Here is a 144,179-nt window from a genome sequence, read left to right as displayed (position 1 = left end):
GCTGGTCTTGTTTCCTCAGATTGAAAACCTTTGTGTTCTCATATCCAAATGGCTCTCAGCTGAACTGTGCTGCTCAAAACCTAAAAGCTTAACTAGCCAAATGCTTCTAATTTCTGGTCCTCACACCTTACATACCTTTCTACTTTCTACCACCACTCCCTGGGATTAAAGGCTCAATTTCTAGGATTAAAGGCGTGTGTCACCATGCCTGGCCATTTCCAATGTGGCCTTGAACTCACAGAGATCCAGAGGCATTTCTACCTCTGGAGTGCTAGGATTAAAGGTGTGAGTGCCACCATTTTCTAGCCTTTGTATCTAGTGGCTGTTCTGTCTCTGACCCCAGATAAGTTTATTAGGGTGCACAATATTTTGGGGAACACAATACCACCACACTTGTGTTCTTTACATATTTTGGAGATCAGCCCTCTGTCAGATGTGGGGTTGATGAAGATATTTTCCCATTCTTTAGGCTGCTGTTTTGTCCTTTTGATGGTGTCCTTTGCCTTACAGAAGCTTTCCAGTTTCATGAGGTCCCATTAATTTATTGTCAATCTCAGCATCTGTTCTACTGGTGTTCTATTCAGAATATTGTCTCCTGTGCCAATGCATTCAAGGCTATTCCTCACTTTCTCTTCTATCAGGTTCAGTGTAACCAGATTTATTTTGAAGTTTTGATCCACTTGGACTCGAATTTTATACAGGGGGACAGACATGGATCTATTTGCATTCTTCTATATGCCAACATCCAGTTATGTCAGCACCATTTGTTGAAGATGCTTTCTTTTTTTCCATTGTGTAATGTTGGCTTCTTTGTTGAAAATCAGGTGTCCATAAGTATGTGGATTTATGCTGGGTCTTCAGTTTGATTCCATTGATCTCCCTGTCTGTTTGTCTGTTTTTATCCCAATGGCCATGCTGTTTTTATTACTATAGGTCTGTAGTACAGCTTGAAATCAAGGATGGTGACACCTCTGGAAGTTTCTTTATTGTGCAGGATTGTTTATCTATTCTTTCAAGATCTGTAAAGAATTGTATTGGAATTTTGATGGGGATTACATTAAGTCTGTAGATTGCATTTGGTAAAGTGGACATTTTTACTATGTTAATCCTACTGATCCATGAGTATGAAAGATCTTTTCATCTTCTGATATCTTTTCCAATTTCTTTCTTCAAAGTCTTGAGGTTCTTGCCATACAAGTCTTTCACTTGCTTGGTTAGAGTTACCCCAAGATATTTATATTATTTGTGGCTATTGTGAAGGGTGTTATTTCACTGATTCTTTCTCAACCCATTTGTCATTTGTATATAAGAGGATTACTGATTTTCTTTGAGTTAATCTTGTATCCACGCACGTTACTGAAGGTGTTTATCTGCTGTAGAAGTTCCCTGGCAGAATTTTTTGGGTCATTTATGTATACTATCATATAATCTGCAAACACTGATACTTTGACTTCTTCCTTTCCAATTTCTATCCCCTTGATCTCCTTGTTGTTTTATTATTCTAGATAGAACTTCCAGTACTATGTTGAATAGATATGGAGAGAGTGGACAGCCATGTCATGTTCCTCATTTTAATGGAACTGTAATGGGATTAATTCACAGAGTCTATTTAATAATCAAAGGAATTTATTTGGGGGTTAACTCACAAGACAGAATAAAGGGATTTGTTACAGGATCCAGGAAGGGTGAGCCAAGGTCCAATGTGGTTCTCTGGCAAGCTCTGCCCTCGTCTGTACCAGCATCTAAAACCACAAGGTAGTGAAGAGAGAGAGCTTACATGTATCCCAGGTCTTAAGAGTCCCCCAGCAGCCATGCCCCAGGGGCATGTACCTCAAGGTCACAGGCAGGTGTAACAGCTACCTGCTACCTCACTAGTGAGGGGGGATGCTTCAGGGTATGGCTTGAACAGCCACCCACTACAGAATTGCTTTGCATTTCTCTCCATTTAATTTGATCTTGGCTGTCAGTTTTCTGTATATTGCTTTTATTACATTAAGTATGTCCCTTGTATCACTGATCTCTCTAAGACTTTTATTAGGAAGGGGTACTGGATTTTGTCAAAGGCTTTTTCTGCATCTAATGACATGATCATACATTTTTTCTTTCAGTTTTATTTATATGGTGGATTACACTGACCGATTTTCATAGGTTGAAACATTCCTGAAACTCTGGGATGAAGCCTACTTGGTCATGGTGATGATCTTTTTGATGTGTTCTTGGATTTGGTTTGCTGGTATTTTATGGAGTATTTTTGCATCAATGTCCATGAATGAAATTGGTCTGTAATTTTCTTGCTTTGTTGAGTCTTTGTGTGGTTTGGCTATTAGGATGACTATGGCTTCATAAAATGAATTTGGCAATGTTCCTTCTGCTTCTATTTTGTGGAAAAATTTGAGGAGTATTCATATTATGTCCTCTTTGAAAGTCTGATAGAATTCTTCACTAAAGTCATCTGGCCCTGGGCTTTTGTTGGTTGAGAGGCTTTTAATGACTAATTATATTTCCTTAGGGGTTATAGGTCAATTTAAATTGTTTATCTGATCTTGATTTAATCTGAGTAAGTGGTAACCATCAAGAATTTGTCCATTTCTTTTAAATTTTCCAATTTTATAGTATACAGGTTTTTGAAGTATGACCTAATGATTCTCTGGATTTCCTCAGAATCTGTTGTTATGTCTCTGTTTTCATTTCTGATTTTGTTGATTTGGATATTCTCTCTCTGCCTTTTAGTTAGTTTGGATCAGGGTTTGTCTATCTTGTTGATTTTTTCAAAGAACTAACTCTTTGTTTCATTGATTCTTTGTATTGTTCTCTGTTTCTATTTTATTATTTCAGCATTCAGTTTAATTATTTCCTAAGGTCTACTCACTCCTCTTGAGTATGTTTGTTTCTTTTTGTTCTAGAGCTTTCAGGTGTGCTGTTAAGTTGTTAGTATGAGATTTCTCTAAATTCTTTAAGCAGGCAGTTAGTGCTATGAAATTTCCACTTAACACTGCTTTCATTGAATTACATAAATTTGGGTATGGTGTGCATTCATTTTCATTGGAATCTAGTCTTTAATTTCTTTCCATCTTTTCTTCCTTGGCCCAGTGGTGATTCAGTTGAGAGTTGTTCAGTTTCCATGTGTTTGTAGACTTCCTGTATTGTTGTTGAATTCTACCTTTAATCCATGATGATCTGATAAAATACAGGGTGTTATTCCAATTTTTTTGTGTGTCTGTTGAGACTTGCTTTGTAACCAAGTATATGGTTAATTTTGGAGGTTCCATGAGGTGCTAAGAAGTGTATTCTTTTGTGTTTGGGTGAAATGTTCTGTAGATAACTGTAAGGTATTTGAGTCACAATCTCTGTTAGGTCGATTATTTCTCTGTGTAGATTCTGTCTGGCAGACCTGTCTTTTGGTGAGAGTGGGGTGTTGAATCTTCCCACTATTAATGTATGGTGTTAAATGTGTGATTTAAGCTTTAGTAACATTTCTTTTATAAATGTAGGTGCCCTTGTATTTGAAACATAGATGACCAGAACTGAGCTATCATCTTGGTGGATTTTTCCTGTGATGAATATATAATGTCCTTTTCCATCTCTTTTGATTAATTTTGGTTTGAAGTTTATTTTGTTAGATATTAGTATAGCTATACCAACTTGCTTCTTAGGTCCATTTGATTGGAAAGTCTTTTTCTAACCCTTGACTCTGACATAATGTTTATCTATGATGTTGAGATGTGGTTCTTGTATACAGTAGAAGGATGAATCCTGTTTTCATATCCTTTCTATTAGCCTGTGTCTTTTTATTGGGGAATTGAGTTCATTGATATTGAGAGATATTAATGACCACTGATTGTTAATCCCTGTTATTTGTTGTTGTTGTTGAAGGTGGTGGTAGTATGTGTGTGTATTTGTGTTTGTGTGTGTGTATGTGTCCCTTTTTGGGGTTTTGCTGGTGTGAGATTATCTATTGCCTGTGCTTTTGTGGGTGTAGCTAACTTCCCAGGGTTGAAGTTTTCCTTCTAGTACCTTCTGTAGGGCTGGACTTGTGGATGGATAACATTTAAATTTGATTTTGTCATGAAATAATTTGTTTTCTCCATCTACAGTGATTGAAATTTTTCTGGGTATAATAGTCTGGGCTGACAGCTTTGGTCACTTAGAGTCTGCAAGACATCTGTCCAGGTCCTTCTGACCCCTAGAGTCTCCATTGAGAAGTCAGGTGTAATTCTGATAGGTCTACCTTTATAAGTTACTTGTTTTTTTCCTTTGCAGCTGTTAGTATTCTTTTTTTAATTCTGTATGTTTAGTGTTTTGATTATTATGTGGCATGGAGACTTTTTTTCTAGTCTAGTGTATTTGCTGTTCTGTATGCTTCTTGCACCTTTATAAACATGTCCTTCTTTAGGTTGGGAAAATCTTTTCTATGATTTTGATGAATATATTGTCTAGGTCTTTGAGCAGGAATTCTTTTCCTTTTTCTATTCCTGTTATTCTTAGGTTTGGTCTTTCCATAGTGTCCCAGATTTCCTGAATGTTTTGTGTTAGGAATTTTTTAGATTTAACATTTTCTTTGACTGATGAATCTATTTTCTCTATTGTATCTGCAATACTTGAGATTTTTCTCTTCCATCTCTTCTATTCTTTTGGTGATACTTGCATCTATAGTTCCATATAATCTTCACAAAGTTATTTTTAAGGTTGTTTTCTTGTGCTTCAGCTGCATTGGAATGTTCAGACCTTGCTATAGAAGGATCATTGGGTTCCAGTGCTGCAAAATTGTCCTTTCTGTTATTTATTGTGTTCTTACACTGGCATTTAGACATCTGGATTTGGGATGCACATAGGTCTAGGTGCTGATTTCTTCATTTGTCTTTGTTGGTTTGGTGTTTTGTTCCTTTGTTTTTGGTTTCCTCTATGATCTTCTGGCTTACGTGGCCAAAGGTTCTGGTGACTGGAAAGTCTTCAGGTCCAGTACGGTGCTTTGGCTGGGGCTTTGGGGGCCTTTGATCCCCAGATCCAGCCTGGCCTCTGGTAAAGCTTCTGGGGCTATGAGCGAGGGGGAGAGCCAAGGGATGTATGCTTGGGATCAGGTTCTGGGGAGTGGGTCAGCTCAGCTGGGAGGTTGGTCACTCACATGTTCTTCAGACTGGTATGGACTGTACCTGGGCCTATGGAGTCTGCTGGAGTTGTGAGGAAAGGCCGACTACAGGGAGATTGATGAGGTAGGAGGGGGTAGGTGGTGGAGTGGGTCTTGGGGGAACAGAATCCAGGGGTTAGTGGCAGCAGGACTATCTTTATAACAAGCCATAACTCTTAGCCATAAACAAAGCTTCTCCCCTAACTTTTCTTCAGGCATTCACTCAGTGCCTGGGCTAACATCTCTCCAAGATGTTTACAAGAGGAGAAAAAATTCTCCAAGTGGAAGGAGACTGAAATCTGCTGTTCACAGCCAGGAGTATCTCAACCAAAGAAAGGACATAAATTATGTAAGCAACCACTTTAAAAGAGGTATTGATGTTTACCTAAAGCTAGAGATGTCAGTCATTCCATCCAATGCCTGTTGAGCTTCTTCCAATTCATTCACTCTGCTCATCTCTCTCAGTGGAACACTGTTCAGGGAAGGTCAAGTTGATATTTCATTTTTCTTTTCCTTTCTCCTGTAGTTCATCAAAGGGAACTATCTATCTATCCACTGCACCAGGCTTTTTACCCAATGTAGACTTTGTAACTAGAAAAAATTGACTGAGACAAATGTAGGAGCAGGTGTGTCATGCTTTACTGTAACATAGTCTGGCCTCAACACAAACTGGAGGACAGAGAGATGGCCTCAAAATGGCCATTCTCCAGTTAAATATTTTCTATAAGAGAAATGATAGGAAATCCTTTATGGCCAGGTTTTCATGGACCTCCACCAAGACACTTCTCTTTGCAAGAATTGAAGTAACAAAAGAAGAAGTTAAGAGACATCTTGGGTTTTCCATACTCTGGACGTCTCTTGACTCTGAGAGGATCAACATCCCTCTCTTTACTTGGCACCTCCTAATGCTTCTACAGAATCTCAAGAACAAGAGCTTCAGCCCTCTTTTGAGCCTCCAGGATGCTCTCAGTGAAACCTCATACCTCAGGGTAAAGCAAATGTTCCTTCCTCTAAGACAGCCAGCCAGATGGAGGATGTTAGAGTACAGGTACTCACATACGTGGATGATATTTAATAATATGTATTTAATAGTTTTGTGTCAACTTCACACAAGCGAAAGGCATCTAAGAGGTGGGAACCTCAATTAGAAAATGCTTCCATAAGACCAAGCCTTAGGCAAGCCTATAGAGCATATTCTTAATTAGTGATCAATAGGGGAGGGCCCAGCCCATTGTGGGTGGTGCCATCCCTGGGCTGGTGGTCCTGGGTTCTGTAAGAAAGCAGGCTGAGCAAGCCATGAAGAACAAGCCGATAAGTAGCACTCCTCCATGGCCTCTGGATCAGCTCCTGCCTCCAGGTTCCTGCTCTGATTGAGTTCCTGTCCTGACTTCCTTCAGTGATGGATTAGGATGTGGATGCATGAGTCAAATAAACCCTTTCCTCCTCACATTGTTTTGGTTATGGTTTTTTGTCACAGTAATAGTAACCCTAAGACAGTGCAAATGAAAATGGGGTAACTATCCAGAGTCTCCAGACCAATTTTATAGTAGATTCTGACTTTGCCTTAGCCTTTGGCTTTTCCTAGAGGGATGCTCAGTTGATTGCTGCTAGCTCCTGTGTTTCTATAAAGAATAAAACATAATGAAAGCTGGGATTGAGGCAGATGGGGCATTTGTTAGAAGCACAGATAACATCCATCTAGGATATGAAACAATCCCCTTTCACTGCTCAATGGGGATCATAATAGTGAAGGGGGAATGAACAAGATCTATTGGAAGGATGCAAAGAGAAGAATTGTGCCAGTCAACTATAACAGAAGCAGAGGACTCACCCAAGGAAAGAGAGAAAACTCTCCAATGTTTTACAGCAGGTTTGATGAATCTTTCTGTAAATACATCAATACTGGCCCCATATCTTCTGAGGGAAGACATCCCTGAACAGACAGCATTTCATTACCCAGTTGGTTTTCAATACAAGGAGAATTCTCCAAAAAGCTATAAATAGAACCCCAAACCAATCTAAACGAATGGGTAGTTATGGCCTTTGCTATCTTTAACAATAAAGTTCCAGAAAGAAGAAAACACAGGAAAGAGGCAAGCCAAAGTGATGATGGCCATGATTAGGAGTGTCCGTAATAAAAGCCAGACAATCAGGAGAAAGTCAAAGGAGGAACTTTTCTTTAAATGGAAGAAATTGAAGCACTAGGCAAAGGACTAAGTTCCTAATGGATCTCCTGTTGTCTTTGTAAATGAACCAACTCTGCACCCTGGCACTAGAAGATTGAATGCCTTTGCTCTCACAGAAGGATTTAGATAACCAAAGCCCTGGTGGCACAAAGGGAAACAGATTGTGACTGAGGAGGGCTAGAGAGACTCTCATTGCCACTGTCCAGAGATATACTCTTCTCTGGGGAACCTGCATAGCTCTTGACCTAATGGGCTAGCAAAGTCAACTTCCTTGAACAGAGATACTTTACTCTGTTCCACCTGTGTCTGTGAGACAACCCTTCTCTCAATTTGAGATTATTAGCAGAATGGATCGGACCCTATACTGTTATCCTGGCCACCCCTACAGGTATATAAAATTACTAAGATGCAGGGCGGGAGTGGTGCCTTTAATCCCAGCACTTAGGAGGCAGAGACAGGCAGATCTCTGTGAGTTTGGGGCCAGCTTGGTCTATAGAGAAAGTTCCAGGGCAGGCTCCAAAGCTATACAGAGAAACCCTGTGTTGAAAAACTAAAAAATATTTACTAAGATAAGGAGCTGGAGGAATGGTTCAGAGGTTAAGAGTATTGGCTGCTCTTGTACAGGACCCAGTTTTTATTCTTAGTATCCATATAGGTTACAACTTTCTGTTACTCCAGGTTCATGGGATCTGATGCCCTCTTATGGCCTTTATGAGTACCAGGCATGAATTAGGTACACATACATACATACAGACAGACAAAACACTCATTCACATAATAATAATACAAAATAAATCATTTTAAAAATACAGAGGTCATTAGTTGATTTCACCTCTGTAATATCAAACCAGTCATCCAAGGAGCTCACATTCCAAAAGAATCCAGGCAAATGCCTCAGTAAAAATATTCCTGTGAATCACTGGAGGACCTGAGACATCTCTATAATCAAATGGATAAGTAGATATCCATGCTATTCCCTGGTTATTATACCCCCATCTTTCTTTAACCATTCTATTCCCTTTCATGTTATAGTTGTTGAAATAAATGGTCTGAATTTCTTTTAAATTTTATCAAATCCTTCTACTTATGTGCTTCTACATGGAGGTGGTACTCTGTGTGATTAGCATTGGGCCACCTACTTACAAGGAAGCACATGGCCCAATTCTTCTGTGCTTCCAGCCCCTAAAAAGATGTAAAATATGTACTTAGATAGATGCCCCATTCTTGAACTAAACCCTCCTCCAATTTTCCTTCTCAATGTGCCATTATTCCCACACTTAAATTGGAACTCACCCACAAAATTCCCTTTCTACTTATAAAACAAATGGGGTTCAGATCTCTGAATGGGAAATCTTAATAGTGTTTCTTTGGCAGGAAACCTTAAGTTGATTAATCATTCAACTAGAACTGATCTTAAGGACATTTACAAACAGACTTTGAAAACTACTTACTTTCCTTTGCTGCTTATCCTTGCGACCTCTTCTGACTTTCCCAACAGTTGGTGTGACACTCTTTCTGGGGCAAGCCCAACCCTGAACCATCCTAAGTTACATCTTATGACAAACATCTACTTAGGATAGTTGTTTCCCCCTCACTATTACTGTAGCTCTCCCTAGCTCCTGTGGGATCATAAAGAGATACTCTCTGTACTTACAAAGAGTGGACGATCAGGCTTAGTGAAAGAACCAAAAATAATCTCCTTGTTTTGAGCTAGCTTAGCAGCACAAAGGTCAACTATATTCTGCCAGATTTGGAGCTATGATCCTGTCATTTTGCCTTGGGTACCAAAAGTACATTTTAATATTTATCAAGACAGTTGAACTTACACTGAATCTCAGACAACTGCACTTTACATTTCCCACTCACAAACCAAGCTCTCTAATTTACTACAAGACCTCTCCTGGACTTGTCAACAAAAGACTTACTTAATATTGCTTTCTTCTTGGAGATATACCTGCTCTCTAGGTTATACAGCACCAGGCCTTACTATTGCTTTGCAAAATATTCCTTTAACTTTTCCAAGACAAAAAAGGATTCGCCATCACTTCATTACACTGGGTTTCTTGGGGCAGTTGGCTTGGCAGTAGGAGCATGCAACAGTCACTGTCAGTAGAGACTCTCAGGGAAACTTGCTCAGATCCAGTTGGACCCCTTGTGGGAATGGCTCTCCCACATAGCAAAGTCTTAGATCTACCTATGAAAGGACATCAAAAAACATAGAGAAATGATGTTATATGAATAAATCTGAAAAGGTCTAACAAAGTGGAAAAATATCCTCCAGAGAAGAAATCCACGTGAGACCCAGGTAACAGCCTTTAGTCCTAGGCCAGAAAGATTAGAAGTTCTCAGCAGTCTTTCTCTTGGGAGTATCTACTCTTCCTGATTCTCTTGTATGCTCTTGGTCCTTCCCTCAACAAACTTATACGGAGTCTATCTCTTCTATAACCCAAGTCTAAGTAGAGATGATTCTCCACCAACAAATATCACTAGGAACAACAAAACAAGCAAAAGGGGCCAATGGTTTGGCCCTGGATCAACAGGATGAGTAATTTCCCAGATGCCCTGCAGCAGGGCCTTGGGAAACATTACAACTTTAGGGAAATGATAGGACAGATCATCTCTGCACTACTCTGCTCTATACCCCTAACCAGTATGAAGCAGCAGCAGATATCTTTCAACACCCTTAACAAATCATGGAGTAAACATCTCTCAGGATGAGGTTGAGGCAGCAGTTTGCAAGGATAGCTTTAGCATCTCACGTAGCATCTGCCTTCTGCCACATATAAACTCATTCCAATGAAGCAACATCAGCTCCGTCCCAACCAACTGCCCCTTTGTGGTTAGTTTGCAGTTAAACTCACCTTGGAACAAGAACCAATGAGTCAATTCAGTCTGAACCAATGTTAGGTACATGTGCAATAAGAAAAACCGTGTCTCCAGAATAAACTTTTAGGGAAAATTTCCTATTTACTATTCTATGTCTATGCATGAATGGACATGTGTATGTCAAATTCATCATGGGGCAGGACAAGTAGAGTAAACACAGACTTATTTACATAACCTAAACTTATCAAGCAAAACAAGAAAAAACTCATACTCTACTCCTAGCAACCAACTCCTCACCCACAACATCCATAAAAAGAAGTCCTGAGAAATACCCTGAGCTCTTGAGCAATCTCACTCATATCCACCAGTCCCTTGTAGTGTACCTACCCTGTACTTCTGCTTTTAAAGAAATCTCTGGGGCTAGAAAGGTAGATCGGTGGGTAGGATCACTTGCTACTCAATCAGGAAGAGACAGGGTTGGGATCTGAGCACCTACAACAGTCTGCTAACAAACACCTGTAATTCCAACTCAAAAAGGCCTGATGCCCTTTCTGGCCTCCATGAGCAACTCTACCAGAGACATGCAAGCATTAAAATTAATTAACCAGAGACATTAAAATTAATAAAATTTTAAAAAATGAAAGAAGAAAGATCCTACTATTTTGCTACTTTGTGTGCTTCTTTATTCTTTGAATAAGCCAGGATTCTGGATACAGTCAGCCCAGTAAGGACTCCTAGTAGCAGCATCATGAGAGGGAGAGCTGTGCTGGAAGGGTGTGAAAGCAAGTGATTGCATCTCAAACAAGGAGAGAGGGAGATCTGGTAAAATCAGATTCAGGATTTTATAACTGTCTTCTTCACAGCTTGGTGGTACATGCCTATAATCCTAGACCTTGGAAGACTGATATGAAAGAATTGAGACTAGCCTGGGATATATAGTTAGTTCCAGACTAGCCTGGGCTACCATGTGTGACTTTGTCTCAAAAAACAAAATAAAATTAACACAACAAAACAAAAAAGAACAGTGCTTAGCTGGTAAAGGTACTTGTCCTCAAGCCTGTAGATTCCTGAAGCCCACATGGTAGAAGGAGATAAATTGACTCTTGAAAGTTGACCTTCACACATTAACTATGGAATTTACACACACACACACACACACACACACACACACACACACACACACACACACACGACGAGAGAGAGAGAGAGAGAGAGAGAGAGAGAGAGAGAGAGAGAGAGAAGCACATGCAATACTACAATGGAAAAAGCCCATGCTAGGCCTCTTACAAGAACTAGTTAGTCAGAGAATAACTATTAGGTACTATTTTGGATTTATTTATTTATTTTTGTTTGTTTTTTAAAAGGGGTCTCTGTAGTGGGTAGCTGTTTGAGCCATGCCCTGAAGCACTGCCCCTAGTGAGGCAAGTGTAGCTGTTACACCTGCCTATGACCTTGAGGTACCGGCCTCTGGGACATGGCCATCAGGGATCCTTAAGACCTGGGATGCACATATGCCCTCTCCTCTTGGCTACCTCATGGTTTTGGATGTTGAGATCTTGGACCAAGCTGTTCAGCATGGGACATAGCTCAGCTTTCCTGGAACCTATGATAAATCACCTGTGGTTGTGAGTTTACTCCCAAATAAACTCCTTTGACCATTAAATAGACTCTGTGAATTAATCCCATTATGTGGCACCCAACATGGGGCATGACCCTGAGATAAAGAGTCTCATGTGCTACTGACTGAGATATATAGTGCAATATACAATATGACAACAATCCTAAATATGTATCAATATATAAAATAACCTAAACAGAGGTAGAACATACATACAGTATGACAAATAAAATTTTACATTTGCATCAATATACAAAATATTTAGAATAGAAGTCAAAATATATGTATATTATAACAAATATAGTTCTATATTTGTATCAATATACAAATTATCTTAAATAGGAATACAGAAATAGTTTACATTTGTATCAATATACAAGAATCCATAACAGTTCAAATTATTGAAGGCTGATATTTTACTAAATTAGTTTACTGGTATATACAATACCTATCTATTCCCCTTTTTCTTTTCTTAAGGGGAATAATGAGTCTAATATTTTCTCCCACCCCCAACCTTATAACCATTATCCATAATCTCACCATGAAGCTCACGCTGGCCTTGAACTTGCAATAATCCTCCTGCTTCATCTTTCAGAGTTCAGGGATTACTGGCATCTAATAACTTATCAAGATTTAGACTACATTACTTAAGGCTTTTTCCAATGCTTTCACTCTACAGATCACACAAAAATTAACAGTGAACCCCAAGGGCCCCTCAAATCACATCCCATCAAAGCAGTGACTTGTAGTGCTGTTGTCCACATAGGTAAATCTAATGGTCAGTAACCCTTGCTCCCTCCCATCCTGAGCACATAACTATACTGTGGAAATTATGTTCTTCAGCTCAGAATGCCAAGTGCTGTGAATGAAGTAATAATGCCTTCACTCCTCCCAAGTGAAAGAGAATCTGAGTGTCTACCACAGTCCCAAAATCTTCTTCTAGTTTCTGTCTCTTGTGGTAGTTTGAATGTAATTGGCCCTTATAAGCGCAAAGGAAGTGGCACTATTAGGAGGTGTGACTTTGTTACAGTAGGTGGGGCCTTGTTGGGGGGGGAAGTGTGTCATTGTGGGGGTGGGCTTTGTGGTCTCCCTTGTTCAAGCTTTGCTCAGTGTGACATCCAGTTCATTTCCTGTTGCCTGAGGATCAAGATGTAGGACTCTGAGCTCCTTCTCCAGGACCACCTCTGCCTGCATGCTGCAATGTCCTGACATAATGATAATGAACTAAACTTCAGAACTGTAAGCCATCCAAATTAAATACTTTCCTATATAATAGTTACTGTGGTCATGGTGTCTCTTCACACCAGTAGAAATCCTAATGAAGCCATCCCTGAATCCTGATTTCTATCTTCTTCATCTAGCTTCATCATCTTTCCTCTGTCCAAAGAGGACCTAGTCCTAGGACATCAAATAATACTGAATTCTGTGAGCATCAAGATGTGCAGTGGGGAGCATAGTTTGCACAGGAACTCCCCAGCCCAGTTAACACCACTTTTCTACCAAAAACAACCCAGCCTGAGCATAGAGATGGTGAAGGGACCAGAATGAGAAGACTATCTTTTCCCACTTTCTCATTACCCTTCTCACTTTTCAAGGTCTGGGGACACACAGAGTCTATCCAACAGCATGTATGCTTCACATTACACAAATTGAAAAGTGTGGAAATAGATGGAAACAGGGAAGGGAGATGGAGAGAAGGGGAGAGGCGGAACTGAGGGGTAGGAAGGGGTGTTGGTAGGAAACATCTGTCAAAATAAACAAGAGTTCTGCTGAATTTCATTAGTTCTGTGGTTTGGATTAACCATTCTACCAAAAATGAGGTAACTAGACAACTAGATTCTAACCATTGTTTTAGTTTGGGTTCTGGTGCCACAATAAACACCATGACCAGACACAACTTGCAACTTGAGATAGAAACAGTTTATTTGGCTTACAGATAAGTCCATCATCAATGGAAGCCAAGTCAGGAACTCAAGGTAAGAGCTTGAAACAGAAACCATAGAAGAATGCTGTTTATTGGCTTGCTTCCAGGCTACCTTTCTTCCACAGCCCAGTCCCACAAGCCTATAGATGGTACCACGAGAATAGGCTGGGGTCTCCCACATCAATTAAAAATCAATTAAAATGCTACACAGGCATGCCAAAAGACCAAACTGAATGAGGCAGTTCCTCAATTGAGGTTCTTCCCAGGTGTGTCAAGTTGACAATCAAGAGAAGTCATCACCCCTCTGGCTCGGGATCAAGGACACATGAGAAAACCCACAGAAACAACTAACCTGGCTCATAGGAACTCACAGTCTGAACCAACAACCAGGGAGCCTGCATAGGACTGACCTAAGCCCTCTACATACATGTGACAGTTGTGTAGCTTGGTCTACTTGTGGGACTCCTAACAATGGGAGCAGGGGCTGTCCCTAATGCTTTGGCTGGCTCTTGGGAACCTATTCCTCATACTGAATTGCCTTGCCCAGCCTGAATACAAGGGGAGGTGCTTAGTCCTACTGCAACTTGATATGCCATGCTTGATTGATATCCATGGGAGACCTGCCCTTTCCTGAACAGAAACAGAGGTGGATTGGATTTGGGGTGGGGGGAGGGGGAGAGGGGAGGTGAGAGGAGTGAATGGGAGGAGAGGAGGAATGGAAAACTGAGGTCAAGATGTAAAAGAAAGAAAGAAGAGAGAGAGAGAGAGAGAGAGAGAGAGAGAGAGAGAGAGAGAGAGAGAGAGAGAGAGAACATATTAAAAAAAAGAGTAGCCATCACAGCCGTCTTACCCACTGTCAGGAAAGAATTATCCCTCGGTCAGAACCAGGTGATTATCACTGCTTATGACATGCCTGAGCATTAGAATTAGGTCTTCCTAAGATGAAGACACAGGTCTTTTTTTACTTACTGTGTTCCACCAGCTCACCTAGAAGACTTCTCTAGTCAGTCCACTAATGAGAGGCACAGGAGTAAAATTCAACAAGACTATTAATTTGTTTTCTAATCAATGTGTTTCAGGGTCTAATTTATATCAAGTAAAATTTATCCTTGATGCAGATCAATTTCTTTTGACAAACTACATATAACTCTGCTTAAACATCAAATTAATTTTCCACAGAAAGTTTTCTTAAATGTCTTTCTTAGGACATCAACACCCACCCTAAAAAATATGGGATCTGATTCCTTGAGGACAGGTTAGAATTTCAGAAAAATAGAACAACTGGGTGGATTCTTGGCATTTCTTTTCATCTTCTACTCAATGACCATGAGATGTATCTGTGATTTGCACTTATTAGATATTAATTACTTCTATTGCTGAGTATCTGATTATTTGACATTAGTAGCCATTTCTGTTTCCTGGACACTGGGGTCATTTTAATTAAAGTGTTTGTGATTTACCGAATAGTAATTTACTTTTCAGGTTGCTGTTGAGGGTGTTTAACATGATGTAAAATTGTTTTCATGGTTGTAATTAAAGCTGCTGTAACTCTGTTTGCAAAGTACATTATCTTTGTTTTATAGTCATGATCCTGAAAAGGAATGCCTTGTCTGATGCCATTGAGAAGAGTTCTAGAATCATCAAGAAGCAAAAGTTTATATGATTCAGCATCTCTGAACACGTACATCAAATGCTTCAGTTTGCAGAGGGATGGAGCCAAGGATTTCCTATGAATTAATCATTATATGTAATTGATATATTTAGTATGTTTATGCCCTAGCAATTGAAATGATTGGCAGCTGTTCTAGTTTGTTTTTATGTTGCTGAGATATGAGATAAGCACCAAAAGCAACTTGAGGAGGAGGATTTATTTAATCTTACAAGTTGTAGTCCATCATTCATCCACAGAAGTCAAGGCAGGAGCTTGAAACAGTAAACATGATGGAACATTGCTTACTGGCTTGCTCCCAGGCTCATGTTCAGCTACCTATGTAGCCCAGGACCACTTGCTTGGGGATGGTGCCACCCATAGTGGCCTGGGCCCTCCTCCATCAGTCAACAATCAAAAAATGTCCCACAGACATGCCTATAGGTTTCTCAGATCAATCAGGTAGAGATAATTCTTCATTTTTGATTCTCTTCCAAGGTGACTTTGACTTGTGTCAAATTGGCAGCTGAAGCTCATTAGGAAAGCAGCATTGCATATAAATAAAAACAATACAAAATCACTAATCACACTGCAGTTGGCAAGTAGAATCGAAAATAGGTACAGAGGAATAGGTATTGACTGCTGAGCACATTGTCCCTGTAACCTAATGTCAGGTAGGTCTCTAAAAATCCCAAATTAGAGTGCCAAGTACAACCTGGTTCCATAAGGGTTGTACTATGGGGCCTTCATAACCAAGTGGCATAGAGAAGATTTGGGCAACATGGGACACCTGTTCTTCTCTGTGACTAATCAAGTAAAGGACATAAAGAACTTGGCTAAAACAGACCCAACAGAAGCAACTTCAAAGGAATACCACAAAGGAGCTCAAATGTTAATTTAAGAGTTTCTGAGGAAAATTTTAGGTATGAACTGTGATATTAGATTCAAATCAGCAATCTATAACTCACTGCGCTACAAAGAGAGAAAGGGGAGTGAACTGTTATTGATCATTCCTGGAATGCAGGAAAGTAAAAACCCTGTGGAAGTAAGTGTCTTCATTTTTTTTAGATTGATTTTATATCCAGAAAACTGCACAGAAAGGGTAGGTGTATACCCCTCAAAAGTTCTTCTTATCGTCTGCCATTAGTGTGGCACTTTGCCGGAAGATTGAGCCAAGGCTGGCATATCGCTATTAACCAAAGTCTCCACTTTCTATTAGCTGTCACTCTTAGCATTAGATGGTCTTCAGGTTGTGACAAACCATATAATGGCAAGCATCTGTGATGTTGTCACAGTGATTTCACTGCTCTGGGAATCTGCAGGACTCTAAATGCTCATCCTTCCTCCTTTTCCTCCAGGTCTTTCCAGCAATGCACTTTTTGTTTTGATTATTAGTTTCTTCAGAGTTTATAGTATATATTTTTAATCCAGTACAGTGAATCTGCAGTTAATGTTAGTAGTTCAGTAACAATATAGAACCTTGTGAGAATATGCTGCTATTTATGTCTCTCAGCTTTTAATGAGTGTTTTTTTTATAATTTCCTCCAATCTCTAGTCCCTTGTGTTGACCCAGCTTGCCATGTACTATTATCTTCTTTCTAAGAGAAAAACTTAAATTATTCCTTTATTTCTTTTAATTTTTGAGATTATAATTACATTTCCCCTTCTGTTTCCTCCCCCAACAACTTCCTATATACCTCTCCTTTCATTTAAAATTTTTTGTGTGTTGAAGTTCTACCAGTAATTCTTTGAATATTTAAAATGTCTGAAAATTCAATTCCATTGGTCCACATGTCGGTTTTTATGCCAGTACCAAGCTGTTTTTTATTGCTGTAGCTCTATAGTAGAGCTTGAAGTCAGAGATCGTGATGCCTCCAGAGGTTGTTTTATTGTACAGGATTCTTTTGGCTATCCTGGGTTTTTTGTTTTTCCATATGAAGTTGAGTATTATTCTTTCCAGGTCTGTGAAGAATTGTGTTGGTATTTTGATGGGGATTGCATTGAATCTGTGGATTGCTTTCGGTAAAATTGCCGTTTTTACTATGTTAGTCCTGCCTATCCATGAGCATGGGAGATCTTTCCATTTTCTGACATCTTCTTCAATTTCTTTTTTCAGGGACTTAAAGTTCTTGTCATATAGGTCCTTCACTTGCTTGGTTAATGTTACCCCAAGGTATTTTATGTCATTTGTGGCTATTTTAAAAGGTGATGTATTTCTGATTTCCTTCTCAGCCTGTTTGTCAATTGTCCTGTGTGGAGCTCCGGGAGTCCAATTAGCGAGAAAGAGGAGGGTTTATATGAGTGAGAACTGTTGAGACCAAGGTTGGATAAAGCACAGGGACAAATAGCCAAACAAACGGAAACACATGAACTATGAACCAATGGCTGAGGGGCCTCCAACTGGATCAGGCCCTCTGAATAGGTGAGACAGTTGATTGGCTTGATCTGTTTGGGAGGCATTCAGGCAGTGGGACCGGGTCCTGTGCTCATTACATGAGTTGGCTGTTTGAAACCTGGGACTTATGCAAGGATGCTTGGCTCAGCCTGGGAGGAGGGGACTGGACCTGCCTGGACTGAGTCTACCAGGTTGATCTCAGTCCTCAGGGGAGGCTTTGCCCTGGCGGAGGTGGGAATGGGGGGTGGACTGGGGGGAAGGTGAGGGGGGCGGGAGGGGGGAGAACAAGGGAATCCGTGGCTGATATGTAGAACTGAATTGTATTGTAAAATAAAAGAAAAAAAATAAAATGTCTGAAAACAGCTTTTCTTTTCTTTTGTGATACTGAGCTCTCTAATGGCAAACAGTTTTTGCTTTTAGTACTTTAACGTTACATTCTGCTGTCTTCTAGCTCCCATGGTTGCTGACAGCAAACCTGATTCAATCGCTGTTGTTACATAACTTTTTACCTCTTTTGTCCACTTTTCCAGCTTCTTTTTCTTAGCCCTGATTTATGTCTTCTCTGGGTGTAGTTCTGTCCATGTCTGTTTGTCTGATCCTTTGTGTCTATGTGTGTGTGCATGTGTACTGCATGTGTGTGTGTGTCTGTGCAGTTCATTGAAACTTTTAGATTTGTTTTTAGTTTTCGAACCTTGGAGAATATTAAACATTTAAAGAAACTCTTCCCCTTAAATATTTACTGGATCCAATGTCTCCTCTACTGGACTCCAGTCATTTCTGGATTGAGCTATTTGATGTTTTCTTCACATTCACGTGCATTTCATTTTGTTTAGTTCTAATTGCTTTGTCCTAAGGTCACTACGCTTCTGAAGTATATAATTCATTCTTACCCACATCTAGGAGACTTCCTGCTTTATACCAGATTTTCCATTCCTACTCTCAAGAAGTTCAACTGAGGTGTATGTAATCCTCCCAATCATATAAGTATAATAAATTGTAGAAGTTGTGTTTTAATTTCATCAGCAGCAGGGTCATAAAGAGACCGAGAATTATAATTACTTTACCATCTTCCATAGAAGAGTGTGGTGTTCTTCTGGTTCAGAAATCTAAATCTACTAGAACATTAGACTTTTTCATTTACTTACTATTTAGAAGTATATTAAAACTTTTAAAAAATTACATTGTGTGTATGTGTGTCTCTGTGTGTGTGTGTCTGTCTGTCTGTGTTGGCCCATGCAAAGGGTAACTTTATCAACTGAACTATCTCATGGGCCCTAAAAAAAGTATCTTAAGGGAAAAAATCAAATGGCATTATGTTTTGCTAACACAATTTCTATTTGTTTTTTTTCTAAGGTTCGCAGATGTAGCTATATCTATGGGTATTTTATAATTCTAAAATGAATGCAAATTGGAAAGCCTTTTTCTTGGGAACATAAAAAAATTGAGGCTAGTTTCAAGCATAACATTTGTGACATCTCTGATTTTTTGTGACCTATTCAATAACATTATTAGCTTTGAAACTGCTCTGTTTCTTTTAGAGTCTCTGACTCCCATCATTAGGTGTCTCTTATTAAGCAAGGTTTTTTTTTTTTTTCTATTTTCATCAGACCAGAAAGAATGAGCTGACCTTTAAGGAGAGAAGAGGCTCTGTTCTTATCTTGAGGCCTTCATGTTTATCTTACTTCAAAGAGACAGCTCTTCATGGAAGGGGCTTTCAGGCGAACCACAGACCAGACATAGCTGCAGACAGAAGCAGGTTTTGTTGGGAAGATCTGTGGTTTATGCTTTATAACATAGGATGCCATCATGTATAAGAAGGACATACTGTATTCATAAAGCTATAAGCATGCCATCTTTGGCTGCATGTTAAACTGCACTCAGAGGACACACACACACACACACACACACACACACACACACACACACACACATTTATTGAACTCTTACTGTGTGCCAGAAACTGTTGTGATTTTTATGTTAATTCAGTTGTGCCTCCTGAAAAGCCTACAGTAAAATAATTTAATGAGTCTCATGTTAAGCAGACAAAGAATTTAAATACGGTTTCCAAGGTAACAAATGGCAGAGTCAAAATCTGAACACTTATAATTATATTGTAGGTCTTGAACTCGTGCACTAGTCTGGCTTTTGTTTTATTAATTAATGATTTTGTTCAAAATAACTACTCAGTCACAAACTGTTATGGATCAGCAGCAGGGAGAGCTGAGTGTGAATATGAGCATATGGATATCTGGAGGTCTAAGCTGAGCATGTAAATGTATATGTATAGATCTAAGTGTATGCATCTTTATATGTGGTGTTTGAGCATGCAAGAGGTATATATATATAGTTTGTTTTGAAGTAATATGCCTTAATACATGCATACATACATACATAACTATATCATTCAATAAGGAAAACTCTCACAAAGCATGTTTCCATAAGGAAAATGCATAAGCTTGTTGGAGAAAAATTATGTGGCTAATTCAGAGAAACATTCTCAATTACAAGTAACCTAAGTATTGCAGTTGAAGTTATAATGACTTTTTCTCTATTTCCTGTGGATGCAAAGGCATTGAAAAGCAGACAAACCTGATGTGACAGAGTCAGAGACAGAAGGAACCGCTTCTCTTCTGTAGGCTGTGTGGGAGCAAGAGAGGAAGAGGATGAGACCTAGGAGGGATCAGGACTCAGAGAAGGACATGTCTGCCTGGAGACTAGGAAGGTAGGAACCTTGGCTACCAGCTTCTGATTGGTTTACACAGATATCTGGCTTCCATTTACCAAAGGCAACTGAGTGGTTGTGACAAGACGTTCAAGTATCACCAGCTGCTTCTCAGAACTGAATGTCAGTCACTCCTCTCAGCGATACCGTGGATGTTGTGCAGGAATAAAGGAAGACTACTCCCCTACTTCAACAGTAGAAGCTGTCTGCTGTCTTCTGCTTTCAGCTGGGGTGGAGTCTCATCAACAGGGCTTAGTATCTGGAGGCCTCTCCCTTCATTAGCTACATCTTTTAGGATCCCTGTATCTCTTAGGCAGTTAGAAGAAGTGAATGTCCTGGAGACATCTTCATTTAGTAACTGGACTTCCATGTATGCAGCATGTGAACACTGGAGCTAGGACTACTTGGGGGAAATTAACATGCTAATTGTATTATAAGATGTTGCAGATGATGTGTACAATTGTGAGTGCCCAGTATGGTTTAACATGTTCTAGGGCGGGGCGGGGGGAAGAGGTGTTAGAGGGGAGAGCTGAGATGTTTTAATTTAGAGGTGCAAATGACATGGAAAGTGCTTCCTTTAGGAGTCTCTCCAGGCTCATTGGGGGTGACCTCTCCCCTTATTTCGAAGAGGAAGAACTTTTCTCAAGCCCCACCCATACCATAAGAAACTATCCTGTGGTGCTCAGGACCAGGCTGGGGAGTGGGGAATGAGTTCCTTGTTATAAAAAAAATAACTGGGATTTTATTAGTCACCTGGAGATACATCTAAGTAGAGCTATTTTGGGAAAAGAAATGTCATATTGGATGAAGTGGAGGGGTGGGGTTACAAAAATGACCCTCTGGGTCTGTCATCATCCATCTTTACACTATGATCCTCATCTTCAATTTATTAGGACCATGGATTCTTTCTTCATTGCTATGCCAAGGTATAACTCCTAGGAAACATGAGAGTCAGCCCCAAGGTCAAACACATAGGTTAGTAAGAGAGAGAGGGCAGACTACGAGTGAGGAAAATAACTCCTCTGCCTCTCCGTTGATCTGGCTCCCTTGGAACAAGACTTGAGTAGTAGACAAACTTTGAGCACACGTGGGTCAGTTAGGGACATGTCAGCAAGAAGGAAGAGCAATAACAACAATGGGCTTGTCTTTCTCTGTAGTAAGTCTGGAAGTAGGTCACTCTGTGTCAATGATTTAGGAACAGATGGCTTACACCTCTCCCTTCTTGATATCCTCACATGGTTTCCATCCCATAGGGCACTAAGATCACAAAGCAGGAAAGGAAATGCTTTAAGTTCAATTTGTCACTGTTTAGCAAAAGTTATTGCTTCAGATGTTCAAATTATTTCCTTTACCTTTCTGGAGAGATAGATACTTCAAAAGCTATTCTTAAGTGCAAAAACGCTGGCCAAGGCAATGTCTGGCTTAGCTTTTCCAGTTGAATTGGTAATAGGTTCTCAGCTGAGACTACCTGCTTTGAAAATCAGCTGCATAATTAGCCATTCTCATCTGGTGCATGTTGGGGAGACTGCTTATATATCTCAAGAGAACGCTCTGGTAGGGGATTTTGGAAGGACTAATATCAATCCTTACATTAAGCCTAAATGAACTAGACACTTCATGAAACAGTATTTTGCACACTATATTAACAAAAATAAACCTGAGTACATACTGATTAAAAGAGATAAATTTTAAGAACAAAGAAAGGGAAAATGATTACCAAATAAACACTAATTGTAAGAGTTATAGAGTTATATTAATATCTGAGAATTTTTTCAAGTTTTTAAGAATATCTGAGTTTTTTTTTTAAGTGGGGCATCCTGCAGAAGTAGATGCTTCATTCTCTGTGATAGTCATTGTTAATATATATATACATACACATATATATACATATATGTATGTATATATATATATATATATCTTATATAAGTCTGAACAGAATTATCAAGGCATATGCAATAATCAAGACATACAAAGCTCATCAAGTTGAGGCAGAACTGACTGAGCCCCTCCTCCTGTATCAAGGCTGGGCGAGGTAATAGAGCATGGGGAATAGGTTCCCAAAAGCCAGTTAAGCACCGGGGACAGGTCCTGATCTCACTGCCAGGATCCCTACAAACAGATCAAGCTACACAACTGCCACACACATGCAGAGGGCCTAGGTCAGTCCCACACAGGCTCCCTAATCATAACCTTGACCCCCCTGACTCCTACAATCCCTCTTCCCTTTCTTCAACTGGAGGTGCCATGCTTTATTCAAGCCCATGGGAGGCCTGCCCCTTTCTGAATGGAGACAGAGGAAGAGTGGATGGGGAGAGGGGCAAATCGGGAGGGGGACAGGAAGAGAGGAGCGAGGGGAAATTGTGGTCTGTATGTAAAATAAATGCTAATTTAATTAAAAAAATGTACAAAGCATAGAATGTGATAGCAATACAACACAAGTATTGTTAAGGGCACATGGTTGAGATGCTGTGGTAACAGAAAGCATATGTTGAGCCATAAAATAAGGCAAGAAATTTGAAGGAATTAACATTGCAAAGGCTATTCATAAGTTATATAAGTAAAGTTAGAAAGCAGAAAGAACATAAGTGGGGTAATCCCTAAGATGGCAAAAATTAAGCCTGACATTCAGAGTGTTAAAGAGAAGAAAGAGTTAAAACAAACACACATTTGAACAGGACTGTAATTGAAGCTCATGTATCCTAATTTGTGGATACTACTAAAGTAATCATTAAAGTAAGAAACCCAGACTTGCATATTGTCGGCACTTGGGAGGCAGAGACAGCTGAATACAGGTCACTTAGATAGACCCTGCCTCAGAAAAAATGTTTATATTATCAGTGGAAGGATTTTAAATCAATAGCGTGAACTTTTACCTAATTAGGCTTTCAAAGAGAACATGAAATAATAAGTAGATGAAAGAAAATCATAAGGCAAGAACCAAAACTTCAAACAGAAAATAAAATCAGTAGAGAGAGAGAGAGAGAGAGAGAGAGAGAGAGAGAGAGAGAGAGAGAGAGGGAGCATTTGCATCTGGGATTAGCTGGAGTGAGAGGTGGGCATGTCTGGGAGGCTCTGATGAAAGGGGAGGAGAAATGGGTGGATCCTTGTCTGACTTAGGCAAAAGGCTTTGTGATGATTTCTTTCAAACCGCCCTTCACTGACAGGGCAATTTCTCAGCATGAGAGTGGAAGAACTCACAGAACATGCAAATGAGGCAGAGGTGTCACTGACATGGAAAGAATAGCAATATTATCCTAATGGCTGTGAAATACAATATAATCATAGGAGGAAATTTACCCTGAAATTGTGCTCATCTGCTTTATGGAGAAATCTCCTTGGCATAGGGCTCCCAAGCTGTTTTCTTTGTGAGAAGCAGGGCAGGACAAAGCTACCCTCCATGTCCCCTTGGGCTCAAGGCAGCACCCTCCACCCTGGGTTACAAAATCTGCTCTGGGGGTTGTCATCTGTTGGGAAGTCTGCCCTGGGCTTGGCAAACTTGCCAGTCAGAAAAGGAATTTTGAGGCCTGCTGTCTCACTCTGGTCCAGGGACATAGGCTATATGGAGTTTTCCTACTGAGTTGAAGCCATGGGGATTTGAAAAAGCTGAGGGACCACTCAAAGCAACGTGAACCCCAACTTTCCATAGCTGCAGCCGCCATGGGTGAACCTCGTGGCATGAATACTCAAAAGGAAAAGCTAAAATTATGAATTCAGTTTTCTTCAAATTCAGGAAGTATTTCCAGTTTTATCTTGAACTACCCAGGAACTCAGCTGTGACAGAGTGTTTGTCCCTGAATAAGGCAAGGGACTTACACGATGGTCTCTTGTCTGTGCCCAGGTTTCCCGTCATCCTATTCTCTACCCAAGGCTTCAGATCACACATATAATGCTGTCTCTTCTAGTTTTCTCTCCTTAGCAGGACTGTGGTACGTCCCATATGGCATGGGTGGGAATTTGATTTATCCCCTGTGTTTGAACCAACCATCTTTTAAGCAGGAATTAGCTACTTCCTTTTTCATGCTCCCAGACACTCACATAAATGACTGGCGAAGTGCATCTTGGGTTTTTTTTTTTTTGTGGCCTTGGTCATGATTACTGACTCTCCTTAATTTACACTGAGCTATAGGTGAGCTAAAGGTGTCATAGTGCAAGGTCCAGGGCATGGCAATGATGGTCTCATTTGCAGAGATGAGCATCACATGCAAACTTATAAGTGCATGCTCACACATACCTGTGCGTGGGCATCTATCTATCTATCTATCTATCTATCTATCTATCTATCTATCTTTATCTATATCTAGCTATCTATATGCTAAGCAAATGTACACATGTGCGCACACACACACATACACACACACACAGGAAGTCCTTTTATCTTTCTGTTCAGACTTTTGTTGAATGATGTGCAGCCCAGCCATTTGTAGCTTAAAGGAGGGTCATTTTTGTTTCTTTGTCATGGCATCTATTTGAAGCATAAGTTTGTTCCCAAATGGAGTTTTCTGAAAACAAGTGATACAGAAGCACCCTGGGGAGTAGGAGTGACATAGACTCTTGACAGGGTAAAAATGAAAAGGGTGTTCTAACAGCATTTCATAACTAAATTCCATGCTCCATCTTCACTCCTTGACAGTGTAACAGACACTCTTCAGCAAGTGGAAATCTACAAAGGTGAAGGACGCTTGCTTCCTTCCTTCCAGCAGCAACATGACTTCAGGGATAACCCTGCGGCAAAGTGCCCTCTGCCTCCATTTCTGACCTGCTATGTGCCTCTTCTGTGATGCTTCAGGGCTCCGAGGTGCTGCCTACTGAGAGGCACTCCTTTTTCCATCAATGGACCTTTTTGGATGAGACAGTGAGTGCCTGACCCTGAAGTAGAGAGAGGTGAAGACAGAGATCAGCCAAGAGTTACAGCGGGAGCAGAGACAGTAGCACGAGGCTGAAGACTCTGACCTGGAGCAGTTCATGATCAGAGTAGAGCTGTCCTCAGGCCCCCGGCTCTCCCCATAGTCTCCTGTGAATCACATGCTACATGTGGAGAGAGAAACAGTACAGAAATGCACTGGGATTCAGGCCAAAGTCCTGCACCTTGTCCATATGGGCTTGTTTGATCTCAGTGTGGGCTCTGTACATGTAATGAATAGCAAATCATAGCCCAAGATGCATGACAATTCCAGGCTCTGGCTAGGGAAGACACTAGGTTACTCCAAGATTAAAGGGGAATTGTTTATTTGTTTCAGAAAAGTGACATCTTGGTGCCACCACCTGCCTCCATACCACTCTTGTGTGAAGGTGTAAAAGATTGGCTGATGAGAGAATAGTGAGGTCAGGAGGCATAGCCTGATTTACAGTTTGTGCTCCATAATTATTTGTACAATATATGACAGAACGTTTCAGTGAAGCTAGCATTTACTATTTGCTGGTCCAATGTGACATTTCTGAGAGGTCATTTTAGGAATCTAGTGATGCTTTGAATTCACACCAGAGCACATCACTTAGCTACATGTTCTTGTAGGAGAGGAAGGAGCATGCGCTCACCTCACTCACCTAGGTTACTCCTCAGAACAATCCTCTAAAGCAGGGAACACACGGCCCTCACTAAATGTCGCAAGAAATTAAGTTTCAGAGATGTGACTGTAACATGAACTTGGGAAGTGAATTGGAGTTAAGACCTGGGCTTTCAGCTGAGGCTTGACTCCAAACCTGCTATTTTCTCCTGTAATATACATTGTTTCGACTCAATGTTCTCATTTAAAACAAAGGGAAGTGAATGTGGGCATTATGTGATCACCGTGAGGTTTAATTAAGACAGTATCAGAAGAGAACCAAATACAATTTCTCGACGATAGATAATGAGTGCAATTCTTGGTCTGTCTTCCACTGTAGGCAAACCCACAAGGCAGTGTTGTAAGAGTATTACAAACCAGGTTAAACATCTATTGTTGAGTTTTATAATTTGAGTACCTGATTTATGTACTTATAGCCTGTCTTTTTATATCAGCCTGTGTAAATTTCAACAAGTTAAATTAAAATGAACGATGCACAGTGGAAATGACAGTAACAACGATAAGGCAAGACCAAGAGAGCTCAGTTGTTACACAGAATACAAATCCTTATCCTCTACCATTACCAAGTTTTGGACTCCTGTGTGTTTACTCTATGTGAACCCATATTTGGTTCTAAGCTTTCTAGAAAGTAAAGAAAGAAGGAAACCTGAATACTTTTTATCATGTCCGTGATATCTCTTTTCCCACCAAAGAAGCGGGTCTCTGAAGATGATGAAGATAGTTCTCCAAGGACAAAGTGCTTCCTTCTCCATTATTACCATGAAAGTGAGTCTGTTTCAAGGCATGATACACATATATTCACATATTGGTGCTTGCATTCCAGCTTGGTACCAGACTATAATTATTTATGGTGCATCTCTCCTAGTTGGTCCCCCATTGGTGTAATGTATCCGTCAATGGATGGAGGAAAAGTTCAATCCCAGTTTTGAGTTTAGAAGTATATGGCTTATTTCTGCTCTGTTTTCATGAGGACTTCCTTGCTTGTGCTATGCTCTGAATGACAACATCAAGGTAGGATGCAGAGATCACATGGACATACCAGAAGCCAGAGGATAAGGAGGAGATAGGCTTACTTGTTTAACTTATTCCTGTTTGTGTTAAGTACAGTGCCCCAAGTCCTACCCCACCCTCTTCTGAGGAACACCTCTAGTCACTGACATACCCCCACACAGGCTCCACTCTTGAAGGGCTCTATAACATCATAGCACTGCAGTACCAAGAGTCACAGCTCCAATGCTTGCACCCTTGGGGTCAAACTGTCTAAGCCATAGACGTCCCTTCGATGTCAGTCTTATGCTGACTTATATGGTCAACACGTCTCTTGTGCTTCCCATCTCTCCATCTAAAGCCACCTTCCAGTCTAGCCCAGATGCCCACTCCTCTCATTTTTTTCCCCTTTTACTCTGAACCATACTGGAACATAGGTGTCTCTTAGACAAAAAGGTGAATTTAGCTTAGAGATCATAGACTCAAGTCTCCAAGCAGTTTAAAAAATGTAATTAAAACCATTTTTAGATGTAAATATACAGCCATAGTTTACATCAAAGGTGCCTGTCATTACACAAGCCTGTCCCATAACCTGTTTGTAGGCCTTTGGCAAATATTATTCTTTCAAGAAGACAGGCATTTGCAGAGGCTGCGAGATGGAGTCTATGTGGTGGTGGAACATACCCTAGGTGTGAAATCAGGGATCAGGTAACACTGTCCTCCAAGCTCTCCACTTCTGATATTATGCAACCAATAAAGGGACCTCTACAGACAACTTGAGGCATGGAAGCAACCAGTAACTACCTTTTCCCTTTAAGGATTTGAGGTGGTAAGTTGGACACAGGCTCATGGCCACTGAGTCCCTTTCCTCTCTAGCCTTTTCTCTATTTTGGAAACACCTACTTTCCAAAGCTTTGAGTGTTTGAGTGTGTCCTTGGTCTCTTTCCATACCTGACTGACACAGACGCTGATTTCCATCACAAATAAAGGCACAGAAGCCATGTGACGTGGTGATTAAAATTTGTAGAACTTGAAGACTTTATGGAATTGTCGAGTCCTCCAAGGTATATCACAAGTGACAATTCAAAATATCATATATAATTTGGAGAAAGTATGAATAATGAATGACCCCAGTGAATAAGCTACGATTAAGTGCAGTTAGAAATACATTTTATACATATTTCCCTCATTTTTTCTTAACATTTGAAGTGATTTTTATAAATTCATATGCCTATAATGTATCATTGTGCCCATGGCACAGAAAAAGGTAATTCATGTAGTACATATTTTCTCACAACTATATAAAGGAGGTAAGTGGGCCAATGTATTAGTGTGATAAAATGACAATAATTAAAAGGACCCATCAAAATTAGTAGCATGTGAGAAGACAGTGTTTATAAAATTGTCTACAGGATGAAGGAAGAGTATATATTACAAGTTAAGAGTAATCTAAAATCGAGTATCTAAAATTTTTTTTTTTTTTTTTTTGGTTTTTCGAGACAGAGTTTCTCTGTGTAGCTTTGCGCCTTTCCTGGAACTCACTTGGTAGTCCAGGCTGGCCTCGAACTCACAGAGATCCGCCTGGCTCTGCCTCCCGAGTGCTGGGATTAAAGGCGTGCGCCACCACCGCCCGGATGAGTATCTAAAATTTTACTAGGCAACAAGAGAGAAAAATAATCAAACACAATCAGAAGAAAAGAAATAATAAAAATTTCAGGAAAGTCAAGAAATGTGAAAAATGGGGAAACAGCACAGTGATGAATGAATGAAAAGACCAAACCTTTGACAAGAATTGATAAGGTATCAGCCGAACAAACAGAAAAACTGAGAATGTGCAGACTAATGTCAGGAATATAAAGAGGGACACTGCCACAGGTACAAAGGACACTACAATGTAATTGATAAATTCTGTGAATAACTCTTTGCCCACAAATTTGATAATCTGTATAACTCAACACACTCATCAAAAGACACATCTGTGAAGACTCACTGAAGGAAAAACAGACATGTTTGTTAAATGAAAAGGAAAATCTTCCACAGCAGTGTGCACCAGGTTCATCAGGTCACTGGCAAGTTCTACCAAACACTTAAGGAAAAGTCACGCCAATTCTTTACAACATTTCGATGGTAAAGACAGAGATATACTATAACACATTTCTTTAAGGCAAACATTACTCAAATAATCAAATCAAAGATGTCTCAAGAAGGGCTAGAGAGATGGCTTAGTGGTTAAGAGCCAGTGTTGATGTTGCAGAGGACCTGAACTCAATTCTCAATTCTCATGACAGTTCACAACTGCCTATAACTCCAGCTCCAGGACTAGCTGGCATACTCACACGTTCATTTCCCCTCTCTCTCACACTCATATAATTAAAAGTAAAAGTAAATCTTAAAAAATAAATTTAAAAGACATTAGAAGAAAGCTACAGGGGTTGGAAAGATGGCTCAGTGATGAAGAGCACTGACTGCTCTTCCAGAGGACCTGGATTTTATTCCTAACACACACATGACAACTCACAGCCATTTGCAACTCCAGTTACGGAGGATCTGACACCTTCTTTTGGCCTCTGAGCACATTGCACACTTGTGCTTCACAGACATACATGCAAGAAAAGTACCCATACACATAAATTTTTTTTAATTTTTTTTTTTTTTTGGTGTTTTGAGACAGGGTTTCTCTGTGTAGCTTTGCGCCTTTCCTGGGACTCACTTGGTAGCCCAGGCTGGCCTCGCACTCACGGAGATCCGCCTGGTTCTGCCTCCCGAGTGCTGGGATTAAAGGTGTGCGCCACCACCGCCCGGCCCATACACATAAAATTTAAACAAAAAAAATTTAAAAATAGAAAAAACCCTACAGACTAGCATTCCTCATGAACCTCTGTGTAAAATTCCTCAATAATATATTATAAGTAATTATTCAGTCCAACTTCATCTAAAATTTTTTATACAGTGTGACTAAGTGAATTTTTATTCCAGGTATAGGAAACTGATTAAACACCCAAAATCAACAATAAATCCATCACATCAACAAGCTATAGAATAAAAGTTCACATAATCATATCAATAGACACACATAGAACACCTGGCAGAATTCAGCATCTCTACTGATCAAAACTCTAAGGACTGGAGGAAACCTTCCTCCAATTGATAAAGGAAAAAAATTCTACAAAAATTCCTTAACTGACTCCACAGTTGGCAAGATTGTCACTACTACTTTACAGTCTTACACTGGAAGCCCTCGTGTATTGAGTACGTTTTCAGTGCTGTGTAAGAACTGCAGATAAAAATCAACCCAAAGGAGGAAAAGCTAATGTTGCCACACAGTGTTGAGAATGACCCATCACAACAGGAAAGACATGGTAGCCAGTGTGGATTGGTCCAATGCAGTGGGAGCTTCTAGCAGTGGCTTCTTATTTGGCACTCAGCAGGAAGCAGAGACAGCTAAAGGTTAGAAGTGAGGCTAGGCTAAAAACCCCTAGGCCCATCCCCAAGTCATCGATCCAATTATTCCAGTTAAAGCTCAGCTCCTAAGGGCTCCACAACCTCCTCAAGTGGTACTACCAGCAGTGTAGGAAGAGTTCAAGCACATTAGCCTATAGGGGATACATGACACTGGAACCATAATATTCCACTCCTGATCCTGATAGATTCATGGCCGTCTCATAATACAAATGCAGCCAGTGTAATTTCAAAAGTTCCAAAAGTCTTAATAGTCCCAACAGTGTTCTTGTTCAGAAGTTCCAAGTCCAAAGTCTTCTCTGAGACTCAAGGCAAACTGTTAGCTGGGAACCCCTATGAAATAACAATAAAAATAACAACAACAACAGCAACAATAAAGTTACATAAAAGAGCACAGAAGGAACACTTCTATTTCAGAAAGGACCAGCTTATGACTGAAACCCAGAAGAGATACCAAGTCCTGTAGCAGCTTTACCTGGCATGAAGGGCCAGTGATGGCAACAGGTAGGCTCCAGTAGACTATTAGCCCCAATCCCGTTTTGTGAAGCCCACTTTGACTAGTTCTACTCAAAACCTGCAGATTCCCTCTGCAGATGTTTGACATTCATGGCATCTCCATCATTCGGGAATCTCCACTGGAACATAAGCGTCACTCTCACTGCCTGACCAACATCTTCTCGGGCCTTCTGAAAGGCCTTTCTTACCTCATAGTGCCTGCCCCATAGGCTTTTTTCTTTAATCCAGCATAAGCTGCCATGACTCCTCCAATCATGCTTTCTCTATGCCCTCTGTAATGCAAAACTAGCAGCAGGCAGATGATGCTATGTTCTATTGTCAACTGAGGATGTAGCCTGGCGTCCTTTTACCATAGCTGGAGTGGACTCTGAGGGCATGTAGACAGTGAGGATGTGGCCCCCGAAGTTTCACAGGGGATCGCTGTTGGGTTAACTAATTGGGTTAACTAATTCATACAGGAAATTCTAAGGCAACATGAAATTCAGGCTGTGGCATGGCTATCTACATCTGCCTTTGCTCAGACTTAGAGTGAGAATTCTAAACAAAAAGCAGGGCAGAAAGATGTGATGATGCTCCCACATTTTAGCCAAGATATAGTGTGTATTTAAAGTCGCACACCAAACAAGGACAAATAAGCAAATGGCTGCAGTCATTAAGGTGATTAGTGTCATGAAGAAGAACCTGTTCCACGCCCTGGAATGAGAGTAGTGGGAAGGTGCCTTGAAGACGAGAGCCTACCTGTGAAAGGTTCCATGGTGTGAAAATCTACTGAAGAAGAGTTCCTGAGAAGACAGAACCCCCAAGCGCTTGCTGCTGAATATAAACCAGCAAAAGAAGTGTTTTCCCAGTGTTTGTGGGACTATGACTGATCTACTCACAAATAAATTCCAGGCAACTCTCTTTTCCCCATATAGCAATGCCTACCTCAATCCTGTCACAATGCTTTCCCACTTGTACTACTTTATAATTAAACATTTCAATGATAAACAGAATGAAAATCTAGTCACAAGCCAAGGTGGTATATACTTACACTCCCAGGTACTCAGGAAGCCAAGGCAGAAGGCCACAAGTTAAAGACAAGTCTGGCCTACATAACAAGACTGTCTCAAAACAAAAGCAAAAACAAAACAACAACAAACAATAACAATTACCCAGGCCTAGAAACATGGAGCAGCTCATAGGTGAATTCTTGCCGCTCCAGGTCTAGGTTACTGCATGGGAACCATATTAGCCTTAATGCAGCCCTGCAGGTCTGTGTGGATGTCTGCGGCTCCTGTTGCCACCAGGGGCCCTGTGGATGCCTGGGGTCTGGGACACTACCTGTGACCATGTTGATATCCAGGGAATGTGCCACCACAGGGGTCATACTGATCCAGGATTCCTGTTTGCCACCCAGGACCATGGTGATGTTCAGGCCAGTCTGCTGCCAGGGACCAAGTCCGGGTCTATAGCCCTGCTGCAGCTAGGCTCTGGGTTGGTGTCCATGGCTTCCATTGTCACCGAGGGCCGTGCAGAAGCCCACAGCCTGAGCTGACATCTGAGACATGTTGGTCTTAGAGGGTCAAGCTGCTGCCAGGGCCATACAGACTTGGGTGACTGTTGCTGCCACCCAGGGCCACGGTGTCATCTGATCCTGAACTATGGTAGTGAGCCATGTCTGAATCTGTGGCCCTACTGCATTCAGGGTCTGTGTCAATGTCTGTGGCTCCTGTCACCATCCATAGAAGGCTGAGCTGCTGCCTGGAATCTGAGCCCATATCTGGGGCCATTTGGGGTTTTGCGGGCCTCTGCAGGAGCCATGAAGATCTGACTAGCCTGTGTTACCACTCAGGGCCATGGTGTCACAGGGCCTGGGCTGCTGCCGGGGACCATGTCTGGATCTGTAGACCTGGCGCAGTCACAGTCTGTGTTGTTGTCTGTGGCTCCTGTTACCACCCAAATCAGTAAGTACAGGGCTACACAGAGTTGGCCCCACCCCTCACTGGCTGCATCACTAGGGAGAACTGACCGCACCCTTTACCAGTTGCAGCACACAGGAGAGTGGGCCCTGCACCTCTCCAGGGCAGCAAAGTAGAGCTATCATCAACAATAATAGCAGGGGTTTGGGTGAGCTGGCCCTGAATACATGAGAGTGGCAGAGCTAGCCCCATGGCCTGTCACATGGCGGCATGTGCATGGGAGAACCCTCCCCCTCCCGCCACTCCCCTAGCCCCTTGCCAACTATTGCGGGTGTGAAAAGCTGATCTGGTCCTGGGGTCGTGAGAGTGAGAGAGCCGATCCTGCCCCTCAACAGCAGCAGCACTTGTAAGAGCTGGTCCTACATCTTGCCTGGAAAGCACAGTAAAGTTTACTCTGTTGTCAGGGGTGCAGGTGATCCTCCTCCACAAAAGTGCATGGGAGATCTGTCCCCACCCCTCATCTGCTGGTGGAGTGGGAGAGAGAGTGATGACCTCCCCCTGCCCCTGCTCCTCGATGCCTGTGGCAGGTGGGTGAGCATGCCCTGAGGTCATGACAATGGGAGAATTGGCGCTGCCTCCCACCAGAGGCCCTGCACCTTACCTGGGTAGCACAATAGAGCTGACCCTGTTGGCAGGGTGCAGGTGAGCTGGTCTGGGGGGCCATGAGAGCGGGAGGGCTGATCCAGACCCCTATCTGCCATGTTGTGACATGCGTGAGGTAAAAATGCTCTCCCTTCCCTTGCCCCTTACCACCTGTGGCAGGTGAGAGAGCTGGCCTTGGGCTCATGAGAGTGGGAGAGCTGGTGCTTCCCCTCATCAGATGCAGCACATGGGAGAGCATCATGGCATCTCTTCTGAGCAGTACACTAGAGCTGACCCTGTTGGCCGGGGGTACTGGTGAGCCAGGCCTGTGGGGGCGGGGGGGGGGGGCAGGAGAGCTGGCCCCACTCCCTCCCTCCTACTCCATGGAGTGGCAAGGATAAGGGAAATATGCCTTTCCCACCCCCATCCCTTACCAGCTTCCAGGAAAACCAGCCTCGGGGGCATGAGAACAAAAGAGCTGGCCCTGACCCTCACCAAGTGCAGCAATCCAGGAGTTTGGGCAAAACAGTATTGCTGGCCCTGGTAGTGTGAGTGTGGGTGAGCCAGACTTGAGGGTGCGAAAGCAGGAGAACTGTCCCTGTTCATTGCTATCTGCTCTAATGGGTGAGCTAGCCAGGGATGTGCTGGAGAGCTCTCATGGGTGGTGACAATAAGGTATAGCTGGAAGGTTGACCAACTAACTCAGCTACCACTCAGGCCCAGAACCAGGACTATGAGGCAGCCCACCCCAACCCCCACCTCATCTATGAACTGCTGGAGCATATGAAGGGGCCAGACCTGCAGGTCCAAAGCTACAGGATCTCCATGGCACACGGCAACAATAGAATATCCAAGAGGAGTCCCAGTGAAGACTCAGTATTGATAATGTATCCTCAAACCAGACAAATGACTCACTGCAATGAACACTTACAAATAAAGATGTATGGACTAAAGGGTATACTGTGTGACTCACTGGGTCACACTACAGTTTCCACACCAAAATTGTTAAATTTGTTTTGCTTGTTTTTGTTGTTGTTTTGCTGTGTTTTTCTGTTTGTTTGGTCTTTTAAATTTTGTTTTGGGGAAGAGCTTACAAGGGCAGAGGGCATGGGAAAATGAGTGGAATCGAATTCATGATGTAAACCACAAAGAATCAACAAAATATTTTAAAAAAATACCCCCAAAAAAGGCTGAGGAAAAAAAGAGTGAAAAAATATATATCTGATAAAGAACTGGGTTGCTATTAAAAATATGCAAAGGCCTCTTAAAGCTATAAAACAACAAATAATCAACCCAATTAAAAAGTCAACTAGAGACATTAACAAATGTCTTACCAGAGAGGATGTTTGGCTGATGTCCTGCACTGTGAATTATCAAGGAAGTGGGAAATTAAAGCCCTTATTAGGTTATGCCATGCACCTTTTAGATGGTCACAGTCCAGAACACTGACAACATCAAATGACACCCAGAATGCAAAGAAAGAACACTCATTCATTGCTGATGGGAATGCAAAATGTTATGATTACTTTAGAAGGCAGTTTGGTGATTAATTATAAAATGAGCACGATCTTACCCCCCATACCCAGTCCAACAATCAAGTTTCTTAGTATCTTACCAAAGGAGATGAACATTTATGTCCATATAAAATCCTGCATAAAGATGTTTATAATGACTTTATTTATAAATGCCCAAACTTGGAAGCAGCAAAGATATCCTTGGCTGGTGAACAGAGAAGTTACACTGTGGTACATACAGGTAATGGACTATTTCTCACTGCAAAATGGAGTGAGTTAGTAAGCCATGCACTGGCATGAGGAACCCGTGCTACATCACCAAGTGAAAGAAGGGATAGTATTCTACGATATGGCATTCTGGGGAAAATAAAACTATGGGGGCAGAAAAAGATTCTGAGTAGTTGCCATGGGTTACAGGGTGGGAATGACTAGGGAGAGCACAGGAGTGCCCATGTCATCACACATCTGTTCAAATCTATATAATGGACAACACTGAGAGTGAATCCCAATGTAAACCATGGACTCTGGATGATAACGATATGCTAATGTAGGTTAATCAGTTGTGACAAATGTACCACTCTGGTGGAATGTGTGATAATAAGGTAGGCTCTGCCTGTGCCAAGGCAGAGATAAAGCAAAATTCTCTCCTTTCTGCTCAATTTGGCTCTGAATTTTAAACTGTTCTGAAAAATAGTGTTTGTTAATAAGAACCATGATAAATAGATCCATTAAGGTTGTGAGATGCAGATAAACATAAAATTATATTTCTACATAATTATAAAGGAAATCTAAAAGTGAAGAAGATGATTTAATTTATATCATCGAAAGAATAAAATAATGTAACTGAATTACAAGTAAATTCAATGAGAGCAGAAAAATTGCACTCTGAAAATGACAGACCAGTGTTGAAAGAGATTATATATATGTATAATATATATATATATATATATATATATATATATATATATATATATATATATATATATATAATTACAGTTGGAAGGTGAGAATATATATTCTTATACACACACACATATATATGTGCAATGAAAGTAAGAAGGTTGTGAGCTTGAGAGAGCACAAGGAAGGAGATATATGGGAAGGGTTAGAGGGAGAAAAGGCAAAAAGGAAAATGATGTACTTATGTTTTAATTAAAACTTTTCAATAGGCCTAAACAATAAAGAAAGGCCATATGATTACCAATGCTTATCCAGCCAGAGGTAGGACAGGAGTCTAGCCTGGGCTCGGCAGCCATGCTCAAAGGTTAAAGGAAGCCTACTCCACAAAGGCACGGAGGAGAATTCACCAGTGAGAAGAGAAATAGAACTTCCATAAGTCACCAGAAACAGCCACATCAGTTTTCCTAAGCATTTTTTTGTTTTGTTTCTTTTTTTTTCATTTGCAGAAACTTTTTTCCTTTGCCTGGAGGTATCAAACATTGTGATAGATGAGAGTCAACTTTGAAACCTTGCTTTGCTTTAAGGACCTCTTAAACAATTTCATTAATACGTAATTCACAAACTAAGAGTTTAGACTCTTGCTATGGTTAATCTTGAGTCTCAATTCCTAAGATTTAGATTCCCCCTGCAAAGACAGACTCCTTCAGATGTGTCTCTGAGAGTGTTTCCAGAAAAGCTTAAGCACATATGAAAGGCCCTGTATGTGAACAAAACCATTGCACGGTATGGGCTCTAAGACTGAATAACAAAGAAAGAAGAAAAGGTGAGCAGAGCGTCAGCATCCATGTACTGTGTAGATGTAATGTGACCAGCTGCCTAATGCTCCTGTCAGCACAATTTCCCTGCCAAATGCAGTGGACCCCTTACCCTGTTAGTTAAGATAAATTCTTACATCTTAGGTTGCATATTATTAAGCTTTGGGACACATCAACATGCTGAGTAATGATCTAACTCCATCTGTATCATCCTTCACTCTCACCTGTAACATCTTCTCCAGATTTCAAACTCGGAGCACCTCACTCATCTTTTTGGCATCTTTGTGTCTTATTTTTCTTTTTATTTAGTGCATAAGAGTCTGTCCACTCCTCAGATGACCCTGAGTATCTCCAAGGATGTCAGAGAACTTGTCCAGTATCACCATTCTCGTTGTGTCTTCAGTATGAATGGAGCCTCTTAACAAAGTGGCCTGAGAGGTTTTATGTGTCAAGTCAGAGTGGTGCTGTACAGCTTTTAAGGGAATGGAGGGATCCTTGTAGGCAGCAGGTACAGGGATGGAGAAGCATACAAAGAGAGGAATTGGAGGGCATACAGCAACAGTGTTCTAAGGTAGCTCATTGGGCAAGAAGAGGGGCTGAGACCATCACATGGAACATAAATACATTTTTAAAATTCATTTATACATGGATTGACACATTTGTCTTGGCTATTTGACTAATGCTGCACAGAATATGGGAAAGAGCTGTATCTTCTATATATTCATTTCAAGTCTTTAGGATACTTCACTACGTGTAAGATTTTTGGATCATACAATAATTCTATGCTCAAAATTTGAGGCACTACCATACTGCTTTCCCCAATGGATATGCTGGTTTACATGCTCACCGCCTACACAACGATTCCCTTTTCTCTACATCTCTGCCAACTCTTATTATCTCTTAGTTTAACATACCAACAGATGTAGGGTAATATCTGATTAGGGAAATGTATACAATGGGATATTTTGTTTTAGAAAGGAGACTGTGGCATGTGCAAAGCAAATATCACCCTGGAAGATATGTTACCAAGGAAAATAATCCAGATACATAAGGACAAATGTGATATGGTTTGGAGAAGCAATGATCAGCATGGTGGCCACCAGAGGCTGGACATTAGGGCAAATGGGATGATAGCAGCCAGAGGATGAAAGCTTGCAGTTAGTGATGAGCAGGTTCTGGCAAACTGAAGCTGAGCAGGATTGGTGAAATGTTTGTTCATTAATTCAATTGAAATATTCATTACTTACTATGTATGTATGTCAAATTATTGCCACATTCTACTCCTTGAATATATTCTATGTAATTTGACATTAAATATTTTAAAAATTCTTCAAAAGTTGGAACCTGAGCAAGTCTTCCAGATGGTACTCTCTCTGGAGGCTGTGTATTGTTTACTGTACATCATCTCTACCTTGAAGAGCATGCTTTCCAATCACTTGTTCGAAAGAGCTTTCATTAATATTCTATATTATTGGGAAAGCAGACCCCCCCTCAAACCCAAAGACTGTTACAAGGAGTCGCATTCTACTCGAGTTCAAGCTCAGATAACAGGTGGAAGGGAAGTGCAAGAAGGCTATAATCTTCCATTAGCCTGAGAACTCACAAAACAGGAAGTCAGTTTCACAGAAAGTGAAGTAGGTGGGCAGAGAGAACAGTGTGGGAGCAATCTCAAAAGAAAAGCATCCTCTTGACAAGCTGGCAGCAAGCAGGCAATGACCTTTCCTAGGACAGAGAAAAGCATGCCTGGAAGATCCTTCTCCCTCAGCCTTAGGAAGCTTTGGAAAACTCAGCCAGAGGATCTGCATCTCTTCCATCCTGCGGCTGATGCCCTATAACACAGCTGGAGAATCCGAGCTTGCCCCCTAAGTGGGAGCCAGACTCTGGTTAGAAACCACCTAAGATCATCATTTGGCTTTAAGAAACAAAAGTGAAGAGATTACAACACCAACACGTCGGCGTTACATGTGATGGCTTTGACTGTCCCCCTCCCCCTTCAGATTCCAGAGTCTCAACAGAGCAGGCACGTACGTACACCTGTTGATCCTCAGAGAAACACACAGTGTGTGCTGCCCTGTCCCAGGCTTCACTCCAAGCACCCAGAGGTAGACAGTACTCTTGATGCTGCTTGGCATGTTGGAGGAAGGGAGGGTGGCAGCATCGTGGAAATGATCTCATTGAACTCTGGATTATCAATTTTTTCAAGGAGGTTCACCAGAAGCCTAGACATGGAATAAAGGTCAAGGATTTTTAGAGGCACCCCAATAATTCTCCCCTCTCTTCCTATCATCTACCACTCCTCTATTCTCCTCCTAACGTGCCCAGAGCATGTGCTCACCCTGCCCCACCTTCTCTTCTTGCACAGACTGTGGGAGAAAATCAGAGTGGTGCCCAGCCCAGAGTGTTATGAAATGGGAACAGTAGTAGGCTTAAGAATTCTCCACTGAATATGCCAGAAAATACAAGGGGAGGCAAGTCACAAGGAGGGAGCTCCTCACTAGAGGAACACCTGCAAATGCCCCCAAGGCTGGTGCTCTAGGTTTCTTTCCCACTGTGATAAACATTGACCAAAAGCAATTTAGGGAAACAGGTTTACTTCAGCTTACAAGTTAAATCCTATCACTGAGAAAAGTTAGGACAGGATCTCAAGCAGCAAGTTGAACAGAAATCATAAGGGAATGCTGCTTTCTGGCTAGCTGGCAGGTTAGTGTTTAGTTAGGTTTCTTTTTAAATTTTTAATTAAAATAGAATTCCATGACTTTACCCCTTCCCTCTTCCTCCCTCTAATTCCTGTCATGTCACATTTTTCAAACCTCTCCCATATCTCCTATTATTCCCTCTCTGATTGATATTATTTTTCTTTGATTATAATTGTTAAATATGCATATATGTATAAATATATACATACAACCTGCTGAGTCAGTTTAGTATGGTTCCTGTGTATATGAATTCAGGGCTGACTACTTTGCATTAGATAACCAATTAGGGGACGCAGAAGGTCAGGTATTTGATGTAAATGTCTTTAATCCATAGTTGATTTTGCTGCATTCAAACCACTGGACTCATAAATGGTGACATTTATTGGGAATAGGACTGTTGCCAGTTGAAGGTGGACAAACATTTGGCATAGCCTCTCCCGTTCATTCTACAGAACCATCCAGTTACAGGGCATTACACTATGGCTGGTTCTACAGAGAAGTGAGGACCAGACAGATACCAAAGAGCTCTTAAGGTAAGTAACCACATGCTCAGGACCATGATGGGGCAGGACCCTGTGCACATAACATGAGACAGTAGACCCCAATGCATACACCCCATGCGAGGAAGAAGGAGGATTCCATGCTCCTACAAAAGCCAATCAGTACTTTGTCAGCCAAACAGTGAGATAGTCAAAGGGCATGACCTCAAGATTACTACCTGAATGCTTGATGTCTACGTTATCTCCTTCCATTGCTTTCTATTTAGCAATGTTTTTTGATGCAAGGTCTTTTCTACATATGTTTGGCCTGCTCTTTACTTACCGTGTAGCCCAAACTGGGTTCAAACTCATGGCAATCCTCCTGATTGCCAGGATTATAGGTGTGAACTACTATGCCTGGATCTCTACTTAGCAAAAAAAAAATTTGAAACAACATTTCACTATGTATCCCTGGTTGGCCTAGAATTCGCTGTGTAGCCTAGGCTGGCCTTGAACTCATAGAGATCTACCTCCCTCTGCCACAGTAGTGCTGGGATTAAAGGTGCAAGACACCACATCTGGTTTACTCAACAAATTTATATAACCTCCTTGAGTTATTGGATTTTCAGTAATGTCTGGCCCTTGTGTGAACACAGCACAGAATTTTCAGTAAAAATTGGAGCCCCAAACTTTGACCAGGTGACTCAGAAATGTTCGCATTAGTGCTGTCATTCAGGGCCTTTGTTTTTCTCTCTGACTCTCTTTGTGGCTGTCTTTTCTCTTCTGTTTAAATTTTCTGTTCTTTATCATCTGCACTTGTTCATTAACGTGTGTGTGTGTGTGTGTGTGTGTGTGCGCGCGCGCGCGCGCGCGCGCGCGCACATGGTTGTGCATGTATGCTAGGCGGGGATTGAACCTAAGACCTTGCATATTTGTACTGTACCATTGCCACAGCCAGCCCCTATAGCTTTCATCCATTACCATTTCTGGCTGTTGTTCCTGTGAACACTGCTGCCTTCAGGAAGATCTGGATGAAGTCTTTCTGATGCTGCATCTTTCAGAGTCCTGGAGCAGTGAGAGCTTAGTTATAGGGCACACAGTGCTTTCCTGTTTCAGAGAGGAAGTTGCAGTCACCCAGGAAACCATTGATCAGGATCTTTCTTCACCCAGACAGGCTTTCTGGGGACTGTGGAAAGAATGATGAATAGCCTTCTTGGTTGCTAAGCCATTGGAGAATCTGCCAAGGAACCCACTGTTCCCATAGAAACCATCACTTTAGAAAAGCTTGGCATCAGTTGCCACCCTGCTGCTGAGGAGAGACATTTAGCAAGAGTGGGGGATTGGTGATGAGGTGAGGCTCTCCTGCCCCTACTGTGCTGGGATCAGGCCTTTCACGGGGAGGTTGCCTGTGAAGCAGACAGCCCTACTCCATCCCAACAGGAAGTCCCTATCCCCAGCTGGTCCTTTTAGCATTTTCCATCACATGTTGTTTCATCTTAGAAACTGGATTTAATGAATAAGTTACTTCCAGCACTCTTGCAGAGGCATCTACACTTCTCCTAAGCAGAATGAGAAGAACTAGGTAAGGAGCCAAGTCTCCCTGCTCTGCTGCTTGTTTTCGTCCTTTGTTTCTGGAGTGCTGAGCCCAGACATGGACAGCTCATGATAATGATACTTTCTCTACTCCATAAAAACAGCTCCTGTCTGCTTCTACAGATGCTCTCTCAGAACGTGGTAAGCTGTCTTAGTACTCTTACTCTTTCCTATGGCCTCATTCTGTTCCTATGGAACGTAACTTTTTTCCTACTTAACCTACATTTTTGTTGTTATGGCTTAAACCTGTTTTCCATAGTTATGTCTTTAGTATGATTAGAAAGCCAACAACAAATGAACAAACCCACAAGTACTTAACCATGCCATTCCCCGCTGAACCCTTATTAGCATCTTCTCCAACATCATTATTGGCCTTCCTCGTACTCAGAATTGCTGGACTCATCATTATCACTGCTTTCAGTCACCCACAAGTTCATGGAGGTATGAGAAAAAAGTTCTTACAATTTTTATCTTGAGTCTGGAAGTAGGGTGTGGTACAGAATATTCTCAAACAAAGTTAGTCTTTACAGCATCTTCATAACTTTAATTTATGTTTTCAATTACCCTTACCCCAAATGATTGAAGAAACCAAGTTTATTGTTTATTTTCTGTAGCTAGAGTTTTCCTGCCTGGCCCACAGTCAGGACAAATCTCTCTCACCCGCCAGTCCCACAGCCGCTCAGACCCAACCAAGTAAACACACAGAGACTTATATTGCTTACAAACTGTATGGCTGTGGCAGGCTTCTTGCTAACTGTTCTTATATCTTAAATTAACCCATTTCTATTAATCTATAAGTTGCCACATGGCTCGTGGCTTACCGGTATCTTAACATCTTCTCATGGTGGCAGCTGGCAGCATCTCTCTGACTCAGCCTTCCACTTCCCAGAATTCTCTTCTCTGCTTGTCCCACCTATACTTCCCGCCTGGCGACTGGCCAATCAGCATTTTATTTATACAGAGCGATATCCACAGCAATTTTCATTGTTAAAAAGTTCCATGTTCAGAGAAGTTAATTGGTCCACAGTCACACAGCTGGTGACCAACAGATATGGGGGGGGGGGGCTTTGACCCCAAATGCGTAGGTCTGAGTCAGTTATTGCAAAGCCATGCTCTGAGAATTCATGGCTTTAAAGTTGTTACTGACTGCTACCATGCACTCTAGTAGTTTCCAGCTACGTGCATTCTGTTCATAAGGGACATGAGGATGGCACTTCCCTTCCCTTCATGTGGGCCCCCAGGATGTCTCCAGAGGTAGAAAGGATTGCAGTGAAGACTGAGACAAGCCCTTTGTGTCACTTCCCTACCAGACTTCACGGCAGCTCAGCCTCAGTAGCCTGGCATAGAAAGTCCTTGTCCCTCTGTGTGGATGCAGTGAGTCCAGCTGCGGCTCAGACCACACCACCTGCATCTGCCCTTCCCCTCTCACAGATGCTGACAGGTACCTATTGAGACACTTTGAAACTCTAGCTAATACACTTAGGAATGTCAGTGTCTCTCACCTGGGGAAGGGAGTTTACGTTAATGTGCTGTTGGTAGACACACACTCCATTCCCCACCCCCTTCTCAAACTAATGCCTGGAAATCAGAGAGCCTGGCAATCAGAACCTGGCTGCAGGCTTGTTCTCTGAAACCATCCCATTCTCAGGAAGACATAAGGAAAGATCTGCCATATGGGTCCTGATTTCTCTCTTCAGAATCCGTGCCATGCTATCTGCCTCTGGCACTACGGCCTGAACTGGTGCATGGACCTGGATTTTCTCTCTTCAAAGCCTATGACATACTGTTGTCTATTGTCTGTTCATGGCATTACTCTCATATAAACTCCATATCCCTACCAATCCATCTCAGTAACCCTCTCGAACCCAGATCCCAGCCTTTCACCCTCAGAGGTTTGAGCGCCCAGTCTCTGCACACTTAGGAACCCACTTTCTTCTTTCACCATTTGCTGTTACAATCAACCAATACCCAGAGGCCCCCACGTAGATCACCTGCCTGATGTACATGTTTCCTGTTCTCCTCCCTGCACAGGGACAGCAAGCTCCCCATCTCAACAAGAATATCAAGTAACCTGCACAACAGTAGTTTCTTTACTGGCTGCCCATCTCCTTAAAACCAGAAGTCCTAAGTGCTAAGTGACCATTTCAGTGTATATCTCAGTATGTTCTGCCTACTCCTTTGGGAAAGGGCCTATTTCGGGACACTGTGATTTCTGACACAGGACGCAGAGATTCCCTAGTGGGTTACTGGAAGTGTAAAGACATCTGCTCTTCAACCCATCCTGTCATTTCTAATTTATTCTGCCTATTGAGGTGACAGTGACAGATAAATGATGTGTGCATGGCACATTGGGAGGATGCACCTTTCTCTTGTAAATATTGGCTCTGCAATTCATTTATTAAGTGATACCAACGTTTTGCCCGGGCACTTCTAGGTGATGAATTCCCTGGCCATGTGTCTACTCTACCGTCTTATTGACAAGTATTATTCAACGTACATATGACCCTTTGCCACTGAGTCAAACACGGCATAAGTGCTGAGATGATGCTGCTCTGTCCATTCCTGTAGGCATGAAAGGGACACTTGTCTCTGGAATATGTCTTTATTCTACCTATAGGATTTATTGATTAGCCTAGAATTCTAGAGTTCAGGGATAATCAATCAAACTCAGAGTTGGTCTAGGTTGCTAACTAGCCTCCATCTCTGTCACCATAATGACTCTTCTCCATATAGCCAGTCTCAGAGCAGACCTCAGTGGACCTCTTCCAGTGTCAACCAGACGGTTGGTGGTTGGTTGCCTCTTCTGAGCTGGGAACCTTGCATAGGCATTAACATGTGATAACAAGGCTTCCCACTTGTTACTGGCCCCCATATGCCTTCTCACATGCTTTTCCCCAAGACCCACTAGTCCTCTGCCATCTATTTTGGTTTCTCCTTGGTGCCCTGACCAGCTGGACAATCCATTCGTACTGTCCATAAATTCCTATATGTTCTATCGCAAGGGTCCCTTCTCTTCCTACATGGGCTAGATTGACAGTTGCGCTGCCTGGAGTTCTACTCACTAGGAGAGGAGACCCCCTTCAACCGAGGTAGTCCTATGAGCTAGACTAAGCTATCAGCCAGCAGCTTCCTAGGATCTGAGGCTGAGCCCTCTGCTCCTGACATGGAAATTAAAAGACTTAGGGCATGGCTCAATGCCAGCATATTACATAGATTCACCAAACACGTGTCAAATTTGAATGTGGGTGAATAAATGCTAACTTCTCAGAAAGGTCAGTCCTGAGTACTGCCTCTACCTCTCTCTCTCTCTCTCTCTCTCTCTCTCTCTCTCTCTCTCTCTCTCTCTCTCTCTCTCTCACACACACACACACACACACACACTCCATAAGATCTACTCTCAGAGTGTACAATCTTATTGTGTATATACTTTCATATAAGTCCATCAGTTTTTTATTATAACATGTGATTTTATGCATTCCATATGCTCACCTAATTCTGGACAGCTAGCTCTTTGGGAGCAGAAAGTATGTATCCCACACCCTAATACAGCATCTGATAGTAGATGTTCAATAGATAGAGATGAAAGAATAGGAAAAGAAAGACATAGAAGAAAAATACATGAGTGTATGTACTTTACTATACTTTAGATAATAGCACACTTTTTTCTTGAAAGTTAGGACTTGGTGTCATGAATACACACACACACACACACACACACACACACACACACACACACCCTTTGTGAGCTGACTGTTCTCAAAGCCCCATACTGGTGATCTAACCCAAGGAAACACAAGAAAGGTGCTGTAGGAGACCCCATCCCTGCTACTGTGAAAATATGACCCCAATGTTTCCTTATTCCAGAACATACTGCACCCTGAGCTTCCTTCCCATCAGGACCATCTGCCTCCATTTCCAGCTGCCAGACAGGACAAAGGACAGTCACTCCCTCCTTCCCCCCAAGTCTGGCTTTATCTAAAATTCTCATCCCTCAAGTGCTGATTTTGGATGCATTGTCACAAATACATGTTTGCAAGGAATGGGCACAACAAAGGTCCCATCTTAAGTTTCTCAGAGCTCTTTTCTTATGACATATAAGAGAACAAGTTTGACGCAGTATCTCAAGTACAGAAAAGGAGATTGGCATTACAGATTTCTGCATCTGCAACCTCAGCATGCATATGCACCAGTGTTCTCCTTCCACCCATACACACATGGGCACATACGTATGCATGCATTTTGTGCATGAAGACAAGAATGTAACCAAAACAGAGGACAGTAGTTGTGCATGTCAACTGAGCCCCAATGGTATGCTTCTAAGGCACAACACAGCCCTGTATGGATCTCCTCCGCTGAGGAACTATGAGGAACTACCATAGTGGGCAATGTGTGCTTTGAGGTTTCAGTGCACTGATTTAAATAAAGACAGCAGCTCATTTTTCTCATCTGACTTGAGGACTGGTGGTACTTCAAGAGTCTGACTTTAATGTCAAAGGTGAGCCAGCAGTCTTCCTTGGCTTTCAAAGCATGGCAGCGTCTGCTTCGCCAAGTTAAAGCACCCATGAATGCTCTGCATACAGGCTGCAGTCGAAAGAAGAGCTCCACCTGAGCCCTGGAGGAACCCAGGTCTGGACCACAGGGTTCAGGCAGCCTCATTCACTCAGATAAACACATTTCTGCAGAAGCTTTATGGAGAAATTCCCCGTTGGTAAGCAGGGCTGCTGTGTTAGAACCAGACTCACAGTGCCAATGACAGTGCACTACTGCAGATGGAATGTCTTAGGAAGCTTCACCCTCCAGCTTGGCTCTCACACCAAAAACCCCAGCCAGTTCAACCCAGGGCATCTGTGGATGGATGCAGATCTGGCCAAGCATGGACTGTTTCCGTCTCTGCTGAGCAGCAGTTTGTCACTCCCAGAGAAGGCTTTGTCGTCTGAACCAAACACTCAACAGGTGGCTCCCTTGACATTCGCCAGGGTGACACATTAGCCAGGATTTCCTCTCTGGACCAGTTATTTCCCCCAGTTTTCATTTCCTTCAGTTCCCTGTTTATTATCCTTCTTCCGTTTCTCCTTGGAATCAGCAGAAAGTTTCTGTGAGATGTGTTTTGCTCCCAAGTGCTTTTCGGTGCCCCAGCAGAAGGGTGTCCAGGGATAGCTCACGCTCCTCTTTTAGTAGAATGGTTTCAACACAGAGAAGTGGTCCCATTCTGCTCTCCAAGAATGGCATCCAGAGGCCAGACCTATGAACAGATTCTTTGTACTCTGGGTCCTCTCTGGTGCGTTAGCCCCCAGGAAGGGAGGCCAGGGCCTGCTGTGAGATCTCAGGCCCCAGCTTCAGCAGCAGCACTGACTAGACATTTTTTTTCAGTGGATGACTGAAGCTGAGATGGACAAATGCATTTGGACTCCATCATCCAACAGTGTCATGCTCTGGTGGGAAAGAGTGGGAAGACTGTGACAACCTAGAGCTCAATGAAAATGACCTTTTATGGAGACTAGGAGGACCCCTGCATTTTGCCCTTGCTGCCACAGGTCCTGTTGCTCATGTTTGTGAGCCTGTATTCAAGGCTGCTTCTTAGTATATGCCACCCTCCATTCTCTCTGGACTGCTCCAGTGCTTGAAAGTTTGAAAGGAGAGAACGAGCCACAATCAAGGAGGCTTCCCACATCACCAGGCTCTTTGGCCTGCCACCTTGGTCTCCTTTTCTCTTGTTGCTGCCTCCCAGCAAGAATGGCAAAGCTGCTCCACTGAGCTCACTAGCACCTGCTGGCTCAACTCAATCTCCTCTGGTCCTTTTCAAAACTCTCTCCCTATACAGTGGCCTCTCAACGAACCTCCTTCTTTCAGGCTGACTTCCATCTTTCAGCCCTGTCTCCCCGCTCTTGTGAGCAGCCAGGACCAGGGAGATGAGACCTCATGTGAGAATGAGTTGCCTGAAGAAGAATTCTGACTCCAAGACTCTCCTTAGTCTGTCTTTCTTGTCTATGGTTTTATCCTCCCCCCGTCCAGAAGCTGAACAGCCTGCCGTGGAACCATCTGCTGAGACAAGGGCGTTGAATCTCTGCTACAGGACCTGGAGCTGTCAGGACTCCATGAAGACTCTGCTGGTGAAGAAGTGCATTAGGCAGCTGGGAGGATCCAGATTGGACTCAGAGAAGGTCCCCATAGGTTGGATTAACCATATAGGGTGCGGCTTTGTTGTCAAACACTGCCCTCATAACCCAGTCCCACCACCCTGAGGCTTGTCATAGCTGGGGATGACTTGACAGTGGAGGACTGGAGGTGGCTTTAGCTTTCTACAGATTGAGGAATGTTTGCTAAGCTTCATGAATGATCTTTAACTAGAAAATAATACTCCTAGCTGCACAACAAAATAAAACTGATGTTTTGACAATAGCTAATTGCTTTCAAGAAATGAAATGCAAATTTATTTCATAGTTTTATCCTAAGCACTCTTAGCCTACTGAATGATATAGTAATGATCAACCTGATATTTCTATATGTGCTTTAAAGAATTTCTGAGGTGGTCTGTCTTCCGTGGCACCTAGGACAATATTTAAAGTGTACAGTTAGAAAAGAGAGGCTCTTTTTCCTCCAGAGCATAAGTTAAGTGAACTGAACAGCAGCCTTTTGAGACCTGGAGACCCATACACAGTGTAAGAAAGAGGCCAGCTACATAGGTAACCCCTAGATGATGGCCAAGTAGCCACCTGCCCTTGCCCTGAAGTAGTCTAAAAGTGTCTGAAAGGACTTAGGAGGGATTCATAAAGTCCTCAGAGGAAGCTGGAGTGGAGGTCATAGTGTCCCAGACTCCCTCCCTCCCTCCCTCCCTACCTACCTTCTTCCCTTCCTCCCTCCCTTCCTCTCTTCCCTCTTTGCTTTGGACAGATCAATTTGCACTTCCTTTGTTTTTCGTATACTTTACTTTGAAGGATTTGATCTGTTTTAGTCATGCATTAAACAGAGGTAGTGGCACAAACAAGAAGCCTTATTATTGTGTACCTTTATCACAAGCAGCTCTCTTTGCATTTGAGAGTAAATACAGGGAATTATAGGCTGCAAATATCTCCCTTGGTGATAGCATCATTGATCAGTTTGTATAGCTGTTCTTCTGTTTATTAGACAAAGTGATGCTTTCCTTATGGCTGGTGTTTTATAAGCTATGTGCCCTTCATACTGGCCACCAAGCCTTAGAGAACGCTAGCCCTCATGGCCATTTTATTGATTAAGTATTATGATATTTTCCTAGCTGGGTGATTTTTTTAAGAGTACTTGGAAATGTCTAATTTTATTTCATTAATTTTTAAATTAAATATTTAAGGGAACACCTAAGATCATTTGTGGAAAGAGAATAAGACTTCCTTTCTCTCTTCGGTGGTGAGGTCTATTTGACAACACTTCAGAAGATTTCTGGAGAGACATTAGGTCTGTACTTACTTCACATGTCTAGATATCTGTTTATCCTCTCTTGAAGCACAGGTGTTCAGAAATTGTCTACATAGCTCTATTAGGCTATGTGTCATTTACACAAGTAACCCAGATTATAGAACTAACGTTAATACAACACAAATCTGTCATCTTTATGGCTCTGTTTTTCAGAGCTGAAGATGAAGAGACTTCTGAACCAGACCTCCCTGGAGGTTCTACGGGGCGATCTGTTCCCTGTACCTTCTAGCTCCTGCAGCTGCCCTCACTCCTTAGCTGGAGGCCCCTTCCACTTCTTATAAAGCCAAAATTTCCAGGCTAAGTCTCCCTCATTCTGATTCTGATGTTCCTCCACCCCTGTCTTCGACTTCAGTCTCTTCTAATCACATTTGTGCCACTATGGTTGTCTTAATCCATTTCCTGTTCTTACATTAAACTGTGTAAGTTAGGACTGGGTTAGGGTTCAGTGGTAAACCGCTTGTCGGTACGTCTGCAACCAGGGCTTGTATTCCCAGGAGCTGTGACAACAGCCAAAAATAAAATGAGAGAACCAAAGAAGGGGGGAGTGAGAGAAGGAGGGAGAGAGGGAGGGAAGAAGGGGGCTCATTAACTCACAGATTGGGAGGTTCAAGTTCATGCTATGGTGAGGCTTCTTGGTGATGGCATCAAAATGGCAAATGTGTAAGGGAGGCACCTAGCATAGCCAGAATCCCTTATAGCCAGGCACCTCTGCAGAACCAGCCGAGTTCTACACTGATCTCCTCTGAAGATGGTACCCTCATGAGCTAATCATGGCCTTCCCAACTCACCTCTGTAGAAGAATTTCTAAACAGTCTTGTTAAATAAGAAACACAGAGCCAAAATACAGGGGCAATAGCTGAAGGGAACAGAGAAATAGTGAAGAGCCATGACTAGCCTTAGCTTACCACCACGCAGTAGCTTGCCCAGAGAGAGAGCTTCTTCCTGTCTAACCTGTGCCTTTATTGCCTTCCTGTTCTGCCTTCTCATTGGCTCTAAGCCCAGCCATATCACTTCCTCATCACTGCCTGTCTATACAGACCTCCAGGTCTCTATGGTTGGTACTGGGATTAAAGGCGTGTGTCACCATGCTTGGCTGTGTCCTTGACCACACAGACTCTGCCTGCCATGTGATCGGATTAAGGGCATGTGCTACCACCACCTGACTTCTGTTTTATAGCTCGCTATGACCTCTGATCTCCAGGCAAACTTACTTATTAACATAAAAATAAAATATCACATTTCAGAACAAATAAAGTATCACCACACACCTCTAAAAATTCTTATCATACATTAATTTTTCAAGTAATAGATTCTGTTGTTACATTTTCATACATGTTTATAATGCACCTTAGCCACATTGGACCCTTATCTTCTGTACTCTGCAAGGTCTGTTCTTCCTCTTTCCTGATAATCTCCCTTCAACTGTCAATATTTTTTTTGTGGGGGGGGATGCTGGGTCTTACTATGTAGCTCTATATGGCTTCACAATCACTATGTAAACCAAGTAGGCCTCAAACTCACAGAATGTGCCTAGCGGGTGCTGGAATTAAAGGCCTTTGTTGACACATCCAGCTTCAAATTGTTACCTTTTTTAAACCTAGCTTCTGCATGTGTGCTAAAACATGCAGTGTTCATGGTTTTGAGTCTGACTTCTTTTGTCTACTGTAATTCTACCCATTTTCTGTCAGAGGACATGATCTCCTTCTTCTCTGTGGCTGAATAATGCTCATTGTGTACAAATGACTCTTTTTAAAAGCCGTCCATCCTGTGACAGTAAACCTATCTGTTTACTGTCCAGTCGTCTCAATACTATGACACTTAGCACCAAGCTTCCAGAACATGACACTTTGGGAGGCACATTTAGACTACATTCAAACTAGAGCACAAATAATTCAAGACAAGCCCAGTGTTAAAACCAACTAATTTAGTAATGACAGTCTAGTCACAATCTTAACTTTTCTCTCCTATGTTATATAACATGTTTCTATGTCCTAGGGCAAGACATTGTCATCTTTGGACAAGCATTATCTGATTGTGTATCACAGAAATATTTGTTATATCACATCTTTCCGTTGTTTTGGATATTTGACATATATGATTTGTTTGATCCTGTTTCTTCTGTCTCCTGAATTACTTAACTGTAATTTAGAACAAAGGAAATCTACCCCATATCTAAACTTACATCTCACAGATGGAGATTCAGTGAGGCATAGTACATAAGGCACAACATCTCCGAGATAGGCTTCTTGGAATCCACATACTAATTAGGGAATGATGGCCAAATTCTTGATGTTTTGACTCCTAGCAGTTTAGAACTATTTATAAATATCTATAATTACATTTTTTCATATTTCAAAGCTTTTCCATAATGGCCATTGCTGTAATTATCTATCTATCTTTCTATCTATCTATCTATCTATCTATCTATCTATCTATCTATCTACCTATCTATCTATCATGTATCTATCTTTAGCATTTATCAACACAGTAAAGAGCAAAGAGTATATCAAATTCTGCAAAGCCTGCAGAATGCCTTTCAGGAGCTCTGACCTTGAAATAGATCAGAGATTAGTAAATTATTGCTCACAGGCCACATCCTACTTACCACCTGTGTTTGTAAATGAACTTTTATTAGAACTTAGGCTGACATTTAAAAAATTAATTTGTTGTTAGACAATTTCATACACGTATAAAGCGCATTCCGTTCATGCTCAGCATTCCAGCACCATTTATTGGAGATGCTGGTTTGTTTTTTCTCTAATGTGTATTTTTGGCATCTTTGTTGAAAATCAAGTACCTGGTGTTGAGAAATCTGTATATCAACCTACAGAAGAATGAAATGAGATTCGTATTTCTCACCTTGCACAAAAATAAGCTGGAGATGGGTCAAAAGCTTCAACATCAAATCTGATCCTCTGAGACTACTAGAGAAAATGGGAAGGCACTCACCTACTCACCTCAACAGTGAGGTTCAGATAGAGACTCCCTCAACAGGATTTTGGTAATGCAGGAAATAAGAACATACATAAATAAACAAGACATCATGAAACTAAAAAGCGTCTGTGCAGCAAAGGAAACTGCCAGTCAAGTGAAAACCCAGCCCAGAGAATGGGGAAAAGTGTTTTCTAACTACATGCCTGTGAGAAGAATAAAGAACCCCAAACTAAACTCCAAGACAACCAACCAACCAACTACAGAATGAGCTATGGAAAAAAAAAAAACAGATTTCTATAAATAAATAAATAAATAAATAAATAAATAAATAAATAAATATGAATGGATAGTGAACACTTAAAAAATGTTCAACATCCTTAATCATCATGGAAATAAAGATGAAAACTATTGTTAGGTTCTATCTTGCCCTACCAGAATAGCTATTATCAAGAATTCAAATGATAATGAATACCAGCATGATGTAGGGAGAAGAGCACCCTTACACACTGTTGGTGTGAGTGTAAACTAGTGTTAACTCTTTGGAAATATGTCTGGAAGTTTCTTGAAACCTAAAAATGAATCTATCCTATGACCCTGTTACACCATTTCTAGGCATGTACCAAAGGACCCTATCCACATTGATACCTTCCCATCCATGTTCACTGATGCTCTCTATTCACAATAACAAACAGTGCTGTAGAAGCCAGAAAACTTGGAAGGGGACATTGTGGGGGGTGCCTTAAAGTAGGGAAGCGGTAGTGTAATATAGACAAAAGGGAAGTAGAGTGGAGGACTGCTGGGGATGAAAATGTTTAAACAGGGAAAGAGATGGAGAAATTGAGATTAGGAGAGGTTTATGGAAACCTAATTTCTTATAACCCAAATTAAAATGTACAAAAGAGACCTAGGGGAATTTCTTGCATAGCTAGATAATCCGGTGGGTTATTAAACAAAATTTGTAGTCCCAGAAGACAGAATACTCCTGAAACTGGCCAGAGAGGCCCCCGAGTGACCCCAGATAATCCAGACTCTTGACAGTGCTCTTGGTTACTAGAAAACTGAGGTGGATTTTGATGAAGACACCACACACAGTTACAAGATAGAGAGAAATCAGGCTGTGACTGAGATGGGAACTTCCTCCCTCTGTCTAGCCTTCACAGTACTTATGGACACTATACAAGCTCCTGGGGAGGGGAAAGCTTCAGCAGTTTTACCCAGCTATGAACCCGATAAAGTACAAAATCCATCTGCCAGGAGTGTTGTGCTCATCTATACATACTGGCATGACTGTTGTTCAGATAATCAACCTCCTTTACTGGAAATGGTGTTTCCTTCATTGGGGGGGGGACCCATAACTAGGGAGGTCATAGGCCCAAGCTTAGTGTTGGGGAGGGTGATTTACTACTGTTGTTTGTCTGCATTTATACAGTGTCAAAATGCTCCTAAATCTCTGTGTTTATATCAATAGAAAGACGAGAGCTACTCCCAGTCTTAATCAGTGAAAACTTTCTTTGCAAGGAATGGTGGTGAATAGACTCCTGGACACCAAAGATACTGAGAATAAGTGACAGTTGAAGTCTTATCCTTAAATAAGACATTTACACCACACTTTTTTAGGGTCAGGAACATTAGGAAAGAGGGAGAGGGGAATATGTAAAAGCCAGAAGATATGGTAAAGGATTATGAAAAGCCGTTCTCAATCAGTCACAGACTGGAAGGGGTGGGGTATGGATCTTACTGCTGAACTGTTGGCTGTTGATAGATTCTGGGAGAGGAGAAGTCATTGTCTTAAGCTGTGTCCCCGCTGCTGAGCATACTCCAGCAGACAGCTCCAAACCTATGGTCATGCAGATGGCATGTTAAACTTGCTGGGTCATAAAACAAGAAGAATGAATATTAAACTGAGAAAGAGTTAAGAAAAGAATAAGGGAGGAGATCGGGATAGTGGGAGAAAGGGAGAGGGTGGGAGGGAGAGTGGTTAGTATTATGTACATGAGTGAAATTATCAAAGAATACATTTAATTAATTAAAATTTTATGTATCTATGTATGTGTAGGCTTATATCTGGGTTCACAATTCTATCCCATTGATCTGTCTATTTTATGTCAATATGATGCCGTTTTTATGACTATGGTTCTGTAGTATAACTTGCAATCAGATGTGTTGCTGTTTCAGCAGTATTCTTTTGTTCAGAGTAGCTTAGGCCATCATTTCCCTGATGTAAATTCCAAGATTTCTTTTTCTGTGTGAAGAATGGTCTTGGAAGTCTGACAGAAATCTTCCTTAATCTATAGATTGCTGTTGGTAGAATGACAAATTTTACAATGATAATTCTTCAGCTGTAAAAGCATGGGAAGTCTTTCCATTTTCTCATCTTTTGTTTCTTTCTTCGATGTTTTAAGATGCTCATTGTAGAATTCTTTAATTTTCCTGGTTAAGTTTATTATAACGTATTTTAATTTTCTGATACTATAGTGAATGTGATTATTTCCCTAATTTCTTTCTCAGTATACTTGACTACTGAGTTTTATAGGTTAATTTTGTATCCTGACATTTTGCTGGAATTATTTATCAACTCTACGAGTTTTCTAGTGAATAAATAAAGTCACTTATGTATATAATTATACCATCTGCAAATATGGATACTCTAACTTCTTTTCCTACTTGTATCCCTTTTATTTCTTTATTTTTTATTTTCCTCCAGCTAAGGCTTCAAACACTATATTAATGATAGTAGAGAGACTAGACACCTCTTATTCCTGATCTTTTCGAAAATGCTTCAACTTTTCATGATGTTGGCTATAGGGTTATCATAAACAGTTTTTTATTATGTTAAAATAAGATCCCCCTACATCTTTATTCTTTTAAGAGCTCTACTATGTGGAGATGTCAGATTCTATTGACAACTTTTTCTATAGATACTGAAATGATCATATGATTTCTGAGTTTTGGTTTTATTTGTGTGAGTAATCACATTTACTTTTTTAAAATATGTGTGTGTGTGTGTGTGTGTGTGTGTGTGTGTGTACGCCACGTGCTCAAGAGTGACTATGACGGCCAGAAGAAAACAGAGAATATTTCTTGGAGTTATGGTTGCAGGTAGTGATTAGTCAACCATTGTAGGTACCAGGAACCAAACTGAGGTTTGGTTTACATTTATTGATTTTTCTGTGTTGAACTATCCTTGCACAATTGGAACAAAGCCAACTCGATCATGGTGAATGGTCTTTTGGACATGATCTTGCATTCAATGTGCAAGCACTTTAATAAGAATATTTGTATCTATACTTATCAAGGAGATTGTACTACAAATTTTCTTTTTGGTTGGGTTTGATAGAGTTTTTATGTTAGTGTAGTAGTGGCTTTAAGTACGTACTTACTATTTCTAAATTTCAATCTTCACGTGTGTATGTGTATGTGTCTGTATGTCTGTGTCTGCGTGTGCATGCACTTGGGCACTCATGAATGTGGAGGCTAGAGAGCACACTCAGGTGCTATCCTCAGGAATGTCCTCTGCCTCCTTTGAGATAGAGCCTTCATTTGCCTGAATGGTGGGTGGTCAGCAAGCCCCAAGAACCTGCCTGTCACTGTTGCTGCACTGCCTTGATTACAAGTGTGTGTCACTATGCCCATGGTGTCGGGGATCAAATCCAGGTTCTGACGCTTGCAAGGCAATCGCTTCACAGATTCAACTATCTTCTGAGCCCCTCTAAAAATAAACCTCAAATTTTACCATAAACAAATATTTGGATGACAAATATGAGAATTAACTTGCTTTAATTATTCTGTGTTACACATGGATTCTTCAGACAATGCTTGGCTCTTAGAGGCTTCTGCCACAGGATGATTTGCAATTAGCAGAAGTCAAGCTTGCACAATGTAAACGATGCTGTGAAGGAGGCCAGGCTAGAGACAGGGACAGCTCCCTGAGAGAAGACTGTAATAGCCCAGAAGACACTCAATAAAGACCTTAAATTGGCAGAGGCAATGTAATGGAATGAAGGGGATAGGGAAATTTGACAAATCAGTGTGACCTTTCAATCAGTCCCCAAATCTAAATCCAGTCTTGAACCACCAACTTTCAATGTGCCTGATCCTTGGGCCACATACACTGAACCTGAACCTTTGGCAATGCAAATGCTCATTTTTCTCTAGAGCCAGAGAGAGCTGGGAAGACAGGCTTGGAACCAGCATCCACATATGCTCAGAGGAAGATAATGAGTTGGCTCACATTCCTCATCTCTAGGCCAAGATGAATTTTCAGAAGTGAAAACTTCTTGAATATCTATAGAACCTTCCTGCCTGAGCAACTTGTTTCTAAGAGTGTTACATCAGGAAGGAGGCAGAAACTGCACCAAACTGCAATGTAAGATCCTAACACTAGGAGTCAACAAGACAGCCACATCTTTACCATCAGTGCTCCACTTACAGCCAGTGTTGAGTCTGTCTCTCCTTGTGTGCTTTAGGGGTTTTATGACAGTATTCAGGATTACTATTCAGATATGGCAGGACTCAGTAAAGTCAGGGGGGTCAGAATGTACTTTAGGGGTGAGGTATGAGATAGGATAGCCCGTGGTAGATCCATGATTCTCATTTGTGTGTACTGGAATTGAACATGGGAGAATCTCGAGAGATGTATATTACGCTGTCTGTATGCATGGTTGTTTGAATGAGAAATGTCGTCCATAGACTCGGGTATTTGAAAACTGGTTCTCCGGTTGGCAGTGATATTTGGAGACGTTATGGAAGCTCCAGTAAGTGGAGACTTGGTAGAGAAAATATGTCACCGGGGACAGTCTTTGGGAGTTTGTAGTCTGACGCTACATCGACTGCAGATCCTGTGCTTCATGCTTGCGGTTGAAGATGTGGTCTCTCAGCTTCCTGCTCCGTATGCCTGTTGTCATGCCTCCTCTGCCATTATAGTCTCTCTTTCTCACTGGGTCCATAAGCCCATATAAACTCCCACCTAAGTTTCTTTTGGTTGTGGTGTTTTATCACAGCAATAATAAATAAATAATACAGAAGTTGGTGCCAGGAGCAGTGGGGTTGTTGCTGCGAAGAGCCTGACCATGTTCGTTGGGAGAGGAATGTGGAAGACTTCCCAACTTTGGACGAGAAAAACATTCGAATGCTGTGAGCAGGGCTTAATTGATTATTCTAGAAAGAATCTGGAAGACTGTGTAGCCTTGTTCCACATCAAAATAGTGCTGAGAGTAATATGTACTATGGAGGCCTGGCTCAAGAAGTTTCAGAGAACAAAGTCTCTGCTAAAACCGGGGCTAGAGTCTGCTGCTATGATGTTTTAGCAAAGACTCTGACAGCCACTTCCAGTGTCCTAAGGACTTGTCCTAGACTAAACCTAAAAAGCAATGGACTAATATCTTTGGTACAGAAAATTTCAAGACAGCACAACATTGGGCCTGTTGAAATGTTATTACTTATATCTCTTGTGTAGATCTATGATGAAAATGAACAATTGGAACAGAAAGGAAATTTTGAAAGTGTATGAGTTGTAGAAAGATGACAGGTGGGGAGTTCAATACTACAGCCGAGGCATGTGCTGAAAGAGAGGCTGCAATTATTAAGAATAGTGCCACTAAGGAAGGACATCCTGCCCTGCACTGAAACAATAAGTACTTTTAGGACAAGACAGCTAAATGTCCAAATGTGAAAGGAAAAGACTTAGGGAGCTTTATGCTCTTACAAAACAATACCATACAAAAGATACTGCTAATGTGAGTGGGGGCAAGGGTCCATCCCAGGCTGGCAGCTAGACTTGGAAGTGTCAGTCATGTGATACTGGCTTGTTGGTATAAAAGATGTAAGTGGGGGGCTCGGATTGTTACTCCATACTTTCAGAGAGCTACTTAGGCCAGCCAACATGTGACAGAGGAGTATCTTAAAGAAGGCTATGAGAGGTCAATGAGTAAAACTACAAAGCTGAAGCCTGGTTGCAGTTGAGACATCCAAATGTTAGAAATCCCGGGAGCTTCAGACATCCACCAGGGAGAGATGCATATACGGAAAAGAACCAGACCAAGAGAGAGATGTACTGTAGCATCAAAGCTGGAGGGGTGGATCCATCAAGTTCTTTGAAGCTAAAGTTCTGGATCCAGATATAAGACAGAGCTATGGGATTTTGTGTTGTTTTGGTTTAGTTCAGTATTTCCTTAACACCCCACCCCAAGGGGATAATTTATATTCTATGCCATTGTATGTTAGAAGTATATAATTTGCTTTTTGATTTTTAAAGGGAGTCATAGGTAAGAGATGGCCTTGAGACTCAGAAGAGATTTTGTATTTTTAAACAGTGCTAAAACTACTAAAGATTATGGAGACTTTAAAATTGGACTAAATTAATTTTGTATTATGATATGGCCATTAGTCTATGGAAACCAGGGAGTGGAACACTGTGGTTTGAATGAAAACTATCCCCCATAGGTTCAGGTGTTTTAATATTGTCCCCAGTTGGTGGCACTGTTTGAGGAGATTGTGGCAACTTTAGGAGGGGGAACCTTGCCTGGGGAAGTTTATCACTGTGTGGGTTTTGAGATTATGTAGCCTCATCCCCCATTGAGTCCAAGCTCTCTGCTTTGTGTTTGTGTTTGAAGATGTGATCTCTCAGCTTCTTTCTCTTAATTCTTGCTACCACTCTTCCTCCAGCATTATGGACTTTCCCTCTGCAACTGTAAACCATTTCACTTCTTCCATAGTTACTTTTGGTCATAGTGTTTTATCATAGCACCAAAAGGTAGCTAACACAGTGTACAATAAGGGTGAGTCTGGACTAGGGCAGAAAACTGGACACTCTTGTGTTACAGTGTCATGAAGTCAAAGAGGACTAGTTAGATATGGTGGATAAATGTTTCAAGCCCAGGCCCTCAATGTGTTTGCCTTCCACGGGTGAAGATCTCTCTTTTGGAATATTTGCCCCATGTTACAATGTGGAGAACCTACAGTGAAGGTTTGTTGATGGAGAATATTACCAATGCTTTCTGCTTTTAAAGATTTCTTTGGGATGTATTAGCGATGCAGCTTGGAAAATGTTCTGGAATCAGAAGGCTTTCTGTGTGTGTATCTGTGTGTGTGTGTGCATGTGGATACACAGGATACTAAACAAGCGTGTGAGATGTTGTCACTGTGTCTACTCACCTTTTTAGTGCTATGCACAAATAGATAGCTGGATAAGACTGACTATCACCATGGTCTCAGTTCCCAATGTTCTGCTAACATTGGGAACTAACAAAGTTCATCAATGGATAGATTTTAGGAAAATTATTATGGTTTTCAAAATGACAACCATACTTTATATAAATTATCTTCTGTTATAAATAACACTAATATTCAGATACTTGGTTACATCCTATAGCACTTAACTAAACTGCATCCTGTTCTAGTTTAATTTTCTTGAGTTTATTGCTGTGCTAAAGGTCATGACCAAAAGCAACTTGAGGATAAAGGGGATATTTCATCTTACAGCTTGTAGTCTATCAAGAAGGGATGTCAGGGCAGAAACCCAAGTCCTGATCCAGGAGGTAGGAACTGAAGGAGAATCCATGAAGGTGAATGATGTACGAGCTTGTTCAGCCTGCTTTTTTATACAACTCAAGTGGTGGCAATGGCCACAGTATGCTATACCCTCCCACAACAAGCATCAATCAAGAAAATGTGCCCACAGACACACCTATCTGATGGAGACATTTTCTCAGTGGAGGTTCTGTTTCCCAGATAACTCCAGAGAGTGTCAAGTTAACCAAACAAACCAGTCAGGGCACCTCCTGAACCCCTTGTGCCTGTTTCTTCCTCCATACATTCAGAAAGAACTCATATATGTACAGGAATGCCACTGACTTACACACACACACACACACACACACACACACACACACACACACACACAAGAACCAAAAGACATGTACATAAAGTTCAGTGGAGGAAGGAAGTTTTTCCCCAAAGCTATTATGACAAGTATCGGGGAATGACCCACTGATGAAAGCTGAGAATTCCCAGAAGGGAAAGAGAATACACAGCAAAGAGAACCTTCTGTTGTACGAGACACTTTACTGGGTGCTGTGAATTTAGCAATAGATAAAAGAAACACATTTAGTTCCGTAAGAGGACAGAGTTAAGCAAGATCAGTTTTCACACAGAGCAACTAAGGGAACAACACAGTGTCAAGTGAGACGAGCCAGGGGAGGCACGAAGGAAGGAATGCGATGGACGGGGCGAAGACCCTAGAAGGATAGAAAGGGACTCACAATACCGCGTTACTAGGGGAGAATTTCCACAGAGAGATTAGCAGGTGCCCAATGCAGGGGTAATGAATGTCTGGTTGTCTTGCTCCAGACAGAGAAAGAGAGAGAGAGAGAGAGGGAAGGAGAGAGAAAGAGAGGGAAGGAGAGAGAGAGAGGGAGGGAGGGAGAGAGAGAGAGAGAGAGAGAGAGAGAGAGAGAGAGAGAGAGAGCTCTGACTTTTAAATAGGGAAGATAAGGGGGAGAGTTTTAGGAAAGAGATGCAAAAAGCAGGCAGACCTCCTTGGTTCAAGCTCCATGGAGTATGGTAGACTTTATTCCAGATGCATAGGGAATCCAGTGCTATGTGTTCAGCCATTGGTGGTCTCATTGGGAGTAGAAGGGATGTGGTTGGTAACAATGTTCCTCACAAGAGCCATAGACTAGGAAAAGTCCCACCACCATGAAATGAGAGGCCTCCATTTGAATGGTTGATTAGGTTAGTCCAAATGATTCCCCAAACAATATAGATTATTGATGTAGCCCTTCATTACTTCTCATGGGTTGAGGATGGGCCTCTGTTGCTAAAGACATGACACACTTAAGACACTGGACTCAGATGATCCCAGTTGAATCCAATCTGAAAAATAAAAAGACTACGCAAGCTGCCAAGGAAGCGGGGCAAAACAGTCTACCTGGCTATAACACCTATGAACCATGACAATGACCATCATGGAAAAATATCTGTAAAGGATCAATAAGTTATACTCATATGTCAGTGGTAACCAACAACTGTCTAATGGACTTAAAGTTCACTTAACAGGTGGGAAATCATGCCTGGTACTAGAAACCTAGCCATCTTCCTAGGACTAGTGATGTCATAGGCCTTAGAAAAGAATCTACTACAGACACCTGCCTAGACCAGCATAAGTTCCTTATGTTATTAATCTTATCCATATATCCATAGATAAATTTAGCTATGGCCCCTACTCAAAGAAGCCCCTCTTTACAGAACATAGAGACCATATGGAAAACCACAACTGGACACAATGCAGAAATCAATGGATTATGGGAAGCCCAGCACCAACATATACATATATATGTAACAGCCCCTGCTCAGGGAACTTCATGGAAGAAAGAGCATGAAGATTGTAAGAGCCAGAATACTGGGAAGTTTGATGTGAAGTAGTCTCTCATAGAAATGACCGCATAAACCAGCCCAGAGTAATGGTGATAACAGTAGACACGAGAGCTTTGCTCTCACCCCTACACAAAGAACTATAGGCAACTAATAACTCCAAGGAGAAAGATAATGAACCTGTCTCATCAAAGATGCTCCCTCCTTTTGGTTGTCCTAAATAGAGTAATCAGTCTTGAAACAATATACACACAAACAACAAAAATGGGCTCAGCAGGTTACATTTATGTATTTCTGCACACAAATTTGCATAAAACAATAATAGTCAAAGAAAAAGAGGCCATGAACTTGAGAGTCAGGGACTAGCATGGGAGGAGTTGGAGGGTAGCTGGGAGGGGCCAGAGGGAAGAAATGGAGGTACAGGGAATGATGTAATTCCATTTCAATTAAAATATATTTAAAAAATAAAGTGGAGGGAAAAGTGTGATATTGCAGTGAGAGGTTTAATGAAAGCAGAACTCTCAGATGAGTTATCATTTTAAGCCTTTCAAGACCTGTGGCAAGGGAACTGCCTACCTCCAGGTGCTGGGCTCGACCTGATAATGCCTCAGTTTCCAGGCAGCAGGACAGTGTAGTGACAAGAGATGCGGACATCAGCTCACACTGCTTAGGTTAAAACATTAACTTCACGTTTTCTATCCTTGCAACATCAGGCAATATGATCAGTCCTAAACCCACTATGGAATAAAATGAAGATTTAAGCCTGTATCCATTCTGTAAAGATATTGGGAGGATTTAACACTGTGCAGGACACAAGTTGCTCAGTATGGTGCTGGTACCCTTTATAGTTTACAAAATGGCAGGCTGATTTCTCATGGCTTAGTGAGGAGCTCAGAAAATCCTTCCCTAATAAACAGGATTAAATTCAAAGCACAATGCACCAGCAATTACCATATGGGACCTTAGTAAAATTTAAACCTTGTGCTCTGTGAAAGACACCATTAAGAAAAAGGAAAGGCAAGGCGTAACTTGGAAAGAACATTTGTAAACAATAATTATCTAACAGAAATAGTATCAAAAATATACAAAAGCCTTTTATTTCAACACTGAGAAAATAAGCAAACCAGTTTCAAATGGCATAAAATATCCTCATAGACACTCATCAAAATACACAATGGGAAAATAAACAGAAGAATATGATCAATATTCTTGTCATCAGGGAAATACAGGTTAAAAACCAATGAGATACTACTACAAGTATGGTCAAAGGCTGAAGACTGTCAACACCAAGTTCTGGTGAGGATGTGGACCAGCGGGAAATCTCAGCTATTGCTGGTGGGAATGTGAAAGTGTACAAACACTTTGGAACACTTTGACAGCTTTTTAAAAGTTCAAGTATTATCTAATGATAAGTTCCAGTAACTAGAGTCTGGTACTTGTCCAGCTAAATTGAAAACTTGTATTTACCGAACATTCCATACTTGCATATGTACAGCAGCTTCATACATAATTGCCAAAACTTGGAACTTAGTTGTCCTTCAGCTGGTGAAAAAGAAAAACTGTGCAATAACTCCCTAATTTGTTTTCTGTTGCTGTGAAAAATACCATGACTTGAAGCAACTTGGGAAGACAAGGGTTTATTTGGTATTCATGATATAGTCTATCTAGGGAAACCAAGACATAAACTCAAAACAAACCTGTGGTGTCAACACTGTTTACTGGCCTGCTCTCTTTGGTTTGTTTGGATTTCCCTTTTATAGCCCAGGCCCACCTCCCTAGCAGTAGTGCCACCCACAGTAGCCTGGGACCTCACCTACTATCATGGCAATGCCCCACAGACATGCCCATAGGTCAATGTGATGGAGGCAATTTCTCAATTGAGGTTCCTCTTCCAAGGTGACTCTGGTTTGTGTCAAGTTGACGATAAAAACCAACTAATATAAATGCCCATTCAGTGGTAAAAAGAAATAAACAAGACACAAAAAGACACAGAGGAAACCTACTTGTGTATTTATTAGTGAAGATGTTTTCCATCGGGACCACTGGTTAGCTCCCAAATAACCATAAAGAGACTTAATATTAATTATAAATGCTCGGCTGATAGCTTAGGCTTGTTACCAACTAGCTCTTACAACTTAAATTAACCCATATTTCTTATATGTGTTCTACAATGTTGTGGTACCTTTTTCTAGCATGGCATGTTCATCTTGCTCTTTCCATGTCTCCTGGCAACTTAGCCCTCTTCTACTACCCCACACTCTTTTTTTTTTGTCTGCAAGTCCTCCCTGACCTTTTTCTGCCTAGCTATTGGCCAGTCAGTTTTTTTCTTAACTGGTGGGAGTAGTGCATAGTCACAGTGTACAAGAAGATTATTCCATAGCAGAATCTTAACCTGACAGGCTGCATACAGACTGAACAATGCCAACAATATAATATTTTGGAAAATACAAAAAAGCCAAAACCTGATCACAGTAAAAGGATTAAGGGCTGCCAGGGACTGAGAAAAGGGAACACAGAACATTTTCAGCATTGTGAACCTGTTCTGTACAATGCTGTGGTAGTGGTCACAGATCATTATGCATTTGTTAAAACCCATCAATTCAACACCAGGGGCGAGTGTTAATGCTAACTATGGCCTTTAGTTAATAGCATATCAATATAAACTCATCAACTGCAACAAATGTACCATATTAATGTAAGATGCTAGCAATAGGTGAGGGGTGGGTGGCTCAGGAGTGTGGAACATGAACTGTCTTCTGCACACATTTTCTGTAGATCTAAAGTGCCCTGATTCATAAAGCACGTTAGTGACTACTCCTACAGCTACTACATCTGCTATTATCATTTTGTAGTGAGCCCTCCCACTAATGAGCTAGAACTCTAGTCCAAAGTATATTGGTTTTGAAAAATCAAAAAAAAAAACAGGCAGAGATAAAATGATATAATTGTCAGAATCAAAAACTTGAGTGCGCTGGAAACTGGAAAAATGTGTTCAAAAATGTAGAAGTATCTATTAAAAAAACAACTAATGAGCAGACTTTGAATCTTATTAAGAGGATTAAGAATCCACATGGGCCACAGGATGATTCCACCTCCTTCACTAACCCTAGGTGCACAGAAGGTGTGCTCTCTTGTACTTACCAGACTCAGGGAACCAACCAACAGCCTTGCTAAGTTATTTACCTGGACCTGGTATAGTGAAATGCTGAATTGGAAGCCAGCCCAGGCTACAAAGAGAGGCACTGTCTTAAAATAAAAAAATAATAAGAAGAATATATTATTTCACAGCAGTGGAAAAGGAAATACTAGAGTGTAGAGTTCTAGGCAGGGAAGGGCAGGAAGGTCAACCAAAACTAAGGCTGTGTGAAAAAACAGCTGAACCTGATAATTGGTAGGCTAACCAAAAAAATAGAATACATTTGAACAAAGGAACCCTAATTGGTGGATAAACCTATCTCCAGAAACCTCTACATTATTAAACAAAAACCCCAGTGCCAGCAGTGGACCACTTCTTTAAGGTCTTTGGTGATGGAGGCCCCTGAGGCCCACAGTAGAGGCAATTGTCACTGAGGCTTGTTCCACATCAGAACAAGATAGTATGGCCTTATTACCCAAGACCCCACATGCTTTGGTCACAGGATGTAGATAAATCAATCTGTATCTGAAATGGAAGTTTCTTCCCTGCTGGCTGGCCATGAAAGAAAGCATCAGGAAGTTCCAGTGCAGGCTGCTGGGGAAGAAGTATCATCAGCAGTCATGTTCAGCTACAGACGCCATGTGTAATGTTATCAAGTACCTAGGCACAGTGTGTTCACTGGTTGCAGTAGTGGCAAGGCCTCTATGGGTTAATCAACTGCTTTCTGATTGGATTTACTGCTAATTTATAGATGGGAGGAAATTCATTTCTGGTATTGTAAATCTGCTCAAAAGTCCAGGACTGATACAGCCTAGTGGGGACATTATTGCTGTTGTTTTGCTGGACAGACAGGCTGTGCCCATCACATTGCTTTTAATAATGATGGTCACACCCACAGATTAGTGCTCTTAGCAGCACTGGTCAGAGGAGCTTCTTTTCATAGTAACAATGGTAACAGTAGAGGCACATAATTTGTCAAAGTGATGAGGATTCCTGGCTGTCATGTGCTCAGCTGTAAATGGTGCATCGTATCATTCCCTTCAAAACTCAAAGAATATCCTTAAAGAGGAGCTAAAAAGAGGCAGAGGAAGGAGTAGAACATCCTGGAATGTTGGTGTTTTCCCTCCATGGGTATAAGTGTAATGTGTGTATGTAGAATGCTGGTGTTTTTTCCTCCATGGGTATAAGTGTAATGTGTGTATGTAGTGCCTATGGAGAAGGGAATAAAGTGTGAGATTCACTGGAATCAGAGTTACAACTGATTGTGAACCACCATGTGAGTGCTGGAAACTAACCTGAGTCCTTTGTAAGAGCAGCCAGGGCTACCTTAACCACTGAGCAATCTCTTCAGTTCTCACTGCACTCTTGAACTCATAGTGGCTATGATTACCTGTTCTGGGCCTTCAGGATACTGGACCCACCAGCATGCTGTGATGGAGTGGGGAGGGACTCAGAATAACCCTCTCCACATCTAGGATTTATATGCCGTTCATGGTTGCTGGGAGAAGGAGAGACCTTTTCTTAAGATTTGTATTTATTTTTTATTTAGATGTATGTATGTGAGTGTGTGTGTGTGTGTGTGCACGCCACATGTGTACTGGTATGCATGGAGGCAAGAAGAAGTTGATGGATCCCCTGGAGCTGGAATTACAGACAGTTGTGAACTGCACAATATGGGTGCTAGGAACCAAACTTGGGTTCTCTGGAAATGCAGCGAGTGCTCTTAACCACTGAGCCATCTCTCTAGCACTGAGACACATTTTCTTCCATGCTATAGTCACTAGAATGTTACCCATGTTCCTGAGAGTAATCCCTCACCCATGCTTCTGCAAACAACTCCGATGAAACTCATCGGCTCATTGACAAAACACTTGGGCGGGGTGTGGTGACATACACCTTTAATCCCAGCATTTAGGAAGCAGAGGTAGACAGATCTCTGGGAATTCGAGGTCAGCTTTGTCTACAGAGTGAGTTCCAGGACAGCAGGACTGTTACATGGGAAACTGTTGGCATTCTAGCCTGCCCCTTGGGGACCTGCCCTGTGTCCTGATGTAAAGACCCCTTTAAGGAAAAATCTGCCCCTTTGCCCTTTCTCTCCCCTTCCTCCCCTCCTGCCATGAGATGTGCAAGCCTCCACTTTCCCTTTTTCTCTCCCTATCTCTTTCTTCCTCTCTCCCTCTTTCCCTCTCTTTATCTAGCTCTTATAATAAACTCTCCACCTGGATGCTGTGTCTGCATGGTGTGTCTTCCTCACCCGTGGGACATCTTGGCCCAAGCTGCCAAGGCCTTCATGCCATATCATTACAGAGACCCTATCTTGAAAACCCTTTAAGAAAGAAAATATCATAATGAAACTCATTACTATCTATAACTATATGTGTAATAAGACAGGAAAAGAATTTACTCAACATATATAATTCCACTTATATGGTACCTTGTACATTGCCAAATGGTAGGAACAGAAAGCCATTAGTAGTTGCTTCAGGTATCTGTAGGAGCAGGGTTTGTCTAAGGAAAGCGTGAGGGGATTTTCGAGGCTTTGGAAAGTTCCTATCTTGATTTAGGCAATGGTTCAATATGTACCCAAAGGTGCAAATTTATTTTATACAAATTAAAAAGTCAACATGAAAACATAAAATCTGAACCGTGTGAAAGCTTGTAGTATTTAATAAATAGGCAATTGGTTTATAGAGGGACATTAGGTTTTGTGTCACTAAAGTGGGGGAAACAGTCATTTTCCACTTCTCTACCCAGTCTACTTATCTAAAACTGAAGTAGTAGTAATTCCTGGCACATAGGATAAGAACGAAATGCGTGAACTGCCAGTAAATGCCTATGATAGTGTGTGAATGGCTGTCGTGGTGGTACGCCCCCTTTACTCTCAGAACTCAGAAGGTAGAGACAGGAAAATCTCTGTAAGTCTGAGGTCAGCCTGGTCTGTATAGTGACTCCCAGGCCAGCCAGAATGACACAGTGAGACTGTGTCTCAAAACAACAAAACAAAAAGATCCAAATCCTAAAAAAAAACATTTGCAAATCAAATAGTAAAAGAAGTCATACTGACTGGGAAGTAAAACTACCTTCATTCTTACCAGACATAATTGTTTAAACAAAAGAAAATGCTGAGTTAGTGAAATGCTTCATGGGATAAGGTTCCTTCAACCAAACCTAATGCACAACCTGTGTATATCATCAGGACCTGCATGGTGTAAGGGAAGGACTCTAAGTTGTCCTCTGACATCAACATGTGCACTGTGGTACACACATGTCCATCCTATCTCATGTACAATAACTAAAAATGCAAAAATAAACCAAAATGCTAAAAATGTCCAGGTCATAATATGGAATACTGTGAACAAAACTTAAAGATACAGTATATTAAGCTAAAAATTGTGTGGTTGTATACTAAATGCAAATAACTTTGTGTCTTTTAATTTTTATAATTAGCTTTTTTGAATGAATAATTTACACACAATGAAACAGATTTGAATTTACAAATCGGTGAGTTTTTGTAATGTAGGTGGTAATATAGCCATCACCACACTTATGGCATTGAATTTTCCTTTATGCCAAGAATTGCCTCTGTAGCTCTTCTTGTGATATCCCTTCTTGCAGCCTCCAGAAAACACTGACATACTTTATGTCCAATATAGTTTGCGTTTCCTAGAAATTCATTCATAAAAGAACCTTTAAAGCAAGAAGACTTTTTGTCTGCCTTCCCCCTCACACGACCTAGCCTTTAAATTTACAAAAACATGAATTTACCAAGCATTCATTAGGATAAGACAAGACATGTGTTCTGGGTGAATTCTTATCACATCACATGCTTGTCTTGTAGAAATGTAAATAAGTATAACATCTTTTAAAATCTGGCCACATTTTACAGAGTTAAATAAACACATGTCCTTAATTGCAAACTGGTATGGTTCTCCTATTTCGTTAACCAGGAAATCTAATTATACTCACAGAAGAAAATGTAAAAGAAAAAAAAAACACTTTGCAATTCACCATAAGCAGATTTGTTCATGACCTTGAGGAATTCATAATGAATAAAACTTCTCATAACCCAATTGTCTATCAATGAACAAGTAGATACAGAATGTGCCATATGCATATAATGGAACATGTCACTCAGCGATTTTGTAACTAATGACCACGTAGATCACCCTAACTCCAAACAAGGACATTGACAGTACACTGAGTGGAAGACAGCGCTCTCACCACTTCCATCTGGCTTCGGGCAGTCTTCGCATTCTCAGCCATGCTTAGTTGACAAACAGCAAGTGCAGGACCCAGAAAGGGAGGAACAGTGTCATGACATTAAACGTACAAAGACGTGATGAGTGTAATGCAAAAAGATGGAGATGTAAGAAGCAAAAGCTTGCATAGTAGATACATGTTCAGAAATAAACTATATAATACATAACTTACATACCGTCATATAACAAGTCAAAAATGAAAACTAAGCTGATTTGATAGCATCAGATATTCAAATCTTAGTCATAAGTCTGCAAAATGATTATAAATCATTGTTCAGGAAACTATATATCACCAACAAAGATTTGAAATCTAAGTCAATGTTGACATAATTTATTATAGATGGTTGTTTCTTTTTTTCTTCATTTTTTAACTCTTTGTTCTTTGCTCTTTTTGAGGGGCCTACCACTCAACTCCCAAATAAATCATAATGGACTATTATCTGTATTTACCAATGTCCCACCTTAGCTTGGCTTGTTTCTTGCCAGCTTTTCTTAACTTAAATTATCCCATCTATCTTTTGCTTCTGGGCTTTTATCTTTATCCTATATACCTTTCTTTACTTCTTACTCTGTGGCTTGCTATATAGCTGGGTGGCTGGCCCCTGAAGTCTCCCTCTCCTTCTCTTTCTCGATCTTTCTCCTCCCAGATTTCTCCTCTCATTTATTCTCTCTGCCTGCCAGCCCTGCCTACCCTTTCTCCTGTCTCGTTATTGGTCATTTAGCTCGTTATTAGACCATCAGGTGTTTTAGACAGGCGAAATAACACCGCTTCACAGAGTTAAACAAGTGCAACATAAAAGAGTGCAACACATCTTTGCATCATTAAACAAATGTTCCACAGCATAAACAAATGTAACACATCTTAAAATAATATTCCACAACAATTCATTGTCACAGTTGGGAAATTTAAGGATTGCTAAGATATCAGTAATCATCATATGACATCTCAAACTGCATTACTGATCAGATGTCAATATACAAAAAACCAAGGCACATGGCCTTGCAAATTCATCTTCAATAAAGAGGAAAACATTCTAATGCACCCATACATACAGCAAAGGACTCACAAGAATACATAAGAACTGTAACCCATTAAGAAAAAAGGGAGAGACTACAGCAGACAAGTGGTTTTCATGGAAGAGTCTATCAAAATGACTAATACGCTCATGTGCCCGAGGCTCTCAACATTCTTATTCATAGGAGAGAGATTAACTGAAAAGTACTTCAAGACCTATTACACATCTGTAAACAAGGCTGAAAATGAGTTAACAACAAAATCAGTGTCTAAGAGTTCTTACCTATGTTTTGTTATGAATCAGCACAATGGAAAAATTTCATATCCTGCATATGGGAGTGAAGTTTGTAAAACTGATTAAAAATGTTTAATAGTATCTATTAAAACTGTATATACAATGCACCATCAAGCAGTTCCATAATTACTTATATGGACAACTGGAATATTTGCAATGTGTACTGAAAGCTAGGGAAAAAACAGTCCAAAGCTGAAAACGTCTATACCTCCATCAATGGAGGAACAGACAAACTGTGGAATATTCACAGTGCTCTGCATATCAGTGAGAATCAATAAATTATAAATAGGACAACATGGGGGTAACTTCTCAAACATCATTATGAGGAGAAAAGATAATCTCACACAAAATACACACTGTATTATATAAAACTCATGACGAAAGGACAGTTGTTGAAATCAGGACAGTTGTTCAGAGTGGGCCTTTGTGGTTCCAAAGAACACAGGGATTTTTCCTGAAATTTATTTTGATACTGCTGACCACACTGGTTTTCCAAATGTGATTGGCAGCAATGGAGGAGGGCTCCCTTTGTCCATAAGAATCGAATGTGTAAATTATGATGTATATTTATGGGTCCCTGTATTTTAACCCAAGCAAATCAATCTTCATATCTAGCTATTGAAGCACTGGCAAATCTGAGCACATACTTTCCTGGCCTCTTTAAACAATGATACAGAGAAGATTGTTGGAGCTGACACAAGGGAGATTCTTCTTAGTTCTAAGCATGCTCTTAGAGCCTTTGCAGTCAGTAGAGGGGGAGCTAACATTCTGGATGTGGTTTGGAAACTATATGCTAACTAGATCACCACTGGCTTTATGTTTTATTTTAATCTGTAGAGCTGGAGGATATTCTCCTCTGAAAACCGGGTATATTGTGCCTTCACTGCAAGGACCCAATGTGCTCATGTTCCCTCACTTCATGCAGTATAGGTGGCTGATGAGTCTGTTCTGTGTGGTCTGGAGAATAACTCATGGATAGCTGTATTTTGGTTTTGAGTGGATGAATTTATGAAGTATATAACAAATAAAAGAGAAAGAATAATTAGCAAATAGCATGTAGATAGAATGGCAGATGGATAGCAAAACATCATGTCAGAGGTTTATAACATCCCGCAGAGATAATTGAGAGAGCAAACAAGGGCAACATTGTCAAGTAGGGGTCTACAAACATCTGGCGGGGGACTGGAGAGATGGCTCAGTCATTACAGGCTAGGCTCACAACCAAAAATATAAACATCTAGCAGGAACTCACTAGGGGATTTGGGGCCAATAGCTGAGGTTCCCAGTGAGCTTTGTCTCCTGAGATGAGCTTCACCTTTCTTTTTCCCACCACAGGCATTTTTAGACCATGTGATAAACAATAGTGTTGCCTGTTGGAAAAGGTTTATTTTCTAGCTGTTCTCAAGGGTGCCATGTGCTCAGTAGCCTTAGATGCTTGCTGTTTCTCCATCTCCCTGTTACACAGGGCCAGACGGTCCCAGGACAGGGGTTGGGAAGAGACTTTGAGACAAGCATACTTGAGTCTGAAATTGGGGAGTCTACCCTATTCCACAGCCAGCTTCTCAGTAGATTTAAACAGCATATGACATTCACGAGCGTATTGTTTATTGCACAGAATGTTAGAAAACATTGCTTCATTTGTATGTGGGCTCTTCCAATGCTTATGAGGTGTCGCCCATTTTTTTTTGACATCCCTGTTGAAGTTTCCTCTCCCTCCTCTTGTCGTATTCTGTCCCCCCAGACTCCCTCTGTTCCCACCCACAAGCCACTCCTCCTCTGTTTCTGCTCAGGAAAGGGCAAGCCTCCCATGGGTATCAACAAAAATCATGGCTTATCCAGTTGCAGTAAGACTAAGTACCTCCCCATGTATTAAGGCTGGGAAAGATGACCCAATATGAGGAATAGGACCCCCAAAGCCAGCAAAAGAGTCAGAGACAGCCCCCACTCCCACTGTTAAGAGTCCCACAAGAAGACCAAGTTACACAACTGTCACATATATGCAGAGGGCCTAGGTCAGTTCCATGCAGGCTCTCTGGTTGTTGGTTCAGTCTCTGTGAGCCCCTATGAGCCCAGGTTAGTTGATTCTATAGGTTTTCTTGTGGTGTCCTTGCTTTATGTAGCATGAATCTTAGAGAGTCTTATTAATAAAATCAAACCCGGGGCCAGTTGTTGGGGTGAAATGCTGGATGGTCAGAGAGACAGAACAAGCCACAGCTACCTCACCTCACCAATTCCTCAGCTGCTTTTGTTTCCTCAGACTGTTAGCCTCTGAGTCCTCATCCAGAATGAATCTCAGCTGAACTGTGTTGCTCCAAAGCCTGAAAGCTTAACCAGGCAAATGCTTAACCAGGCAAATGCTTAACCAGCCTAATGCTTCTAGTTTCTGGTCCTCAATGCCTTATAAACCTTTCTGCTTTCTACCACCACTCCCTGGGATTAAAGGCTGCTTTCTTGGATTAAAGGCGTGAGTCACCATGCCTGGCTGTTTCCAATGCGGCCTTGAACTCACAGAGATCCAGAGGGATTTCTGTCTCTGGAATGCTAGGATTAAAGGCATGTGCTACCACTGCCTAACCTCTATGTTTAATATTGTGGCTTTTCTGTTCTCTAACCCCAGATAAGTTTATTAGGATACACAATATTTTGGGGAACACAATACCACCACACTTTATCCAGAAACTAATGGAAACAGATGTAGACCCACAGTCACTCATTTTTTTTTATGCTCTATCTATAAATGACCTCCCTAGGCTTTCCCCCATAATTCCTCTTACTCTTATCTTTCGGTACTTGATTGTGGTATGCACAGCATGATTTTCTTTGCAAATGTACTAGTGGTACCTTCTGGAATTGCTTGCCTGAGAGTTCAGGTGCAGACACCTGAGCATCCAATCTGGGCACACCAGTCTCTTTTTAAGGCCCTTTCTTACAAGTTCCATCCATGGGAATAGCCTAGAATTCTGACCACAGGCCTTGTGACAGTTACGCAACCTCTTCTTTTACTTTTTTTTCTTGTTTATTAGACTTATTTCCTGTGCTATATCAGGAATGTGTCAATGAAGAAAGCAGGTGGGCCATAGAGGTCATACTTTCTCTCTCTCAGGGGTGATAGTGCAACAGGCTGCTTTTAACACATTCATTTCATAGGTCACACTCTTCTTATGAATGAAGGGCAAGTCCCAAGCCATTTACTCCATAAGGGTAAAATCACCAAGTCTTATTCTTTGTGGTTGCTGATTTTGAAAGCTGCAATCTGTGCCTGTATGTCCTTCTGGCATTGTTCCCGTACCCCACTTTTGCATGAGCCCTTCAATTTTTTTTGCCCTCAATTTTCATGTTCATTTTGATATCCATCTCCAGTTTAGTTTGGTTTTGTCCTGAAATAGATGCTTAATTGCTTCTCAAGTTCAGAGAAAACAGCCCACTTCAAACACTTCTGATCTTTGTTTTATTTTTAAGTGCTGCTATTTTTTAAATTTTTTTATTTTATAATTTAATTTAATTTTACATATCAGCCATGGATTCCCCTGTCCTCCCTCCTCCAGCCGTCCCACCCCCCTGCCCCGGTCACCCCCTATTCCCATCTCCTCCAGGGCAAGGACTCCCCTGGGAATTTAGCTCAGCCTGGTAGATTCAGTCTAGGCAGGTCCAGTCCCCTCCTCCCTTCACCTAGTCTGAGCAAAGTGTCCCAGCATAGGCCCCAGGTTCCAAACAGCCAGCTCATGCACTAAGGACAGGTCCCGGTCCCACTGCCTGCGGGCCTCCCAAACATTTCAAGCTAATCAACTGTCTCACTTATCCAGAGGGCCTGATCCAGTTGGGGGCTCCTCAGCTGTTGGTTCATAGTTCATGTGTTTCCACTAGTTTGGTTACTTGTCCCTGTGCTTTTTCCAATCATGGACTCAACAATTCTCGTTCATTGGACTCCCGGAGCTCCAACTGGGGCCTGGCTGTGGGTCTCTGCATCCGCTTCCATCAGTCATTGGATGAGAGTTCTACCATGACAGTTAGGGTGTTTAGCCATCTGATCACCAGAGTAGGTCAGTTCGGGCTTTCGACCATTGCCAGTAGTCTATTGTGGAGGTATCATTGTGGATTTCTGGGGACCTCTCTAGCACTTTGCTTCTTCCTACTCACATGGGGTCTTCATTTATCATGGTCTCCTTTTCCTTGTTCTCCCTCTCTGTTCTTGATCCAGCTGGAATGCTCAACAAAGGAAGCTCACATGGCTGAAAGACATTTAAGGATTTACTCAACATCCCTAATCATCAGGGAAATGCAAATCAAAACGACTCTGAGATACCACCTTACACCCATCAGAATGGCTAAGATCAAAAACACTGAAGAAAGCTTATGCTGGAAAGGATGTGGAGCAAGGGGAACTCTCCTCCACTGTTGGTGGGAATGCAAGCTTATACAGCCGCTTTGGAAATCATTGGTGCTTTCTTAGAAAATTGGGTATCAATCTCCCCCAAGACCTAGCTACACCACTCTTGGCCATATTCCCAAGGAAAGCTCAATCATACCATAAGGGCGCATGCTCAGCTATGTTCATAGCAGCATTATTTGTAATAGCCAGAACCTGGAAACAACCTAGATGCCCTTCAACCGAAGAATGGATAAATAAAATGTGGTACATATACACAATGGAGTACTACTCAGCAGAGAAAACAATGACATCATGAGGTTTGCAAGCAAATGGATGGATCTAGAAAAAAATCATCCTGAGTGAGGTAACCCAGACTCAGAAAGACAAATATGGTATGTAATTACTCATAAGTGGATACTAGATGTAAAACGAAGGATGACTAGACTGCTACTCACAACTCCAGGGAGGCTATCTAGAAAAGAGGACCCTAAGAAAGACACAGGGATCACCCAATGACAGAGAAATGGATAAGATCTACATGAGCAAACTGGACGTGAAGTGGGTGGTAATGAGGGGCAAGGGTTGAGGGAAAGAGAGCTTAGGGGAGCAGGAGATCCCAGCTGGATTAAGTGCTGCTATTTTTTATTATTATATTATTACTATTTATTGTGTGTATATAGTTGTGTGTGTATGTTGTGTATTTCTGTGTGTTTGTGTGTGTGTGTGTGTGTGTGTGTGTGTGTGTGTGTGTGTGTGTGAGAGAGAGAGAGAGAGAGAGAGAGAGAGAGAGAGAGAGAGAGAGAGAGAGAGAGAGGGAGAGAGAGAAAACACACATGTGTGCCATGGTATATATGTTTCATCCAGGGCACAGCTTTTGGTAGTCAGTACTCTCTTACTGTGTGATTTGGGGATTAAACTCAGATTTCAGGCTTGTATAGCATTTACCTTTACCCAGTGAACCATTTTGCCAGCCTACCATTTTGCCTCCTAACAAATTACTAGGGATTAAACCTAGAGTCCCTTGCCTCCGAGGCAGGAGTTCCACCACTGAGCAACCCCTTCAGCCCATTTCTGCCTTTTCTGCTCTTGCTTTGCCCTAATGCATGTAAATGAGACCAAGCAGACACTGAGCACAGCTCTCAACTGCCACTTTCAAATGGCTGTGACATGTTCGAGCGCAAACCTGTTGACTCTTCTGGAGTCTATTTATCACAGCTGTGTGAAAAATCCACCATCACCCCTTTTCTCACTCAGTTGATGGTTTCTCCTGAAATATCAGAACTCACACTGCCTGTCATCTAAATTCTAATAGGCAGAAACAGAAATAAGACTTTGAAATTGTGCTTTATTCAGAAAGCTAGCAGTCTGAGAAAATAGGTGGATTAACACCCTAGAGACCTGTCTTGAGCCAACAGATTATGTAGGAAACAAAGCTAGTCATTTGCAAAGGTTAGTTGCACCCTGCCCCTCTGGTCAAGTGACCAGCCTTGTCTCCCAGATTCACAGTGCTAGTCTCCCCTTTCTTCCTCCTGTATGTCTCCCTTACTAACATCTTCCTGCTTAATTAGGACTGAACATAACCCAAACCACTGAGATACACTTTCCTCAGGGGGTGTCATTTTGTCGGCATTTAGGTCAAAGGCTGACTCAACACACCAGAGCACTGTGGGCTAATTAGTGTATCTGTGCAGGTTTCTTTATACATCATCAAATACAAATGTGGTTGTATAATATAGAACATAAAGGGGCCCTATCTGTCCCTCCTGTTCTTTATTACTTTCATAGATTTTCTTGCTATCGGAAGCCAGGCCCTAGCTGTATAATTTGGTTACTTAGGGATATGTTGTCATCTGTTTTTCTTGTATGTGTCCTTTAATGTTATGGTAATTTAAAATTATATTTATTTGTTTACAATTTCATAGATGTATATATTGCATTGTTCTCACCCTCTTAGATATCCCTCCCACTCCCTCAGCCCCCTTCCTCCCTACAAGTGCCTTTTTATGACATTCATGTCTTCTCTTTACTTTTGTAACCTTCTGAGTTTAACCAGGGCTGTTTGTATGAACCTGAGTGCGGAACTCCCCATTAGAGATTTGTGGCTGCACAATAAAGACAACCACTCTACCCCCATATCATACAACATTAATCCACAGGACCCCAAGGAGAGGTAGTGCCCCATGAATTCCTCACCTTCCCATGACTGATTGCTGACAAGCCCACTCTTAGTCAGAACCGGTGAAGGTAACCCCACCTGCTGCACATCCGTGATTGTAATGGACATATCATGGTCAGATGATAGAGATTTACAGCCCTCCTCCCTATTATATGATTCTTACATCCTTTCTGACCCCTCTTCAGCCATGTTCCATGAACCATAGAGTGGGCGATATAGATGCTCTGTTTAGGGCTGAGCACTCAAATATCACTCATTCTCCACACCTTGATGGGCTTTTGACCTCTCCAGTCACAAATCTTTCACCAGGTTTACTGTATCAGGCATAAATTCCCTCTTGTGGAACAGTCCTAAAACCCAGTTAGATAGTGTATGGTAAACCGCACATTAGTCATGACAATGCTGCATTAGTGAGGACTTCTTGCACAGCAGGTTAGTGTTGTAGCACACAGAGACTACAATGGGGTAAAACTGTTGAGTTTTCTCCACCCACAGCCTTCATTAGTACTTTCTGGCACTGTGTATGCTAGTGAACAGAGCTAGAGCTTCAAGTTTAGTTCTCTCTTGATTTTTTTTTATATGTCCTGGTGTCGGGTGTCTTCAGCAATAAGGGTCATGTCATCTAGTTATGCTGGGAAACCTAGAGCAACAACAATAGCTTGAGTTACAGCTCATAGGGAGGTAGCCCATGCGAGGCACTGAGATTTTCATGGGATTTCTTGTCTTCTAAGAGCAACATTATCCACTAATGCAGGGTACCTCTGTTAAAAATCTTAAAAAAATACTTTAATTGGTTAATGTAGTAGTATGTTTCCATATGACTTCATGTACCTTTTGTTTTGGCTAACAACCCCCCCCAGTCTCCTCTACTCTACTCTTCCACATCTTTCCATGACTGAACCTAGTCACCCCAGTATTCCACCTCTCCTTTCACATGTTCTACTATCCTCATTTCAGATATTTCCTCCACTACATGACAGTTTCCTGGTGTTGATGAGCATTTCAAATTAAACACAAAAATCTAAAAATTCAAAGCTATGATCCACATATGAGAAAGAAAAAGAGACATTTGTATTTCTAGGAGTAACCTCACACATGCATGTGTGTGTGTGTGTGTGTGTGTGTGTGTGTGTGTGTGTGTGTGTGTGTGTGTGTTCCCAGTTCTATTAACTTTCCTGTAAATTTCACAAGTGAATTTTTCTTTACAGCAAATAAAATTGCATTGTGTATATACCACATTTTTCCTATTCATTCATCAGTTGATGGGCATTTAGACTGCTTCTATTTCCTAGCTAGTATGACTAGAGCTGTGATGATCATTTTATTAGTCACTTTTCTGTTGCTATGATAAAGTGCCATGACCAAAGGTAACACAAGGAAAAGAGTTTATTGTGACTTACAGTTCTAGAGAGATATGAGTCACTCAGGTGAGGAGCCATGTCAGCAAGAAGTAAGGATGGCAACAGGACGCTGCAATCATGAAGAAGAGAGAGAACTGGAAGTGGGCTGAGGTTTTCAATTCTCAAAGCCTGCCCCCAATGAGGTATTTCCTCTACCAAGGATACACATCCCCATGACCTCTCCAAACAGTGACACCAGATGAGGACCAGACATTCAAATGCCTGAACCTGTGGGAAACATTTCTTTTTCAAACTATTGCAAATAGTTTGAATCTCTGTTGGCAGGTATGGAGTCCTTTGGGTATCTTCTCAGAAGTGGTACAATGCTGCCATATGGCAGCTCTTTTTTCAGTTTTTTTATTATTATTAAGAGATTTTCTATTCATTTTATGTACCAACCATAGATTCCTCTCTCCTCCCTCCGCCTACCCCCAAACCTTCCCCACCAACCCAGCCCCCATTCCCACCTCCTCCAAGGCAAGGTCTCCCATGGGGAATCAGCAGAGTCTGGTGCATTCAGTTGAGGCAAGTCTAAGCCACTCATCCCTGCACCAAGGCTGCACAAAGTATCCCACCATAGGAACTGGGCTCCAAAAAGTCGGCTCATGCACCAGGGATGGTCCCATCCTGCTACCTGGGGCCCCCTAAACAATTCAAGCTAAACAACTGTCTCACCTATCCAGAGGGCTTAGTCCAGTACCATGGGGGCTCCTCAGCTATTGGTCCACAGTTCATGCCTTTCCACTAGTTTGGCTGGCCATCTCTGTACATTTTCCCTTCATGATCTTGATGTCCCTTGCTCATAGAATACTTCCTCTCTCTCATCGATTGGACTCCTGGAGCTCTGCCTGGCATTTGGCTGTGGATCTCTGCATCTGCTTCCATCAGTCACTGGATGAGGGCTCTATGATGACAGTTAGGGTATTCAGCCATCTGATCATCAGAGTAGGTCAGTTCAGGCACCCTCTCGACTATTGCCAGTAGTCTAAGGTGGAGTCATCCTTGTGGGTCCCTGGGAACCTCCCTAGAACTATTTCTCTCTATTCACACGATGTCTTCATTTATCACGATATCTCTTTCCTTGCTCTCTCACTCTGTCCCTATTCCAGCTTGAACCTCCCGTTCCCCTATGTTCTCATGCCCCATCCCTTGCCCTCCATTACCTCCCTCACCCCCAGTTTGCTCATGTAGATTTCATCTAATTCTCCTTCACTGGGTGATCCATGCGTCTTTCCTAGGGTCCTCCATGCTAGCTAGCCTCCCTGGAGCTGTGGGTTCCAGTCTGGTTATCCTTTGCTTTACACCTAGTATCCACTTATGAGTGAGTACATACCATGTTTGTCCTTCTGAGTCTGGGTTACCTCATTCAGGATATTTTCTAGTTCCACCCATTTGCCTGCAAATTTCATGATGTCATTGTTTTTCTCTGCTGAGTAGTACTCCATTGTGTATATGTACCACATTTTCTTAATCCATTCTTCAGTTGACAGGCATCTAGGTTGTTTCCAGGTTCTGGCTATTATGAATAATGCTGCTATGAAAATAGTTGAGCATGTGTCCTTGTGGTATGATTGAGTATTCCTTGGGTATATGCCCAAGAGTGGCATAGTTGGGTCTTGAGGAAGATTGATTCCCAATTTTCTGAGAAACTGCCATACTGATTTCCAAAGTGGCTGTACAAATTTGCACTCCCACCAACAGTGTAGGAGTGTTTCCCTTGTCCCATCTCCTCTCCAACATAAGCTGTCTTCAGTGTTTTTGATCTTAACCATTCTGACAGGTGTAAGATGGTATCTCAGAGTCATTTTGATTTGCATTTCCCTGATGATTAGGGATGTTGAGAAATTCCTTAAATGTCTTTCAGTCTTTTGAGATTCTTCTGTTGAGAATTCTCTGTTTAGCTCTGTAGCTCATTTTTTAAATTGGATTGTTAGGTATTTTGATGCTTATTTTCTTGAGTTCTTTATATATTTTGGAGATCAGCCCTCTGTCAGATGTGAGGTTGGTGAAGAACTTTTCCCATTCTATAGGCTGCTATTTTGTCTTATTGACTGTGTCCTTCTCAGTTTCAAGAGCTCCCATTTATTAATTGTTGCTCTCAGTGTCTGTGCTACTGCTGTTATATTTAGGAAGTGGTATCCTATACCAATGGGCTCAAGACTATTTACTTCTTTCTCTTCTATCAAGTTCAGTGTAACTGGATTTATGTTGAGGTCTTTGATCCACTTGGACTTGAGTTTTGTTCATGGCAACAGATATGGATCTATTTGCAGTCTTCTACATGTTGACATCCAGTTATGCCAGCACCATTTGTTGAAGATGCTTTCCTTTTTGATGGTACAGTTTTGGCTTTTTTGTCAAAAATCAAGTGTTCACAATGTGCGGATTAACGTCAGGGTCTTCAATTCGATTTCATTGGTCCATATATCTGCTTTTACACCAGTACCAAGCTGTTTTTATTACTATAGCTCTATAGAAGAGCTTGAAGTCAGGGATCGTGATGCCTCCAGAGGTTGCCTTACTGTACACGATTATTTTAGCTTTCCTGGGTTTTTTGTTTTTCCATATGAAGTTGAGTATTGTTCTTTCCAAGTCTGTGAAGAATTGTGTTGGTATTTTGAGGGGGATTGCATTGAATCTGTAGATTGCTTTTGGTAAGATTGCCGTTTTTACTCTGTTAATCCTACCTATTGATGAGCATGGGAGATCTTTCCATTTTCTTCTTCAATTTCTTTCTTCAGGGACTTAAAGTTCTTATCATACAGGTCCTTCACTTGCTTAGTTAGAATTACCCCAAGGTATTTTATATTATTTATGGCTATTGTAAAGGGTAATATTTCTTTGATTTCTTCTCAGTCCATTTATAATTTGTATATAGGCAGGCAGGCAGGCTACTGGTTTTTTTTTTTTTTTTGAGTCAGTAATGTATGCTGCCACATTACTGAAGGAATTCTATAGTAGAATTTTTGGGGTCACTTATGTATACTATCATATTGTCTGCAAATAATGAAATTTTGACTTCTTTCTTTCCAATTTCTATCCTCTGACCCCCTTTTGTTGTTTTATTACTCTAACTAGAACTTCAAGTACTATACTGAATAAATATGGGGAGTTGTTTTGTTCTTGATTTTAGTGGAATTGCTTTGAGTTTCTCTCCATTAAATTTGATGTTGGCTGTTGGCTTACTGTAAATTACCTTTATTATGTTTAAGTATGTTCCTTGTATTCCTGATCTCTCTAGGTCCTTTATCTTGAAGGGGTGTTGGATTTTGTAAAAGGCCTTTTCAGTATCTAATGAGATGATCATTTGGGGTTTTTTTCTTTCAGTTTGTTTATATGGTGTATCACATTGACAAATTTTTGTACATTGAACCATCCTTGCATTCCTGGGATGAAGCCTACTTGGTCATGGTGGATAATTTTTTTGATTTGTTCTTGGATTAGGTTTGCCAGTATTTCATTGAGTATTTTTGCATCAATGTTTATGAGGGAGACTGTTGTGTAATTCTCTTTATTTGTTGCATCTTTGTATGGTTTGAGTATCAGGGTAACTGTAGCCTCATAAAAAGAGTTTGGTAATGTTCCTTCTGTTTCTATTGTATGGAATAATTTGAAGTGTATTGAAATTAGCTCTTCTTTGAAAATCTAGTGGAATTCTGTGCTGAAACCATCTGGTCCTGGGCTATTTTTGGTTGGTAGACTTTCAATGACTGTTTCTATTTCCTTAGGGGTTATTGGTCTATTTAATTAGTTTATCTGGTTTTGATTTAATTTTGGTTTGTGGTACCTATCCAGAAAATAGTCCATTTCTTTTAGATTTTCCAGTTTTGTGGAGTACAGGTTTTTGAAGTATAACCTGATGATTCTCTGAATTTCCTCATTGTCTGTTGTTATGTCTCCCTTTTTATTTCTGATTTTGTTAATTTGGGTGCTCTCTCTCTCTCTCTGCCTTTTGGTTAATTTGGATAAGGGCTTATTTATATTGTTGATTTTTTTTCAAAGAACCAACTATTTGTTTTATTGATTCTTTGTATTGTTCTCATTGTTTCTATTTCATTGATTTCAGCCCTCAATTTGATTATTTCCTGGCATCGATTCCTCCTGAGTGAGTTTGCTTCTTTTTGTTCTAGAGCTTTCAGGTATGCAATTAAGTCACTAGTATGAGATTTCTCCACCTTCTTTGTGTGGGCATTTAGTGCTATGAATTTTTCTCTTAGTACTGCTTTCATAGTATTTCATAAGTTTGGGTATGTTATACTTTCATTTTCATTGAATTCTAGGAAATTTTTAATTTCTTTCTTATTTCTTCCTTGACCCATTGGTAATTCATTTGGGCATTATTTAGTTTCCATGAGATTGTAGGCTTTCTGTAATTTTTGTTGTTGAAATCTAACTTTAAGCCATGGTGGTCTGATAAAACACAGGAGGTTATTCCTTTTTTTTTTTTTTTTTTTTTTTTTTTTTTTTTTTTTTTTTTTTTTTTTTGTAGCTGTTGAGATTTGCTTTGTGACTGAGCAAATTTTACAGAAGGTTCCAAAGGGTGCTGAGAAGAAAGTATATTCTTTTGTGTTAGGGTGGAATGTTCTGTAGATAGCTATTAAGTCCATTTGTGTAATAACTTTTGTTAGGTCCCTTATTTCTCTGTTAAGTTTCTGTCTGGCAGATCTATCCAGTGGCAAGAGTAGGGTGTTGAAATCTCCCACTACTGGTGTGTGGGATTTGATGTGCGATTTAAGCACATTACTAAATGATTACTAAATGTTTCTTTTACAAATGTGGGTGCCCTTGTATGTGGGGCATAAATGTTCAGAATTGAGACTTCATCTTGGTGGATTTCCCCTGTGATAAATATATAATGTCCTTCCCAATCTCTTTTAGTTGATTTTAGTTTGAAGTCTATTTTATTAGATATTAGGATAGCAACTCCAGCTTGCTCGTTAGGTCCATTTGGAAAGTCTTTTTCCAACCCATGACTCTTACATAATGTCTGTCTTTGAAGTTAAGGTGTGCTTCTTGTATGCAGCAGAAGGATGGATCCTGTTTTTGTATCCATTCTGTTAGCTTGTGTCTTTTTATAGGTGAATTGAGACCATTGATATTAATAGATATTTATGATCAGTGATTGTTAATTTTTGTTATTTTTTGGTGGTAGTGTTGTGTGTTTCTCTTCTTTGGTATTTTTTGGTGTGGAATTATCTATTGCCTGTGTTTTCATGGCTGTATATAACTTCCTTAGGTTGCATTTTTTCTTCTAGTGCTTTCTGTAGGGCTGGATTTGTGGATAGGTATTGTTTAAATCTGGTTTTATCTTGGAATATTTTGTTTACTCTGTCTATGGCAATTGACAGTTTTGCTGGATATAATAGTCTGGGTTGGCATCCATGGTCTCTTAGTATCTGCATAATGTCTATCCAGGACCTTCTGGCTTTCAGAGTCTCCATAGAGAAATCAGGTGTTATTCTGATGGGTCTGCCTTTATATGTTACTTAGCCTTTTTCCTTTGCAGCTCTTAATATTGTTTCTTTATTCTGTATGTTTAGTAGTTTGATTATTATGTGGCAAGGGACTTTTTTTGGGATCCAGTCTATTTGTTGTTCTGTATGCTTTTTGTATCTTCATAGGCATTTCCTTCTTTGAGTTGGGAAAGTTTTCTTCTATGATTTTGTTGAATATATTTTCTGTCCCTTTGAGGTGGTATTTTTCTCCTTGTTCTATCACTATTATTCTTAGGTTTAGTATTTTCATGGTGTCCCAAATTTCCTGAACGTTTTGTGTTATGACTTTTTTGGCTTTAGGGTTTTCTTTGACTGATGAATCTATTTCCTCTATCGTATCTTCAATGCCAGGTATTATTTCTTCCATCTCTTGCATTCTGTTAGTTATGCTTGCATCTGTAGTTCTTGTTCATTTACTCAGATTTTCCATTCCCTGCATTCCCTCAGTTTGTGTCTTCTTTATTTCCTCTAATTCAATTTTCAAATCTTGGACTGTTTCCTTCACTTGTTTAATTGCTTTTTCTTGGCTTTCTTTAAGGGATTTATTGATTTCTTCCAATTTTTTGTTTGTTTTTTCTTTGATTTCTTTAAGGGAATTTTTCATTTCCTCTTCAAAGACCTCTATCATCTTCTTAAAGTCATTTTAAGGTTGATTTCTTCTGTTTCTTCTGTGTTGGGATGTTCAGGTCTTGCTGATGTAGAATCCCTAGCTTCTGATGGTGCCATATTGGTCTTTATGTTGTTGACTATTTTTGCACTGGTGTCTACTCATCTCTTCCTCCACTCTGTGCAATTGGTGACTGTGTCTGAGGGAGCCTTTCTTGGTCTGATTGATACTCTTGGTCTAATGGGAGCTCTTGGTCTATTCTGGGCTCTTGCTCCAATCAGTGATGATGGATTTTGTGTCTCAGGGAGCAGCTCTTAGTCCAATGAGCACTAGTGGGCTCTGTCTCAGGGAGCAGCTATTCCTAATTGATGCAGCTAATGGCTCTGATGTTCACTAGTGCAGCAGGGGATGGTAAGCTTGGTGAGGGGGTGGTGTAAGAGGCAGTTGTCTGGTCCCTGGGACTCCAATTACTGGGGGGAGGGGCACAGAATATGCCCCTGGGGCCTAGGGGCTAGGGTGCTGGTCTGCCCAGTTTGGAGATGGGGCCTTACCTGTTCCCAGTCGGTGCAAGGTGGACTTATGACTCCGGTGGTCACTGGTATTGAAGGGGCTGTTTTCTTGGTGAGGGGTCAGAGAAGAGGCAGCTGCCCAGTCCCTGGGGCTCCAATGGCTGGGGGGAGGGGCTCTTTCTTCAGTTTTTAAGATACCTCCAGATTGGTGTCTAAAGTGGCTGCACTGGAGTGAGATGTGATCTCAGTGTAGTTTTGATGTCCATTTCCTTGATGGAAAAGGATACGGGACATCTTTAAAATAATGTAAGTGCTTGCTTGTCATTTGTATTTCTTCTCCACACTAACTGTACAGAATTTAAAATAAAATGCACTTCTTGGTTTGTAATCAACCCAGGGAATGGGGGCTCAGAGTAGACGAAATCTTTTTTTTCACTGTTCATTAGAAGCTAGAGTTAAAGTCATGGCTGGAATGCAGACTTTTGGAAACCACCCCAGCTGAATCCTAAATCCAGAATTCTTAGCTTCCTGGGATGAACAAAGCTGACTGAAACATCAGATTTGCTGAAAAAAAGTATTTATGAAAAGAAGTGGAGGAGGAGGCGGAAACTGAGGGCCTAGAAAAAGAAAGGGTACGGAAAGAGAAGTACCAACAATTACGATTCAGTGAACCTTGAACATATTCATCTACATATACACATATATTTGTTACTCACATTGAACATTGTTGTAAGTACTTACCATACATCAACCCACTCAACTCCAATCTTAGGAGATACATAAAAATTATGATTTGTCAAACAGGATGAAGCTGAGATAGTCAGAAGCCATGTATCCTAATGCAAGTTTAAACAGGAACTAAATATGAGCTAAACACAGCATGCCAAATACTGAGGCCACAACGTGTGTTCATCAAGGCAAACTTAAATTGTTCTTCACCTGCCTCTTTCAGACCACCATCCAGCTATGAGTGCACTGCCTCTCCCAGAACTGTCATCTGTTATATTGCATTACCATTTCACTTGGATGAGAAGATGGGGGAAGTTAGAAAGAAAGGAAAGGGTAGGGTCCATGTGTGAAATGATTTTTTTTCCCTCCTGAGGTTTTCTGTTGGTCCAGAGAATAATATATGCTCACCACACTTTTTGGTTAGAATTAGTAAGTTTATTAAGTACAAGCAAGGGACAGTGAAAGCATAAATAGCAGGCAGCAGATACAAAGACACAGCAAGAGGTTGCAAATATTATCAAGTCAGGTGCTTGCAGTATCCAGCAGAGATGACTGGGGTAGCCTGATTGAGAAAGCAAAGATAACATAATCAAATCAGAGGCTTACACACATCCAGCATAAATTGACTGGAGTTATACCCACTGAGGCAGCCATCTGCAGTCCTTGATCAAAGGGCCTGATCAGTGTGCCCCGAAGGGTAAGGCTTCTAAGTATAAGAACCAATCAGAGCAGATAGATGGCATCATCAAACCAGGTGCTTCGAATCATCCAGCATAAACTGAGTGGGGAGGTTGAGGTAATCAGAGCTCTCTCTATGAATGAGTGTCCAGCTTCTCATCTCTATTATAGGAGTTTTTATATTATGAGATAAATAATAGTAACCCCAGATAGAAATAGTAACCATCCAGCTGTTCTAAAACCCTCAATGTTTTAAATACATTTAGCTGCTTACTGTTTTATTTCTATTCATTACACAGCTATAAAAACAAGAATATCCAGGATAGAGGGTTCTGGAGAGCACTTGACATAAAAATTCATGGGACTGAAGTAGGGGAGCCAACCCTATTTCCAGAACCATCTTCTCAGTGAGCTCAAATAGCTCGTGACATTTTACCAATATAGTGTACTTTATACCAGGGTATTCTTGCCTGTAGGCCACAGTTACAGTGGCAAGCACAGTAACCACCATTGCCCCCTTACAAAGGATGCCATCTTCAGAGACTGACTGATCTAGGCTGCAAAGACATCACAACCAAACAGTGAGTTTGAGAAGAGCTTACGAAAGAAACTCTTTGTAATATATGGATCATGTGTGTGAGTATGATGGAATACTCTGAGAAAGACAGCAGCAGGACTGTAATACCACCTTCTGTTTCTTGGCCTGAAGGGTCACAGGAAATAGCTTTCTAGAGGAGAGAGTGGACTGTAGAAGGGGATGTCTATTAGCCAGTATACCCATTAACAGATGTGAGTAAGAACAAGTGTGGTGGTCTCATTTCCCCTTTTCATTCTGACCCTCAGGCAGTGATTCCTTTCTGTGGAAGCCTATTGGAAGTCAAGGAATACAGAATTCCATTGATGTAGTTTAGCCATGTCAACCTCCAGGGTTTACAGCCAAGTGAAGAAGGGTCAGGACTGGATCTGGAGGGGCAGATAGACAGGAACCCCATACACCAGCAATAATGAAAATAGACTGGACACAAAGCTGAATCACAGGGGACCCAGTCATTTTGTTTTCTTGCCTCTGGGAACTATGCTTCCTAAAGTCACTTGATACGAAGATGACATTGGTTGTATTTTCCTGTATCATGGGATGATGTTCTTCTTCCCTCCATCTTTTTTTTCTTCTTCAGTATTCCTTATTGCAAAACATATACACTCTCTGTATTATATTGTACCCTGTTGGCTGCAGAATAAACATCATAAAGTGAAGAAAATTTGAAAGTTCAACTTCTTCCAGGATCCAGTAGGTTTAAAATTAGCTGCCACATGCATGTGGCTGTGTTTCTGCAGTCAAAGAGGGCTAAAGAAATAACAAATAGCAAGGACTCCTCAGAGATGCTGTCTAAAAGACTTCATTCTCCATCCTGTGGAGACCCAATAGTCCAAGAGAAATCCCAGAAGATAGCCGCATCATAGTGCGTAGGGAACACTTTCTGTTTGATCTGTGACTTCCAGGTGACAAAGTGATTTCACAATGGGAACATCTGGCTTGGAAGGTTGGTATTGTGATGCTCAGGAGCCACAGCTGGCTACGGCTACTGCAAGTTGTTTTTTTTTTTTCTTTTTTCCTCTAGCAGCCTGCATAGCACCGTCCAGGACTGTGAATGCAGCTAGCTTAGTTCCAGTTTGAGTTATCTGTGTGTTTTGTACTGAGGGCGTGATGTCTTCAGCAACAGGGTCTTACTACCTAATTCTGGTGTGTGACCAGAGCAATGACAATAGCCTCCATTATTTTGGGAGCTTCTGGAAGGTTCCTGGTCCCAGGAAGAGAGCCCATACCTGGCACTGAGATATTTGTTTAAAGACCTATGGATTCTGGAAAGAACATTATCCATGCATGCGAGATGCCTCCATTCTAACATAAAAAAACAATTAGGTCTTTTAGTCGCTTTATAACTTAGTATAAATATAAGGGCTTTCCTTATATTATACATCTTGGTTGCCTGACTTCCAAATACACATCTTCCCTCCCTTGATCCCCATTTAAACCTTTGCACCTAGTGTTCCTCTCACTCTGCTTTCATCTTGCATGTGTTTCTACTATCCCTCATTCCAGGCATCCGCCTCATCTCTTATGGCCCTTTACAGATACTCCAACTAAAACACAAAAATTAAAAATTCAAAGCTATGAGTCACCTATGAGGGTGAATGCATGGTGTTTGCTTTTCTGGGTCTAGATTGCTCCATTCAATATAATTTTCCATTCCATACGTTTTGTTCTTTTCAAATTGCACTTTTCTGTGCAGCAAATGACATTCCACTGTGTAAGTGTGGCACAGTTTTCATTACTCATTCATTAGCTGAGAAGTGTGTAGGTAAGTCCATTTCCTGTTTCTTGTAAATAGAGATGCCATGAACATGGATGCGAGTGTGTCTCCATCCTTTGATGGAGTTATGGAGTCCTTTGAGGGAAGTCCCATGAATGGTACTGCTGGATCATCTGGTGGCTTTATTTTTATAATTCTGAGACTCCCCCTGCAATGAGTCTCATAATGACTGTACCAGTTTACTTTCTCAGCAACAGTGAATAAGGATCCCTCTTTTCCTACAGCCTTATTACCATTATTGCCTTGTTTAAGTTTAATTTTTTTCTTGAAAACTTCATACATAAGTACTGCATTTGTGTAATTCATACTCCTCCTTTTTACCCTTCTGACCCCTTCATATTGCCACGTTACTCCCTAATCTCTCTCAAATAGCAGCCACTGATGGTCTGTAGTTCTCCACCTAGGGTTAGGGCCTGGTAAAATGCTCTGGGATATATCTTAAGAACTCAGATGGTTGTGAGCCTAGCCTTTAACGGCTGAGCTATGCAGGATTGTTTGGCTCGGCCTGGGAGGAGGGGACTAGACCTACCTGGACTGAGTCTACCAGGTTGACCTCAGTCTGTGGGGAAGGCTTTGCCCTGGAGGAGATGGGAATGGGGGGGGGGGGTTGGGGGGAAGGTGAGGGGGACGGGAGGGGGGAGAACAAGGGAATCCGTGGCTGATATGTAGAACTGAATTGTATTGCAAAATAAATTAAAAAAAAAAAAAAAAGAACTCAGATGGTTATGGCAAAGCCACTACCTGAAAGGATCAAGGAATTCCTTCAGAGGAAGCCAAATTCCAAGGAGCTTTTGTGTTATTTGGCGTGTTATATATCAGCTGTCTTCTGTTATGAAAATCATGTGTGCCTTCATAGTTTTTCCAATTGATTTTTCCCTAAGAATTGCTAACAGTGTGTACTTACTGATTGCTCTCTGGACATACACATTCAAGGTGTTTGGAGAATAGCCTCAGGAAAGGCTTCCTTCCCCCCAGCCCATCGTTTGTCCCCTTTCAGCACTTGGAATCAGATATCTCCCTTAGCCACATTCTAGAACTAACAGAAATAGAAGTCCAAATCACCACAAGCTAGTCTCCTGATTTAAGGTAAATTCCACAAGGAGACATCACCTAGGTCAAGTGGACCTTAAGTAATAGGTTCACACAGTTTAGCCCAGACCCTCCTTTCTTACAGTCTTCCTAACTTTATAGACCCCTAACTTCTTATCTAACCACTCCTAGGAATATAGATTGAGCACATACATTCCCTTTTTGATATGCTAACTGATGTTAGCTCTCAGCTGATCTCCTCCCTTAACCACTCCGTTTTCAGGTCATAGAAGAAAGCCTGACAATCACTGCCTGAGGGAACTCTTACCAGCCTTTATGACCTTGCAGGATTCAGACCTGGAGACCTGGCTGGAGGGGAGGACTGTGATTGGGTATATAACTGTAAAGCTAGAGACTGAATGGTGAATTAAAGTGAATGGACTAAAGAGCTCGGTGTACTGAGATTCTACTTTCCCGAAAACAGACCTCGCATTAGTAGTTTTCTCTCCTGAGCCCCTGGGATGTATAATATTAAGACTGGCCCTTCTAATATTATACAAGAGTAAGACTTTTCCCATCCATGTTAGCAGGTTGACTTGTGTTGCCTTTACTCAGGTCTTCTTTAGGTAACACATTATTGAGATTTCATGGGTACAGCTGTCCTTGCATGTCTAGAAGGCACTGTCTAGCAGAGAGTGGCCTAGTCCTCTTGCTCTTTCAACTTCCCACTCTCACTTCCATGATGTCTCCTAAGCATTAGGTGTAGGGGTTTCATTGTAGATGTACTAGTAGGGGTTGGGATTGGGAACCCCATGGTCACTTGTTCTCTGCATTTTGACAAGTTATGATCTCTCCATCTGCTGAAAAAAGAAGCTTCTTTGATAAACAGTGAGACCTATACTTATATGTGGACATAAGGATGAATATGTAGAATACTTGTATTGGTTTGGGAAAATGGTAATAGTTCAGTTCTCCTCCAGTGTCAATGACCTCTCTAGCCACAAGTAGTTGGCTAGGTCAACAGTACCAGGAGAAAATTTCTTCCTATTAAGTCTGCCTTAAGTCCAGTTAGACAGACATTAGGATAAATGTGACACTAACGTACCATTAGGGATAACTCACTTTTAAAGATTTATTTGTTTTTATGTTTGAGCGCTTGGCCTGTATGTATATCTGTGTACCACATACATGACTGGTACACACAAAACCAGAAGAGATTCCCCAGAACTGGAGTTAAGCATGTTTGTGAACTGGCATGTGGGAGCTGGGAACCAAACCCAGGTCCTCTATAAGAGAAGCAAATGCTGTTACCTGCAGAGACATTTGTCGAGTTACCCATTGGGAATGTCTCTCTAGGCCTGTCATTGTTGTGGTTTATAGGCTTTATAGGTGTATGGGTCTGTTTATTCCTTTTTTCTCACTGGCAGCTTGCATAGCTCATTAGATATTACGAGAGCCAGTTCTCAGGGAGAAGGCTTCCCGGTCAGTTCCTGCTTGGTTCTTCTAAGTTCTGTGCCAAAGCACATACTATCTTTAGAAATAGGGTCTTACCTTCAAATTCTGGGCGACAACCTAGAGCAAAACCAATAACCAATATTGATTTTGGAGTCTCTTGATACCCTGTTCAACAACTCAGAGTGCTGTTTCCCGTACCTATTACTGGTGTTATTGTGAGACAGGCCATGACTCTTGGGAGGCACTATCAGCATTATTGTCCCATGTGGTATAACTCCATTAAAATTATGTATATAAGCATATGAATATGATTTTTGATTGGGAGAGAAATAAAGGCAACTCCACTTTGGTGGTAACCAAGACATTTTGGGACTGTGACTCCAGGCTGGGTCTGCTTGGGCTGGTGTGCAAGCTGTGCTAGTTGAGCTGGGCCTAGAAGTATGATCATGATGTGAATGGGTCACTTACCTGGCTGGGTTGGTGCACAAGCTGCAGAATCCCAGCTAAACCTGAGAATGTGGGGACAGCATTGTGGGGTAAGGTTCTGGGGAACTCACCAGCTTGGGCTGGTGCAGACTGCAATGTACCAGCTAGGCCTGGGAGTGCAGCAATGTCATCAATAGAAGGCCTAGGTTTCTCCTTGGGATGGGCCTGTGCACAGGTTGTACAGCCTATTTTGTGGTTTTGTTTTGGATGATAGCCATTTTGTTGGAGGTAGTATGGAATCTCACAGAAGTTTTATGTGCATTCCTCTTGGGGATAAATATATGCATTCCTCTTGGGGCTAAATACATCAAACAACTTTTACCATATTTATTAGCCATTTGTATTGCTTCTTTTAAGAATTCACGGTTCAGAATCATGGCACCCCTCTCTTGTTGTTGTTCCTTTGTGTTCTACCTATTAATCAGATGTAGAGCTGGAAGACTTTTTTTCCATTCTTTGGGCTGCTTTTGCAGTTGATTGACAGTTTCCTTTGCTGTGCAAAAGTTTATTGTTTTTAAACTTGGCAAGGCAATTTCTTTTTCCACCGTGTGTGCCAAGACCCGCTGGAGTGGAAAATTCACCTTGTTTTTATTCTAGTAGATGTGGTGACTGTCTTTTCCCCCTTGACTTGGTGGGGTCTCACCTCACAGTCTTTCATGATTGACTGGTTTTTAAAGAATTGGTTTAAAGGAAATGAAATAAAGGCTGGGGTAGGGCTGGCTACTCCAGGCCATCATGTCCTGGGAATGCAGTTGGGTTGGGGTGGGGAGATTGAGCTTGTGTAAAATATGGAATTTTACCAGGTAAGGGAGAGAAAAAAGATGCACAAGTTTTAAATTTGGGGAAGGCATTTATGGAATATTGACCCTTGGCTATCTAGCTTTCTTTAAAAGACTTTTTTCTTCACAATTCCTCCTCTTTATTATACATTTTCACTTTTATTTCTTCAAACTCGGCCAGCATATGCTAACTTTCTGAAATCTCTAGGAACAGTTAATTATTGTAATGCTAAGTGACTAAGGCTTATTTGGTCCTGATGAATCTCTGAATAAGAAATTAATTATTCCATCTGACATTTAGCATGGCTTCTGGCTTCCTAAATGTGTTTCAGAGGTGGTTCCTTGCCCAGGAAATTGACCTGGCCAAACTACAATGATTACATCCCATCCAGGGCAGAAATTCTATTGTCCCAATCAGAAGAAGTTTTCTCTTATTGAGACTTTTAAATTTCATGAGGTCCCATTTGTTGGTTGTTTCCTGGGTGGCCAGAGATATATTTGCAAAATTCTTACCTATACCTCTTGACGTATAGTAGAGTATTCCCTACTTTTCCCTATACCATTTCAGGGTTTATTTTGAGACCTTTCATCCATTTTGGGTTTATTTTTGTTCAAAATGAGAGATACAGATCCATTTTTGTTCTATATGTAGTTATCCAACTTTCCTAGCACCATGCATTGAATATATTGTCTTTTCTCCAATGTGCATCTTTGGTATATCTGTCAAAAATTTGGTGGCTGAAGTTTTATCTGGATCACCTATTCTATTTCATAGATTTACATGTATGGTTTTGAATCAGTATTCTGATGCTTTATTTAGTTGGCTCTGTTGTATAGGTTGAAATCAGGTGTGACAAAATGTTCAGGGTTTTCTTTTGGTTAAGAGTTGTTTTGGTGACCTGGGTTTTTGTTTGTTTACTTACTTTTTGCTTCTTGGTGAATTTTAATATGGCTTTTTTTCTATTTCTGTGAAAAATCAGTACTGGGATTTATATTGGGATTGTACTGAATCCATAGATTGCTCTTGGGAAGACTGCAATTTTCACAATATTGATTCTTCCAATCCATGAAGATGTACAGCTCCCCTCTCCCCATATTCTAGTGTCTTCTTCAATTTCTTTCTTCACTATTTATATAGTTCAATTATGAATTGGGTTGTTTCCATAATTTCTTTCTCAGTATGTAGAATTTTCAAGTTGTATCACAGTTGACTTGATAATGAGAAATTCTAGAAGCTTTTGTAAAAATTTTAAAACTAATAGATTATTAGCAAAGGATATGGGTTACAAAGAGAAGCATCCTTGATGAGCCAGAGAATCAGGGAGTTTGCTATGAGACTTTTGTCTCCTACAAACATCAGAACCTGTAAAGTCTCACCTACATCACTGCCCAAATATGAGCTGAACAAGTCTGATAACAAGGAACATGCCAAGCTCGGCAAGGAAAACCCCAAGAGGCTTCCACCATACTCAAGGAACTACAGGAAACTGAGTAAAGGCAAAGTGGTCTTCCTCAAGGAAGAGCACACCAATTGGTTGTCTAGTGACAAATGGTCAGCCCTGAAAACATGCAAATAGGTAACATTATATGGACTCAACAGTTTCTATTTAAGAATATATATATATTCTTGTAATAACAATTGATGAGAAAGAGGCAATGACTTTGAAGGAGAGTGGGGAGGGGTATATGGGAGGGTTTGGAGGGAATAAAGGGAAGGGAGAAATGTAATTAAATTAGAATCTCAAAAACAGACAACAAAGAAAAGAGGTATAAGTAAATCACATCAGAAATCAATGAAATAGAAGTGAGAAAATTAAGTTAATCAATTAAACAAGGAATTTGTTCTTTTAAAGGATATTTAAGGTTGACAAACTCTAAGACAGATTAATCAAAGAAAAAGAGAACAAATTAAGAGTGGAAGTGGAAAGGGAGACATTATAACAGATAACAGTGAAATAAAACAATCCACAAGGACATACCTTAATATCTACACTCTAACAAATCTGAAATTCCAAAAGAAATGGATACCTTTCTCAACAAATATGACCTGCCAAGTTAAGCTAAAATGAAATAATCAGTATAAACAGACCTTACAAACAACAAGATTAAAGCAATAATAAAAACATCTTCCAATTGACAGAACCAGGGTCCAGGTGTTTACTGCAGAATTCGACGATGGTTTTAAAGAAAGCTAAAACCAATGCTTCTCAAATCATTCTGTTAAAAAAAAAAGACAGTTCTGAATCTAAGCATGAAAACCTTAACTATCTTTCCTTTCATGTTCTTCTTTTACACATTTAACTCTTTTCCATGGGTACATTATAATTTTTTTCTTTTTCATACAATATATTCTGACTATGTTCTCCTCTCCCCTTCCTTTCCTGCCATTTCCTCCCCACCTTCCCTTCCATCCAGACCCACAACCCTCTGTCTTTCCTTAAAAAACAAACAGACGTCTAACGAATAATAACAAAATAAAATATGATTTTAAAAAACAGAATAGGAGAAAGCACACAACCAAAAGAAAAATAGCCAAATAAAAGGCACAAGAAACACATATAGACACAGAAACACAGGTTCATATGTACAGTAACCCTATAAAAACACAAAATCAGAGCCATAATATATACACAGAGAACCTGTAGGAGGAAAAAGCCCCAACTCAATATTATGAGACAAAGAATCTCCAAAGATGCCTTTGAGTTCATTTTTCATTGGCCATCTACTGTTGAGCATTAAGAGAGGTTTGTTTCCCCACTGAGACTCCCTCAGAGAAAATTAATTTTTCATTTGCATGTGGTTATTATTTGAGGATTGCTTCTAGATTAGGGGTGGAGGCATGTGTCCACTTCTCCTTTCAGCTCTAGGATCCCATCTGATAGAGATCCAAGCATGCCCTGTGCATGCTGCTTCAGTATCTGTGAATTCATGTGTGTGTCAGTTATTCTGTGTTTAAAAGGCCTGGTTTTCTTGATGTCCTCCATCTTCTCTAACTCTTACAATCTTCCAACCTCCTCTTCCTTGGGGTTCCCTGAACTCTCAGGGGAGTGATTCCATAGATACATCCCATTTAGGGTTAAGTCACTCTCTGCATATTGTCTGGCCTTGGGTTTCTGTATTTGCTCCCATCTGTTGCAGGAGAAAGCTTCTCTGATGATGGATGAGCAAGGCACTGATCTATGAGTATAGGAGTTGTTAGGAGTTTTTGTATTGCTGTGTTCTTTCAGCAGAACAGTAGTATTTCATTTTCCTCTAGGTTCCTGGCATATGTAGTCCTGGGTTCTTGGCCACCCCAGCAGCAGCAAGTATGGGTTCCATCTCATGGAATGGACCTTAAATCAAATCAGATAATTGGTTGGTTACTTCCACATGCTTGGTGCCACCATTGCACCAGCATATCTTATAGGCAGGACACCATTGTAGACAGAAGGGACTGTAGCTGGGTTAGCATTTACCTTTCTCTGTGGTAGTGTGTATAGTACCTTCCAGTACCATGAACACTAGCCTGTAGCAGTGAAGGCTCTAGGCAGGCACCAGCTCGACTTTTCTATGTTCAATGAGTTGTGTGGGTGTTGTCTTCATCAATAGGGTTTTACCATCAGTTTACGGAGAGCAACAAATAGCCCTGGCAATAGTCTGGGTGGGTTTTGGGTTCCCTTTGACCAAAAACTTGTTATAAACAGTAGACATTTATTGCTCATAGTTCTGGAGGCTGAAAATTCTGAAGTCAAGGTGCCATCCTCTTCGGTGACTAGTGAAGGCCTGTTTCTCATAGCTAGCATCTTACATGTGTCATACATAATGGAATCAGGGAAAGGGCTGTTGCTCTTCCCCTTTATTCATATAAATTGTGTGTGTGTGTGTGTGTGTGTGTGTGTGTGTGTGTGTGTGTGTGTGTGTGTGCTTGTGTATAGAGATCAGATGACAGCCTAGAGGAAAGTCATCCACCTTATTTTGAAACAGTGTCTCTCATTGGACTGAATCTCTCCTGATTACTAGGTTGGCTATCTAGCAATTCCTAAAGATTCATCTATCTCTGCCCCCTACCCTCAGCACTATGTTACAAGTATGTGCTGCTATCATACATGGCTTTGACTCTGGGTTCTGAAGCTCAAACACAGGTCCCTTTGCAAGACAAGTCCTTTACTAAGTGTATTAACACTTCTAGCCCTTAGGACTTTTTACAAGGGCTCTAATCACGTTAGTGAGGGTTCTGTCCTCAAGGTGTAACACCTCCCAAGAGATGCCCCCATCAATGCCATCCTCATTGAGAAATAAGTGTCAAAATATAAATTGTGGGATGCATATATATTCAGAACACAGGATTCAATTTCTAGTCCACCCAAATCAGTATCTTTTTTATATACCAAATACATCAATTTCATCCCAGTAGCTCCAAATGTTCAATTGCTCAGAAAAAAATTTTAAAGATCTAAAACTAGAGTCTTTACTACGTATAGAAACCAGATATGGAAGACACTCATCGTATGAGGCAATATTTTCTCTAGCTGTGACCACATATGGTCAAACAAATTACATACTTCCAAACCATAATGGTAGGGAAAGCATATGCTAGATGTCCTCATTTCACAAAAGAGATATAGAAAAGAATAAAGGTCTAAATGGTTCAGAGTAAACCCAAAACTTAACAAGGCAAGCAATAATACATTTGTTTATGCCTGTATTTATATATTTGTTTGCTTTGTAGTGCTAGGGATGGAACCCTGGGCCCCATACATGCTAGGGCTGTATCCCTTCCACAGCTTTGAATCTTTGAGACTTTTTGTCTCACTATTAGAGTATTTTTTCTCCAAGGCCCTTGGACAGCATGCTCTTATAATTTCGGTGGATACAATTCATCCAATAGTTCTTATGCATTACAGTCATATGCTCACAGATTATACACATGCCTGGAATTGCACACTGGTGGCTATACCAGTCTGGTGTCTCAGAGATAGGCCTGCCACCACCTCTGTGGGGCATGTACATCTTGCCATACTGAGGGTTCTACATGGTACCATTACTTGTATATTAGTTCTCTGCATGAGCTCCATAGCTCCCCAGTATATCCCATGAATTCTGAGGGATGATACCTATGCCCCCACAGCTTAGACATGCTTGTATAACAAAGGAGAAGCACCAAGCAGATTTTACCTAAGGAAATAATTTGAACCCTCCCAGACTGGCCTAAGACATCCTTTGGATCATAGCAAGGATGGCCAGGAATAGTTGCATTAGAATTAGTGAGTGCCCATTCTAAACTGACAGCATTCTGCATGTGACAGCTTGAAAACTCTGAAACACCACCTAGTTGGCATTTCTCTACCTTGATAAGCACACCTGGCTTCAGTGTATCCATGATGATCCTTGTTAAAAGATAAGTGGCCGTCTTTAGTGCTCTTTTCCAGACATGCCTACTCATTATTTACTATAGAGTAGCAAACAATTGTCCAGGTTTGCAAATCCTACTTCCCTTATCATTTTTATTGTCTTTGATTTGCTTCTTGCATTTTGCTATGAGCATTTAAGAAACATCATGATGCATCTTCAGCAATTTGCTCAATATTTATTCCACCAAATATATCATTGATCAGAGGCTCTACATTTCACAAAGTACTATTACAACGCATGAGTCAGTTAAGTTTTTCACCAACTTACAGCAAAGGTCACCTTCACTCTGATATCCATTTCTAGCTGACATCTAATCAGAATGTCCTTTGTTATCCACATTCCCACCAACATTCTGGTCACAAACATAATCTCTAGGCAGACTGAGACTTTCTGAATAGCTGTGGCCTTCTGAATGCTCACTGGAATCATCCTTATCTTTTCACTAATACAGTTCAGGCATTCATCAGCATGAACCCCAAATTCTCTGCCCTACCTGTTATAAAATTCATTATTATTTTAGTTTTTGTTTGTTTTAGCATTTTTTTAATCCTTAATGGTAATTTTTGTATTAATCCATTTATCCTGTTATAGTAAAATGTCTTAGATCAGATAACTTATAAACCATAGCAGTATACTGCCCACAATTTTAAAGCGTAGGAAGTGCAGAGACATTTCACTTCCATTTGCTGCATCTCTTCTCCTTTTGAAGTGTTGATTGATAACTCAAATGTCTGTTGATATTAAAGACTGACAACTATTACATCCTGTATGGTTTGGGTCAACATGACTAGGGTGGTACAGGAATAAAGAAAGAACAGGCACACAGAAAAAAGTACAGAAATCTGGAGTCATGTAGGTTGTATGTACTTTGATGGACTGGCACCAACCACAGAGCAACCTGAACCTCAATGTGTTATTATGTACAGCACAGAGGAAGGGGTTAGCTAGTTCCCGTGGGAGGTCTCTGTAGGTGAGCAGTCTCAGACTGCCCACACATGGATTCAATCAATCTGAAAGAAGCTATTCAAAGGGGTGTGATCCTATTCTCCCAAATTTTTCTTAGAAACTGGATCCAACTCACCCAAAAAGGAACAAGAAGACACTTGATAGAAATCACCATGAGACCACAGGTAAGTCTCTATTCCGGTTGCTGATTCTAAGGCAGTCATTTCTACAGACCTATAAATCAACTGCCTCCATATTACAGCTTTAAGTCATAGCAAGAAAGAAAGTCAGGAGGGGAATTATTTTTGCTTGATGTCAAATTTACTCTGATTCTTAGGAAAACAAGAAATCAGAGAAAGTCTACTTGTCTTGGAATGCTCAAATCCCTTGTTTTGGGTGATCACTGCAACCCTGACTTTAGCTTCTTGGATTGTTCCTTCATTGTTTTGACCCAGGATTCTAGTTAGAAGAATGTATTTGAAGGATGTGATTCCCAGTCTTCACCTTGGAATAGAGAAGCTTGTCCTGAACAGTTTTTACTCTCCTACCTCCTCTCAAGGCTTCATAGCATTCCAAGGAGATAAAGAGATTCCATCCCCCCAATTTTTTTCATTATTTTTCCTTAACATAATTGATTTGTTTTCTTTTAAAGTGGCCTTTGGTAATTAATTGTCATTTCTACCATATTGAAACATAGACTAAATTTAAGTGTGGCGTTAGGGGAAACACAGAGTTCAAAACAAAGCAGCCAAACAAAGTTCAAAACAAAGATGCTGGACACTTGGAGTATCTGCCTTTTTGAGTTGGAAATGATTTCTGTGGAGAGTTAAACTTGGAGGGGATTGTCTCAACAGCAGAAGAGAAAGATGTCAGGAGTCGTTTGGGGTGGCTGCCTACCACCTCCCATTGTCTGCAAGGGAAGAAAGTACAGCTAGAAATATAAAGTATTTCTCATCCCTTTGTGGTTTTGGAGGAATTGACTTAGTCATGGCTTTTACACAAAAATATTCTCTTCAAGCTCTTTGATTTCATTTTTCAGTCTAAGGTGAATTGAGATAGAACCATCAGGAGGTGGGAAACACTAAGTTGAATTAACAATTTAGTGCTGACTGCCTTTATGTCAGCTTGACACAAGTTAGAATTATTTGGGAAGAGGGAATTTCAACAGAGAAAACGCCTTGACTAGACTGGCCTGTGGGCCAAGCCTGTGGGGCATTTTCTTAACTGATGCTCACTGTAGCTGGTGTTCCTGAGTGCTATGACACAGCAGGATAAGGAGGCCAGAGGGAGCAAGTCAGTAAGCGGCACTCCTCCATGACTCCTACTTCATTTCTTGCCTCCAAGTTCCTGCCTTGAGTCCCTAACCTGTCTTCCTAGGATGAAGGACTCTGGTGCGCAAGTATAGGAGCAATAAACCCTTTCTTTCTCAAATTGATTCTGGTCATGAAATTTTATCACAGCAATATAAACCCTAACTAAGGTAGAAATTGGTACCAGGAGTGTGGGGTATTACTGTGACAGACTTGACCGTATGTTTTGGGGAAGATTGTCACGACGTTTGAATTTGGGACTGGCAAGATTATTGAGTGTTCATAACTCTGCAGGCTGTTCTGTGGGAGTGTGGAAGATAAGAATCCCTAGATCAGTGCAGAAAATAGAGGTTTGCTTTGTGAAGCTTCAGAGAGAAGCAAAGACTCAATCAGGGACGTTTGAGTGATATTTTGGATTGAGAACCACTAGTGTGAAAGCTTTGCTTTACTGGGACAACTGGACTGGTTAGGTGGGGCCAAAAAAAATCAACTGTGATTAAGAGACCAGCATCAATGAAGCCCAACCTTCTGGGAAGTATTTCCTCAGAATCAGCACACAGAAGCTGTGGTCCAGGGGGGAAGACATGAAGGCTGTATCTTGTGCTGGCACCAGAATTTTATAAGGTGTGAGAGTTTCCCAGGTGGTACAGGGTTTGAAGGCATGGAAAGTCATGGAAAGCAACTGAGGCTTGGCACTGTGAGAGTACAGAAGAGGACACTGATGTATCCAAAGCCTTAGCTGAAATTAAAATCCAGGATTTAAGAGATCACGAAGAGATGCTGAGGTTTGGTGTCCTGTAGCAGGGTTACAGTTCTTGAAGATAGCCCAGGAGAGGCTATTGATGAGTATGTAGCCCGGGTGTACTGTATATCTCAACATTTTAGAGATGCCAGTACTATAGCATGCTTACCAAAGAGAATAGCAACTTTTTATTAGAGCTGACCTGAACTTAGCAGACAAAGCATGTGTCCCACAGAGGGCACTGCAGAAGTGGCCCAGGTCCTTTGGAGGTCAGAGGATCATAAGTGGGTCCAGATGTCAAGCACTAAACTTTTTACACTGTCAGGTTTTGGCTTTGCTTTGATTTGATTGTACCTTTGCTCTGATTCTTCCCTCTTGGAGTAAGAAAGTATGTAACTTATTTTTGATTTTACAAGAGCCCACTTAAGAGACTTAGAATTTTTAAAGAGAGTTTAGAGTTTTAGAGAGTTTTGAACTTTTTTTTTTTTTTTTTTTTTTTTTTGGTTTTTTCGAGACAGGGTTTCTCTGTGTAGCTTTGCGCCTTTCCTGGAACTCACTTGGTAGCCCAGGCTGGCCTCGAACTCACAGAGATCCGCCTGGCTCTGCCTCCCGAGTGCTGGGATTAAAGGCGTGCGCCACCACCGCCCGGCGAGACTGAACTTTTAAAGTGTTTGAATTTTTAAAGACTGGAACTTTTAAAGGTTATAATGTTTTATATAGTGATATCGATGTTAATATAAGACTTGGAGATTGACAAGAAAGGAAATGTTCTAGATGAACAGTGATGAGTGATGCATTTGTGTGTCAAGCTGACAAGTTTGGGTCAATTGTGCTAGATCCTTTTATGTCAACTTGACACAATCTAGAGTCACTTGAGAAGAGGAAACCTCAGTTGAGAAAATGTATCCCCCTGTGATTGGCCTGTGGGAAAGCCTATAGGACATCAGTGGTGATTGATATGGGAGGGTCCATCTCACTGTGGATGGTTCCACCCCTAGGCTGGAGGTCCTGAGTGCTATAAGAAAGTAGGGTGAGCAAGCCACGGGTGACAGGTCATTAAGTAGTGCTCCTTTCTTAGCTTTGGTTTCATTTCTTGACTCTAGGTTCCTGCCTTGAGTTCCCAGACTGACTTCCTTTTATAATGGATGTGATATGGAACTGGAAGATGAAATAAACCATTTCTTTCACAAAGTTGCTTTTGGTCATGATGTTTTGCCATAGCAAAAGAAACTCTAACTGAGATGAACTTACAACACATCTTCAGAAAATCCAAAAATCAAGCAGCAGGTGAAGTCTGAAATGGGTGTGGGTGTGCAGCAGTCCTGCTCAGTTGTACCATCTCAACATGTACCATGTACTACACGAGATCAGCATCTCAGGCTGTAAAAGCCAGCTCAGCAGGACGGGAACAGTTTGCAGTCACCTGAATGATTTTCTTTGGAGAAATCAAGCTGATATTTGACTCCTCTCAAAAGAAGTCTTGATTCAGGAATGCAAAATCTTTTCCTCCCAGGATGTCTACCCTCGCTCTCCCACTGCTGGGGTGGCATTCTCTGTGGTTCCTTCCAGGATGTCTACCCTCGCTCACCCACTGCTGGGGTGGCATTCTCTGTGGTTTCTCCCAGGATGTCTACCCTCGCTCTCCCACTGCTGGGGTGGCATTCTCTGTGGTTCCTCCCAGGATGTCTACCCTCGCTCTCCCACTGCTGGGGTGGCATTCTCTGTGGCTGTGTGTGTCTGAACCCTCTTACTGTTTGTTGACACTCCTCTGAAGTGTCACCCTTCCTCAGCCATCCATTTGAAATCACTCTTCTTCCTTTACCCCCAGTAGGTTTCATTCTACTTCTACTTTCATAGTGTATAACACAATAATTATCAATCTTGCTAATTTATTTGGTTATAATTATATATTTCTTCTAGCACAATTAAAACTCACTGAGGTCAAGGCAGGCCTACTTTATTCATCTCTGCATTCTTAACCGTCCTTTACATGGATGGTAAATACCAGGAATAGCTCTAAGCACTTTCTTCACTTTTTGAGGTCTGTGGAGTAACTTAGCCTAGTCTATGCCCCTGTCTCCATAACAGTCATCTTGTTAAACTTTTACACTGTGCATTGTATGCTACAGAGGACACAGCTAAGCCGTGGGGTTCGGGTAGGTTGTTCAGGGCAGGATGAGTAAAGACAGGCACACAATTAATGCACAGATCAGAACAGAAGATCCATGCTCCCTGGGCGCTGAATGCAAGCTTGACTCCCTGCTGCTATTCCAGCGGCCCTGTTGCTGTGGTATTAGCCACAGATATGGAGGTGCATTTTTCCCTCAAAAAGATAGAGTCATAAACAGATATAAAAGCAGAGTTAAGAAGGAGTATCTACCTAGTATAGAATGACACTTAAAATATCAAGGGAAAATTCTAAATTCCAAGACCTTACAAAAACATGAATTCTCTCTGTTACCTCTTGATGGACAACGGTAAGTCTTGGGTGTTTTAGAAAACAAATAGTAAAGAGAAGGGTTTGAGAATCCTAGAAACCAAGGAAAAACGTTTTGACGAATATAGATTTCTTTTTTTACTCAGATGTTTCAGACCTAGAGTTGGCAAAGAACATTACATGGGCCTTATTCTCTGGCCAAAGGGGAAAAAAGGAAAGTCTAGTCAAACAGAGATCTCTTAAAAAATAGAGAGAAATCAAACAGGTTATAAAGCTAATTGTTTTTATAATTCTAGTTCTATCATATTTTGCTTTTTGGGGGGTTGGTGATAGATAAGTGCATAAACTATGTTTGGTACTGAAAGTGTAAAATTTAATATGAAGCTTCATAGCTTCCATTTTGAATGTCAGTTCTATCTGGATGTAAGTTCATTAAATTATATAGACTTTGGATATCGATAATTTAGTGTGTGATTTTTTTTATTTGATTGCAGGTTTTTATAATAAAGTTTATTAAGAAAATAGCGAACCGGGCGGTGGTGGAGCACGCCTTTAATTCCAGCACTGGGGAGGCAGAGGCAGGTGGATCTCTGTGAGTTAGAGGCCAGCCTGGGCTACAGAGTGAGTTCCAGGAAAGGCTCAAAGCTACACAGAGAAATCTTGTCTTGAAAAACCAAAAAAAAAAAGGCAAAAAAAAATAGCAACAGTATTGCAGTCAAACACCAGAAAACATTAAAACAAAACAAAAAGCTATTGCCTGCCCTGGCTTCTGTCTGGAAATAAGATCTGGAGTCTCATAACATAATATCAAAAAAATGTCAGCTGTCAATTAAAAGAAACAGTTGTCATATCAAAGCAGAAATATCTCCAAGTAAGCAAAAAAAGTTCATCAAATGATGACAATATAGGAATGTCAGAAACGTTTTAATAATGTGGCCATGGTTTAAATCAATCCTTATAAGATTGTTTCAGTGAGCAGTTATGAATAAGTAAAAATAAATAGCACATCTGAACAAAGAAGTAGAAAACCTCACCGAGGAAACAATGGATATAAGATAGTGAAATACATGTCTTATAACTGAAAAATACGATAATGAAAATAAAAAATCAAGTGAATAGACTGCACAGTAGGAAAAATGACAGGTGGGACCACTGCAGGAAGCAAAGGAAGAAGAGTAGGAATTATCTCAGGAGGAAACATACAGATGTAAGCAAAACAGAGTCCCAGGGACTGTGATACCACTGTGACAAAATCTCTAATGTTTGTGTTATTACTGCCTCAGAAGGAGAAATGAAAGAGTAATGCTCTCAAAAAATACAGACTTACTAGCTGAAGGTTTGCTAAATATGCTAAAATAAATACATATTCCAGACTTTTAAATTTATTTTAATTTGACACTGTTCTTGTCCACAATGCACTGTGACTGTATCCACCCCCATACCTCTTTCACACTCCTGCAGAGTCCCCTGTTCCCCGTTAGACTCCCTCCATGGCTGCACAGACGCTAGTTGCTTAGGGAGAGCACCCCACCCCCATGTCCTCAGTGGAGGATGCCTGACAAGCAGAGAGAGAGAAAGGGAAGTTTTCATATGTTCCTGCCTGAGGGTCATATGAGCTACACTCTCCAGGGACTTTGTGGAGAATAACCTCTGTGTGCTGGGAAGGAGGTGAATCCATAGCCTATGGTGAAGCTCTCCTATCCTCTTCCCAGTCCTAAGGTAGCAGGCACAGGACCCTGCTATACTCTCTTGTTCCCTCTGTCCACTCAAAACACAGCTCTCACATAAAAGAAAAGAAGAGTTTATTGCTGAGTCAAATATGGGTGACCACAGCCATGGAACATTAATTCAGATTGTCCCATGCTGCAAGTCGCAAAAATATACAAAGTAGGATTTCAGTTGATTATGACAAAGCTGATACCTGGAAGTAGCCAAGGGCCTTCCAGAGGTCAAGCTAAGGTTCAAGGAGCCTTGGTGATATTTGGCTTTTGATTATCAGCTGTTTCCTTCTATGAGTTTCTTATGTGCTATTGTAGCTTTTCCATAATTTATTGGGCACCATTCCTCATCTACTAAAGGAATATTTAGATAACCTTGTGTGCTGACAGCTATGCACAGTCAGAACCCCAGTTCAAGCCTCCCTGTAATTATTGTCATTGGCAGCATCTGGCCAGGTCCATCCCCAGACGGAGGAAAGTACCTTATCAGAGATACCTCTGTACTCTCTAAGAACAGACTTAAGTGTCCAGACTACCTGTTTGAGAAAGCCTGGTAGATGTGCCAATTAAGCTTAACTTCCTCCTTTCCCAAATCTTACCTCTAGTTCCAGATCTCCCTTTAACTATCACCAGAGGCATCTAGCTGTGCACAGGTTGCCTGGCGACCAAGCACACTTTCCCCCAGAAAAATGGCAGATAGCTTGAACAGATAGGAGCCACAGGAAAAAACAAGGTAGTTTTATTTTCTCCCATTGACCTAGCAACTTATAGATTCTTAACATTTTTTTTTTACCAATCCCGTTTAAGACTATAGTTGAGCACATAAGATCCCTCTTCTTAGATATTACCTGAATTTAGCCTTTAGTTAATTCATTTCCCCATTGGTCACTTCCCTTTGGTGTTGCAAATGATAATTAATGGTTATTGCCCCTCCATGTGATTCTTATCACCCCTCCTTTTGACCCTGGATGCCTGGCTTTGCACTGCTAAGGGAATACTGTTTGTAAGTGTATATATACCAGGACTTCCAGGGCACAAGAGGATGGAGAAGAGAAAAAAGAATAGAAGAACTAGATGGGTAAGAACTTGAGAGGAACAAACTGAGATGGGGAAGAACTAGATTGAAGGGCTAAAAGAGAGGACTAGAGGAACGAAATGGAAGATGAGGAAGAGCCAGATGGAGAAGAACAAGATGAGGAAGAACAAGATAAGAGAGAAGGAAATGGATGAAGAGCTGATTTGGGAAAGAACTAGATGGGTGAGAACCTAGAAGGAGCTATATATGAGAGCAGAATATAAGCTTGTAACTGACACAGAATAATAAAGTATGTGAACTAAGGAGTTTCATGTACATAAATTCATTTCTTTTCATCAAAGATTAATTATCAGCTGGTTGTAGATTCTTCCCAGACCCTGTGAGGGGACTGTCGAGGGGCTGAACTCCCATAGTCCCTGATAGTCCCACAAAAGATGTCCTAACATGGAAACTGTTCCGTGAGGTTTTTATTGTTACAAAGCAAAATAAAGCCATACATTGGTGGGAACTTCAGGCAGGCAGGCAGGCTCCAGGAAAGCAGAGGAATATCTTCTATAGGTTTCCAATGATTGATAGTCTTAGCATTGGAGTTGGTGGAAGCTAGTGGCCTGTAAAGTTAATACAGTCTACAGTCTAGAAGGTTATCACCTGACAGCCTCAGGGGTGTTAGTGTAGACATAGAGGTGGGCAATGAATCAATTACCAAGATGACAAAATATAGCTCAAGTTAAATTTTTTCTGCCTTTCAACCCACCAAAATCATGAAATGAACCAATCATCTTTGTAGAATCTTGTGTGTGTGTGTGTGTGTGTGTGTGTGTGTGTGTGTGTGTGTGTGTGTGTGTGTGTATGTATCTGAAAATTATAGTACATACATATCACTTTAAGTTCAGGTCACAAACATGGAATACAAAGGTGCCTGTCCCTCTGATCAGGAGTAACCTCTGCCCTGGGGTCAAGCTTATTGAATACCCCTAGTCTTGATGCCTTGAAGAGATGAACAGTGGTTGGGACTGAATTTTCAGAACTATGGATTGAGCCTGATTCTTCTCTATGCCTGTCAGCAACAGTGTGTCTTGAGGATACTGGTAAGGGCTGGAGGGTGTGTTAGGTCCAACCACTGACTCCAGAGGCCTTGGGTTCATCCCTTCTTTTCTCCTGCCATTGTGAGCCTTGGAGCAAGGGCAGATGTGAACAACAATGTCATTTTCACTGTCTTAGCAGCAAGCATGGCACACAGTATGCTAAAAGAGCTTATGGAAAGTCTCTTGATCCTTCTATGCAAGACTGGCTTCTGTGCCTAAAGAATGGTTGCCAATAGACATGCACTCATGGCATTTCTGTGTACTCCATTATCTGAAGATCAGTTCACAGAGAGGTGGTTTTGTGGCAGGGACTCATTTGAGTTTCCTGAGGAAACTGAGGAGCTCATATAATGAGCTAATGTGATGAGACCTATTTTACAGAAACAAAGTTGATGCTCAGAGAGATATCATAGAGCTATAACCCATGTTTCCTAGACTCGGGTTCCTTTCACAGCTCCTTACAACCTTTGGCACCATGGGGGTGACCACACAGCTGTGTCTTTGTGGGACAGCACTTAAGCTGTGCATGAATGATGTCTCCACTGCACCCAAGGGTACTTTGGATAGTTAGAGATCATGGTTAGCCATAGAGACCCAAGGCGAGGAGAGGGAAATGGGAGAGTAACAGAAAAGCTAGAAAAATAAGGAGGATCAGGGCAGAAGCATCCAGAAAAGAGTACTTCATCATAGCCTCTCCATGAAGATGGGAAAGCTTTGACCACAATGAGAGCCCAGGTACCACCTGCCCATAGCCAGGGTTCCATGAATTTTCTCAGCACCACATTAAGGGGATTTGGCAAGAAGATTCTAATTTAAGCATCTCATAAGTGTTCCTGAAATTCATGAGAGCTGTGGATGGGGTTATAGCTTACTGTACAGAGGGAACATCTTTTCCTGAGACACAGGTGACCCCAAAGCTGTAGGCTGGCTGTGATGCTTGGGGGTGGGTAGAAGTACACTGGGCAGTAGAGAGGCTTCAGCTCCCTGGGTTCATAGAGAGGACCTGCGCATATATGACCATCATCCAGTGGCTCTGCAATCCTCTCTAACTGCCAGTCACCACAGCTCAGTGGGCCTGACCGGGGTCTAAGGACAGAGTGTACAGAAGAAAGGGGCCTTCCAAGGCCTCTTGTCTGGCCTCACCAACTCAGGCTGCTGCCATATGGAAAAGTGAAACTGCCTGTAGTTTCCTTTTTCATACACTAGAAGAGGATGAAGGGAGGTATATATATATGTATATATATATATATATATATATATATATGTATATATATATATATACATATATATATATATGCATAATTAAGGAGCAACTAAATTTCTTTCCAAGCTAATGAATAAATAAACCCTTCACAACTTCTCCAACTGCTGTTGACGGGATAATTGGACCTAATGTCTTAATTTTAATGCTTTCACTGCATTTGACTTTTGTTAATGAGCCAGCAGCATACATTACAGAGTGTGGGTTTGTTTGTTACAGGGCGCTCACTGTGATTCCCCAAAGACTTCTTGTACTTATTTTTATTGGTGCATCACTCTGTGGGTCAAATACAGAAAAACGTGGGATTCATCCTATTGCTAGGTTTCTGGTACTGGGGTACTTTCCCTTTGTTTGTTGCTCTTGGGGAAGTATGAAGGAAACCTGGTAATTCCAATGGGATCACAGCTCTAGGGTATGGCAATGTGAGAATGGGACTCCAGGGTTTCTGGAAAATCTCTTTTACCACACTAATCCTTTGTAAGATTGATCCTATTTTCTTAGTTACTTTTTATTGTTGTTAAGAGACACAATGACCAAGTCAGCTTATAGAGCAGTTTATTGACGGCTTACAGTTTCAGAGTCTATAACCATCATGGCGAAGATCATGGAAGCAGGCAGTCTTGGCACAGAAGCAGTAGCTGAGAGCTTAAACTTTGTTCCACAAGCAAGGAGCAGCGAGTTAACTGGGAATGGCAAGGGCTTTTGAAACCTCAAAACCTGCCTCCAATGACATACATCTTCTAACAAGGCTATGTTTCCCAGTCCTTCCCAAACAGTTCCACTAACCAGAGACCAAGTATTCAGAGCCTCTGGATGCCATTCTCATTCAAACAACCATACTCATTTACCAACACAGGAATAATTTTTACCTCTCCTAGAGAAAGAGCAGGAAACAGAAGGAGTCAGACCTGGGCAGAGCAAGAGGAGAGATCCAGATCAGATAGTCTGTAGCCAAGGCAATGACTGAAGTAAACAGTCATTGTGTACCAACAACCACATGTAGGTTTCATGTGGGAAAAATTGGTACTGAGCTGCATGGTGGGAGTCACATGGAGAAAGGCAGTTAAAAATTGGTGTGCCATCTTTTCAGGCATATGGAGTGTCACAAAGGAATATGATACCAGAACAGCAGAAGGACCAAGAGAAGAAAATCTGGTCAGGGACTTTCCTTCCATGGCTCTGTGATCTGTCAGTGGTCTCAGACTGTGACTAACATGTCATGCAGGTTAAATCATCAGCATCCATAAGATCCCACCAGAGGTGTCAGTTTATTAGCTATAGGAGGAGCCTTTCTAATGAAAGAGGAGGCTTACTGCTCCTAATTTAGGTAGGCTGTAGGCTAAGCTATTCCTGTCTCTCAGCATCCTCATTCTCAGGGAATGAAGGTTTCAGAGCCTGAACACTGAGTGTCTTTTACCTGTTCCTCCATGCCAGCTTATAATATGTACCAGGGCTTGACCTTAAGGAAATTCCTCTGTTCTGTCACTCAGGCATGAGTGATGGGAATGACAGTGGGGACATGATAGCATTATCCAGCACACTGTCGAATTTGAGACCTTCCATTTCACATTGCCCTCAATACTTTGCTAGGGGAGATTTGCCATGAAGTATCAAGTGGTAGCAGAAAACACCTTCTCTGATGGTACAGCCACTGGTACTGTGTGTCCACCAGGGTTCATATTTGAGGAAGTCCATCTCCTTCCAGACATAGAGTCTTCTCCAGGATGTGGCAGGATCCTCAGCTCTGGCTACCCTGAGATACCAAACCAATTATTCAAATCCCTTTGGCTTATGGAAAGAGTCTCCAAATGGCCATAGCCACTTTTAACACTCCACTCTGACAGCTTAATGGTTAAGGACATTCTTTCCAGAGTTCTATAAAATGAAGACATTAAAAAATCAACAACGTATGTATGTTTTAAATACATTAATACAGTTTTATTGAGTAGTAAATGCATAGAGAGAAGTTCATGGTTTGCTGAATTTCCACAGAGCTCCAGTGAAGAAGGGACATGTCACCTTTGCCCTAGAAGTTCTTGGACCCCTAATTGCACACTGAGTGGAGATTATCTGAACTGATTTTACAGGTGTGCATTGCCCTCAGTGGATTTCTAACACTAAGTCAAGGAAGTCCTCAACATACTATTACATATACAAACATGCAACCATCACTGAGAACAAGCCTGCAGCACCTTTCTCAGAGGCTCCTTCCATTTAGATTCCCATGTTCCAATCCATGTGCCCATACATTCCTCTAAGCAGGACTGTGCCATGGACTATGTCGACTGGCTTCTTTCACTTAGTAGGTTTTCTCTGGGATCAATCTGTGTGATCACATGTGCTAACAGGTTGCTAGGTTGTATTACTAAAATACTTTTCACTGTATGTCTATATCAAAATTAACTTATTAATATGTCCATAAATATTTGAGTTGTTTACCAGCTGGGCTTTGTATAGTTTTCTTAGTGATGTTATAACAGATTTTCATAAATGCAACTGCTTAAAACAATGAAAATTTGACCCATCACCAGGCCCTCAGCTGAAGTTCCACTCACCATCCCCAACTGCCCCCACCTGAAATGTGGTCTTAGGAGTGCTCAAGTATACAGAAGACAGAGGGCTGATCAGAGAGAGGGACTCCTCAGTGGTGCAGAGGCAAGATGGCCTGCTTTAAGTCATCCATGCTTCTGTAATTAACCATAATGAACTATTTAGTTCACCAAGGTAGATGTTCACAAAGTCCTTTATTTGATCCGCTATTGCTCTATTTGGAGGGAACAGACATTTCTTTATAACCTCCCAAGTAGCACAACTCTTGACACCTAAAAAGGGGCCCAACAGGACCGCCGATGCGATCCCATCCATGCGGTGGTACAAAGATTGCTCTTTTGATATAACAATTGATACAGAGGGTAAGACCTTGCTAACAGCTTTTGTTTTGTTGCTGCTTTTCAGTTTCTCTTTAGCTGCTAGATCTGAAGACCAATTCCCACTTGCTAGGAGTGAACAGCGGCAGGCCTTCAAAGATCTAGGCTACTCTCTGTAAAAGCTGTACATCTTGCCTGACATGCTGGCAGCATAACACGCAAGGAGGTCCCTTGCTGAGCAGGATCATTGATGACAATCCTCCACCAGCAGCCTGTGTAATAGCCTTCAGCATGAAAAATATCATTCACTTGGGAGGAAGCTTCCAGCTCTTTCCGCGTTTGATTTCTGTCCCAGTGCCCCCTGAGCATCATGTTTCCTCTCATAGGTTACTGGGGCTGTAGGTTCCACAGGGGACAGGAGCTTTCCATAGTGGACAGTGGCTACTCAAAGGACTCAGTGCTGGTCAAACTTTCAGTTTTATTTGAATTTTGAAAACTTAGTTCTTCAACACTACTAGGGGAGGAGATCCTTCAAGAACTAATTGGTGATTACAATAAGTCTTGCTGGTCATTTTTAACCATCATCAACCACTCTTTGCTTATCCTTAAGGTGTACATCTGTGTGTGAAGACACAGAGGGCATGATACTTTGGTCACAGATCATGGCTGTCATTCACCACACTTGCTAAAAGATTCTTGGTGTTCATGTACAGTTGAAAATGGTAGCTCACCCTTAAGCTCCTTTTCCAGGCCCCATATCACCCTCTGGGGAAGGATGTACCAATGAAAATGGCAATCATACATACCCAGTAGTCTGGACCTGTTATCCAGTCCAAGGCATGCTGTCCATGTCTGCTCCAGGCTGACACACAGTCTTTCCAAGCTGCTCACTAGACAGTACCATCAACCTTCCATGTAGCTGGAGTTTTAGTATTTACAGGTCATCACACATGCTAACTCAGAGCCTCTCCTACCCTCACATAGTCTTACTTTCCAATAGTGGGAGCTTCTGTGGGTATGAGAGCTAGACACAGACCTGTAGGCTTCCTGCCTTGGCCTGTTTTGTAATTCTGTAACAGATCACACACTAGGGAAATTGTAAAGAACAGAAATTCATTTTCTTGGCATTCTTGAAGCTAGGAAGTACAAAGTTGCTATCTGGTGAGGTCTACTCACTGCAGTCCTCCATAGCTGAAAGTCACATTCCAACCATAATAATTCCAGTACACTGCAGATTCTGACTTTTTACAAAGAGAACTCCCTAAGGAGCCCAGGAGTCTGCCACAGATACCCATGGAAGCATCTGCACATGGCTGGGTGTTGTTGCAGTTCTTACTGGGATGTCCCCCAACAAGACTGCAATGTCTGTAGGTCAATAAAGAGCAAGGAGATAAACCACTCCAGAGATGATTTCAGGGAACGGTGTCTACTTTATTGCATGTGAGCAACTACTTACATAACAGAAGTCTATCGACTGTGTTTGATTAGCAAAGTACCTCAGATTGGACAGTGACAGCTCGTACCACCAGAGTCTCAATTCAGAAGAAGCACATAAAAGGAGACTTGGAAAGTGCATACTTATCAGCAGGACAGCTACTGGCTACTCATTCTACTTCAGAATTCAGAGTTCTGACTCCAGGAGTACTCAGGAGCATGGTGTACCATGCTTCTCACTTAGAAGCATAGTGTGCCAGGTAGACTGGCCACTGGGTCATGCCTGCATTTTCTCCTACAAACGGGAAAGTTAAAGTAAAATAAAGGTAGAGTAAAGTAAAGGTAGATGATATTTTCCAACTCAAATCCCTTTGAACATCCAGATGAGGCTAATTAAAAAGACAGCTGACTAATTGAGAATGGCCTTGGACTACAGAGGACTAAAGCCAGTAGTACCTCTCATGCTTGTTGCTGTGTGTGACACGGCTCTTTGGGCAGGACAATTAATACATTGATGGTATTTTTTCAGGCTGTAATGAACCTCACTGACATTGTTGTTTTAGTAACGCCTTAGCTTATAAATCCCCCCAAAAATACCAGCTTGAAGTGTACTTCAGATGCCATCAGACCAAAGAGGCCCCTAGGAGCCATAAGGAAACTCAAGGGTCATTTCCATAGCTCTGGGCCAATTTGATGCATCTTCCCAGAGAAGATCCTTTCTCTTTATGTAGATATGTAGGATGTTACCTTCTTAATTCCAAAGACTCCAGTGTAGACACCAGGGCTCCTAGTCCTGGGCTTCTGCCCTCAGGGGATTTACAATCTTAAGAATCTGTTAGGACTGAATATTTATGCCAATCTGTAATGAAAGCTGAAAGATAGTCATGCAGACAGTGAACAAATTAGCCAGCCATGAAAATGAAAAGTAAAAACCTTTTGAACAAGACAGTGAAGAACAAGACAGTGAAGAACAAGACAGTGAAGAATAACCTTGAGTCAATTCATAACCCATCAGAGGTGTCCTTTCCATCACAAGCACAGAAAGTAAGAGTCCCTTCTTAGGGCGATGCACAGTGAAGCTGTAACAATGAGACATGAAGAGGTGAGGACAGGCCCCAAGATACTGTGTTGAATGAACTAGTCATTGTAGAGGTGAGGCCACCATAGAGAACTGCCATGGGAGAAGAACCCAGGATCAGACTATCTGTTGGCAAAGGACATTTTAAAGCAGAAAGGCAAAGTCACTGGCCTTGTGTGCTCAAAAAGAAGGATTCCTGCCCCAGTAGACTTGGAAAACATAACATTGAAGCTTTAGGTTCAGGGCTTGCTTGGAACATGATAACTTTTTATTCCTTCCTGTTTCTCACATTGGAGTGGGAATGTCTATTCTATCCCATCACTATATTTTTGAAGCAAAAAACTTGCTAGCTTCCATAGGATACAAATGGAGGGACCTTGCTTTGGAATGAATCTTATCCTTGTCTCCCACTTACATAAAAATTCAGTCTAGATACTTTGGTCTCTAGATTGCATTTGGTGCTGGAATAAGTTAAGACATTTAGACTCATTAGGATATAATTTATATATTCTGCATGAAAGAAGGACATTATTTTTTTTAAGGAGTTACAGGGCCAAAACCCTATGTTTTTTTTTCTTTTTGTTTTTTCAAGACAAGATTTGTCTGTGTAGTTTTGGTGCCTGTCCTGGATCTTGCTCTGTAGACCTGGCTGGCCTAGAACTCACAGAGATCCACCTAGCTCTGCCTCCTGAGTGCTGGGATTAAAAGTGTGCACCACTGCCTCCTGGGCTAGCCCTATGGTTTGAATACTTATGTTCTAAGATTTCTATGTTGAAACTTTAGCCTTCAGGATGATTGTATTAGTAAGGAAGGTGGTTTTGAAAGCCATTAGATCATGAAAGCAAAACTCTTATGGATATAATTTTAGACAACCTTCCTCTCAGCATGTGAGGACACAGGCAGAAGGGACCGTCTGTAAACTATGAAGAAAATCTCCTTAGACACCAAATACACCAGGATGTTGATCTTGTGCTCTGTATGCCCACAGGAGAGCTGTCATGTCAATGGAGGTAAAGGGAACAGACATTATCATGACAGCAATGTAATGACAGGGAGAGTCAAGAGGGCTTCACTCTTCCTTTCTCATCTCTTTCCCTTTCTACCTTTCTCCATGGAGAGATGAAGTAAGGAGATGATTATCAGATGCTAACTTTGGGCTTCCCAGCTTCCAGAACCATGGAAAAAGAAATGTCTGTTTTTTGTGTTTGTTGTTGTTTATAATTTTTCCTGTGTGTGGTATTCAGAAATAGTGTCAAAAAACATGCTAAGCCAGGAAGTCTTTAGGGTTTGTGCCCAGGTAGGGCACCAGCAGACCCCTCCTCTTTCTGACGGGTGGGACTAGAAGCTCTGAGATAATATATGTCAGAGGTTGCAGATGCTAAATGTCCAGATGCATGGCTGGGTGATGATGATGCTCAGTGAGATGCCGGCAAGCTTGTGTTCTTTAATATGTTATTTGAATTTTCTACACAACAGTGATTTCGCTCAGCTCCTCTGTATAGAAATGCTGTCCCCCTGCTGACGATGAGCATGAGCAAATGTGAGTTGAAAAGAAAATGATGATGAAATTTTGACTTGTTCATCATAACTCCCATGTACTACTTCTTCCCTGATCTAACATTACTTTTTCAAATTATCATCAAACTCCTCCATTGATAGAAACTTGCAGAGATGGCAATGGGGGAACATTTGAGTCTTTATGTAATGTCACTTTCCCCTCTAGATGAAAATATAGTAGTGTTCATTAGAATTATTTATGAATCATTAGTGTGGATAGAAAGAACAGTAGAAGAGAGGAGAGGGAACAGGAGGGGAAGTAAGGGGACGGACGACAGGACAGAGCACAGTTGCTCACTTGGGTCTGAAAAGAGAATAAGCAGAATAATAAAGAGAATAAGCCTCCAAGATTTCTTGCCATTGCTTTGTGTGAACAGGTGAAATGAAATCTCAATGTTCTTCCCACCTGCATCCCCTCTGCGTGGACAGCCAAATGGATATACCTAGCCATAGTCAGTACAAGACATGAATCCTGCCTGGGAGTTAGGATTAGTAAAGGGAGCTGTAGACAAGCTGGGGCAATCATCTTTCAGATTGGTTTCAGGTAGCTCTGCTGCCAGTCCCAAGGCTCAATCAATGTTTCTTAACTGACCTTGATGATTTCTCCCAGAAACCACTCTGTCCTGAATTCCCAGAAGCAGAAGATATGGGATTTATGTTTCAGACCTATTGGGGTCTGAAATGGTCCAGCGGGGTTCTTCGTCCTTGTGTTTTCCTGGAGAGTTGCTTTATTTAGCCATCACCATGAAGTTTCCATGCATGTTTCCCAGCACTCCCCTTCATACTTCTAAGGTACTCTTAAGAAGCAGCTGGAGGACTCCCTGGTGGACCACTGCAGACCCTGATACCTCTAAGGAATATGTTCTCTTCTTGGGCTCTCCCTAGTCTCATCTTCACACCCCAGCTCCTACCTTCATGGCATAAAGAGACTGAGTGTCCAGCTCAGGCCAGTGATGACCAATGTTCTTCCTATAGACAGAGTTGTTATGAGACATTGGGGTGTTAATTAATGTGACTATGGTAACCCTTATATAATAAATATATATGTATATGTCATATATATATATATCACCATCTCATTGTATGACATAAGAATTAGAGCTTTAATTTTTCAAGTATATAGCAATAAAGCTAGAAAACTACTTTGCATTCAAATTTATGAAAATTTCCACTAATTATAACAATCAACAAGCCATAGCTAGTCTCATGTTTTGGCCCTGATGATAGGTTTCCCTAGTAGGTAGCAGAGAGTTGAGGTTGTGGGTAGCAGATAGATAGAACCTACAAATATCAGGTCACCTAGGATGACCAAGATGGGGTTTGTGGTAGAAAGATTTCAGAGTTAGGGTATGGACAGAGACTCAGTCTGCATCAGCCCTGGCAATAGACCCTGGAGTCAAGCTGACACTGAAGCTGGCATGATGCCCAATGCTGTATTGGTAGTGTGATGTGAGAACTAAAGATTTCAAACACAGGCTAGGGGTTATGGGCCAATTGTGCTCCACACGCATTTATGTTTCCTCCCCATGCTTTGTCACAGTACTTTCTATAATGGGACAGGGAAGATGACAGTGTATAAGTTTTCCTGATTGTTTCAAATGTTCTTCCTAGCCCAATTACTTTCTAGCTCCATTTATCTTACCTTTTGGTTCTTTATTATTATGTTAATTTTTTATACAATATATTTTGATCATATTCTTTTCCCTCCCCCAAATTCCTCCAGATCCTCAACTCTTTACTCACTCAACTTCATGTTCTTTCTTACAGTAAAAAAACAACAAAAAACAATAAGACAAAAAATGCCAAAACAAAACAAAACAAAACAAAATCATATATAAAAAACAAATGAACAAACAAACATGGAATCTGTTTTGTGTGGACTCCTGGGCATGAAGCTTGCCCCAGCATGTGGTTGGTATACCAATGTCTGACTGATGGTTAGCATTTGTCCTATTTTTAAAGTGCAAAAATTTTAAATTAATGTTAAATATATGATTTGGAAGTCCTTACTCTTGTCCCAGGGATAGTCTCTTCATTCTCTTGGTTACTTTCTTTGGTGTGAGAGGTTTTTAATTTGTTGTAACTTTACTTCATATTTATTTCTGCATTTGCTTTCATGCCATTACTTTTGGTGTCATATTAAAAACAAATCTCTTTCCCCTTCCCGTGGGCTCCATACTGGGTCCCACAGCCCTGTCAGCCATTCAGAAGGCCAGGCTGGTCCTAGGATCCCCAGGTAAGAAACTGCCCACTGCCCACAAAAACCCTTTAAGTTGGCCCAACAACCCCAGACTGCACCCCACCCTCAGGCTCCATATCCTGGTCTACAACTTTAGAAGAAGACTTCTACTGGACCAGAGGCCAGGCAGATTCTAGGAACCCCAGGTAAGACACCACTTGCCACCAGCTAACACTCCTTAAAACCCACCCAGTAACCCCAGTATCCTTTCCCCTGGGCTCCATACTAGGGACCACAGCCCAGGAAGTTTTACAGGAAATCAGCTGGTTTTAGGAACTCCAGGTAAGACACTATGTACCACCCACACAAACCTGTTAAGCCTGTCCAACAACCCCAGACTGTACTCCCACCCCTGGGCTTCATATCCCAGCCTACTACTTTGGAAGAAGTCTTTGGCTTTACCAGTGGCCAGGCAGGATCTAAGAAACCCAGAATGCACCCTTTCTTTTAGCTTTCACATCCAGTCCTACAACTTCAGAAGCAGATATTGGCTTTATTGGAGCACAGACTGGATCTAGGGACATCAGCCCCAGTAGCTGCACCAGAGCCTAGGCTGGTCCTACGGAACCCAGAGGCCTGACAAGATTTAGAGACCCCAGGTTGCATCCCCTTCCCTGGGCTCTGTATTTTGGTCTACAACTTTGGAAGAACACTGGCCTTGCAAAGTCCAGGCTGGAACTAAGGACCCTTAGCCACCTAAACCCCAGAGGGACACTCTACTGCACCCGAAGACAGGCTTAGTCACCAGGACCCTTGGCCATTTAGGCCAGAAGACCAGAAAGGAAAGAGAAACCAAGGGAAAAAAACACCCACTCAAAAAGACAAATGCAACAATCAACACCTAGATATATAACTATTCCAAATACACATACCTATACACCAGTATAAGAAAACAATCAATTTGCAGTCTTCTACATGCTGACATCCAGTTATGCCAGCACCATTTGTTGAAGATGCTTTCTTTTTTCCACTGTACAGTTTTGGCTTCTTTGTCGAAAATCATATGGTCATAGGTGTGCGGATTAATGTCAGGGTCTTCAATTCGATTCCATTGGTCCACATGTCATTTTTTATGCCAGTACCAAGCTGTTTTTACTACTGTAGCTCTATAGTAGAGCTTGAAGTCAGGGATCATGATGCCTCCAGAGGTTGTTTTATTGTACAGGATTCTTTTGGCTATCCTGGGTTTTTTGTTTTTCCATATGAAATTGAATATTGTTCTTTCCAGGTCTGTGAAGAATTGTGTTGGTATTTTGATGGGGATTGCATTGAATCTGTAGATTGCTTTTGGTAAGATTGCCATTTTTACTCTGTTAATCCTACCTATCCATGAGCTTGGGAGATCTTTCCATTTTCTGACATCTTCTTCAATTTCTTTCTTCAGGGACTTAAAGTTCTTGTCATACAGGTCCTTCACTTATTTAGTTAGAGTTACCCCAAGGTATTTTATATCATTTGTAGCTATTGTAAAGGGTGATATATCTCTGATTTCTTTCTCAGCCTATTTGTCATTTGTATATAGGAGGGCTACTGATTTTTTTTTAAGTTAATCTTGTATCCTGCTACATTGCTGAAGGTGTTTATAAGCTGTATGAGTTCCTTGGTCGAATTTTTGGGGTCACTTATGTATACTATCATGTCATCTGCAAATAGTGAAAGCTTGTCAACTGAAGAATGGATAAACAAAATGTGGTACATATACACAATGGAGTACTACTCAGCAAAGAAAAACAATGACATCATGAAGTTTGCAGGCAAAAGGATGGAACTAGAAAAAATCATCCTGAGTGAGGTAACCCAGACTCAGAAAGACAAACATGGTATGCACTCACTCATAAGTGGATACTAGATGTAAAGCAGAACCTAGATGGTAGGGCTTCATGTGATTAGAGAGGACCCTTAGGGAAAGTACGAGATTGTCCTCGTGGGACTTAGACTACTGTGGTATGCAGAAGCACACACCTAACACTGGGAGTGCATCCTAACACTTACTATCATGGACACTGTGTTTTAATTCTAATGCAACCTTGTTAACATTTCTAAGGAGGCAAATGTCTGATGTGCCCGGAACATTCTGTTTGATGTGATTCTGATCTTTCAACTTCCTCTCAGGGGACTGCTTCCTTACTACTCTCTTTCCCCTCTTATCTTCTAGAACCTTCGCTTGTTGGCCAATCTACACAAGTATGTGGTGTAATTTCTTTTACCGACAAAAATCTATAATAAATATCAAGCCTGTTGAATTTCAAGTTTTTCTTTCATGTCTTAAGAAATGTCCCTTGTGCAAGGAAGTGGGAGCAATGGCTTAATTCTCTGCCTGCAATGAGAACGGGAAGTGAAAGCATCAGGAAAACAAATGGAAGTCAATTAATGGCTGTGCAGCTTATCTTCTTAAATAAAAAATAATTTAAATTTAAAATTGTATTATGTGTGTGTTTCTGTGTACATATTTATGTATGTGCAGATGAGTGTGGCAGCAGTGATCAAGCTTATATATCACTCTCCAAGTGCTTCCCACCTTGTCTTTTGAGACAGGTTTCTCACTTGGACTGACACCAATTCAACTAGGCTGGCTCACCAGGCAGGTCCTGGGATCTGTCTGTGTCTGCACTGGAATTACAAGCACAGGCCACCATGCCCAGATTTCTTCTACATGGCTACTGGGTTTTGAACTCGTGTTTGCATAGCAATCACTTTGCTGACAGAGATATTTCCCTAGTACAAATTACATCCTTTTGAGAATGAATAATGATGCACAACACGGGTATGAACAGAAATGCCTGCATGTTAGCTGGATTGGAAAAAGTCCGAATTTCTACCTTGGCATTTTGTGACCTTGAGCAAATTGCCTCCGTAGATCTAAAATGGCTTAGTTCCTTTACTCTTCCAAGCTTCCTGCACTGGGAGGAACACATGTGCTTTCAGGCTCTTAGTTTTTACACTTCTTTAGTCCTTGTATTGGTTATATTGGGAAACATTGGCATAAACAACTTCTGCTGATTGGCATGGAATCAAGACCCATCTGTCACTTTTAGCACTGAATTGGGGGCAGCTTTCTCTGAGGTCCAGACTACAGATACAAATTCCCTTCCTCTGATAGTGTTCCTGGCAGAATGTGGAGGCCATTTCCAAATACAATTAATTACACAATTAGATTGTATTAATGGAAACTAGTTTGTTGATGCTCTTGGGAAGAGTCTAGACAGGAACTCTCCCTGAGGCCCTCCAGGATCCTTCATGACTCTCCATGTCTGGTATAATACTGTACTTAGACCAGCATTGATGGGGTCTTGTAATACTTTTCCAGGTGAGACTAGATGAGAGCCAGGCTGCTGCCAGAGTACGTCAGAGCACTGCCTGGTGACAGATGTTGCACTCTCCAGCATCCATGATGGCATCACTGAGTGTGGCCCGAGGGAAGATACAGGAAATTCATATTTGTTCCAAAGTAAATTAATCAGCAAAATGTAATGAGATATGTTGATTTTGTGTGATTCTGCTTAGTGCTCTTGAAGAATAATTAGATTAGCAAACTCCATGGTCAGGCTGACTCCTTGGGAAATGAACCCAAGGAAAAAGAGCTGACAACATCAACATTATCCCTGTGATGCCAGGTTTTCTGATCCTGGGGAGGCTGGGAGAAATGCCCTGAAGGTGGAAATAGATCTGCCCCAGGACAAGCAGTGCCTGTCCCAGCCGGTCTCTCTGAACCATGCTTTTCCTTTGCCTCATTATAATACTCTTCCTGAGTTCATGTTTGTCAAAGCCTCTGAAGGACAGCTGCTGGGCTTACTTGGATACAGGACCAAGCACATAAGAGTTTCTCACAGAGTGAGGCTGATGGTACCCTTAGGTGCTGACCATGCAGAAGCAAGACCAGTGTGAAATGCTGAGTGTGGGAGGTAAGGGTCAGAGGGCACTGAGAGGCACAGGTAGATCATGAGCTGGACAGATAATTGAGCACAATTGTGTACTAACCAGAGTGTAAAGTGGAATAAGGAAAAGAAAGATGAGAATATGTCTGTGAATGTGGACAAGTATAGTCACTCCTAGAACATGAATGAATTACCAGTAAATTCTAGAGGTTATGGATTCTGAAATCTTTCAAATGTCTGTTAAGGACCTCATAGGTTTTGTACTCTTGGCCATCTGGCCACATATTTCACCAAAGAGGTAACTCCAGGTAGGATTTATTAAGCGGCTCATGTATCTCATTATACCACTGAGACTGCCAGAGTCACTGACCTCTTAGCTAATGCTTAATATTTGTATTAAATGCACTTTATATTAAATACATTTGTATTTCCAAGTCCAACAGATAGTTTTGTTTACCAGGTGGCTCTATGAAAATCTACATGTATACATGTGTCTGCACTACAGGGACCCATGAAGTTTCAGTTGCCTGAAGAAAATGGTGGAGTGTGGTGTCATTATCATCACCCACCCAAGTGACTCAGTAGATTCTCCTCCATCTGCCTTCTGCCTAAGAACTTGCCACTGCTACTCTGATCAACAGGCTATGCGGCCCTCATTTTCTTACGATGATTTTACCAGTGGCCATAAGTCAGCCAAACAGTGTAGAGGCTCGGACGGCAGGTGTAAGTTGTTTGGAGCCAGAACCCCTGAGCGTCTTTCATCTTTGCCTCACCAATGGTGCCTTTTGTAAACTTGAACTCTTTCAGTTTTCATTCAGTCGGCACGAAGTATTTGGAGTGAGCCATGACCATGAGCCATGAGTTCTCTTCAATTTTGACATTTTATAGTTAAATTGTGGCAGTTATAACTCCAGGATTCTGAGATATTTTAATTATTAAATTTGCATGGCTATAAAGCAGGCAATCATTACATTTAGGAAAACAGAATCGAGACGTTTACTTAGAGGTGGTAACCACCTATAGGGCTATGGGTGAATGAAGAATACAGATCTGAGAATCAAGATGGTCAGGAGGAAATCAGTTTCACAGATGAAATATGTATTGTGTTGTGTGCCCTCTCCCCACCTCCCCTCATCACCACCACACACAATGTGTGTTCATGTACCCTGAGGCATGTGCATGAGCTTGCCTAGCACTTAGGTCCTTGGCAATCTCCCCCAGAGTTTGCAGGAACCCTGACTGATGAGGGAAGCTGTATTCTGAACACAGCTGAACAGTGAGTGGCAGGCACAAGAGAAGCAAATATTGGGCTTTGTGGGGGATGAATTAGAAATTGTTTTTCTATAGCAAAACCTAGCTGTGTCCCTGTTAATGGTAGATCTGACTTGGCTTAGGACCATTGGGAACTGCAAAGTTGAACACAATGACACATGCTTTTCCCTACTAGTGGGTAGATGTGTACATGGAGCTCAGGAGAAAGCTCAGGTCGCTTCTAGCCCTAAAAATAGTCCACAGCAGAGGGGTAAGTTGTCTGCAGCTCTTGTGACAGGCATCAAGCTAGCCCAGTTACAACGGTTTTCTCTTATGTGTTTTCCTAAGGATTGTATATTTTTCAGCTTTGTGTTTGCTGGTACAATTCACTGTGAGCCATTTTATACACGAGGTCACAAGGGCATTGAAAAAATATAGATAGCCAGGTGTTTCATTTGTTGAAAAGCCATTTTTTCCTCTATTGACTTTCCTCTGAACTCTCCTCAGGATACATGTTCTATTTCTGGGCTCTGTTCTCTTCCCATAGAACACGGTGCCTATATTTATGACAAGACTGCACAATTACACTACGGCTTTATATTCCATTTTGAATCAGGGTCTTCAACTTTGGTTTTTGTGTTTCCTTATGAATTTAAATTTTGTTTTGTCATTCAAAATATATTATCTAATTTGATTTAGCCATTTCAAAATGGATCCATATATCAAAATAGTTTATCGCATGTTACGAATTCACATTTGGCTTGTCAATTACAAAGCACAAAAACCAATTATAAGTTTAATAAAAGTCATTTAATTATTTGTAAAACAATATTGCTAGGACTTTGGATAGCATCAAATCTCTAGATTGGTTTGGGGTATAATGGTAAGAATACTGAGTCTTATGACCCATGGATGTTGTATTTCCTTTTTAAATTTCTCCCTTTTAATTCTGTTCAGCAATTCTTTAGTAGTTTTGTATATATAAGTATATTATACAGACTGAGTGGGGTGTACTTATGTATTTAGGAATGTATTTATATACACATGCAGATAACAGCAGTTAATGAAAAAGAAAGCATGAATTTGAAAGAGAACAAGGATATAGAAGGGTATGGAGGGAGGAAAGGAAAGGAAAAGGAAATTATATTACAATCTCAAAAACAAGAGAAATACTATAAAATAGTTTCAGTATGTAATACTGTACATCTTTCATCTGATTTAACAGTCTTTCATTGATTTTAAAATATTATCCTAAGTAATATTTTAAACATTTTAAATCCCAAATATTATTTGATAGTTCTACAAAACAAATTTTTCTAGTTAGGAATATGTGCTTTAAAGTAGACTTTTACAAACAGTTCTACAATTGTTAATAAAATGAGAGGAGAGAATCGTCATAAAATGACACTCATTTTCTCTATTATAAATATCTTGCACAGTAGATTTCTCACAGGTAATGGACCTCTATCGATACATTATTGTTAACTAAAGCTTGTAGTTCATTCTGTCACAGTTCCATGACTCCATAATGCCTCACAGCATTTAGGTTTCATGTTTCTTATCCCTGCTGACGGTCATCCAGACCTTCTTTGTTTTGGATGACCTTCATTGTCAGGAAGAAAACTAGTTGAGCATCTTGTAAAATATTCCTCAGATGGGACTTTCTATTCTCCTCATGAATAGACTGGGGTTTTCGGTTTCAGGACGGATGGATGACCACAAAAATAAATTGCCTTTCTCATCACATCACATCAAGGATAGAAATGATCACCGTGAGTTATCACTGTTGCTGTTAACCTTGATCTCCCAGCGGATGGTGTTTCTCAGATTTCAACACCGTGAATTTCTGGAATGAAATTAGTATGCTCTGCCCACCGTCTGGAGCAGCCTTTGTCACCCCAGCTTAACAATGGAATATTTACCTAAAGTACCTGGAACTCTTCCTCATAAGGCCTTTGTCACATCTTCTCAATTACCTACTGATTTAATATGTTGCTTTTCTCAGCATGTACTCCCTTACATTTTTGCACAATTTCATCCTAGTTTTGACCATTACAAGCATTTGAACTTGGCTCCTGTGTCCCATTGACATATCCCCATAGATGCTTTCCTATTTTGTTTCTTTTTCATTTTGATTTTTTGGCACTTTCTTTACTTAATATTAGAATCAACTATTTTCTGTTTTGGAGAATGATAACTAAAGAGCAAAACATTAGAAAAAGGTGCAATCAATTTTTATATAATAAATTTATACCTTACACACTTGCTAAGCATATTTAATATGCTCAATGTGTATCCATGCTGGAGTTTTCAGTTTTCTAACTTTGATAAACATGTCATCTATGAAGATAGGCAGATTTACCGTTCCCTTTATTTAACCTGGTTGTCTTTTACTCAATTATCTCTGCTCTTAAAAGTTAGTTCTTTGAGAACTTTATACAAGGTGTTTGATCATACACACTCGCTCTTCCCCAACTCTATCCAGGCCCATGCTCCCTTCTCTACCCACTTTGTAGAGAAACTTTGTGTCCTTTATCTTTTTTTTAAATCAAGCAAGACCAAATTGTGCTGCCCAAATATTCTTGATTGTGTGGCCTTCCAAGGGAATGAAGTTGACTTACAAGAGGCTACATGCTTAGAGAAAGCTGACTGTCCCCAGCAGCTAACAACTGCCATAGCTCCTTAGCGATCAGCAGAGCTGCATCTCCAACTCCCCTCTCCACGTTCAGCGTTAGTTGGGTTGATCTTCGGCTTGCACGGCTCTTTTGCATGCTGTCATAACTGCTGCAAGTTTATAAGTGCAGCTGCTCTGCTTTGCTCAGAAGATGCTGTTGAAGGCAGTAGTACAAAGGGATAAAAGGAAGAATGGACCAGGAAGCATTAAACTTGGGTGTGGGGGAGGAGGTCAGGGTAGCTGAGAGAATATGGCGAGGAATGAACATCTGCTTTGATAATAATTTGGAGGTTACCAATTTTTTTTTGGATGAGAACCTATCCTGTTACCAGTTTCAGTAATAAATTCACAATATTTCACAACTGAGTATAGGATAGGTTTCTCATAGATTCTTTCTGTTAGATTGATAGCTGAATATATTTGTTAAGATTAAATGCTATATTTGGGTAAATATTTTTTCAGGCTCAGTTGAGATAATAACATGGTTTCTCTAGTTTCTTTAATTGTATTTGAATGTAGTGTATGGTAGCCACCTCCAATTTATGGACTAGATTCTCCTCAAGATTGGCCTTACTGATAAACCAACCACATTTCGGGCCAACCACACTATCTGATGACAACAGATCCAGAGAATTCCCCAGTCACCCTCAAGTCCAATCTCTAAATAGAATGGCATACAAAACTGAGGAAAGTGCCATATTCATTGTTTTCTTTGGAAGGATATGTCTAAACTAGCCAGAGCCAGACACACATATGGTGAAGCGCCCAGCCAAGTTCCCTCCCTATGGAGTCAGTGAGCATCCTGTCCTGGCACATCATGTGCTTAACTAGGAAGCTTCAGAGTTGATGATTGTCATCTGGACTTCATACCTGAGAATATGCCATTGAGTCCCATGATTCATTCAAGCAGATACTCAAACTCTACCTCTCCACCTCTGTTGCCTCTCAGAGGTCAGGCTGTCTTCAAGATCCTACCTTGTAATCATATTGCTGATCTTTCTAGTGAATAGCTCCAACCTGAACCATTTTGTCTCTCAGCATAACTAAGGAATGATTCAGAGGCTAATGAATCGCATAGATGTGTGTTACTCAGGATGCTCCCAGATTTAAAGTCTCCTAACAGGCACCAGGGGAAAGGACAGTTAAATTATTTATATTCGGATATAATGTTAAGTCAAGTATTTTACAGTTCTCGGATGAACTCTTGGGTCATGATACATTATTAATTTAGTACTTTCATTTAAGATGTTTGAATCCGTGTTCATGTAGGGTAAGTTTTTAGTTTTATTTCTTCTGATATCTTAGTGCAGTTTTAGCATGAAAGTAATTCTGCCTTCAACAAATCTATTGGAAAATAACCTATCCTTTCTACTTTGTAAAAAGCATGTGAAAATTTGTTATAATTTCTCCTTGAAGTACTATGTAGAATTCACTAGTCAAACTACCTGGGCCTGTAATTTTCTCTATGGGAATATCTTTGAAAATTCATTTTCTCAGATGGATGTAGGCATATTCAAGTCAGGTAATTATTCTTGCATTGTCTCTGGTAGAATTTATTGTTCAAGGAATTTGTCTACCCTACATAAATTGCCCAATTTAATGTTCATAACAGTTTATCCTTCTCCTTTTACTGCCTGTAATCTCTCATGGTACCATCTCTTCTTCTCCTGAATAGTCTGTGGAAATTTTCAATGAGGGTTTGATCTTATCAAAGATCCAGCTTTTTATTTCTGTTTCTCTTAATGCTTTCTGCTCCACTGTTTTCCTTTCTGATCTATACCATGCCCTGTGGTTGTGGTTGAAGTGCAAAGTGTCCCCCATACTTTCACGTGCTTGAACATTTGGTCCCCAACTGGTGATGTTTTGTGGGAATATTGGGGAATTATAAGTAACTGGAGGTTCACTGTAGGATGCCAGTCATTGTGGATGGGCCTTGAACCTGAGCCCACTCTCTGTTCATTCTCCGGTTCCTGACTGTAGATGCAATATGACCAATCCCCTGCCACCACTCATTCCTGACATAATGGACGGTGTCCTTTCAAACTGGAGGCCAAAGTAAACCTCCCCAAGGATGGATTTTGTAAGGAATTTGGTCACAGAAAGGAGAAACGTAACTAGTATACCCGTCTGTCTTCAAAGTGCTTTGAAGCTAATGCGCTTTCCTTTTCATCCAGCTCAAAATAGTATTCACTTCTGTTTTGACTTCTGCTTTGACATGAAGTGTTACTTTTAAGGATATTATTTAGTTTCTAAGCAATAGGAAAATTTGAGATAAACTTCTCTCATTGGTTCTAGTAAAATACCACTGTGCCTCAAAGACAGCTTTTATTTAAAGTGTGTGTGTGTGTGTGTGTGTGTGTGTGTGTGTGTGTGTGTGTGTGTGTGTGTGTGATGTGTATGTATGGACAAGCATCCCACAGGATGTTGGATGTCAGAGGAAAACTTTTGGAAGTCAGTTCTCCCCTTGCACCATTACGTGAGTTCTAAGAATCAAGCTTGAATTTCCAGGCTTGGCTGGAAAGTACCTTCACCCACTGAGCCAGCTCATCGGCCAATAAAGTTATATTTTTGATATGATTTCTGTCTTTTGAATTGATTGATACTTTTAATGGCATGCAATATCCTCCGTGCTGAAAAGCATTCTAGGTGCAACAGAAAAGAATGCTTACTGCATTATTAGAAGTATAATATTCAATAACTGTCAGTTACGTCAAGTTGGTTGAGAGTGTACTTCAAATGTTCCATATCTCCCCTGTATTTCTGTCTAGTTGTTCTATGAATTATTGAAGGGATATCACAGTATTCCTCTTAGAAGGTTTACCTTACTTGACATAATAACTAAAAGCTGAGAGGAATTTGCTTTTCACAGTCAAATATAAACTTCCTAATCTTTCAGTCTCCAAACTTTTAATTTAATTCCGTCTTCTCTCATTATACATGTATCAAGAATTAACTGAGTTTAGAGTTGTACCTGTGTATGCTCCCTTTGGTCTACTTATTTATTTATTTATTTATTTTACATACATCCTAGCCACAGCTTTCCCTCCCTCCTCTCCTCCCAGTTCCTCCCCTCACCCTCCCTCTGTTCCCATCCTTTAATCCCCTCCTCCTCCTTTTCTGTTTAGGAAAGGACAGGCCACCCATGGGTATCAACAAAACGTGGCATATCAAGTTGCAGTAAGACTAAGCACTTCTCCATGAATTAAGGCTGGGAGCAAGGCGACTCAGTATGAGGAGTAAAGTCCCATAAGCCAGTAAAAGTGTCAGAGAACAGTCCCTGTTCCCATTGTTAGGAGTCCCACAAGAGGACCAAGTTACACAACTGTCACATACATGCAGAGGGCCTAGGTCAGTCCATACAGACTCCCTGGTTGTTGGTTCAGTCTCTGTGAGCACCTATGAGCCCAGGTTAGCTGATTCTGTGGATTTTCTTGTGGTGTCCTTGACCCCTCCGGCTCCTACAATCTTTTCTCCTCCTGTCCCCATTCTGCAGGACTCCCTGAGCTTCACCTAATGTTTGGCTGTGGGTCTATATCTGTTTACATCAGTTGAAGGATGAAGCCTCTTATACATACATATGATTCTAAACCATAAAATAAGACATCATGAATGTTGTTGTTAATAGGGATTGACGTCTTTTGTATAATTTGGATAAGAAGATTGCGCCAAGTCTTTGGGTACCTCTAGGAAGGCTAAATAGAGTTAAAATAGTTTGTTACACATAAGCATGCTATAGGGCCATTTATAGTGCTGGATTTGTTGTGAATTCCTAGTAGCAACAATAATTAGGCCTAGTTTATATGTGTATACATTTTAATAGGAATATAATATACTATATGTGTTTTCAATAGGAAAAAGTTTGTTTTCTTTGGTGACAGGTGGCGTCCAACGTGGTGGCAAGAGTTTCCACCTAAAACCTGAGAAAAAAGATTCTAAAACGGAGCTAAAAGCAGTTCCTAATTGTCTCTCTCAAATGAGTGGCAGCTGCCAGTTTGAACTACTTGTGGGTTCCTAGCGTGGTGCTCGACCTGCAGTATGGCAGGAATGAGTCCTCTGCAAGTGGCACATTAAGCTGCATTGTGGATTTAGCCTTTGCAGGTACAAAACAAAAAAAGAGGTTTCTGGGCTACACACTGCTTGGATAAAAGCATAGAGACCCACGATAGCTCCCAGAGCTGGTGGAAAACGCCATGTTGGGAAGCTAAGGTGGGTGGAGCCAGCAGCTACAGCTGCTGCAGTTTAAGGCAATAGATTCACAATAAGACAGATTCAGATATAATAGTTTACAATATGTGTAAAATATACGTAGGCTTAAAAGAGACAAAAAAGGTGATATATAGAGTTATAGAAACAAATACATAGTTTTAAAAAATAAAGTCTTTAAAGAGACAGTAAAGGTAGTATAAAAAATAAGCCACGTAAAAATGGATATTACACAGAGAATCTGCATTGTCTTGTATTTGGGACTTTTAACTGCAGAAAAACATTTCATTGTAAAAGCTGTTGAGTTACGCCAAAATGTATATTTTAAAGGTATCTTGACTTCAAAATTTGAATATAAGGATATGTTACTTTGGAAAGGAGACTCTGCTTTTGTTTCCACAGAAAGCCAGAGGCTATGGATTTGTTCCAGGTTAAGATACATCAGGTTTGACCAGCCAAGACCCCCTGAAAGGTCTCCGATGACACCATGGCCCAGATGATCCAACATCCAGAATGGTTTCAAGGCAACTGGCTCAGACATTACAGCTTCATGGACTATTCCATAATCCTAAAATTTTCTTTGTTTCCCCATAAGATACAGCACCCCCCTCCAGCAGGAAGTAGTAAGAGAAGCTACGCCCAAATTCCCAAATTATATGTAATTTTACTTTGTTAAGGTTAAAACCTTCCTTTTTTTTTAAAAAAAAAAAGGGGGGAAGTGCTGTGGGATGTTCTGTATGTCAAATGTGTTGCTGATTAGTCATTAAATAAAACACTGATTGGCCATTGGCTAGGCAGGAAGTGTAGGCGGGACAAGGAGGAGAATAAAGCTGGGAAGTGGAAGGCTGAGTCAGAGAGACATTGCCAGCTGCCACGATGAGAAACAGCATGTGAAGATGCCGGTAAGCCACGAGCCACGTGGCAAGGTATAGATTAATAGAAATGGGTTAATTTAAGCTGTAAGAACAGTTAGCAAGAAGCCTGCCACGGCCATACAGTTTGTAAGCAAAATAAGTCTCTGTGTTTACTTGGTCGGGTTTGAAAGGCTGTGGGACTGGCAGGTGAGAGAGATTTGTCCTGACTGTGGGCCAGGCAGGAAAACTCTACCTACAGACAGGAATTTGGATCTAAAATGTAGGTAGCCCAATATGAAGTTCCTTTTGGAAGATTTAAAGTAAATTTTTGTCAATTTACGAGCTAGATTTTTTAAATCGGGTGTTCAAAGCAGGATAAAAAGTTTGACAGTGTTTTCCCTTTATTCCTCCTGAGCCACCTGCTTACCTGTGCAATGAGTACGGAAATCATTTAACAAGTACTGCACCCAAACTATTTTATCTTTAAACTAAAAATTCGGAGATGGACAATTGTCCCAATTATATTACTATGATGTAAGATTTTAAGATTATCTGTAAGTTTTAAATTAACCTTGTTAGCCCTGAAGCAGGTTTAAAAATATGAATATTGGGAAAAAATGTTTAGAGATGTGTCCTACATAATAGGCTTGGCCAAGAAATGAACCTCGAAAAACAAAGAAGTACCTAGGTATGTGAATGGGATGCATCCTTCTTCCCATGAGTAATATAACAATAAGACAGAGAATCTGGAGCACAGCATTGTCCTAGGGACTTATCCATGTATGTATATAAAATGCTATATATAAAGTGCACCATATATTGTATGTATTATAATATGTAATTATATAACAGGACATATGTTATAAGATTTATTTATTATAACATATCATACATATGACCAAAGGAATCTGACTCCACAAATTTAAAAATCTACAGTCTAGTTTAACTACATAAAACTCACTTTAATATCATTTCTCAACAAAACTGGCTTTGCTTAGATTAGTAAATATCATTTTTCTCTTTATAAGTGTTCTTGTTGTATTAAGCCAGTAGTTAGTATAATCCTTGTGTCATCTGAGATATCTTGGCAGTGTGCTTAGAGAGAAATTTGATTGGCTGCACACATCACTGATTCTTAGAACATTCTCTGGCATGCCCCTGGAAACAAACAGATGAGTGTGTTAAATTATAGAGTATCAGAGGACTCTAAACTATGTCAAGGAACCCTGGGCACGTTTAGAGGACACATCTCTGTAGGGCACTTATGTAATGTAGCCATCCTAGTTTATTACAAAGTCTTTCGTGCCAAGGGTACCATCTGACTGGCTCCCACTGTTCCCAGTTAAATGTCACAACCAGAGTATCCAGTGTTCCGTGAAGCCAACATGATTTGCGAGGGCTAACAGGCTTTTATTTTCCCACTATGGGTATGAAGTGATAAAAAACCCAATCATATTATGACAGAAGAGTTTCAGTTCTGTTTTTTGAGTAATATAGCTTTAATGTGGAGAATTCAACCTTCCAGTAGAGAGAAATGAAGGGCAGTCACTGTTTTCAAGAAACAAGGGCAACTTCCTGCCAATTGATTTGCTCCTGCAATCTCAAGATGATGCCTAGAATTCTTAAACAAGAAGTTAACAAATTCATGGAGAGAATGGGCCACTTGCATTGAAAGTAAGTGTGTGTTCTATATTTTCTACTGTATTTTACAGTCACCCCACAGTTCCCAATATGCTATCTGCTTTTCCTCTAATATGCTCCACCAATTATTGTCCTCTGATCAGAAAGTCGAACAAGACTGGCTTGTGCTTATCTGTGGGAACCAACAGCTGAAAAAAAGGCTTTGCATTAAGTATTTGCCATCTCAGAATGTCCTTTATAAGAGCCTTTCCTTTTTCCTGTTTGATTAAGCAAGGCTAGCTAGTCACTGATGCCTGCCTGCCTCCCTCCCTTCCTCCCTCCCTCCTTCCCTCCCTCCCTCCCTCCCTTCCTCCCTCCCTCCTTCCCTCCTTGCCTGCCTGCCTTCCATTCTTTCTTCCTTCCTTTGCTTTTCAAAGAACTGACTCTGGCCAGGACCTGGATGGGATAATGTATTTATCACTTTTTATCTCTACTTGTTTATTCTACTGTGAAATTGTCTCCCAGGTAGTGATTAATTCAGCCAAGACTTCCTCCCTTATTGCACAATTTACAATATCTGTGAAGAAGATGCTAATTTTGAGGCGCTATTATCAGATTGTCATTAGAGTTTTGTCAGACATTGATTCCTACGCTGTCTTCTGTCACTCACACCCGCCAGTGCTCCATTATTCATTCTTCATGGGTGCTTTTCTTGTGAGGATGATCAATGAACCTTACAGCTTCTTGAAGATTAAAAGTGTTAAACAAGAAGACAACACAAGATCTTATATTCAGGATAGATACTCAGACTACCACCATGTGCCTAGGCAGTCTCTCCATCTCGGTTCCTAAACTGATGAAAAGGGTGGGATATCTTACAGGTCAGTGTAGGACTGGGGATTGCCTGGTTCCTCAGGTCATATGTGATTGCATGAACCTCTGGGAGTCTGACAAGTGCCTGGTGAGGTGGGTTTAAACAGGCAGGTTACTTCATGTGATTAAATCTTATCTTCACATTTGTCAGAGTTAACCATCAGAGCAGGTCTTGGGAGAATCGTAAGATATTGTAACAGAGTTCTTTTGATCAAATGAGAAGACAGTTGGGCTATTGCCAACCCTGAGCTGAACTGGCTGAACGTGAATGGTATCCAAATAGGTATGGCAATGGTTAAAAGTCCACCCAAGTAGAGTTCAAGATGTAGCAGGAAAAAAAAAAATCACCCGGCACAGTGTGACATCCCAGAGCCCCAGTGATTGTCCTCAGTGCACTGCTTTAACACATAGTGGACTTAAAACCAGCTTAGAACTCAGCTGTGACATCAGGGGGAGCCAGCAGCAGCGGGTCTCTGGCTCGGGAATGCTCCTGTTGTTAGGATATTATCTAATCAGCACCCAGGGCAGATTCTTAACCTCAGGGAATGAGTGACAGGGTAGAGCTGGGGTCTGAACCAGAGTGGTAGCAAAAGATCATGTGGTTGGCTTAGTGTTGGTCAGAGGACCTTGATGAGCAGAAGGCCAGAAACTGTGCTAGGTCAGGATATTTTTCTGAGGACTAGATAAAGAATTCGGAGGCCTAATATTAGAGACAAGTGGCTACATGTAAAAAATGACTACGAATATTTAAAAAAAATAAGTATGCCATAAAAATGAATACCAAGTGAGATCTGATGGGTTATATCTGAATTCATGACAGCAAAATCATAAGTTTAGGTCTCTGTGAGGCCCTCAAATTAGTACCACGTCATCGCCATCGACTACATACCTGGAATTTGTTAATTTACTGAAAACACGTATTAAAGGTACAATTCAGTTTGATAGCGGATACCCAGAAAATCAATACTGGACACCTCATGGCTTTCTGCAGATGCTATAGAATGAACAAGCAGTACAAATTCCCTATAGAAGGAAAGTTAATCAAGGCGTTCCCCTACAGTATGCTATGTATTGTTATGCTTGGGTAGAGCAGCAGCGTGGGCCATGGCAGCCAGAATAAAAATCCAGGACATGTACATATGCATTGAAAATTCACATAGGACACCATTGATGCCTACAAATCTCATGTTTTTATATATCAGTTAAAGTATATTTAATTTAAAAAAGTCAGCAGGAGGGAGCTTTGCCCTCAAAACCTGAATCTAAACAAAATGCTGTATAAACTTTTATGTTTCCAATGCCTTGCCTTGTGTTTACATTCTACTTAGTATCTTTAGCAATGGGGATTTATCTTATGCCTCTGGTATGCAAGAAAGGGCAACAGCAATAGCATATACTATTTGGGGAATCTCTTGAAGAACTCCAACCAACAGTTCAAAAGGGAGCTTCTCATGTGTGCTGTTGGGGTTTTTATTAGCTACTCTATTGCTCTGGTGGAGTGGAATTATTGTTAGCCCAGATGGGAAAATTTCACACACACACACACACACACACACACACACACACACACATATATATATATATATATATATATATATATATATATATATATATATATATATATATATATATATGCATGCTATCCCCTCTCTATTACCCCAGCCTCCATGGTCCTCTTTTACTTTTTGGGTTGTTTCTTTGTTTGTTTGTTTTGCCATCTGAAGATTTGTAGCTTGGAATCACATATAAAACAGAACATGTAACATTTGTCTTTCTGGGTCTGGGTTACCTCATTAACTATGATCTTTTCTAGCTCCATCTATTTACCTGGAAATTTCATGACTTAATTTTTCTATACATCTGAAAAGTTTTCCACAGTACGTATGTACATATTACATCTTTATTATCTATTTGTTAGTTGAGGGACATTTAGGTTGTTTCCATTTCCTGGGTATTATGAATAGAGTGGCATGAACATGGCTGAGCAAGTTATCTGTGGAGTAGAATGTTGAATCCTTTGGACTTATGCCAAAGAGTAGCATAGATGTATCATGTGGTAGATTTTATAGATTTTGAAAGTTCTCCACATTGATTTCCAAAGTTTCTGGACCAGTTTTAAGTTTCACCAAGAGTGAAGAGGGCTCCTTTTTCCTCATGTCCTCTGCATTATTTATTGTATGTCCTAATAATTTTTACCATTCTGACTGGGGTAAGACAAAATCTCAAAGTTGTTTTGATTGATAATTCCCAAGTTAATAAGGATGATGAACATTTTGAGGTATTTCTTAGATATTTTAATTTTTTTAAAGAACTCTCTGTTCAAACCCAAACCCATTTTCTAAATGTTTTTTTTCTTTTTATTTGACTGTATTTTTGAGGTTTTTATATTCTAGATATGAATCCTCTGTCAGATATATGACTGACAAATATTTTCTTCCATTCTATATGTTTCCTTTTCACTTGACTAATTCTATCTTTAGCTGTAAATAAGACTTTTCATTTTGTGTGGTCCAGTGTGTTGTTTGCCTCAATTCTTGGTTAAATGTGATCCTATTCAAAAAATCCTTTCCTCAATCTATGTTGTAGGTGGAGGTATTTGTCCCACCAGCAACTCCCAAATATCCAACAGCCACTTCCCAAACAATTTACTCAGAGGCTTAATATTAATTACAAACTGTTTGGCCTATGGCTCAGACTTATTACTAACTAGTTCTTACACTTTAATTAACCCATAATTCTTATCTATATTTAGTCATATGGCTTGGTACCTTTTCTCAGTGTGACATTCTCATCTTGCTTCCTCTGTGTCTGGCTGGCAACTTCTGACTCTGTCCTTTCTTTTCCCAGAGTTCTCCTAGTCTGGTCTCCCCACCTATACTTCCTGCCTGGCTACTGGCCAATCAGCGTTTTATTAAACCAATTCAAGTGGCAAATCTTTACAGTGTACAAGAGCATTATCCCACAGCACTATGTCTCATAAGGTATTGCCTGTGTTTTCTTCTGGCAGCTTCAGTGTTTTAGGCTTCACAGTTAAGTCTCTGATCCATTTAAAATAAGTTTTTGCTTAAGGTGATAGAATCTAATTTTATTCTTCTGCATGGGAAGATCCTGTGTTCTCAGCATCATTTGTGGAAGATATTCTCTTATCTCTAGGGTATATTTTTGGCATCTTTGTCCAATATAAGATGTCTATAGTTACATGTACTCATGTTTGGGACTTTGATGTTTATTTCCATTGGTCTGCATGTCTGTTTTTGTGTCCATACCATATTGTTTTTATTATTATGGCTTTGTAATATATCTTGAGGTCTGGAATATTAATCCATCTAGCTCTCTCTCTCTCTCTGTCTCACACACACACACACACACACACACACACACACACACACACACACATACATACACACACACACACAATCTTTTGTGGGTTCCATATGAATTTTAGAATACTTCCATTTTTTCTGTTTGTTAGGAGTAAGATGGGGATTTTGATTGCGATTGCATTGTGCTTGTAAATGTCTTTTGATGGGCTTGTCATTTTCACAATATTAATCCTATAATTAATGCATATGGAATGTCTAGTATCTTCCTCTGTCTCTTTCTTCAGAGATATAAAGTTTTCATTGTGGACGTCCTTCACTTCCTTGGTTAGGATTACTCTAAGTCTCTAATTTTTCTAGAGGCTAGTATGAATGGGAAGGTTTCCATGACATCTCTCTCTGTATGTTTGTTGGTGGCTTGTGGAAAAGCTATTGATTTGTGCACACTGTCTCTATATCCTGTCAACTTGCTGAACTTGTCCATCATTTCCAGATGTTTTCTGGTGGAATTTTTGGGATCCCTGATGTATAATATCATGTCATATGCAAACAGGGATAATTTAACATCTCCCTTTCCTATTTGCATCCATTTAATTTTGTTCTGTTGCCTTATTGCTCTAGCTAGTGCTTGGAGTAGAATATTAAAGAAGAGTGTGGATGGAGGGCAGTTGTGTTTGTTCCTGACTTCAGTGGGATTGCTTCAAGTTCTTCATATAGGATGATGTTGACCGCGGATTTCTCATCTATAGCTTTTATTATGGTGAGGCATGTTCCCTCTATTCATAATCTCCTTAGTATTTTTATCACAAAAACATGGCAGATTTTGTCAAATGCTTTTTATGCATGTATTTAAATAATCATGCGGTTTTTGCATTGGAATTATTTTAGGTGGTTTACTACAATTATTGACTTACATGTGCCCCAAAACTGGCACATCTCTGAGATGAAGTTAACATGGTCATATTGGTTAATATTTTGATGTATGTTTGTATTTACTTTGAAGTATTTTATTGAGTGTATTTGAATTCATCAGGGATATTGACTTAAGTTTTCTGTTTTGTGGTATATTTATCTTGTTTTGATATTAGCATGTTTCTGGTTCTTTGAGAAGGAGTTTTGAAGTCTTTTTTTTTCATTTTTTTGTAATAGTTTAAGAAGAACTATCTATAGATATTCTTTGGAAGTCTACCAGAATTCTGTTGTTAACCTACCTGGGCCTGGATGTTTTTTAGTAGTTGAAATGCTTTTTATTATTATGTCCCCATTTGTTGTGGATCTTTTTAGATTGTTCACCTCTTCTTGATTTAACTTTGCTGAATAGGCCAAAATCTAGAAATTCACACATTTCTTTTAGGTTTTCCAACATAACAGAGTATGGGTTTTTAAAGTATCCCCTTATAATGTCCTGAATTTCCTTCATGCCTGTTGTAATGTTTCTCTGATCATTTCTGATTCTGCTAATTCATGTGTTTTCCTTCCTTCTTTTGGTTGGTTGCGTCAAGAGTCTATGAATCTTGTTTGTCTTGTCAAATAACCAGCTGTTAGATTCAGTGATTCTTTGAATTGTTTTCACCTTATTAATTTCTGCTCTGATTTTTATTATCTCTTGTCATAAGAGTGGGTTTGAGTTCAGTTTGTTCTTATTTTTCCAAGTTTTTGACTTGGATTATTGAGTCATTTATTCATTATGTTTCTGATTTTTTTTAATGTAAGGGAGCTATGAATTTCCCTTGTATGACTGCTTTCAATATGTCCCAGAGGTTTTAGTGTGTTGTTTTCACTGCCATTTAGTTTCAGAACATTCTTTGACCTGTTCATTATTCAGTAATGAGTTGGTTAATTTCCATGAATTTGTGTACTTACAAGAGATTTGTTTGCTGTTGACTTTAAGTTTTATGGCAATGTGGTCAGATAGAATATAAGGAGGATTTCAGTATTTCTGAATTTGTTTTGTGTCTCAGGATTTTTGTCTATTTTAGAGAAACTTCAATGTGCTACTGAGTAGAAAATACTTTGATGTTGGGGTGGAATGTTCTGTAGATATATTTTAAGTCTATTTTATGTGTGATATAACTTATTATGATAGTTCTCTGTTTATTTTTTGGTTTGGATGACATGTCTATTGGAGAAAGTGGGGTAGTGACATCACCTACTATTAATGAGTGATATTAATATGTGTCTCTAATTCCAGTAGTATATTTTTTTCGACTGAAATTGGATGCTCCAGAGTTTGGTGTCTATATTTTCAGGATAGTAATGTCTTCTTGGTTAATTTTTCTCTTAATTAGGAAGAACTGCTCTTCTTTGTATGTTTTGATTAGCTTTAGATTGAAGTCTATTTTGTCAGATATTAGGACAGTGATGCCTGCTTACTTCCAGGTCCAGTTTTCTTGCTGTAATTTTATTTGTTCTTTTGCTCTAAGGTGGTACCTACTTTCAATGTTAAGATGTGTTTCTTACAGACAACACGTAGATGTATTTTATTTCTTGATACTTTTAGCCAACCTGTGTCTTTTTGTTGGAAAATTGAAGCTGTTAATAAATATTTCAAGTTAGTCTTGAAAGTTACATATTGATTATAGTCATTATGCTGTTGATTTTTTTTGTGTTCACAGTGATGATACTTTCATATTAAGTAATTATAGTTTTTTTTCTTCCTACAGTCTCTTCACTATGCTCATTCCTCTCTTCTGTCTGAAATGTTGCTTCCTGTAGTTTCTTTAGGTTTGGTCTGTTGGCTGTAATTTGTTTTTGAGGCTGTTCATATCCTTCAACTACAGCAGTCAGTTTTGCTGGATATACTAGTGTAGGTCAGCCATCATGGCCTTTTAGGATTTAGAATGAATTACTCTAGGCTCATCTAGTTTTCAAAGTTTCCATTGAGAAACAACTGTTATGCTGATGGAGTTTCCTGCGTATGTAATTTTTTTCTCTTGTAACTTTCAATATACTTTGTTATTCTTATTCTATACATGGTTCTGTACATTTATTAATTTAACTATGGTATGCTAAGAGAATTTTCTTTTCTTGTTTTGTTTATTTGGTGTTCTATGTGCCTCTTTTATCTATATGGGTGTGCTTTTTAGTTTGGGGAAGTTTTCTTCTAACATCTTATTGAAGATCTGGTCTATGGCATTGACTTGAAATTTTTGTCCCTTATCTATTTTTACATATCAAAAGTTGGGTCTTTTCATGTCTCATGTTTCTTGTGTGTTGCCTTGCTGTGCTTTTTAAATTTTTTATGTTGTTTATTATTTTTAAATTAAATTAATTTATTTTAATATCCTGACCCCAGTTTCCCCTCCCTCTTCTCCTCCCATTCCCTCCTTCCACCTCCCCTCTGCCTCCCCACCCACCAATCCACTCCAACTCAGCTTCTATTTAGAAAGTGGAAGGACTTCCATGGATATCAACAAAGCATATAATATCAAGTTGCAGTGAGACTAAGCACCTCTCCTTGTATTAAGGCTGGACAAGACAACCCAGTATGAGGAATAAGTTCCCAAAAGCCAGCCAAATTATTAGGGACAGCCTGTGCTCCCACTGTTAGGTGTCCCACATGAAGACCAAACTAAATAACTCTCCCATATATGTAGAGGGCCTAGGTCAGTCCCATGCAGTCTCCCTGGTTGTCAGACTCTGTGAGCTCCTATGATCCCAGATTCGTTGTTTCTGTGGATTTCCTTGTGATGTCTTTGACCCCTCTGGCTCACACAATTTTTCCTCCCTCTATTCAGCAAGATTACCTGGGCTCTACCTAATGTTTATCTGTGGGTCTCTGCATCTGTTTCAATCAGTTACTGGATGAAGGCTCTCTGATGATGATTGGGGTCGTCAACAATCCATGAGTAGGGGAGAATAGTATTAGGGATCATTATGTTGACTTTTTTTCTTCAATCATGTTTGGTTCTATCTGTCTCTGGGCCTTCCTGCTTCTGTTTATTCTCTCTAGATCCTATACTCTTTCAGTTCTGATATTCTCTTTTCTGCTTGATTCATCTAACTCAGTAAGTTCAAGGATCTCCAAGAGATATGAAAATAAACCTTATGAGGTCTATGAAAACACAAACAGTGTGGTGTGATGACATAATGAAAATAATTAAAGACATGAAAGTAGAACCTAACAAAGAAATAGAATCACTTAAGAAAACCTAAAGTGAAAGAAAATTGGAAATGAAAAATTTAGGAAGACAGACAAAAACCTTACTGGTAAGACTCACAAACAATGTAAAACATGCAAGAGAGAAGCTCAGATATTGAAGACAAGGTAGAATAAATGGATGCCCCAGTCAAGGAAAATGTTAAATGTAAAAATAAATAAGTAAATACATACATACGTAACCAGGCACAAAACACCCAGGAAATCTGGGACACTATGAAAATACCAACTCCATGAATAAGAAGACTAGAACAAGTCAAAGAAACTGGTGCCAGAGGCACAGGAAATATTTACAACAGAATCATTGAAGGTTACTTCCCCAACCAAAAAAGTGGGTGCATATTAAGATACAAGATTCATACAGAACACCAAATAGACTAGACCAAAAAAGAAATTCCCAAGAACACAGAATAATCAAAACCCTAAGGGAACAGAACTAAGAAAAATTACTAAAAGCTGCAAGGGAAGAAGATCCAGTAACATATAAAGGCAGACCTACTAGAATAATGCCTGACTTCTCAATGGATATCCTAAAAGCCAGAAGCCCCAAATGGGTGTTACACAAATTTTGAGAGATGACAGATGTCAGCCCACACTGCTATAGCCAACAAAACTATCAATCACAATAGACAGAGAAAGAAACACATTCCATAATCAAACCAAATTTAAGCAGTATGTATCTACCAATCCAGCTCTACAGAAAGCACTAGAAAGAAAACTTTGCTCTAAAGAGGTTGTCACCCAAGAAAATACAGGGAATAAATAATCCCAGACCAAAAGAGGTGGGGGAACCTATACCATAGCAACAAAATAACAAGAATCAATAAACACTGGCCATTAGTAACTCTCAATATTAATGGGCTCATTTCCCCAATACAAAACCACAAACTACCAGATTAAATGAGAAAACAAGATCCACCAGTGGTAGCAGCGCACACCTTTAATTCCAGCACCTCAGAGTCAGAGGCAGGTGGATCTCTGAGAGTTCAAGGCTAGCTTGGTCTACATAGAAATTTTCAAGACAGCCAGAGCTACAGAGTGACCTTGAAAAAAGAAAAAAGAAGAGGAGGGGGAGGAAAGAGAAGAGAAGAGAAGGGAAGAGAAGAGAAGAGAAGAGAAGAGAAGAGAAGAGAAGAGAAGAGAAAAAAAATAAAACATGATCCATTTTTCTACTGCATCCAAGAAACAACACACTTCATCTTACCATCAAGGATAGACAATACCTCAAGGTAACATAATAGTTAATGGTTTTTCAATTCCATATCCATTTCACCTTGTGTCATCATCAGTGTTTCCATCTCCACACAGGATTTCCTTTTCAATTCCTAGATTCTCTTCATTATTTCCATTAGCTTTACGTTTATGTTTTCTTCAACATCACTCAGGCATTTATTCCCATTTAACTTCTTTGCTTAAAATTCATTAATCTATTTCTTTGTGTTTTCTTTAAAATTCTTGACTCCTTTGATAAACTTTATGATTGTTGTTTTATTTTTTAATCTTTTACTAATTAAATTATCCATTTATTTTACATCCAGACTGCAGTATCCCCTCCCTCCTCTCCTCCCATTCCCTCCCCTCTCTCCTCCTCTGTTTCTGTTCTGAATGAAGCAGGCCTTCCATGGTGTCAACAAAATATGGCATATCAAGTTGAGATAGGACTAAGCTCCTCCCCTTGTATTAAAGCTAGACAAGGCAACCCAGTATGAGGAATAGGTTCTTTTAAGTGGTGCTTGTTTAGGTAATTCTCATTGGTGAGTATTTCTTTTGTTTTTGCAGTTTCGTGAAAGTTTATTCATTCAAATAACACTTACTTATTTCATATTTTCTATGTAGCAATTGCATTATATTTAATATATACAGAAATTGGCCAGAATAGTCTTTCTATTGAAGATAATAATCCAATAAGATAAATCACAAAACATCCCACTTAAATTGAGCAAAGGTAGATATTGCTGGACCCAGGGAGATGGTATTTCTATAGGACTGGTGGATTAGAGGCATGCTTCCTTGAATTTACATATAGTTTGTATTTTTGCATTGAGATCTGGGTATGTGGCTTTATTTTGTAAATTCTGATATGGAGAGAGTGGGTCGAGGAAAACTACAAGATATGTCTTCTTGGGCGGGCTCAGATAGACCCTTGTGAAGGATGTGCAGGATCTGGCTGCTATCATTATTATTTCAATCCACTGAGTATAATTAATATTGTCCATATGTGCATGGTTGTCAAGCCCCTGAATGTGCCATGGTAAACCTTTCAGTGGCCATTTCTCAATGAAGAAAAGTGACTTCCTTTTCCTAGTGCTGTCAACTACCAATAGCTCAGGGAGTCGCTGAGCCTTTATAGCCTCTCTTTCATCCAAGCTGGAAGTTTTTAATTGGTGCAACCTCATGCAGCTACTGTGGGTTGGTATGCGTAATAGCCATGGTGTTGTGTGATATTTTGATTGTGTTCTGACAAATAAAGCTTACTTGGAGTCAGAGAGCGGAGCTAGTCACTAGCTGACCAAAATTAGCCATAGAGGTTTGGAGGACTGTAGACAGATAGGAGACAGAAAGTAGTAAGGTGGGGCTGAGGGAGAATCTCGGCCCTCTTTGGAGAAATGAATAGTAGAGGTAGGAAGTCACTAGTGGTTGCTCCCGGCTTCTCTGATCTTTCAGATTCTTACTCCGATGTCTGACTCCTGATTTTTATTGATTAAGAATAATTTGTTAAGGCTTCACCATGGCATATCCAAAAGACAGCATTTCACAGCAGTCCTCCCCATCTTCTGACTCTTAACTCTCCCTTATTCTTTATGTCCCACTTATCTGCAATGTTACTGAGTATTGGGGCAGGAGGTGTCTACCTGCAGTGTCCTCAGCAAACATCTATCTGCTTTACTCCCTCGAGTCTGTTCCTCAGAAGGAGATGGAATTAGCCATTCCATCAAGCTATTCCAGTGTTTCTGTCAGAAGGTAGGTAGACTAGTGCTTGGTTAATTATCTCTTTGATGCTTCTTATAATAAACCACAGCTGGGTATCTCTAATAGCAGGTTACCTCAGTTTCTATATTTTCACCTAAGCCAAGACTTGGAATCTCTACAAATGTCTGACAAAGGAAAGCATAAATAGAACATTACACAGCAACATATCCCCCAGACAGTCATTCCCACAAACACATTTTTATTCTTTCTCCTCCTAATTCACAAGTGAGACATCCAACCTTCTTCTAGACATAAACTCAAGGTCATCTTGTTTTCATACACAGAGGACTGTGTCTACCTTGAATTCTAATTTCCTAGATACATATCTCTTGTGCCTGGATGATTCAACTGATGAACACATTTTCTTAGGACACAAATCCAGGATGCTTACCAAATTCTTTGGTTGTTGTTGTTTTAATCTATGGAACATTTCAGAAAATGCATTTTTGGAATCTGATAAGATTTCATAATCCTGACTCCCAAGTTTTAGTTCAATATTGATTTGAAGTCTAATCCTAGCTATCTTTAATTTCAGCAATGAGTGAAAACTTCTGAATACGAATCTACTTTCACTGTGAGGCCTCTGCAATGATATGAAATTCTATATGATTTTCATGCTAGATAGTGATTGCTCAGAAACTTGGGACCCAGGCAGAGGTGATAGGGACATGAGAAGGATGGAGTGGTGGCCTTCCTTCTCTGCACCACACAGCTATCCACATGAAACCAAACATGTCTCAGAGCACATGGGCTAAGATGGCTAAGCTGTTGTCAGAAAATTCTCTTTAGTGTTGCCAGAAAATTCTAGGCAAAGACTTCTCTGTTGAAGCCTACAAAGGATTAGTCAGTAGGAACTCGACAGGGAGAAATATCAGGAGCTTGCTGATATGAAACAGACTGCCTTGGAGGAGAGTGTGCTGTGGTCCATCACTGCCCTGGCATCTCTGTGGAAGGCCAATGGTTCTCATTCCTCGAACTACAGTCAATACCACCCTATGTTATGAAACAGTCACAGTTCACTTGCAGCAGAAATACGAGAGGGCCTTCAGCAAAAACAACACACATCAGCTTTTCACTGCTGAACTCTTACCCACTTCAAGGCTGAGCTCAGAAAACTGGGGATGGCAACTCACTGAGTACATTATTCTTATAATTCTTAGTTTAGTTTTCTGTCAACCTTTGATGATTGGCTAAATTGCAGTCTGGGTTGAGTTATTTAAAGGCCTGATAGA

At 40.7% G+C, this 144,179-nt stretch overlaps 1 long non-coding RNA gene across 2 annotated transcripts; it reads left to right on the top strand.

Annotated features, from left to right (window-relative positions):
- Window positions 1-41,281: 41,281 nt before the first annotated feature.
- Window positions 41,282-103,288, top strand: LOC128120903 (uncharacterized). 2 transcript variants are annotated; one of them, XR_008221995.1, is made up of 3 exons: window positions 41,282-41,648; window positions 98,503-98,569; window positions 101,540-103,288. It is a non-coding gene; the product is annotated as an uncharacterized LOC128120903 (long non-coding RNA). The 2 variants fall into 2 exon arrangements; XR_008221996.1 differs by lacking the exons at window positions 98,503-98,569; window positions 101,540-103,288 and adding an exon at window positions 45,372-52,227.
- The last annotated feature ends 40,891 nt before the right edge of the window (window positions 103,289-144,179 follow it).

This window comes from Peromyscus californicus, unplaced genomic scaffold, assembly GCF_007827085.1.
Source record: "Peromyscus californicus insignis strain IS unplaced genomic scaffold, ASM782708v3 Scaffold_11__1_contigs__length_118956290, whole genome shotgun sequence".
Lineage (NCBI taxonomy): Eukaryota > Metazoa > Chordata > Mammalia > Rodentia > Cricetidae > Peromyscus > Peromyscus californicus.
The sequence above is the reverse complement of the archived record's forward strand: the minus strand, read 5'-3'. Positions and strand labels throughout refer to the sequence as shown.